Genomic DNA, 136,344 nt, shown 5'->3' on the forward strand with positions numbered 1-136,344 from the left:
AAATGTAACCAAACAGCTGTTCCCTTGTCTATTAAAAAATTTAATATATTAAAGCGTCTTTGGTGTTTCCATGGTTTCAACAAAATAAAACTGGAAACCGAGGGTAACGCGGGTATGACACAATTGACAGGCGACTCCTCACACGTCCTGGAGCCTTGGTTAAAATTGCAATTTTCTCACGATTTACAAATAGTTGCAAATATTTGGGATATTGTAAGTACTCAAGAGAACAAAATATATAACACTGGCCTAGTGGTTTTTGGATATTTTACTGCAAAAATCTTACATATTGCACCTTTAATTACACACACATTTAATGCAATATATCTGGATCGTACATATAGTTTAAGAAGGGCCCAGAATTGTTTGATCATTTAACACATTCCCTCTTATTTGTGGTGACTGATGATGTCATGGTTGTCATGGTAACAGCAGCTAAATGTCGCCACACAAGGGTCTTTTAACATGCACGCGGAGGCCTAATCACTTTGGAGGAGTTCTGGAATTCATCCAAGCTATTATTCCTTCTATCCCTATGAATTCCATATCTTCAGTCAGCGCTCACAGAGTCACTGCGAGCGATTGTGCCACACAGCTCAGATACACCCACCACATCTGCTCAAAGAGAGCACTTAGATCTGCTCAATAGCTCATTGTGAGATGCTTCACCAATCCTTCCGCTTGTTTCTCCTCCCCCTTTCCCTAGATCTGTCTCCTGAGTTTTCATGTTGGTTTTAGTCTTGTTCTCCCTCTTGCCTGTATTTGTTCTGTCCAGGGTCAAAAAAAATAAACCGGAGCCAATGCCACTGAAAGTGACACAAATGCCCAAGATATTAAAAAAAGGCCCTTTTGTGAATTCCCCAGAATTCCTCATTTAGGCTAATCTAACAGATACAGTAACAGCTTTGACCTGCAGCTTTATGGGTTTATTCAGTGCTAATAGTCAAATAACTGAAAACACTGAGGTAAACACTGCCAACTTCTCCAAAACTTGAAACAACAATTACATCAAGAATTTAAGCGGTAGTAGAGCGGTATAATCTACACAAACAAAAGGGATTGTAATTATTTTAATTTTAACATGTATTATGTATCAACAACTATATTTGACAAAGTATTTGACATAAAGCGATGCCATTCTGTGTGGTGTTTGGCTGTAGTTATTGGGCCAAATACAAGACCATGTGATTCTTGATTGGCTTTAGTAGATGTTGTCCTGCTCCATTATTAAAGCAGTCTTTCTACTCAAGCGGTGGAAGAATAAACTGCATATTGCAAAAATGCGAAAAATCTCTTTCAGTGACAGTGAATGCAACAATTAATCTGCATATACATAGCATTCTGAGATGTGATTACAAAACCCACTAAGGTTCAACCATTGACACACAGAAATGCCTGAAACATCTTTTCACACGTCCTGATAAAGAAAAACTCTCCAGGCTGCAAGTATTGGCTCTTAAAGCATTAGTTTAGCCAAAAATGAAAAAATCTAATAATTTACTCACCTTCAAGCCATCCCTGTATATGACTTTCTTCTTTCAGACGAACACAATTAGAGTTATATTAAAAATATCCTGGCTCTTCCAAGCTTTATAATGGGAGTGAATGGTAACCAAGATTTTGAAGCCCAATAAAGCACATCCATCCATCATAAAAATAATCCATACAGCCAAAATAAAGGCCTTCTGAAGCGAAACAATGTTTTTTGTAGGAAAAATATCCATATTTATAATTTTATAAACTATAATCACTGGCTTCCTGTAACAGCCATATGCGAGTCTAGTTCTGGCAAGGAAGAGTGGCCTCTGACCCCACGTATGACGTACTGACAAATACAAAAGCACAGAGGATAGAGAATTGGAAGTCTAAAAGGAGAATTTTTAAGAGAAATGTCGGAGGATGTCGATAAAAGAAAAGAGGAGCTTGAGTTTGTTGCCCAGCCGCGAGATGGCATCTATTTTCACCTAAACTTACGATACTCCTACATCCTACGTCATGCGTCGGGTCAGAGGTCACTCTTCTGCTGGAACTCGACTCGTGTACGGCTGCTACCTGAAAGCCAGTGATTATAGTTTATGAAGTTATAAATATGTATATGTTTCTTACAAAAACACTTCAGAAGGCCTTTATTATTAACCCTCTGGAGTTGTATGGATTATTTTTATGATGGATAGATGTGCTTTTTTGGGCTTCAAAATCTCAAGCCACATTCACTACCAGTATAAGCTTGGAAGAGCCAGGGTATTTTTAAATATAACTCCAATTGTGTTCATCTGAAAAAAAAAAATAGTCATATACACCTAGGATGGCTTGAGGGTGAGTCAATTATGGGATCATTTTTATTTTTGCGTGAACTAACCCTTTAATGAAAAAGTTTTGGGACACCTATCACTCTCCTCTGGCTGTGATGAATGATCTGTCACTATCATATTCTCTCTCTTATTCGTCGTAGATTAGTGTGGCGGCAGATGGGGTTACTGCCCAACTGAGACACACAGGTGGCTCATTCTGAGCTCTAATGAGTGAGAGCGTTGGTGAGGACACAGACACACACACACAGGAAGCTCCGTGCAACAGCAGCCTCACACACGAGCCACAGAATGAGCGATGTCCCTGCGGTGTGTGTTGGGTTTGGAGGGGTGAAGAGGAGAGTGCTGTGTTTCCATAAAACTGCTGCTCAGTGTGAAGTGTAAAATAGGGTCAGCTGTTGCCAAACCCAGAGCGCTGCCTGCCAAAATCACTAAACGCGTCCAAACCGTTTGTCTTCTACAGAGTATCACTCACAACCTCCGTCTCAGACAGAGCTGTTGCTGATACATACATATCGTGGGCTATCTTGGATCAATAAAGATTTGTTGTTTTTAATTATTTTTTAGTAACAATATGTAGAGAAGGGGTTACAATTTCAAATGATTAGGAGAAAAACCTTTGTAGTTTTGATACAAACTTGTGAGACTAGCTAGAAAAATCTAATTGTTTTAAATGGATCAGTTTATTGAACCTTTACGCAAAGAAGTTTGCATACTGTATGTTTTTTGTTGTTGAGTATCATATTTGATGCATCAGGCTTTTATGGCTCATATAGTATGATATATGAGAATATGGAGCTCATGCATTCAAGAAGGAAAAAAACAACACCTAATTTTTATTCAGGGGCCCAAACTGAAGAAAAACATGCAATTTTGTGCAGATGCTGATATTTATATGGCCAAAAAGTAAGATAGCTTATTCAATAAGATCTTTATAACAGTATAGCAGATACTTACATAAAATGCCTATAAATATCAGTTATCACTCTATATTCCCCAATAATTGAATCATATGTTGATTATTTAGAGGCCTTAGTGTATCAAATTGCAAAATTTTCATATCAAGTATAAAGTAGGCTTTATAGGGTTAAACTATCACAACATATCTGAATGCTCAGAGATGAAAAAGCAATCAGATCCATTTCCAAGCTAATTTGAGAATCCTACAGGACTGAAAAGAACAGGAACAAAATATGCTTATTGTAGAACACAGTTATTTTCTTAAAATGAAGGATGATTCAACTGTTAAAAATTAAAGTATGTTACTAGCACTTCCTAATTTAATGGTTACTATTTATTTGATATATGAGATATGCTTTTAATTCTTGCATAAGTAGAGATGTTATAAAGTGTTGAAAATTAATGTACATACATAACTGCATATTATTACAGCATAAAATTCTTATACTTTCCATAAATATTATAAATATTGTATGATCAACATGTAATATAATTTTAAATGATTTTATCTGAAGTCTCTTGTTGTTTTCTGCTTCTTGTGCTATGAAAGGCAGTTTTGTACTATGACATTTTGTTTATTATTATAAGTATAATTATAAAGTATAATTGTAAAATTATACAATTTAAAGTACAATTACAAAGTACAATTGTTTCTTACAGTGAAAATATTCTGGAAGACCTGAAAACAGACAAACAGTGTTTTAATAAATTATATAAATAATGAAAAAAATCCTATTCATTCATTCCCATCAGTTTTAACACACACACACACACACACACATACACACACACATACATTAGTGCGGGCTGAGTGGGTGATTGGAGCAGCTGAGGTCTCCGCTCTGATTTACTGTGTTCTTCTGAAGGACTTAATGACTACAGTGGCTGACAGCTCTTAACCCTTTGAGACTCTGAGGATAATGTAATGTGATCCGCCGTCCCCTTTTGGGCAGCTCACACACACATGCACATTTGTTAAATTGAGCCCTGACTCACACCACCTGTACACTGTCTTAAGGCCGTTGAGGGAGACCATTGTGCCCTCTTACATTTCTCACGTCCACACTGCCACCATCTGACCACTGCACTAACTGCACATAATGACATTTATAGGAATATTTCAGCAAAAAATGAAAATTCTGTCATCATTTACTCACCCTCATGTCGTTCCAAACCTGTATGTATTTCTTTCTTCTTCTGAACTCAAAGAAGTCTATTAGGGTTCAAACAATTTTGAACAATTTTAAATTCATTGTATGAAAACACTGACTTTTTTTTTTTTTTTTTTTTTTAAATATCTCTTTGATATTTTTGTTTTTGAAAGAAGTCTCTTATGCTCATCAAGGCTGCATTTATTTAATCAAAAATAAAACAGTAATATTGTAAACCATTATTACCATCTAAAATAACCGTTTTCTATTATAATATATTTTAAAGGTCCCGTTTTTCGTGTTTTTTTTGAAGCTTTGATTGTGTTTATAGTGTGCAATATAACATGTGTTCATGTTTCGCGTGTAAAAAAACACAGTATTTTTCACATAATTTACTTATCTGTATACCGCTGTTTCCACTGTCATAAAAACGGGCTGATGACTTCCTTGTTCTATGAAGTCCCTCCTTCAGAAATACGTAACGAGTTCTGATTGTGCCAGCTGTTCCTGTGTTGTGATTCGACAGCAGCTGAGTGCATCTTGCCCGGAAAGGTCACGCCTCTTACCTTAACGTGGAGATGCACGCGCTCAGTGTTATTGTAAACATGTCTTTAATTTTACCCTATCAATCTGAGCCGGAATCAGACCCGGTGATTGGACTGCGGGATGAAAATAACAGCGTTTCGACGACATGGCGACAAACACACTCAACAAACGCAACTCTTGGTCTTCTCCGTGGGAGAGCAACAAGACCACGCCCCCATTTTTTGTGTATTCCTGTGGGCGGAGGTTAGTCAAAAAACTGTTTTAGTGACGTCATTAAAGAAGGAAGTAGAGGGATGTAGTCCAAACTGGCCGTTCGATGTAGGCGACTTCTGTTAAATAAAATATCTCGCTTGGCATTGAACTTTGAGCTTTAAAATTTTACAGATTTTATTTATACTCTAACAACAACATTACACACTAACTAAAGTTTGAAACATGGGATCACGAAGAACGGGACCTTTAAAATGTCATTTATTCCTGTAATGAAAGATGAATTTTCAGCATTATTACTCCAGTCTTCAGTGTCACATGATCCTTCAGAAATCATTCTAATATGATTATTTGATGATCAAGTAGCATACATGTCTTTAATATAAATGTATTTACTGTCAATTCACTGCATCGTTGAAGAATCATTCTGACACCAAACTTTTAAATGGTACTGTATACATTAATATTGTGCACACAAGTATCATTTTATATGGTTTTGGGTGATGATTTTTATGTTCCAACTGTCCTGGCTTGCTTCACCCAAGTGCACAGGCATATTATGGGGCAACAAGTATATATATGCATGTGCTAAAATAATGGCCTACATGACTCACACTATATTTACTCTTCTTTTTGTGCTAATAATTTGCAAATAATTGAAACTCAATTGATTCTGGTGTTTAAAACATATTTGTTTGCTTTTACTGTATACAAGGTATAGCAGTGGGCCAGTGGCCATATTCTGGTAAGGTTCTCTCAAAGTTATGAACAAACACTCTCACATTAACATTAATAGAATGTTTGTTCAAATGTCCTCATAATGTTGGGTGAAAACATTCTCAGAACAACATTCTTGGAACATCCTTTAAAAATTTAGAATGACAACTAACTTCAAATGAATAAGGTTGTGTGTGCTGTTATAAAAGAACATGCTTGGAAAGTCTGAAAGTTTTGTGGCTTATCCCATAGTTATTGTTCCTAACTTTTCTCTTAATAATTAAATCTCTTTATTAAACACTTTTAAATGTTTAATCAATGTTAAACAATGTTTCATTGCTACATATTGACATTAGTTTTTAATGAATGTTCTCCACAGAAAACATCATCTGAACATCATTCTCCGAACATGTTAATGAGTAAATCACTGAAGGAAAGAGGACCAAACATTTGAAGTCACCATTATGCTGATCTGTGTTTCATGTAGTTTGGCTCTTGACCCTTGATAGCTTTAAAATGTGTGTTCAGAAAACACTTTTACTAAAGCAGAAGATTTTGATGGTGACATCATCGTGAAGTGGTCTGATTCACTGATCACATCTGAAGTCTAATCACTGATCACAAGTGTGTTTTGTTAGTAATTGATTTAAATATTGTGCTACTAACCATGTGATACTATTGTGAAATCAGATTTTCTGAAAGCATGTTTTGAGCAGGAAATAAATATCAACAGTGTTATTTAGAGACTCACAGACATCAACAGTCAGCATATGAAACTCAACAATGGTGACATGCTTCATGTCAGCGCACAAAAATCATTCATGGCTCCCAGCATGTATTGCAGCATGAATTAATTATGCAGCTGGATTCTTTTAATATTTATATTTGAATATTTTTTAAATTGTCACCATTGTTAAGGTTTGAATGAAGAGAGTTATTATGTCTAAGTGTGTCTCAAATATTACACAAGAGGTTGTGCCAATGGCTGAATTTATTACTTTTTTCATGAATGTTTAAAGTCCATAATTATTTAAGTCAGTCATGAAAATACAGAAAAAAGAAGTTTAAACCAGTCATTTGACTTCCATTAAAACAGACATGTTGATATGCCTTTTCATCAATCTCTTTTTCAAGGCAGAACCACTTTCTGAAAACATCTGCAATTGCTGAAAGAGAAATAAACTAACAAAGGTCAAGGATTAAGAGCCTAACTGAAGCAAACAATGATCACCATAATGGTGACCTTGAACGAAACATTTTCCATAACACATCAACATCTAAACCTCTGTTAATTCTCAATAGGAACTTATGTAGACATACAGAAATAAATTCAATCTGGTTAGTAATAAGTGAAGCTGTTAATGCTGTTTGTGGAGTTGTTTAACCCTCTTCTGCTGAGATCTTGAGAGATTTAATGTCTTTTATCATCAGTTGATTTCATCTAAGGCTGTGACTGGAAGTCAGTTGTAGTTTCTGTTCTTGTTGTTTCTCTTTCCTTCAGTGGCTACATTTACATGCAACCAAATAATTGGGACTGACGGCTCAATCGGACTGAAAAGCTTTCATGTAAACACCTTAATCGATCTGAATGAAATTTCGATCCTATTGGAAGGGGTGGTTTATTCCTTTTCTAATCCAATCAAGGTGGCATGTAAACACTTGATTGGATTGAAAACCGAAACTGGAAAGTACTGCACATGTGCAATAATGTAGAAATGGCGTAATGTATGATGTATGATGATTTTCACTAATCGTCTGTGAAGTGGAGCATAACGTCGCACCAGTCCTTGTTTCATACTCTAATCCACAGATGACTGGTTTTGGCCACAGGGAGGGGCATTTTTATTGTGTGATAAGCAGCACGGCACAACGGTTCATATGCTCACTGTGTCCAAATTATGACCAGAAATGGATAAATATTAAGTCTGAACTAATGTAGGAGAATGGTTATTATGCGCAAAAAGCTGGAAACTCTGTATATTCGTGCAGGATGAGCATGTCAAAAAATTAATTCTGATTAAAAACTTGTGCCATATAAATGCGCACATCACTTTATTTAGCATTCATGTAAACACTACATTCGGATTCATCATTCAGAATGAATTCATTCAGATTGAAGCAAAAAGTGTGCATGTAAACATAGCCAATGATTCTGCTTGTTGACAGCAGGTGTTTGAATGTTTCAGTATCATACTAACCTTTAAATTACATTCAATTAACATTAAAGAAACTGGACATTTTTATGTTCTTGGAACATTACAAATCAATGTTCCTATAATGTTGAGTTGTTAATAAACATTAAGTTGAAAGAATGTTTCAGGAACATCATATTAACCTTAAAATTCATTCCTCTAACATTAACAAAACTGGACATTTTAATGTTTCCATTTTGAATCCAATTGTCACCTTAATATAACTTATAAACCAGTCCTCACATACTTTCTCCAATCAAGATATTTACTCTTCAATCATTTTGGGCAATACCTAAGAGGAAAACATAGCACAACTGTACATGAAGCTTGTTTAGCTCAAAAGACAAAAGACTGATATGAAATTTCAAAGATAAGAAAATTATTTTAAATGTCTGTTTTAAATGCACACAAAATGTCATACACATGGTTGAATGGCAAAGCTCTTGTTGCCACTCCAGAAGCTCAATGTAAAGGGAACATGATGAAAGGGGGCTGATGCCTTTCAGAGCTGACTGCATCCCAAAGGGCTTAACACCTCAGCAGTGACCAATCAGAGCTCTTCGCCCTGAGCAAAGCATGTTATTCTTTCTCAGGGGTCAGAGGTCGCGCTTTCTGTTTGCACCTTCACGATGCTCATATCCTCTTGCTGTCTCTGTCCCTCATTTCTCTCAAACTTTCGCTCTTCTCTTTCCGTGCACAGCTGCACAAACAGGAAGGGACTGAGTCAAACAATCAGCTAAGGGATTAAACGTGCCCTTATTAACCTTTAACCTTTCATGCGGCTATTTCTAATCTAAGCTTGCAGATGCTCAGTTACACAATGTTTTTGTGAAATGGAACCTGCAACCATTAACCAAATTAATCTTTAACACACTGGTTCTCAACTGGTTTTCTACATTGTACGTTGGACATCAAGTGGTGATCCAACACATAAAGTTTATCATTTAAAAGTAAACAAAAAATCATTAAAGTTGAATTTCGACACATAATAATAAGAATAATATTAATCTTATATATATAAATAATCAATGCAGCCAATCATTCACTGCACAAAACACATTGTGACACAAATGTTCATTCTCATTGCATGTGAACCTGTTTTTAAAGGTGAAGTGTGTCATTTTACAAGATTTTTGTATAGAAATATTAATATAATTGCTCTACCATGCTTCACATTTCTGCTTTTACCATGTTCCTTTGGCCTCCATTGTAAGTGAATTACTGTAAACATGATTTTCATTTATTTTACAAACTAAAGAACAAGTCAACCTTGTTTTCTATGGTAACTGGCAGCATGTCACAGATGCTTTTATGAAAGATGATGGAACTTGACTTGAATTGAACCCAAAGCCTTGCTTTAACTCAAAACTAGAAGTCAGTTGATTTTGTCCCCTGACTCGGCCCCAACTTGAATGCAATCAAAGACAGCTGGAATCATCTGTTAAATGACTTTTATTGGAAAGATGATGGATCCCTAGAGCACATAAATTAGAATTACACTGGCTGTGGGAGAATGAAGCATATTCTGGTTGAAACACATGCCAAACCATTGTGCCCAGCTGCCAGAAGGAAAGCCTGCCAAACACGTTTGTAAACCTCCAAGAGACAGACAGCCCTAAAGAGAGACATGAGAGCAGAATCAGCCATGGCACTTTTCTGAACAAATGCGCACTGTATTGACAAAGCACTTTGCTAACATTCCTTTCCGTCTCCAACTGAAAGGAGCCATAAATTCACCTTAATACCAGAAATTCACATCATCCTCATGGGTGTAAATTATATACATGAATTAAAAAGGACTACAGTATTTAAAAGGAATCGCTCGAACATGAAAAAGTTTAAATACATTACAATATATTGAATAATACACAAGGAATTTCTGTTTTTCATATTTTGAAAAATATGTGACAATATATTTACAGTTACACCAATGTGTATTCACGAGTTTACAAGGACAGTTGTGTTGGTATTAAGGGTGCATGTTGAAATCATATAAAGTCTAATTGGTCAAACACAAATTAGTTACACAAAGGCAATATTTTTTATAGTGTGTGGAAATTGATTGCCTTTCATTTCTCAATCATGATTTACTCAAAATTGTAAGTTGTTCATATAAAGACAAACTCAAGAGTGTTGGGACAATGATAGACTGTTTTGTTGCTTTAGTTAGGCTTTATTATTGACTTTTTAATGTTAGATTTTCTCTGGCTGCTGTAACTGTGTTTGTAAGGCACATTTGCTATGCCAAGGGAAGCCAAGGAAAATATTGGGGATGAGGTTTTTTATTTACTGATGATGACATCATTGTGTAACCTGATTCACAGATCTCATCCCAAGGTTTATTACTGATCAAAAGTCTGTTAGGTCAATAAATACTTTTAAATATTGCTCTACCAACTCTGTAATGAAAAATATTGTGGCTATATATATATATATATATATATATATATATACCCAAATTCTGGAAATATTGGGACTTTTTTTTTAAAATGTTAATAAAGTGAAATCAAATCACATTAGCTGATATTTTATTCACAGTAAGAAAACAAATTGTTATGGTCTGGCTGTTGTAGAGATGAGGCTGATACGGACTTTCCACAATAGATGGGTTTTTATTAACACAACGGAGAGAAACAACTTCCAAACACATATAGCAACATTTAGAACAGACAAGGAGTGAAGGGAGTGAGTCCATATATAAAGGAAAGTGCTGATGAGGAAGTCCAGGTGCAGGTGATGAGTGATGATGGGGAGATGACGAGGGAAGTGAGTGCAGGTGTGGAGAACAAGAGGATCCTGGGAAATGGAGTCCGGGAGACAAGGGATATGTAACACAAATGTTTAAACAGACAGATTTTTACACTTTTATCCACTAAATGAGCTCATTTCAAATTTGATGCCTGCTACAGGTCTCAAAAAAGTTGGCACGGGGACAAAAAATGGCTGAAAAAGCAAGAAATTTTGAAAGGATTCAGCTGGGAGAACATCTAGAAACTAATTAAGTTAATTGATATCAGGTCAGTAACATGATTTAGCTATAAAAGGGATGTCTTAGAGAGGGCATAGGCTCTCCAATCTGTGAAAGAGTGCATAAAAAGATTGGGGAACATTGTTTTTAAAGTATTCCACATTGTCAAATTGCAAAGGCTTTGCAAATCTCATCATCTACGGTGCATACATCAAAAGTTTCAGAGAAACTGGAGAAATCTCTGTGCGTAAGGGACAAGGCCGAAGACCTTTATTGGATGCCCGTGGTCTTCAGGCCCTCAGATGACACTGCATCACTCATCGGCATGATTGTGTCAATGACATTACTAAATGGGCCCAGGAATACTTCCAGAAACCACTGTCGGTAAACACAATCCACCGTGCCATCTGCAGATGCCAACTAAAGCTCTGTCAAGCAAAAAGGAAGCCATATGTGAACATGGTCCAGAAGCACCGTCGTGTCCTGTGGGCCAAGGCTCATTTAAAAATGACTGTTTTAAAGTGGAAAAGTGTTCTATGGTCAGACGAGTCCAAATTTTACATTCTTGTAGGAAATCACGGATGCCGTGTCCTCCGGGCTAAAGAGGAGGGAGACCTTCCAGTATGTTATCAGCGTTCAGTTCAAAAGCCAGCATCTCTGATGGTATGGGGTAAGTGGTAAGTGGTATGAGCAGCTTGCATGTTTTAGAAGGCACTATGAATGCTGAAAGGTATATAAAGGTTTTAGAGCAACATATGCTCCGCTCCAGATGACGTCTATTTCAGGGAAGGCCTTGTGTATTTCAGCAGGGCAATGCAAAACCACATACTGCAGCTATTACAACAGCATGGCTTCGTCGTAGAAGAGTCGGGGTGCTGAATTGGCCTGCCTGCAGTCCAGATTTTTCACCTAAAAATATGTCAAAGACGACCACGAACTCTGCAGCAGCTGGAAACCTATCAGGCAAGAATCATGGACTCGTCCCAACTGTTTTGAGACCTCTCGCTGGAATCAAATTTGAAATGAGCTAATTTTCTGCATAAAATCGTAAATGTTTCAGTTTAAACATTTTTATGTTGTCTATGTTCTATTGCGAATAAAATCTTGGCTTGTGTAATTTGAAAGTCTTTTAGTTTTCATTTTATTCAAATTTAAAAAATGTCCCAACATTTCCGGAATTCGAGTTGTGTATATATATATATATATATATATATATATATATATATATATATATATATATATATATATATTAGATTAACATGTGCAAAACACCAACATCAGCTTCATGTTACAATGCATTTTTGTGGTCATGGTTGAATTTTATTCTATGATGGCTCCCATCAAGCATTGCAGCAGGAAGCATGTCACCTATGATGGGAGAAACTAGGCTTTTTAAAGCTTCGAATCAATTCAACCAATTGCTTCGCAAAATGATTCATTGTTTCGACATTTTTTCGAAGTGGTCCCTGCTGGTCAGAACATGCATAAAAGCACCTTTTACAAACCTATTGCAAATGTTTTATTACTGAAATCACATGACTTTGGCAGTTTGATACACATTCCAAACCACTGATTTGAAACAAAAGATTCATAAAGGTTTCGAAGTTTCCTTAAGCAGTGTTTCGAAATCACCCATCACTAATGTCACCATTGTTGAGATTAATAAAATAAAAAAAAACAATGTAAACGATGAGAGAATTTTAATTTTTGGATGTACAAACCCTTTATAGTTTTTTTTATTAGCTTTGGTACTATTTTCACAAGGTGAGGTGTACTTTTCAAAACTTGATCTCATGCTCTCATTCTAGTTGTACATATTTTCATTCTACATGATCACTGTTTCAAAACACAAGTTCATTGCAATTTGTATTGAGATAATTTGGGTTAATCACTGAAACACAACAGCAAACAATGCAAGATATGTTGCAAATCACCCTTGTTGCTAAAATAATAATTACATTAACACAGGCTACAGATGCCACATTAGAAAATACACTTACATTACCTAAATTACATAATTGCCATAAAATTTTGTGATAGGATCTATTCAGTGTGTTATCAACAGGTGTGATGTAGGAACATAGTGGTTATAATCTAAGATAAATCACTTATAATGTGCAACATATTTTCACAACATTTCTGTCTACAAATGTAATCCTAACCATATCCCTATCCCTAAACCTTACCCTACCATTAAGTCCCTAAAATCAGAGGGAAATGATAGGTGAATAACACTGATGTAGAAGCACCTAACAAGTTTTAATTCTAAACCTGGTTGATTGGAATGTTGTTCCAGGATCAACAAAGAAGTTGCACTTGGTGAAATCAGGTTCATCATATGACCACTTTATGTCCTTACAGTGCATCAGTTTTATGTACTAATTTATATGTTTGGTATGATCTGTTTTTTTTTTTAAATATTTTTTTTTAGCTTGTCCTAACACAATTTGGGAAAAAAAAGTATTGTAAACATTCAGCAACACATCTCAATCTGTGTTTCATGGAAGAAATAAGTACAATTTGCAATGTCATAAGGATCAATGATGGCAGCCATTCTTATTTTTAGGTGAAATATCCGTTTAGTAACAGTAGTGAACACAATATAAAGAAAAATGCTTTCCAGGATGTTTACTGGTGTGTAACACCTTTTTAACATTTATCCTTCCTTATTCACCCCACTTTACTCACGCACATTAATTTTACTTCATTGCACTTGTTCAGGAACACTGGCCATGCGTTTGTCAGCAATTTCCTTCGGGGTGCCGATCAGAGCTCTGATCCTGGTCCAGCCATGGTGGATAAAATTGCCCACAGTGTGACGAGCCTGCCATATTTATCATCAAGTGTGTAAATCAATTGTTTTTTACCACCTCTGTGTGTGGGAACGCAGTAAAAGTCGTCACAAGAGAGAAACGCATCCGGTGCGGTCGAGTGGAATTTATAGTGCCTCATTGGATTGTGGGAAGGATTTTGGACACCAGACTCCAGCAGAGACCTTGAGAAGTGGGACGGGATGAAAGTATCTTTTCACTCTGTCTGCCTCCCCTTCTCTTTCTTCCTTTTCTCCATCATGCAACTCATTTAACTTTTACATTTATTGGCAATTGTTTGTCTCAAGGGTTTTTATTGAAACATTTTGGTATATTTTGTTATTATTGTCATATTTTGTAAACTGCTTTGGAAGCATTTAACAAGTTGACCAGTCAACAAGGACAAAAGGGCCAATAGCTGGACAAACCCCAAGCATTTTGTTTTATACAAACAGGAAAGGGGAAATTGGAAGGGACTGTAGGCGGCATTATTATATAGCTTTGAACAGGTGACATTTACAGTGGCTTGTTCTAATGACTGCCATGACTTTGTTTGCCAGAAGCGCCTATTAGAACAGGTGAAGCGTGACACAGAACAGCCAGACGGCAGCAGTGTGTGTGTGTGTGTGTGTGTGTGTTTGTGGATACACAGCACACTCATACTGTATATGGATTTCTGCAGCTTTATGATGGAGGAAGTGTTGGTGGCGCACTATGCATGCTGAGTAAAATGAGGGGTTTAGTCCAGTCTGAATGAGGCACAGCGATCCACCTCAGTCTACATACAGTACATGCTGCTTTAACACACACTGTGCCTCTCTGTGCTATAGATGTGTGTATTAGTCTCCAGTGCATCTGTGAGATGATCTGTGCTCCTTACAGCTGGAGAGATTTTTTATTTCACAGTCAGGGTGTACACTCGATTCGAGATGCTACACTCTATATAAGCTGATATCAGCGGACTAAGTCAGCATCACACTAGTTTCCGATTTCAGTTGCTTTTCTATTATTGCAGAAAACGTTTTGTTCATCATGAAAAACTTCAATAATTAAACACACCTTTTATTAATTTTGAATGCCGAGTTATAACAGATTCTAAGAGAGTCATCATAAACACAACAAGACTGTGAAAGTGGACTAGTTTGCCTGTTCGACAACCTCTATAGTCCCATTTAGACACTTAGCAACTGCCTAGTTTGAGACAAGTAAAAGCTTTTTTTTTATTTTTTTTTTTATAAATGTCATTGAATAAAATGTGAGCTTGTGTTCACCACAAACATTATTTCAAGCATTTAACTAAAAACCCATTTAAAAAACCCACTGATTTCAGGGCGATGGAACTACAGTAAGTGCTAAAATGCAACACGTTTTCAGGTTTTGGACTAAAAAAATACGTCATCCCTGCTGCACTTTATTAGTTATAATAAAACTGTGGTAAAATGTATGTATTTTCTGCAAAACTGAACTTAAACAAAGCAAAAGCTGGTAACACTTTAAAATAAGGTTAATTTGTTAAAGGATTAGTTCACTTTCAAATAAAATTGTCCTGATAATTTACTCACCCCCATGTTCATGTCTTTCTTTCTTCAGTCGAAAAGAAATTAAGGTTTTTGATCAAAACATTCCAGGATTTTTCTCCATATAGTGGACTTCAATGGAGCCCAAATGGTTGAAGGTCAAAATTACAGTTTCAGTGCAGCTTCAAAGGGCTTTAAATGATACCAGACGGATAAGGGTCTTATCTAGCGAAATGATCGGTCATTTTCGAAAAACTACAACTGTATATGCTTTATAAACACAATGATTGGCATGTACGTCCGCATTCTTCAAAAAGCTTACGCTGTATGTCCTACTCCTTCCCTATTCTACTTACAGAAAAAGACTTACAGAAACTGGGTTCGTTTCGTAAGTAGAATAGGGAAGGCGTAGGACATACATATGCTTTTTGAAGAATACGGAAAGCGGAAGCACGTACATGTCAATCATTTGTGTTTATAAAGCATATACAGTGGTATTTTTTTCGAAAATGACCGATCGTTTCTCTAGATAAGAGAGACATTCCTCGTCTGGTATTGTTTAAAGCCCTTTGAATCTGCACTGAAACTGTGATTTTGACCTTCAACCGTTTGGAGACCATTGAAGTCCACTATAAGGAGAATAATCCTGGAATATTTTCATCAAAAATTTCTTTTCGACTGAAGAAAGAAAGACATGAACATCTTGGATGACATGGGGGTGAGTAAATCATCAGGAAAATTTTATTTGAAAGTGAACTAATCCTTTAACAATTGTTGTATATATTAACTAACATGAACAAACCATGAGCAATACATTTGTTACTGTATTTACTTACCTTTGGTAATGTTAGTTAATAAAAATACAGCTCTCAATGTTAACAATACAACTCTTGATTTTAATAATGTATTAGTAAATGTTGAAATAAACATTAACAAAGATTAATAAATGCTGTATAAGTGTAGTTCATTATTAGTTAATTTTACATAATGTAGTTCACTAATGTTAACTAATGAACCTTACTGTAAAGTGTTACCGAAAAAAGATTATTTTACTGTGGTAAGTACACATCTGCTTTGCTATTAACTCATTTGCCCTTAAGATTCACCCCAAAAATACACTTTCTGTCATTATTTACAGTTTGAAGACATTTCAAATGCAAAACGATGATTTTAAGAATGTTCCACACAGAATTCATTGTGACCTTGTCTATCAAGCTCCAAAAACAACCAAAGAAAAAAACAAAAAACAAAACAAAAACAAAAAAACCATAAAAGCCATAATAGTAATATCATTGTAGTCCAAACAACTCATTCTATCCAGTAGTCCAAATCTTCCCCTGCCTTTCTCACTTATATATTATTATAAAAAAAATAACACTCGATATTGTAGAATAAATATATACACAAATGTAACAGTGTGATTGAGTTTGATCTTTAACAGATACACTGGCCCTTTAAATGAGTCTTGCTGTGAGTTTGGCAGCCTAATGGATGCAAGTCTGTGGTGCTAATGGATGGCAACCTGAAAAATGGCCTGATCTGAAAGGTCCAGGACAGCTCTAAATGAAGAGGCTGTGTTATGCACATTTATCTGTGTCCTGGTCAAAGGGAGAACCTTGGAGAACTTACCTGATCAAATCTCTAGAGCTCTCTCTCACACTCAGTGTCTGCCTCTGTTTATAAAAATGTGTGTGTCTCTATGGCTTCTAACTATAGGGTCTCTATAAGGAAACACCAGAATTAGACAAAACTCTTCTGATATATCATCAGATCCTTACGTAATTATTTAATTGCATAATTATGTCATTCAGATTTCCTGAATTTGAATCGTGTATTAATAATCTGAGAGTCATGATCCTGCTGAAGTGTGTTGCAAATGATAAAACACTATAAATTGTTATAAATTAGACTAAATTATTGCTGTTTTTTGTGTAAGTTACTCAAAAAAATCTGCTCTTACTTACAGATATGATTGATCTTTTAAAGGGTTAGTTCACCCAAAAATGAAAATTCTGTCATTTATTACTCTCCCTCATGCCGTTCCACACCCGTAAAAACCTTCGTTCATCTTCAGAACACAAATTAAGATATTTTTGTTGAAATCCGATGGCTCAGTGAGGCCTGCATAGCCAGCAATGACATTTCCTCTCTCAAAATCCATTAATGTACTAAAAACATATTTAAATCAGTTCATGTGAGTACAGTGGTTCAATATTAATATTTTAAAAGCGACGAGAATATTTTTGGTGCGCCAAAAAAACTAAATAATGACTTTTTCAACAATATAGTGATGGCCGATTTCAAAACACACCTTCAGGAAGCTTTGGAGCATAATGAATCAGTGTATTGAATCAACTGTTCGGAGCGCCAAAGTTACGTGATTTCAGCAGTTTGGCGGTTTGACACACGACCCGAATCATGATTCGATACACTGATTCATAATGCTCAGAAGCTTCCTGAAGAAGTGTTTTGAAATCGGCAATCACTAAATAAGGCGTTATTTTATTTTTTTTGCCGCACCAAAAATATTCTCGTCACTTTATAATATTAATATTGAACCACTGCACTCACATGAACTGATTTAAATGTGTTTTTAGTACATTAATGGATCTTGAGAGAGGAAATGTCATTGCTGGCTATGGAGGCCTAACTGAGCCATCGGATTTCAACAAAAATATCTTAATTTGTGTTCCAAAGATTAACGAAGGACTTATGGCTGTGGAACGACATGAGGGTGAATAATAATTGACATTATTTTCATATTTGGGTAAATTAACCCTTTAAGGAAAAGCTTGAATAGAGGCTATGTTGGCCTGTATCAATATCTTGATATAGGATTAATCATACTGTATATCAATGTAATGGCAAACAGATATAAAATGTTTTCCTCACATGTTTGTGACTTTTAGCACCTGAGTAAACAAATAAAAGTGTCATTTGATGTAATTTCATCTACCAGTGACATTTACTAGCATTGCTACAGAAAAGGCTCGTAATACAGCAGTAACTCAAAGCAAGCGTCCCGTCACAGGAGGCTGTGTGTCTGGATGTGTTGATTAAGAGTCATTCATAAAGAGCAGAAGAGGTCATAATGGAATAAGAGTGGACATCCTGTTTCCTTGATGCAATCAAAAACTGAACAGAAGAATGATTGTTTTGGGTGAACGGTCCCATTCATGTCTGCTCTGAATATTTATTCCATGTGATCCTTTTCAAATGCTTTACACCAAAGTTAAAATGAGTTTCAAGACTCCCTGTTCTAAATCTCTCATCATCAATATTAAATTGGACTGTATGTTTTTATTTTTTAATTACAATACTTATTCAGTATATTTTTATGGCATATTTGTTCTCAATTATCCAGTGCATTGCTGAAGAAGAGGAAATGATGACAGAGAGAATGAGCCTGCTGTTGAAGGTTTTGCAGGCTGCACTGCCCTCATCTGGCCATTAAAAAAAATACCAAGTTACTCAAAAATACTAAAACACTGCCATCCACTGGTCATTCACAGTTTAGTCACCCTCCAATGAATTTAAAATCAAGAGTGTAAAGTCACTGTCCACCCAAAACACAACAACCTCAACCTGAAAGTTTTCTGTTTTGGTTAGCGTGTGTGTTTCAGTTAAGTTACCGCATTTATAAAAGCAATATAAGTCTATGCAATGTCCCCACGGTAAACTGTGTATTTGTGTGTGTGTGTGTGTGTGTGTGTGTGTGTGTACATGTAAGTTAACCCACTCTTGTACAGTTTCATTTTCATTCATCTTGTTATTTTTCACAAAAAAAAAAAATCAGAGACAAAAAAACTACCTGCATTGTTGAAATAGTGACCCTTTAAAAAACAATAGCCATTTTAAGCCACATAACATTTGACTCTCCAAGAATTCAAACTTCATTTGCTTTTTCAGAGGTCAGTCACCTTTAAGCCCCATTCACACCAAGAATGATAACTATAAAGATAACTATAACAATATTAGCGTCCACACCAGCAGATGATAACTTTCTGTTTATTCTAAGTTTTGGCATTTGATGCTCACTTTAAATGCTTGAGTGAGATGAACCATTTTTTTACTTAAAAAAAAAAAGTAGTAGTCCTCAAGATAAGGGAAAATGAGGCATAAGTTCAATGAAATTTCAGGATTGATCGGAATACATCTATGAAAAAGGGTTGATAAATTAAAAAAGGTAAAGATAAATTATTTTTTAAAAGAGGTAAATTAATAATCAAATTTCCTTTTACAAATAATCATATTTCTTTTCCAAAAGCTAACTTAAACAACATAAAACCAACCAAACGAATTTGAAATTTTAATATCTTTAATTGTTTGCATTTCTGAAACAATAAATTTGAACACCAAAGTTGTATGAATTAGAATGAATGAATAAATGTCATTGAAACTAAAAACATTTTAGTCAAAAGGTTCTTGACATGACTTGAATACGATCCTCAACTGGACACGACCACAACGCAGCCCTGAAGTATCAGCAGAGATTGAGTCGACTAGATCATCCATTGTGAAGGCCTCATCAACCGACAGCCAGTAGCACAGTTCCTCAACAAACCGTCCATACCGGCGTGATGAATACGATCCTCAACTGGTTGAACTGAAATAAATACTTTGAATGTTGCAATCCTATCAGACTTATGATAGCAACCTGAATCGTAACAAAGCACTGTTCGCCAGAGGAGAACTGGCCCCCGACTAAGCCTGGTTTCTCCCAAGGTTTTTTTTCTCTCCATTTTAACACCTGTTTGCCACCTGATGTCACCTGATGGAGTTTGGGTTCCTTGCCACTGTCGCCTTTGGCTTGTTTAGTTGGGGACACTTGACATTTGACTTGACATTTAATATTCAACAGTGCTTTGATCTGCCTGCATTGACACTATTCTTTAAGAGCTGCTGTGCAGCCAAAATTATATACCAGTTATCAATGTAAAGCTGCTTTGACACAATCTGCATTGTAAAAAGCACTATATAAATAAAGGTGACTTGACTTGACTTGACATGGTAGTTTTTCTGCAGTGTCGACCATGTTAGGCCATTAGACACTACGGGTATAAAGATATTTATGATTAAGCATCTTCTGGTTTGTATCAGAGAAGGATTTGATGTGCTTCTTTTTTTCACAGTGTTGCAAAATATATGGTCACATGGCAATAAAAGTGTATGGTTGCCAAGATACAGGGGGTGGGTCAGCTTACCCACTGGCTAAACTTACCCCACTCTCCCCCTACACTATGTGTCTCCCTCGTTGTGATCCGATCAACCAAATCACATCGTAATTCCAGGTGTAAACGGGGTCAAAAAGACTGCCTGCTGTATTAAAAGCTAAGGGTGTTTTAACCATAATTTGAAGGGTGTGCACACTTGTGCAACCAGGATATTTTAAGTTTCTTTTTGTTTATTATGAATTATGTTGGTTTTAATATTTACATTAAATGTGGAAAGAGATCTGACATGATTTTACTTGGATTAATTATTCAAAAAAAAAAACAAAAAACAACAAAAAAAAAAACCCTGCAATTTTAACAGAGGTGTGTAGACTTTTTATACCCACTGTATCTAGTCTTGTTATCAGATTTGAGTAACTTGAGTACTTGATCACTTGATTTTGATAGTCCAATTTAGACATTGTGCTGACTAAGTAACTTTGCAACTACATGTCAACTAGCAGTCATTAGAGTATTAGTAGACTGTCTGCTTAATATCTGCTAACACTTTATTTACTTCTCAACAGACATATTACTATAAGTAACTTTTGCAACTACATGCCAACTTATTCTACTAACCCGAACCCTAACACCTAACAGTCTACTAATATTCTAATGAGAGTTAATGAGAGTTGGTTGACATGTAGTTGCAAAGTTACTTATAGTTAGTAGTACGTCTAAAGTGGACTATTGAAATAAAGTGTAACCAGGATTTGTAACATTGTCTATGATGTGAGGTCACAGTGCTGAATCTCAGCCATGAAGTGTCAACCACTTCCATCTAAAAGGAGCTTACAAAAAGCAACTGATTGGCTTATCGTACATAGTGTAAACACAGGATTTTACTTGGCCTGCTGGTACAGAGGGAAATGTAAGACTCAAAAAATCCTTAAAGGGACAGTACACACACAAATGAAAACCCTAATCTTTTATGCTGTTAATTATTATTATTATTAACTTTTTTCATTGTTAGTGGAGCCAGGCAGAGATGCCTGCGATGCCAGGATACATGATGGTCCCTCCAAAGAGCACTGTGTTAGTCTACATCACATTTCAGACCATACACATCAGGAAAGTGCCTGGGCTATTTGTTAAAGTATAAGAACTTGACAAAAAATGAATTTTTTAAATAATAAAAATAATGATAATAACAGCATCAGAAACCAAAAGGAAATAATGACTTGTGAAACCAATTAAAGGATTAGTTCACTTTCAAATTAAAATTTCCCCAAGCTTTATTCATCCTCAAGCCATCCAGGTTTATATGACTTTCTTCTTTCTGATGAACACAATCTGAGAAATATTAATAAATATCCTGATGCATCCGAGCTTTATAATGGCAGTGATTGGGACCAACGAGCTGAAGAAAGTGCCTCCATCCATCATATTCCACACAGCTCTGGAGGGTTAATAAAGGCCTTCTGAAGCAAAGCGATGCATTTGTGTAAAAAAAATATCCATATTTAACAAGTTATAAAGTAAAATATATAGCTTCCGTCAGACTGCCTTCCATATCCAACTTACTGTATGAAGAAAAGCCGTGTGGAATATGTTTATGATGGATGGATGGATATGGATGGAGGCACTTTCTTCAGCTCATACTCATTTGGTAATGCTCACTGCCATTATAAAGCTTGGATGTGTCAGGATATTTATTAAAATATATCCGATTGTGTTCATCAGAAAGAAGAAAGTCATATACGCTTAGGATGGCTTGAGGGTGAGTAAAGGTAAATTTTTTTCATTTGAAAGTGAACTAATTCTTTAAAAGCAATAGCATTCAGTATTGGCAAAATAACTTGTCTTTAATTAAGCAGATCATTAGACTATGTATTGCTATGTGTGGTTAATTCTTTGGAGTCTTATAAATGGATCTGAAGATCTTGAGTTGTCCAGTTGTAACTTCGTATTATGTCCGCCATATTGTTCCAAACCGAAGTGCTCAAAACTGGCCACTTCAAAGGGCCCTTCGGAATGAAGGATTTCGAAGGGTATAATTGATTTACACTTCGGTCCCCCATGATCCTTTGCATAGGGAAGTTGTTTGACATCACAGAATGCATACAGGAGGCTCAGAGTTAGATTTTACCTATAAATGTGTGTATAGTATTTTTCTATACTACTGTAATATTTATACGAGTTAGATTTGATACATTATTATGGTCAAAATTACATTGTACTTCAACAAAAATACTTTAAAGCTCCCTTCATCAGTCCATTCAAATGTTTCAAATACGTAGACACAATATACAATATGGTGTGATAAACCAAAAATAAATAAATAAACTAACGTTAAACAAAAGGCGCAGCTTGCACAACCTACTCCTCCTCAATTGTCTCATTAAGATGACGCAGAAGTTTTTTTTGACGCAAAAAAATAGTTTTTTTGACCCCTACACCCTTCATCCCTATGAAGCTCTCACTCCGGAGGGTAAACCCTTTGAAGGGATTATGGCATAAGGATGAGCCCTTCCGAATGGATCGCAGGGTAGCTCAGGCCCTAATGAGACCCTACTAGAAACTCCCAGAGAGTTTGGAGCTAAATAGTGAAGAGAAGATCCCTTTCCCTCTCATTTGATCTTGTTCAGTGAATTGAATGAATCTTTATTCAAATCATTTTCCTCATTTGAGTTAAACTGATATATTTTCAAGAGCCGAAAGGGTGCTTCTTTTCTTTATTTAGATTTTAAAAAAAAAGGTGTAACACGCAGTAAAAATTATAGACTGGCAGTTATAAAATTATAAAAGACACATTTTGAAACACTTTATTTTGATAGTCCACTTTAGACAATGGAAAGAGGTTAACCCTGTCTATCAATACTCTGGCTGAGGCAAGGCATGCCGATTTCCATGAAATTCTCACAGTGCGCCGCTGTATGAGTGCTGGGATGAGCGGAAGAAAATGAGTGGCAGAGTCATGTGGGAAGCTGAGCAAGCTGTTGAAGCAGCAAAAAGTTGGGGATTGTTTTTTGGTTTATGCAAATGAGAAGTGGCTAACACTTGGCAGCCATGGTGAGAGACTTCAAAACATACAGTTGTCTGCAGTCACTTGTTTTCCATAATCTAATCCTTGGAATTAGAAAAGAATTATTTGAATGCTGAATTGAAGACTTTGAAGGAACAATGCCACAGATGGTTTTCTATCTTTTCCCTAAATCATCTAATGATCTTTGAGTCCTGAGCTTTGGTTTGCCTTCCCCACAAGTGCAGATGATGAATTCAGGACACAAGCTGCTCTTTACTCTCTGTTCATAATGGTGGTAAGTGCCATTGGTTCTTGTGTGTGTCATATACTATCTGTGATCATGACCGAACACGGAAAATGAAATTAGGTTGACAGACGTTGACTGTTGTTGTATATAGAGCTGTTGAGAATTCTTATTTTGCTAAAAAATAGTTCTCCTTTTGAACTCCACAGACAAAAAGACAGCATAATAAGACATGATGGTGAGTATAAAAATTGAGAATTTTAGGGTGAACTAAATCCCTTCAGTTTCAGTCTAAGGTGGAAATTCAAAAAGAGCACAGAAACACTCGATTTCTGGATTTCCATAAGTTTTACCCTGTCATGGTAGAGCTGCAAGGCATGCAAATATAGCATTAGTACAACCATAACAACTTGAATGTTGGGAATGTATGAAAATAGCCTTTGACATTTTGTGCATGTGCACTTTTGGAAGTTGCACATAGTGTCACTAGCAGAATATGTGTTTATTAGGTGTGTAACGGTACACAAACATGACGGTTCAGTGCGTACCTCGGTATTAAAGTCACGGTTTGGTACAGGTTCAGTACAGCAGGGGAAAAAAAACTAAACATTAAATTGCTTCTTTTTCCTTCTTCTTTTTTTTTTTTAATAAACAGTGGTTTATTTAACATATTGTGTCTCTCTCTTTAAATAAATTCAATTATAATGAACATTTCTTAAGGATAAAAAATCTATCTCAGCTAATGTTGTAAACTATATACAGAGAGTCCTTTCTTGCACATTACTTTAATATTAAAGGTTACAATTAACAACAGAGCCCAAACTATTAAATTCAGTTGCTATTTATTTTTAGATATAATCAACACTTGCACATAACGCAGGTTTTGCATTAACTTCTGAATTTAATTCTAAAATTATTACTCCAGTTCATTTTTGAAATATAATTATCTACACAGTTACTGTCATAACTTGTTTTCATGACAAATTTATTTAAACATATATTAAATAATTAAGACATTACTAACAGGTAAAATAAATATAATTAATATATTAACTAATATATATTAATGAATTTATACACAATGAATATATCAAATATAATGGATATATAAGCAAATATAGTACATATATTTAGTGAAATGCTCTAGAATTAGTTTCCAAGTGAACTAACATGCTGTGAACACTAAATGACTTGCCTGAGGTAACTGTAATGCTCTGTGAGATATTATTCTCAAGCTGTTTTATTGATGTCTTTCCGCAGTTGAAACACTGGTTGAGAGAGTCCATGCATATCTAGATAATCTGCTCTTCTTCTGCGCTTTTTCCTTTTGTACCGGTTATCAAAGAACGTTGCTTTACCGCACACCCCCTCTTGTGGAATGGAGTGTGAATCGCATGTGACTGACTGTATTCGTTGACTGATTGTAGCTTATTAGTAGAAAATGCAATACCTGAAGTAGGTGTGTCAGATAAGGGTGACATACAAAATGTTTGGAGTTCTCCAGGACAGGTTTGGGATCCACTGGTCTAACCGAATTAACTGAACCGTGACGTCCGTACATGTACCGTTACACCCCTAATGTTTATGCAATTCTTTTACACATCACATTTTTTTTTTACACTCAAAAACTCAAAAACACTCAAAAAATTCCAAAACCATATAAAGGGTTAGTTCACCCAAATATGAAAATAATGTCATTTATTACTCACCCTCATGTCATTCCACACCCTTAAGACCTTCGTTCATCTTCGGAACACAAATTAAGATATTTTTGATGAAATCCGATGGCTCAGTGAGGCCTACATAGCCAGCAATGACATTTCCTCTCTCAAGATCTATAAAGGTACTAAAAACAAACTTTAAATCAGTTCATGTGAGTACAGTGGTTCAATATTATAAAACAACGAGAATATTTTTAAAAATAATGACAAAAGAATGACTTTTTAACAATATCTAGTGATTTAAAAACACTGCTTCAGAGCGTTACAAATCTTTTGTGTCGAATTATCGGATCATGTATCAAACCACCGAACTGCTGAAATCCACTGTTTCGATTCATAAAGCTCCAAAGCTTCATGAAGCAGTGTTATGAATTCGGGCCACCAAAGTTATTATTTTGTTTTTTTTTGGCACACAGAAAAATGTTCTTGTTGCTTTATAATATTAATATTGAACCACTGTACTCACATGAACTGATTTAAATATGTTTTTAGTACATTAATGGATCTTGAGAGAGAGAATGTCATTGCTGGCTATGGAGGCCTCACTGAACCATCGGATTTCATCAAAAATATCTTAATTTGTGTTCCGAAGATCAATGAAGGTCTTACAGGTGTGGAACGACATGAGGGTGAGTAATAAATGACATTATTTTCATTTTTGGGTAAACTAACCCTATAAGTTGGGGGGAAAAACCTTTCTAAAACCTTCAGTGCTTTTGAATAACATAAATACAAATTAAAACATCATCAAAAAATGTAACTCCTCTTAACCAGTTTGTCTGTTTTGCATGGATTTTGAAATGTAACATCTAGAGATCAAAAAACTGACATGCAGATCAAGTTTACTAATTGGCCAGAATTGTGGCTAATTGTGGTACAGACTGTGTACTATTTTACAATAGTACACACTCTGTAACCATTCATGGAAAAGTGAGTTCTGCTGCTATTTGGTATGTTGTTTTGTAGCACTGTGTAACCTGTGGATTAACTAGGATTTGGTCTCTTTACGACACAAATTGTTACATATTACTTGATTCAATGTACTTTAATACTCTTGGTATACACAAAAAACATTTTAATATATTTAAATGTTATTCTCTTTCTCCAAGTTTTAGTAAAATTGGGAGCTTAAACTTCCAAAAATGTGTTTGTTCACCTCCAAATATGAATGAATTATTATATGAACTGTTTTATCTATGGGGAGTTTTCCTGACTTCGGCCCAGTACGCTGGGATCAGCTCCAGCATTGATGGATGAGCTATACATTTTATAAGAGTCACAATTTTTGCAAGCCTGTTTAAAAAATTAAACTTATTACATGGAATGTAGTCATACATTTTTAGTTCGTTCTCCAAGGAAGCTGATGGTGGAGTGGACTGTGGAGAAAGTGGTGAATGCCAGCTTGTAGAGAAGCTTTATGTAAATGAAATGCAAACATTCTGGATGGCCGACAATCGCTTTGAGGTTGAGGCAGTGTGGTCTGTCATGAGCATTTCAAAATCTTTAGTGCTTAAATCGTATAATTACATTACTTTATTATAATTAAATTAGATTTCAAATGCAATTTGCACAATTTCATTGTACCTAGACTGTGGCTAGATTAACGTTTATACAATTGACACTGTGTGAATACTTTGGTCATTTATTATAAATATAACCACACTGCTGCACAATTTTTATCAGTCCATTTATGAGTTGTGTTTCCAAGGTACCAGTCCAATATAACAAGAACATGTGATGAAATAATCACTGGATTTGCCAAACTTTGCCCGGTGTCAGGATTATGTTCTGTTTTATGGATTTTAGTTTGTTTTTCATTGTTGTTTTTTTTTTGTGTGTGTGTTTCAGTTCCTGTTTTTCCACTCTGTTTAGTTGTCATGGTTTCATTCTGTTGTCATAGTTGCTTATATTGTTTCATTAATTCTTTTCACCTGCCCATAGTTTAGTGTTCATTATAGTCCTCAGTTTGTTCGGTTCTTTGTCTGGTGTTGTTTGTTTATAGTGTATACTGTTACATTTGTTGTGCCTTCTTTGGATTATCTGCTCATTGTATTTTTGTTTCGATTTGTATATTAAATTTAAAGTGCTACATATTAGATCCATTTTGCATCTCATCATATTCATTCATGCCTGACTAAACATTACACCAGGTTTGTTGCATCAAATAAATGCTAAACCTCTTTATTTCACAATAAATGGCTCATGCAGGTCTCTTCCTGTCTATGTGGGCAATTTTTTTGGATAGAATAATGTAAGTTCAGCAGTAATTACAGTAAGTACAGTAATGTTTGGACCCTTTGTTGTTTAGCCTAAGGGTGGCTAGTTTGACTCCAAATGTTGCTTTGTAATTAAGTTTCAAAATTTAATTTAAATAAATCACTTTTCTTTCAACAAGTTACATCCTTTGTGTCCCAATTTTGTGGAATCTTCCATTTTTTTATATAGTGGTGAAACTGTGTGAATAAAGGGTTAAACAACATTTAGCATAGCTAAATATTTTCAGTCATAAAAATGTTACTGTATTTATTTATTTTTTTTTTCAACAAATTGAATGTCAGTGTAGCAGATTGTTAAAACAGTGAAACTGACATACTTGATTAGGACCAATGAGGTGGGACAGGCAAAAATCACCACATTGAAGTTTACCTGACATATCTGATATTGCTCTATGAAATAAACTTGTTTAAATACAGTAATAGGACTGAAAGGCACCAATTTGTACCATATGACTCTGAAAGCTTGTAGTAAGGTCACAAATACCCTTATAAGGACAAAGATCAGTAGGTGCTGTGTGAGAGGTTATTCATCATGATCATCTGTACCTGAACTACAGGCTAAAGAATACATATTTGACTGGGAAATAAGGAAGGTCAAATAAGCAAAGTTTGAAAAGCTCCTCAGAAACTACCATATAAAGGCAAGAATTAAAGAACAAACTTGCAAAACATATTAAAACATGTATTATATTATTTGTCACCATAAAAAGAAATATATATTCAAGAAGGGATACAGCAAGAGAGACTGGACTGGGGCAGAAAGGACAGAGAGAGCAAGATAAATCTGCCAGAGGACAAAAGGGAGGAGTCAGAGACTTGGTGTGTGATGTCAGCAGCTTGTTGGATTGAGGTGCTGCGCCCTGCTGAGTTTAATCCAGGCTGATTAGGAAGCAGCAAGCAGTCACCTGTGTGAATGCAGAGAAGTAGCTAAAGATAACCTTGTGTAGCCTGGGACTGCTGCTCTAACGACAAAGAATTTAACACAAGGAAACTCACAAGGACAACAGCATTGATCTGTAGTTGAGTCACAGTTGACAAGGGAAGCAACGGGCAAGAAACTCAAAATTCAGAGCAGCGAAGAAGCTTTAAATGACCTTGTAATAGCATCCAAGGTGAGGTTCTTTTTTTCAAGGGCATATTGCTTTCTTTTCGGCATTTTTAAACTAATCTAATACAGTTATTTGCGAACCGCCTGATCAGAATGTCCACAAACGGAATAAGCATGGCTCTAAAGCTCCAGTTTGGACTTATTAATTCTGAAAATCGTTACCTCACAGCAGAGGCATTTGGGTTCAAGGTAAATGCATCTGGAACAAGCATGAAGAAGAAACAGATCTGGACCCTGGAGCAAGACCAGGACAGCCAGGTGGTTTTCTTGCGCAGTCACCTTGGACGCTATCTGGCCTCGGATAAAGATGGCAAGGTAAGCTGTGAGGAGGAAGTGCCAAATACAGACTGCCGTTTCATGATTGTGATGCAGTCAGATGGACGCTGGGCCTTGCAGTCTGTGCCGTACTTGCGTTATTTTGGAGGCTCTGCAGAATATCTGTCCTGTTTTGCCCAGACCATTGGAGAGTCTGAGCTGTGGGCCATGCATCTCGCCCTTCACCCACAGGCCAACCTGCTAAGTGTAGGCCGCAAGCGCTACGCTCACCTGTCCATCGCAGACAACGAGCTCTCCATGGACAGCAACATCCCCTGGGGTGTGGACTCCCTGATCACCTTGGTCTACATGGATGGGAAGTACAGTCTGAAGACCTGTGACAACCGCTTTCTCAGCAACGATGGCAAGCTGGTAATGGAGAACGGGCCAAACACCAGTTTCACCCTGGAGCTCAAGTCTGGCAAGCTGGCCTTTAAGGACTGTGGGGGCAAGTACCTCTCACCAACAGGCCCCACGGGCGCCCTGAAGTCTGGCCGCTGCTCAAGAGCAGGAAAAGACGAGCTGTTTGAACTGGAGGAGAGCCATCCACAAGTTGTTTTCCAGGCAGCCAACAAAAGATATGTGTCTATTCGTCAAGGTAACCAATGATTGTGCGCTTGTGTTGACATATCATGGTCACTATTATTGGTTTAAAACAAGGGTGCTCAATCCTGTTCCTGGGTATCTACCTACTTGCAGAGTTCAATTCCAACCACGATTAAAAAAAAACACCTATCAGTAATTATCAAGCGCTCCTGAAGATCTTATTTAGCTAGTTCAGGTGTGTTTGATTAGGGTAGGAGCTGAACTTTGCAGGGACATAGGCTACTTCACACTGTTAGTCCAAATCCAATTGGAATCTGATCTAAAATTTTGTCTTATTTGAATAGGATTTGAAACCACATACAAATGTAGCTCAAAACAGATTTTTTGCCGTTCATTAAATCTGATCAGATTTCATTTGGGTAAATGCACAAAAATCTGATTTAGACTGACAGTTCGAATGAGGCTATAGATCTCAAGGAATAGGACTGGGCACCACCCCTGGTCAAAATGATCTGTAAGTACTCAGCAACATGGCTGAACAATAAAAAGTGGGTTCTTGAGCCAGCTCATCTATATTTAGGGCCCAAGCGAAAATTCGCGCAGGGCCCTCTTGTTCTTCTAAGGATTATTAGGGCCCAAGCGAAAATTCGCGCAGGGCCCTCTTGTTCTTCTAAGGATTATTAGGGCCCAAGCGAAAATTCGCGCAGGGCCCTCTTGTTCTTCTAAGGATTATTATTATTTTTTTTTTTTTTTTTTTTTTTTATTTTTTTTCCGTCTTCCGGGGCTTTTTGGGGGCCTTAACATGCTCAAAAACTCTTGAAAATTGGCACACACATTGGAATCCGCGGCCATTAGGACGCCGGAGAGGCTGGTACCCGGGCGTGGCAGGGGGGCTCGACAGCGCCCCCTTGAAAAAAGTCTGAAAATTTGGTCCATATATTAAACACGCTTGCACGTATTAGTATGAAACTCAGTACACATATAGACCTCATCGGGCCGAACAACTTTCGTGCTCTAAGTTAAACACCACGCCAACAGGAAGTCAGCTATTAAGGGTTGTTTGAAAAACGCATGCTCTGGAATTTGATATACTCCTCCTAGACGATTAATCCGATCGCCACCAAACTCGGTCAGCATGAAGTCAAGACACTGATGATTAAAAATTGCCAGGGGATTTTTGATATCTCGAACGGTTTGGCCGTGGCGAGGCAACGAATTTATGGCGAGAAAAAGGAAACAGGAAATGTGTTATAACGTCTGCATACATATATTGATCTTTATGAAACTTCACGAGTGTGTTCGTTATAGGAGTCTGATCACATGGATGTGACTATTGTGAGTCAAAGTTATAGCGCCACCAACTGGCAGCAGGAAGTGTATCACTTTTTGAAATGTTTTGAGATCACCCTCTTATTTTTACCTGATTTGCTTCAAACTTCATCAGTGTAATGTCAATACACAGCAGATGTAGACCTATGACAGGATTTTTGATATTTGAAATATTGTTGCCATGGCAACAGGTCAAACTGTAATAATATTCTTGAGTGTTTTTGAGGCTCTTAACATGCTTCAAATTGCATGAAACTCGACACACACATCAATATTGTCAACCAGTAGACATGGACAAAGCCATAGAAATGGGCGTGGTGGAGGGGCTCAGTAGCGCCACCTTTTGACAAAAGTGGGGGGGTTAGTTTTTCCTACAATCACCAAACTCGGTACACATATTGTTCTCATCAAGCCGGACAATTTTCTAATTTACATTCATTAGCTCCGACCAACAGGAAGTCAGCTATTTTGGTTTGAATGTTAATTTTTTGAAAAAACAGGCTATGAATTTTATACTACTGCTCCTACAGGGTTTATCCAATTTACACCAAACTTTTTTTAACTTGTTGCTAACACATTGAAGTTGTTTAATTGCAAACGGATTTTGGATATCTCAAACGGTTTGGCCGTGGCGAGGCAACGAATTTATGGCAAGAAAAGGGAAACAAAGTGTTATAACTTCTGCATACATTAATTGATTTTGATGAAACTTCGGCTTAGTCTTCGTTGTACAAGGCTGATCACATGGATGTGACTATTGTGATTCAAAGTAATAGCGCCACCAACTGGAAGCAGAAAATGTGTCACTTTCAGCATACATTGAGATCACCCTCTTATTTTTACCTGATTTGCTTCAAAATTCATCAGAATAATGTTAAAACTTGGCACATGTAATCCTTTGAAAATGGGCAGGGAGGAGGGGCTCTATAGTGGCACCTTGTAGTGCAGTAAATGTGGAGTGAATTTGACATAGTCCTTTGATGTTTAACCGTTTTAAGTGCCTATTGCCCGCTGTGCACAGTTGCCCTGAAGCCACCGGGGTGGCGGTGCCACCGGGCTTGGGCCCGCCATCGCTGCTCGCAGCTATATTTATTATTTTTTTTTTTTTTTTTTTTTTATTTTTTTTCCGTCTTCCGGGGCTTTTTGGGGGCCTTAACATGCTCAAAAACTCTTGAAAATTGGCACACACATTGGAATCCGCGGCCATTAGGACGCCGGAGAGGCTGGTACCCGGGCGTGGCAGGGGGCTCGACAGCGCCCCCTTGAAAAAAGTCTGAAAATTTGGTCCATATATTAAACACGCTTGCACGTATTAGTATGAAACTCAGTACACATATAGACCTCATCGGGCCGAACAACTTTCGTGCTCTAAGTTAAACACCACGCCAACAGGAAGTCAGCTATTAAGGGTTGTTTGAAAAACGCATGCTCTGGAATTTGATATACTCCTCCTAGACGATTAATCCGATCGCCACCAAACTCGGTCAGCATGAAGTCAAGACACTGATGATTAAAAATTGCCAGGGGATTTTTGATATCTCGAACGGTTTGGCCGTGGCGAGGCAACGAATTTATGGCGAGAAAAAGGAAACAGGAAATGTGTTATAACGTCTGCATACATATATTGATCTTTATGAAACTTCACGAGTGTGTTCGTTATAGGAGTCTGATCACATGGATGTGACTATTGTGAGTCAAAGTTATAGCGCCACCAACTGGCAGCAGGAAGTGTATCACTTTTTGAAATGTTTTGAGATCACCCTCTTATTTTTACCTGATTTGCTTCAAACTTCATCAGTGTAATGTCAATACACAGCAGATGTAGACCTATGACAGGATTTTTGATATTTGAAATATTGTTGCCATGGCAACAGGTCAAACTGTAATAATATTCTTGAGTGTTTTTGAGGCTCTTAACATGCTTCAAATTGCATGAAACTCGACACACACATCAATATTGTCAACCAGTAGACATGGACAAAGCCATAGAAATGGGCGTGGTGGAGGGGCTCAGTAGCGCCACCTTTTGACAAAAGTGGGGGGTTAGTTTTTCCTACAATCACCAAACTCGGTACACATATTGTTCTCATCAAGCCGGACAATTTTCTAATTTACATTCATTAGCTCCGACCAACAGGAAGTCAGCTATTTTGGTTTGAATGTTAATTTTTTGAAAAAACAGGCTATGAATTTTATACTACTGCTCCTACAGGGTTTATCCAATTTACACCAAACTTTTTTTAACTTGTTGCTAACACATTGAAGTTGTTTAATTGCAAACGGATTTTGGATATCTCAAACGGTTTGGCCGTGGCGAGGCAACGAATTTATGGCAAGAAAAGGGAAACAAAGTGTTATAACTTCTGCATACATTAATTGATTTTGATGAAACTTCGGCTTAGTCTTCGTTGTACAAGGCTGATCACATGGATGTGACTATTGTGATTCAAAGTAATAGCGCCACCAACTGGAAGCAGAAAATGTGTCACTTTCAGCATACATTGAGATCACCCTCTTATTTTTACCTGATTTGCTTCAAAATTCATCAGAATAATGTTAAAACTTGGCACATGTAATCCTTTGAAAATGGGCAGGGAGGAGGGGCTCTATAGTGGCACCTTGTAGTGCAGTAAATGTGGAGTGAATTTGACATAGTCCTTTGATGTTTAACCGTTTTAAGTGCCTATTGCCCGCTGTGCACAGTTGCCCTGAAGCCACCGGGGTGGCGGTGCCACCGGGCTTGGGCCCGCCATCGCTGCTCGCAGCTATATTTATTATTTTTTTTTTTTTTTTTTTTTTTTTTTTTTTTCCGTTTTCCGGGGCTTTTTGGGGCCTTAACATGCTCAAAAACTCTTGAAAATTGGCACACACATTGGAATCCGCGGCCATTAGGACGCCGGAGAGGCTGGTACCCGGGCGTGGCAGGGGGGCTCGACAGCGCCCCCTTGAAAAAAGTCTGAAAATTTGGTCCATATATTAAACACGCTTGCACGTATTAGTATGAAACTCAGTACACATATAGACCTCATCGGGCCGAACAACTTTCGTGCTCTAAGTTAAACACCACGCCAACAGGAAGTCAGCTATTAAGGGTTGTTTGAAAAACGCATGCTCTGGAATTTGATATACTCCTCCTAGACGATTAATCCGATCGCCACCAAACTCGGTCAGCATGAAGTCAAGACACTGATGATTAAAAATTGCCAGGGGATTTTTGATATCTCGAACGGTTTGGCCGTGGCGAGGCAACGAATTTATGGCGAGAAAAAGGAAACAGGAAATGTGTTATAACGTCTGCATACATATATTGATCTTTATGAAACTTCACGAGTGTGTTCGTTATAGGAGTCTGATCACATGGATGTGACTATTGTGAGTCAAAGTTATAGCGCCACCAACTGGCAGCAGGAAGTGTATCACTTTTTGAAATGTTTTGAGATCACCCTCTTATTTTTACCTGATTTGCTTCAAACTTCATCAGTGTAATGTCAATACACAGCAGATGTAGACCTATGACAGGATTTTTGATATTTGAAATATTGTTGCCATGGCAACAGGTCAAACTGTAATAATATTCTTGAGTGTTTTTGAGGCTCTTAACATGCTTCAAATTGCATGAAACTCGACACACACATCAATATTGTCAACCAGTAGACATGGACAAAGCCATAGAAATGGGCGTGGTGGAGGGGCTCAGTAGCGCCACCTTTTGACAAAAGTGGGGGGGTTAGTTTTTCCTACAATCACCAAACTCGGTACACATATTGTTCTCATCAAGCCGGACAATTTTCTAATTTACATTCATTAGCTCCGACCAACAGGAAGTCAGCTATTTTGGTTTGAATGTTAATTTTTTGAAAAAACAGGCTATGAATTTTATACTACTGCTCCTACAGGGTTTATCCAATTTACACCAAACTTTTTTTAACTTGTTGCTAACACATTGAAGTTGTTTAATTGCAAACGGATTTTGGATATCTCAAACGGTTTGGCCGTGGCGAGGCAACGAATTTATGGCAAGAAAAGGGAAACAAAGTGTTATAACTTCTGCATACATTAATTGATTTTGATGAAACTTCGGCTTAGTCTTCGTTGTACAAGGCTGATCACATGGATGTGACTATTGTGATTCAAAGTAATAGCGCCACCAACTGGAAGCAGAAAATGTGTCACTTTCAGCATACATTGAGATCACCCTCTTATTTTTACCTGATTTGCTTCAAAATTCATCAGAATAATGTTAAAACTTGGCACATGTAATCCTTTGAAAATGGGCAGGGAGGAGGGGCTCTATAGTGGCACCTTGTAGTGCAGTAAATGTGGAGTGAATTTGACATAGTCCTTTGATGTTTAACCGTTTTAAGTGCCTATTGCCCGCTGTGCACAGTTGCCCTGAAGCCACCGGGGTGGCGGTGCCACCGGGCTTGGGCCCGCCATCGCTGCTCGCAGCTATATTTATAATATTGAGATTGTTCCTCATAAAACTGATAAAAGGTTCTCTGCTGATGTAACACTAAGTCTATGACACATAGTTGTTAGATCTTTTTGTAGGCGCACTGGCCATGTCAAATCAATTGTCCTTTTTGTTTGAAACATCATAACCTTGCACACAAATTACATGACATTACATAAACCTAAATAATTGCACACTTGTAGACATAGACATGTAGCTTTTCCCAAGCCCTTCAATGTGGTCATTTCCTGGATGATGCATGTATACGCATTACAAAATCTCAAAGTGCAAAATTTTGAGGACATCTAAGTCTGGGTGCATGGCCTTCCACTAACACAATTAAATCCTCTGTGGGAAGCAATCAAATTAATTAGATTTGTCATGCCCAATGTGTGTCCACTTCAGATTAAACCAGACACAAATGATTTATCAGACACATACTTTTTGCATAGATTTAAATGGACAGTTTGCCCAAAAAGAAATATATTTTTTGTAATCATTTATTCATCTTTATGTCATTCCAAAGCACTTCAACTTTATTACAATATGCAGGCCATTGTATTTTACAATGCATAGGGAATTCAACTTTCAAACATCAAAAAAGTATGGAAATCTCCATGAAGTAGCCTATATGACTTTTTCATAATACGAGTCGTGTACTGTAGTTTGGCTTTGTGTGAGGAAAAGATATTCAAATATTCAGATAAAAGATATTCTGTTCCCCTCTAGTGGGTTGATTTTCAGAAATGGATCTGTAAGCAAATCATTCAGACCAGTTTTTTGACACAGCTAACAAAAATATGTTCTAAGAACATTTAGCTAATGTTCCTATTAAGATAACATTAATTCTGAATGTTATCTGAACGTTAGTTCAAAAATTAAGGGAACATTCCATTTCATCATTTTGCAAACATTATGGGAATGTTACTTTTTAATATTCTATAAACATTCTGAAATAAGTAGTAAATAGTATTGTTAAAAAATCGTTAGACAGACATCCAACTCAAATGAATGTTAAGCTAACAAGTTTCTCATGAAAGTGTCAATGAGAGCGAGGGAAGTTATCCCTGTTCATGGAATATAGCAAGTCATATGCATTACTTGTCATCAAATGTTATATTTTTAAGCATGTCTTTCTGAATGCCCTGTGCAGAATTCTTCATCCATCCTCTTGAGAACCCACTGTTCTTCTCCAGTTTAGCTCAAACCCTACTCAATTATACCTGAACCAGCTAATCAAGCTCGTCAGGATTGCTTGAAAATCACAGTCATGTCCCGAATCCAATGTTAGCTTCACTTCCTGTCTCTTGAGATCCCTTGAAAACAGGATAGATTCTTCGCTGCCTTTTTACATACCACAATCCTATGTGTTTCATTTGGTGACAGATGAGCAAGACAAAGAAAGATGGCATCTAAAAGTTTGGGTTTCTGGTCAGTTTGTGTGTAAATGTACATACATTGACCAGTGTTTTTCACTTCTGATGTCATTTCTAGTGAGAAATTAAATTATTTTGCTGTAGATCATTAAACTGTTACACTGCCAAACTCTTAGCTCTATTATCATATAGTAGAATACATGCATTAAATGGCTAACAAAATACATAATTAAACATCTAAATGTCAGTGTATATTTTTTTCACTGCTTGGTTATAGAACCATAATGTCTATGCAATTAGTCTATTAACTATGTAGAGTAAACATACTGTCCTGCAGAGTTCAGCTCCATCCTCAAATAAACACACCTAAACCGGCTAATCGATTGAAAACTACAGGCAAATGTGTTGGAGCAGGGTTACACCTGATGTCTGCAGGAAGGTAGCTCTCCAGGAACAGGATTAGAGACCCCATGCCTTAAAGCATCAGTGTATCATTGTACTTCTAGTTCCACCAAATGGAACTGCATTGGACAAACACACTGCAAAACATAATTTTCTATTTCTGTCTGTGCATATTATGGATCATGACACCAACTGCTTATTATGCCCCATATATTTGCATTGCAGTTGGCAAATAAGCATCATGATGCTGGGTGAGTGTTAGGGATTACTCCAGTAAAAGGCTTAAAAGAACAGTCAAGGGATATTTCTGAAGCATCTAATTTGAACCTCAGCCTACACAATCTGGTCACTTCGACTAGTTGGAATAGACAGTAGAAGTTTACTGGTAATGTTATTTAAACTACAGGTTCAGAGAGAGTGAAAGAGATAAACAGCATGATTACTGGTTTAGTGGGACTCAGCCAGGAGCACAGAGTAATGAGGTGTTACCAGTGGATTGCCATTGGATTAGCAAAAACCCTTTGAGTCACTCGTGTTTGTGAATGAGGATCAGCCAATCATAATCAAGAACTGAAACTATGAAATCGTAGAAAAAGAGCGCATGAGAGAAAAAAGACGGAAAGCACGGATGACAAGTTAACAGGTTAGCGAAATGCTAACGTATTGTTATTAGACTTAGATTAAAAGCTAGAGATGTCAGATTAATGTGATAGGCACTATTAGACAATATCAGATATATGGTGATGAGTAAGTTATATTTAGCAATATAAACAACGAGGAATGACATTAAATAGAGATTCAAATCAACACTATACGGAGCTACAGAAGCAAACCACTCAACAGCGAGGCAGACATGATCAATCAATCAGCAGCACAGACAGGAGCAATCCCAATGTATATAATTGAATTTAGAATGCTTTTTAAAATCCAATTCCTGAATTTGAATTGAGGTAGTAAATAGGATGGACCAGAACCGCATCTCAAAAGTAGCTATGAGCTGGAGACCACCTGGGAAAAGGAAGCAAAGAAGGCCAAAGACAACCTGGAGGAGGACTGTAGAAGCCGAACTAAAATCACTACACCTATCATGGGGCGAAGCACAACATGCTGCAAGGGATCAAATAAGATGGAAGCAGATTGTCATGGCCTTATGTTCTGTAGGGAACTATGAGACATAAGTAAGTAAATAGGATGCAGAATTGAAATTCTAAATTGAATTTAGACTTCCAGATCTTCTCGGGCATGAGAATTGCTCCCTCGAGGATCACACAAGGGACTTCTTAGATCTGATGTGCCTTACTCACTATCCCGACCGCTTGCTATGTGTCTTTTACAACACTTTACACAATGAGCAGTCGAAGGCATTCCTGCACATGGAATGTCCTTGTGGGATTATGTGGAGCCTAATAGGAGAATATGTGGAGTGGGTGCTGGTGCAATGTGGATCTCAGTATACCTGCATCACAGATGAGGACAATGCCAGCCCCACTTCGGACCCAGAGCCCAGCCAGCCTTAAGCCATGGCAAGTAAGGATTAGATGCCAGAGCCCACTGCAGAGCCTGAGCCCACCATGAAGGGAGAGCCATAATGTTTGCCAGAGGTCAGTTTTGTTGAGCACATTGCAGAGTCTGACCAGGTGCGTGAGTCGACAACATCTGTCACGTACAGGTATATTAGTAGAGTTAGAGGGGATTGGAGCCTCTTCCACACTCCTGTTGCTGAGGTGCATACAATAAGCTGGGTCTCCACAGAATTAATATTTAATTAGCTGGATGATGAAATGTTGCAAGATCTCTGGTCTCTGCTGATCCTATCTAGTTCCAAGTTGTCCTCCTCATTGCTGGTTCAGTCCAGTTCCAAGTATTCTTCATCGCCACTGGTTCAGTCCAGACTCAAGTCTTCTTTGTCGCCACTGGTTTAACACAGCATTAAGTCTCTTTTGTAGTCCAGCACCAAGTCGTCTTCATTGCCATTGGGTCTGCCCAGCCTCTCTCGCCCTCCTCTTCTGCCAAAGCCATCCAGTTCCTCTGTCTCACCTCTGCTGTCTCCCTTCAGTCCCTTGGCTCCTCCTTTGGTTCTACCCTGATGCTTGGATCCACCTTGGGTTTCCCACTCATCAGCTCTGCCATGGTCTAAGTATCCCTCAGCTTCAGCTTTAGCCTCAGAGTCTGGATGCCATCTCTGACCTCCAACCTATCACCTACACCTTGGCTCAACGCTCCCTTGGCTCCACCATAGTCTGTAATCCCTCAGGCTGCACCAGCTCCTTTGTCCCTCTGGCTCCACCTTGGTCAATTGTCGCTCTGGCTCTGCTTTGGACTTCTGGATCTCCACCTCTCTGGCTCCGCCAGGCTCCTCCTTCTCTCTGGTTCCACCATAATCCTCAGTCACACCGACTGCACTCAGGTCTGCCAAGCCCTTATCTCCACCTCAGTCACACGCGCATACAGCTCCACCTTGGCCCTCAGGCCTTCAGTGTCTCCCTGGGTCTTCATCTCCTCAACTCTTCCTGGGTCTCCAATTTTCATGACTTTTGATCTGTCAGTAAGCCCTCTATTTCCTCAGTTCATGGTTCTGTGTCGTTTTTCTCGCTCTTGGTGGTTATTAAATCCTCTGTTCATTGTTCATTCTGGGTCATGCATCTCTGTTTTGAATTAAACTACACAGCCACCGTGACAGCTATACAGACATAATGTTGTGTAAAATATAAATGCTGTTGACTGCAAGAACGTTTGAAATTGTTTTATTTATTTATTTTGTTTTTAAACGGTAAGTGGCTCTAAATGGATTCTCAGAAAGTACATGTTACTAGCTAAAAAAGAGAATTAAAACTACATGAGGAGACAGCCATCAGTTTGAGGACAGAGTTTACCAGTCGACAACCTGATGCATTTGTAGAACTTCTGCCAAATTTATATCTGCTGTACTATTTACTTGCTTTGTAGTTTTGTAAAGGAACCAAGTCATTGAGATGCTTGCCATGATAAATTTCTTTGTTTCCAGGTGTTAGCATCTCAGCTAATCAGGATGATGAGACAGACATGGAGACATTTCAAATGGAGATTGACAAGGAGACTAAGAAGTGCATGTTCAGAACCAGTGGCGGAAATTATTGGACACTCGTTACTCACGGAGGGATTTTGTCTTCAGCCACAGAAGTGTAAGGAGTTGTTTTATACATGCATCTCATTAAAACAAACAACTTGAAGAAACATGACACTTTTTAAACTTGGAAATAAAAATGCTTTAGGATATTGAAAAATATGTAAAATCAAAGTTATGATGTAAAATTAAGAATACATATTTAAGATTCTATACTATTTCTATGTAACTAATCAAACATAAGCAAATTTGTTGTGACTATTTTAATACTTTCACTGAAGCACATTTCTCTCTGGAACATTCTCAAAAATAAATAAATAAATAAATAGAGGAAATTCCATAGATGAAAAAAAGTCATACAGGTTTTTGAATGACATGAAGGTAATTTTTTATTTTGGGGTGAATTATCACTTTAACATGTAAATATAATATAATATACAGTATTGCATGGCAATAATCTTGAATATGTGCATTCTTGTAACAGAGAAGAAAACACCATGTTTGACATTGAGTGGTTGGGCCGACGAGTCGCTTTGAGGGCAAACAATGGAAAATATGTCTGCACTAAGAAAAATGGACAGCTTGCTGCTGTGAGCGATTCTTTGGGTGAGTGAAACTGATTCTTTTCTGATCTTTTAATAAACTGTCAATACTGGATACACGCATAACATGAGTCAGATAAATCCTCTCATGTGTTCGACAGGGGAGGACGAGCAGTTTGTGCTAAAGCTGATTAATCGTCCTATCCTGGTCTTGCGCGGGGAGAACGGCTTTGTGTGTCACCACAAAAATTCCAACACACTGGACGCCAGTCGCTCTGTTTATGACATCTTCTCATTGCTTTTCAGTGATGGAGCATACCATATAAAGAGTGAGTCATATTCTGTGAGCTGAGACTGACCAGAGTTTCACTGAGCAACACAGACTCTGTTGAACACAAAATTCCTGATCTATGTCTTCTTTTCTCTCTACCACAGGTGGAAATGAAAAGTTTTGGTATGTCTCCGGCAGTGGTCTGGTGTGCACAGATGGGGACAAACCTGAGGATTTCTTCTTTGAGTTTGTGGAGTATGGACGGGTTGGCATCAAGGGTCAGAATGGCAAGTACCTGCGTGGAGACCAGGGAGGGACGCTGATGTGTGACGGGTGCAGGGTGGACGCCTCTTCCCTGTGGGAGCACTGAGTGCTGTAACCAACCAGAGACACAAATACAGACTCACTGAGAAACAATACATTCTCGGTTCTCGTACTGACACCTGTTAAACTAATGACTTTACAGGAGAACGTTGTTCATTCATTTTCTTTCTTCAGTCTTTTTTGTGAGTGAGTGAAATATCTGTGGTTTTATCTGTTTCTAATTACTGTAAATGTTAGTGTCACCCTTTGATTCATCAGAAAAAAAAACAATATTACACTTTACTTCTTGTCACTTTTTAAAATCAGTTGCAACTGAGGTTGGTTATTGAGGCTGTTAAACTCTTCAATTTAAAGGTGCTCTATTTGAGGCAGGGATTTTAGCACCTTATAAATTAAATGATATACTTTTAACAAATGTGTTTGTCAGAGGCCTACAGGAGAAAGTGTCCCTGGAATTTTATTTCTAAATTGACAATATGTGACATAAACAGTCGAAATTATGACAAAGTTTGTGGCAAAATAAAAACTCAGTAAGAGTTTGTGACTCTTACTGCATAAGAGTCAAACACGTCCAATTGTCTTTCAGAGTTTTATTTCTTGCAAGAAAGGTCAAACAGTCAACAGAAACACAAGTAGCTGCAGAGTGTAAGACAAAGAATGAAAGCTTCCCCTCACTTTTATATCTCTAACCTCCAAGGCTGAAGCCTCTGTCCTTTTCACCATATTAAGAGCATGTCTACCACTTCAGTGTTTTTCCACCTGTCACCCTAAGAATGCATACTTAAGCACTTCTGAGAAGAACAAAATTATTTAACCATAAGCATATAAGTAAAATCACATGGAAATTATACAAAACTCAAAATTTCTTCCACAGATCAAAAGTCAAAATTGGCATCATTAATTTTGACTAAGTCATCATTTTGATTTAAGTCATAATTTTAACATTTTAAGGAATGATTTGACATTTCATCTCATATTATGACTTAGTATGTCATCATTTTAACTTTTTATGTTATAATTATGATTTATCAGAGAATGATTTTTTTTCCTTACATGGCAAAAATGGGCTTTCATACCTCCTCGATGTGTGGTGTTAAATGACTGCACCACCATTACAATCAAAGACGAGGAAACCTCACAAAATCAGAAATACTGTTTGTTGAAGGTGGAGACATTCATCACCACCACTTTTTGAAAGCAACACAAGGAAGGCATGCAGTGCAAAGTAAAAGCACCTCCATCATTCTTCTCAGTCCCGACCAGACAGAGCCTGATGTATATCCTAAACCTTGACACATACTTTTTTTTTTTTTTTTTTTTGAATGCTTTATTTGAACACTTAGTTTACACTATGGAACAAACAACTCAAAATGTAACAACAACTATTAAGAATAATACCAATAGAATATACAGAAAAAAAAAAAAAAAAAAAAAAAAAAAACATAGTAAAAATAACAATACCATAATTCAAAGCTGTAAAAGACCATAACAAAAAAAAAAAAAAAAAAAAAAAAAAAAAAAAAAAAAAAAAGAGGGTTGACACATACTTATCAGGACTTATAAAAAAATAAATGACATAATCAGGGACGGACTGGGACTAAAAAACGGCCCTGGACTTTGACTAGGCCCGGCCCAAAGCAATCGGCGCGTGGAAACCATTTTTTTACAGTCTATGGTGGAAACTCGACAACAACAACATGAGTGTCACAAGACTTTAATTGTGGCTCATGATACTATACCATCCAAATTATAGCAATAGCACTGATGTTGACTAGATGTTGTGTTAAAAGCATATTATTCTAGATTAAATTGAATACTCATATAGAAATGGAGGTCTCAACACACTGCAGTCCCTCTGGCTGAACCCGTGGCCACGTTATGCATATTGTTTGTTTGTTTGTTTCTATGCTTCTTCTATCTAACATCTTTGCTGTTGGTTTCTTCCGTTTCTTCCTACTCTTCCACTTCTTCTTCTCCTTACTTGGCGGCCGCGGCCAGTGCAGCTGGCATCCAACTTAAAGGTGCATTGCTGCCACCTACAGTACTGGAGTGTGAAACAGATTAGTGGGGGAAAAAAACAGGTGATGACTGCGTGCGTGCGTGGTGGGTGGTGGGCCGGCCCGCTGGCCATCCTGGAGTACCGGCCGTTCTGTGATTCTCCAGATCACACAGATGGCCAGTCCGCCCCTGGACATAAGTAAGTGTGCAGAGCCCACTGTTTTACTAGAGTGTTTGAAGTGATTAAACATAATACTTCTCATTTACATATTTATATTAAATATGCGGTAACACTTTACAATAAGGTTCATTAGTGAACTACATAAGTTAACATGAACTAATAATGAACTGCACTTCTACAGCATTTATTAACATTTGTTAATGTTAATTAACAAAGGACGAGCCCCCATTAAATGTTACAACTTCCTAATTTTGGTCTAGGGTTAGAAGAGTCAACATTGAGATTGTGATCATTGTATGTGCTGGTGATGGTGGCAAAAGACAAAACGCTACACAAACTGCCAGTAAACGTACTTTATTTTACAATCAAGGAGAAAGGCGTGAGATAATAATAATAATAATAGAAATAATGAAAAGGTAACAAAATAGCAAAAGGAAAAATATATACAATATTTTACATAAACAATAAATACAAATGATAAACCGGGGAAAGTGGCACCAAAGAAAAGAAAAGAAAAACAAAACCAGTTTAATTCAAGTTCAACATCTAACCTAACTAATGAAAAGAAAAATAAGAAAAGCAAGTCTTCAGAGTGTTTCATGCCCTAATTTACCTATTCTTTCTAAGCAAAACAAAACATACAAAAGTGGCGCTCACTTCTAAACTGGTCTGTCTATTAAAATCACTGGGTGTTGCAACATGTACGTCACTTGACATACTACCTGTCCAGTTTTCCCATATGGCGAAGATCGTCAATACAATCAAAAATAACAAATGATAAACAAAAATGGCAAAAGAAAACAAGATGACAACTCAAAACGAATAAGAATGTCACTAAACATAACAAAACAAACAAAAGGGCAGATTAAACAACAAACAAAGGAACAGGAAAGCAAAACTATCTCGCGTTTGTCCTGTCGCTCTATTAAACTTTGTCGCCAGACAGGATTTGCAGCGGAAATCATGACGTCACGAAAGCTAATAAAGATTGACAGCTTCCCGAACCAATAGTCGTCCCGTGTAGGTGTGCCTAAGAAACTGACAACAGGAGGAGGGAAAGAGAAAGAGAACACACGGAACACACACAGACGCACAAACAACTACTGGGACGTAACATCAACATTTAACCTAGCCTACTAATACATTATTAAAATCTTGTTAACATTAGTTCATGCACTGTGAACCAACATGGACAATAAACAACTGTTTTTTTGTTTTGTTTTTGTTTTTTTTAATTAACTAATGTTAACGAAGATTAGTAAATAGGCTATAGTAACAAATGTATTGCTCATGGTTAGTTCATGTTAATACATTAACTATTGTTTAACTAATGAACCTTATTGTAAAGTGTTACCAAATAGTGGACCAGAACACAAATTACATTAAATAATTATCCAGAAGTTAAACAACTTAAATGAATTTCACTAAGTGTCAGTGCCCCGCTAGCTCTTTTTATTGCCTTTTTATTTCTATCACATATCTATTTTAGTAATCATCATAAATTATCATTCGAAAACTTGAACACATGCACTCTATACATAAATATACTGTTCAGTTTTCAGTTTTCATTTCTAAAGAGGATGAAAGGTGCTTTTAATTTTAAATTCATATAGCCTATGCACATTTACAAATTTCAAATCCATAAATGCAAGTTTAGCATGTTTACTAATACCCCCCCCCCCCCCTTTTTTTTTTCTCTTGTTCTTTTTATGGTTTCATTATTATTGATTTGAATGAAAGTGCATGTATAGCTAATGTTAATGTTTATTCACTAAAAAAAATTCTAAATTGTTTGTGTATGTGATACAGTGTATAACATTTTTTTTTTAACAATTCTGTTTCAAACTCTTGTTTTTATATAATTCAAAGTGAGAACGCAAAAATAATTTTATGGTCGTACATACCTCAGTATGCTACATGATACAAGTGCCTTCATCTCCAAACCCGGAAGTGTGAAAAGGATTCTTCTTCTTCTTCTTTTTTTTTTTTTAGCAGAACTCACAGTGTTGCCAGGGTCGCTGTTTTCCCGCATAATTGCGTATCTGCAGACAAACAAAATGAAAATAGATCCTTTTAGTAATGTGCATTGAACAAACAAACAAACAAAAATCTTTTCACAACTCTTCTGAGAAAAGAAGAGTGAAAGAAGAGAGAATGAAGAGAACAGAGTAGGCCTAGCCTATAGGCTACAGGCTATTAATACTTCTTAATCTATCTATCTATCTATCTATCTATCTATCTATCTATCTATCTATCTATCTATCTATCTATCTATCTATCTATCTATCTATCTATCTATCTATCTATCTAAACCAAGATTGTCCCTTATTTTATTTTGCTGAACTTGGCAACCCTATGACTAAGTAAATATCTGAAAATATCGTTATAGCTATCGTAATATAGTTTTTCATTTATTATTTGCACAATGTGTTAAACGAATTGGGGAAGTACAAAGACAATATGCGTTTTATGGGGGAAAAAAGCTATCAACATTTTAGGTGTGGCTGTCAGGCTATTACATTGTGAGAGTTATTCATATTTATAGCTCGTATTTTAAACAGTTTATTACTAAACAATTTATCATGCAAAGTGCTGAAAATTAAAATTAAAGGCAGAGTAAAAGAAGAATTAAAAGCAGGCTACCAAAAAAAAAAAAAAAAAAATAAAATAAAATAACTGAAGAGGAATAAAATACACTGGGGGGGGGTTCTTTAATGCTTTAATTCTATTGATATAGATAAGGCAATTGTTAGGGTTGTTTGTTATTGTTGTGTTTTCTTCATTTTTAATATGTTTTGTACATATTTTGGAACTATTTAGTAACTTTATTTATATATAGAAAAAAATGGTTAACATGTTTATTTTTACATTCTCTTTTTGCATTTGTAATTTTTTTTGACCCCTTAACAGATCTTGTATCAATTAAGTAACTTTAGATTTGATAAAAAGGGGCAGTTCTTTTAAAATAACTATTTACATCAACTAAAACAAACTTGTTACAAACTAAAAATGTTAATTTTATCTGAAATGCTGTTTTTCTTAAGAATTATTCTCACGTCTGTTAATATAGTATAAAATTACAGATTTTTGGCCATTGTTATTTTGTACATTTTTATTTATTTATTTATTTATATTTTTATTAACAATCTTACGTAGGCCTATATTTAGGATTTTTTTTTTTTTTTAAACCACACACTAGATCTTGTATCAGTTTAGTGACTTTAGATTTGAGGAAAACAGGGCAGGTCTTAAAAAAGATCTACTTCTTCTATTTACAGCATTAGCTTTCTACTCATTTTAGAGAATTCTGTTACAAACTCATCCATGTCCAGTTCATGTGTTATTGCTTTTTCATGAGCTAAAAGCACAAGGTTTTTTTTCCTCTCATGAAGCATTGTTCGGCGGAATGGTGTCAAAATTAGAGTAGAATGAGCTCTCACATGAAGCAGTAGAGACACCCATGACCATAGCAGATACATACAATTTATGAAGACCTGCAAATGCATCTTTGTATTCCTGCAAGAGTTTGCAGACAGGAGAACATTCAGCATCAGATGGAAGTTTTTTGGACAGCATTGGTCTGGCAACAAGAATTTCATTCTGGAGTTCAGTTTTTGCAACCCCTGCAAGACTACAGAGAGGTTCAAGCAACTGGATGTCAAGAAATTTGTTGGATTTTGGCATTAAACCTGAGAGGGCTTGCATCAGCTGTAAATTCTTTGTGGAAAACATGTTTTCTATCTCTGATACAGCTGTATCTAGTATGTTCAACATCTGTCGTCTTAGAGCTGCAGTGGCACATTCAGAACCTGACTGCCCTTCTTGCCCTAAAGGTGAAAAAATGACAGAGTCACCATAGGAGGGATTCACAGTCCTTAGACGTTTTGGTGAGGGCTCAACAGTAAACATGTCAGCGCAGTACTGCTGAAATTCAATGTCATTTTCTCTGAGATTTTTCAGTGCACCAAGACATCCCTGCACAACTTTAGCTGCACTACACAAATCAACATGCTGAGACTGTAGGATGGCATTAGCTGCTTTTAAAATGGCGAGAAGATGTATCAGAAATTTGCCAATTTAAAAAAAAAATGGCATCGCTTCAGCTGAGAGAGAAGCCCGGATGATTCTTTTGCAAGGTCAACTGATGCATTATCATCATTGGAAACCTTAAAAAAAATGTCAAGAATGACTTCCTCATTATCCACCACACATTTTGTGACTTCATTAATGACTTGTCCAGCGGATTTCCAACAGTCTTTTGAGATACGGGCAATTGTATCTCTGAGAGACAAAATGATGCCTGAAAAAAGAGTGCAGGGAGCCTGACAAGTCAAAGAATCTTTTAGCACAAGGTTCACTTTGAATCGCATGTATGACAGTGAGGTGAAGCTGGTGGTTATAGCAGTGGATGTAGGGGATATGCCTGCCCAACCTTTGTTGTAATAAAGCCTGAACACCACCTCGCACCCCACTCATCACTGATGCTCCATCATAACACTGGCTCATTATATTATCAGCACTGTATCCTGATTCAGACAAGTGTTGTAATATTTCAGTAGTGATGTAATCTGCATCAAGCTGCTGGAGTTCTAACAAGCTAATCAGATGTTCCTCTGGCACACCATTGCCCACAAAACGAATTATAACGGACAAATTTTCAGTGTTACACCGATCCCTTGTGCCATCACTTTTCAAACAGAATGCAGCTGAATCAGCAGTATCATATTTCTGTTTTATTTTTTTCAGAACCATGCCAAAATTTCAATCACTTCATTCTGGATGGTTTTGGAAGTGTACTTTGCATTTTGTGGGATACCTGATGTAATGTCAGCCAGGTATTTATCTTTTTCCAACGTGTATTTAAACAACTTGGCAAAAAGCCCCGCGGCTATGCAATCTTCCTCACTGTCACATGTTTCACAATCCCCGCGTAGTGGAAGTTCATTGACTGCTAAAAACTTCACAACACCTGCCATGCTTTTTATGTAATAGCGATTCTTTTCTATCTGTTGGGGGCCGAGCAAACATGCTACGGTCTCCCCTGACACCGATCGGCGGCAAAACTCTGTCCATGAGGTCGAGGCTTGTAAATGAGCTTGGCTGCACGCATGTTTTTGAAGACCACGGTCACGTTCTAATGCTGCTTTCCAGTTTCGAAAACCTGTCGAAACGAACGTGTCATTTTCAGAGAAAGCAACACCGAACACTCGACACGGAAAACAAAAGCATGCATCGCGATCTACAGAATATTCAAGCCACGGCCGTGACTGATACCAACCGGCCGAAAAACATCTCTCTCTCCCTCCAAAAAGAGTTCGGGGGGTATGATTTCAGAACCGGCTGGTAAGGATTCGCCCTGTTTAAATCATTTGGGACAGAATTGCTGCATTTTTGAGTGGGTGTATTTGTGCTTTTGACACCAAAGCTGCTGATGAACTCGACTCATCCATTTCTCCGACCTCATTGCCGCAAATGGATGAGGAGGTGGTAGCTGTGTCCTGGTGAGCTAAAATGGTTTTCTTTTGTCCTTTCGGAACAAGAAATCTGTACATGTTGTATTTTATTAGGCTATAGTGTGGTAATTGAGATTGATAATTGGCTGTTACTGTCGTTTATTGCTTTATAATTCAGCACGTCCGTTTACCTCAAAGGTTGCGAAGTGAATGAGCTAAGTCTGTCTGTCTCGGAGGGAAAAAAGAGGGGGTTGGGCAGAAATTAGAAAATAACGTGTCTGGAGCTGAATTGAATATCGCACTAATTTTGTGATTGGCTGTTATGTGGTGTGAGGCCAGGGTGGGCCAAGCCTCTGATTGGGTGGGCCAGGCCCACCCTGCCCCCCCCCGTGGAGCCGGGCCTGGTGTTATGTGTTCAGTAGAGGTGTGCGATACCGCTAGATTTGGTATCGATCCGATACCAAGTAAATACAGGGCCAGTATCGCCGATACCGATACCAATACCGATACTTTTTAATAATTAAGGTGGATGCGTCTTCAACCTAAATCTAAATGAATTTTCATGACTTTTAATTTGTTTTTGTGATTTGCATTTTGGGTTATTAATCAGTACTACAAAAGCTTTTGTTCAGAAACAACTTTTGGTTACTTCTGTTTTATTTAAATAAACAAAGTTACAAAATGATTACTTCACAAATATAAAAAAATGTAAAAACAAATTCTCTTTTCAAGTAGCATGTTAACAAAAAATGTTTCTCCTCTTTAGTGCACTTCTTTTCAGGATTTTTTTCTTAAATAAACAAAGTCACAAAGGGGTAGGGGGATTTTTCTCCTCCTCTCTCCGTTTCTGCAGCTCTGCATTTTCTGGTCCGTGATTTTTCATATGTTTGTACAAATTAGCTGTATTGCCACTTAATTTTAAAGACTTTATACAAATGGTAAAAGTCGCTGTTGTCTCATTTTCGGCCTGAAAATACAACCATACAACGCTCCTCTTTCTCTCTGCTGCCATTCTCCGCCTCTGACCATAGACTCTGACTGACTGCTGTTAGAAATGCGCGGCTGAGCGGCGCGCGCGCGCCTGACTGCTGGTGGTAGCGCTAGTGGTGAGTCACGTGACGGTACAACACAGGAGAGGGGGAGGAGAGCAGTGTCGAGCACGAGCAGCACTCTTGAGAGCTTGCTCTGCTCTGTGACAGCAGCAGCATTTTGACAAACACGGCCAGGTCGCAAAACGAGAGAAACTGAAACTTAAGTATCGATATTTTCACGTTGGTATCGATCAATACCGATACCAACGTTGGTATCGATATTATCGATATTAGTATCGATCTGCCCACCTCTAGTGTTCAGTGGCGCAGTAAGACTGCGGAAAGGAAGTGTTGTCACATGATAGATAATCACATAAAAATAACATATTTGCTTAATACAAAACAAAAAAAGGAGGGTGAAAAACACAAGAGGTCAGCAGTGTCATTAAAGTGAAGCTGAATCAGTGTTTGAAGAGGCTGCTGCGTGTGAAAGTGCGCGACATGTCGGACATGCTCTACATACCAACATTATTTACAGTAACTGGAGAAAAACTGTTAATGTTGAGTTAAAGTGAATTAAGTGACTTTTAAATAAAATGTGTCAAAATTCAGTTGTGTATTGTCTTTTCTGTGTCCACATACAGGTCTTAAATCAAGTCTCACATCAAGGAGGAAGAGAAGGAGCAAACTATGTAAAATGAGTGTGTGTGAGGAGGAGAACCGGACCTGAAAAATGAGTGAGGAGCGAAAGGAGGAGGCGTCTCTTCACACTCAGAGAGCACCATCTCCAGTATCCAGCTGTGTGACTATAAAGAGTAACAACTCCATGTTTCATCTGCCCCCTGATCTCCGTGATGGACCATCACCAGTATCCAGCTGTGTGTCCATGAAGAGTAACAACTCCATGTTTCGTCTGCCCCCTGATCTCCGTGATGGACCATCACCAGTATCCAGCTGTGTGTCCATGAAGAGTAACAACTCCATGTTTCATCTGCCCCCTGATCTCCGTGATGGACCATCACCAGTATCCAGCTGTGTGTCCATGAAGAGTAACAACTCCATGTTTCGTCTGCCCCCTGATCTCCGTGATGGACCATCACCAGTATCCAGCTGTGTGTCCATGAAGAGTAACAACTCCATGTTTCGTCTGCCCCCTGATCTCCGTGATGGACCATCACCAGTATCCAGCTGTGTGTCCATGAAGAGTAACAACTCCATGTTTCGTCTGCCCCCTGATCTCCGTGATGGACCATCACCAGTATCCAGCTGTGTGTCCATGAAGAGTAACAACTCCATGTTTCGTCTGCCCCCTGATCTCCATGATGGACCATCTTCAGGATTCAGTTGTATGTCTATAAAGAGTAACAACTCCATGTTTCATCTGCCCCCTGATCTCCGTGATGGACCATCACCAGTATCCAGCTGTGTGTCCATGAAGAGTAACAACTCCATGTTTCATCTGCCCCCTGATCTCCGTGATGGACCATCACCAGTATCCAGCTGTGTGTCCATGAAGAGTAACAACTCCATGTTTCGTCTGCCCCCTGATCTCTGTGATGGACCATCTTCAGGATTCAGTTGTGTGTCTATAAAGAGTAACAACTCCATGTTTCATCTGCCCCCTGATCTCCGTGATGGACCATCACCAGTATCCAGCTGTGTGTCCATGAAGAGTAACAACTCCATGTTTCGTCTGCCCCCTGATCTCCGTGATGGACCATCACCAGTATCCAGCTGTGTGTCCATGAAGAGTAACAACTCCATGTTTCGTCTGCCCCCTGATCTCTGTGATGGACCATCTTCAGGATTCAGTTATGTGTCCATGAAGAGTAACAACTCCATGTTTCATCTGCCCCCTGATCTCCGTGATGGACCATCACCAGTATCCAGCTGTGTGTCCATGAAGAGTAACAACTCCATGTTTCATCTGCCCCCTGATCTCCATGATGGACCATCTTCAGGGTTCAGTTGTGTGTCTATGAAGAGTAACAACTCCATGTGTCGTCTGCCCCCTAATTTCAGTGATGGACCATCTTCAGGATTCAGTTGTGTGTCCATGAAGAATAACAACTCCATGCTTCATCTGCCCCCTGATCTCCGTGATGGTCCTGCTGTGACCTCTGACCCTGTGTGAGTATCATGGAATTCAGGGCCAGTCCAGACTCTGATGGCGCCCTAGATGAGATATTATATTGGTTCATCGCCCCTAAAAACTGGCAACAACACACATAAGTGTGCATATGATTGCACAAATAGTTGTTTAAATAAAGGTTAAAAAGGCTATAATATGTATCCAAATTGAATATTTCTATAGATGATAGTCTTGGAATCCAGATTAATCTCATTTTCCTCCTACCTGGCAGCCCTAATTTTGAACACACTGATAAAATGATTCTGTGGTGAAGTAAATACTACTAACTTCAGCGTCTAACTAACTAACGTCATAAAATAACTTTATTAGTTACTCAATTCAAGCATGTAGAAATCAAAGCTTAAATATCAACAATATAAAATTAAGTAAAACCTACTTAACTTTTCTTATTGTGTTTTGTGTACCAAAGTCTCTGTGTTCAACCCTGTGCATTACTTCTATCATGTAAATATGATGTACATGATATATATTGTATTATTTACTTAGAAGTAAAGCATGCACCCCAAAAGCATGGTTTAATTCAATGTTATATTATATTATATTATAATTATATTATAACTTACACTTAGATTTAGATTTTAGATTTTACTTAATTCTATTTGTGAAATTAAATATAAATCAGTAATATTTACTTAATTTTTAATGTGTGTTAAGTTCAATAGTAAGTAGATTTTACTTGATAATAACAGGTAATTTGTACAGAGCAGTAGCAGTAAATTTACTTAAAATGTTTTGGTGCAACACATTCACTTTTTTTCAGTGCATAGACTGGAAAATTACATATCCAAACTTAAATGGCTGCTGCACTTAATGTACTGCACTACATTTATTTTTCTTTTCTATTAATATAAAACTTGTGCCTGGGCACCCAAAACATGCAAGTCAAAGTGATAAATCAACCAAGTTGTCTTTTAAATTTGAACAATCAATATGCTCTGGGAGTTTGTTTAAGTGCAGTACCCAATATGGCCACTAGATGACATTCAAACTACAGTTGGTGATTAAAAAAAGGGGTTTAATTCATGAATGCTTTGGACTACTGGCCTCTTTTGAGAGAAGACACTGATTTTATTGCTGAAGTGAAAGCAAGCAACAGTCAAAGTAAAAATAAAACAAAGTTCTGTCATGACAAGTCTTGGAGTGTTTGACATGGTAATTGATATGACAATGTAGATATATTTGGTCTTGGCAGAATAGATCTGCTACGCTGCTGCAGAGCAAGTACGGGACTTGCTACTGCCAATACATACCTGACACGCTGCTGTGAGCAAGTAAGACATGCTGCTGCTGTACAATATAGCGTACATGAATAACCATAGCAGATCTATACAGGTGGAGCTGGGGAAGGTGGAGGGTTTTTGAAGCACGCTGCGCTGCTAAGCAATGCCAACTCATGTATTTAAAGATTAAGCACGCAAGCTCATTGGCTACTAATACAGCAGGAACCAATCATCTGTGACCTATAGATAATGATGTGATAATTAGCAGGTTGTGTTAAAGGACCTATTAGCCTGCCCATTAGAGTTTCATGCCAGAACTTTGTATTTATAGAAGCTTAAATTAAGATCGTTTTTGTCAAGAAAACACTTAATTTGCATTAAGTGAAAGTGACGTGTAAGCCAAGTATACTAACAGCGGGGCCATACTTTACAATGGGAGGTTTTTTTTTTTTTTTTTTTTTTTTTTTTTTTTAAGGAAAAGAGTGAAGAGTGGAAATTAATTTGTGTGGTAATGAACATTATTCCTCAAATGTTTATTATACTTCACTTTTACTGAACCCAGAATATTCCTTTACTGTGAGCAACATGCTCAAGTCATTTCAAGATTATTTCTTTAGCATTTTTTAGAATATAAATTGTTTAAAAGCAGCTTAACAGAAAATGTATCCATGCACAAATAGCATAATTATTTTGATTAATGTCAATGTTCTTTGAGGTTCAGATGAATGATGTTGATATAAAAAGTCTGATCAGAACAACATCTGAAACTTCTCTAGGCCGACAGAGCTGATGATATTGATCAAACGCTGCTGACATTGTTGTGTTGAGGGTTTAAACACTGTCAAACTGTAGTGCAGTGAAGGTGAACTCAAGTCTGCAGTATTAGATTTAAAGAGAAAACTGATTTTAATAACAGTATTAATTTAATATTAACTGTTGTTTTGTGCCATCTAATAGTTTGAGTATAAAATCAAAGTTGCCTTTTACCCCGGTGCGCCTTTAGCCCTGTTGTACCTTACTATTAATAAAACATGTTTTCCCTTTAAAACGTCATGTAATACACCTACTGCTCTATAAATTACAGTACTATTGATCAATGTTAATTTAATGGAGCAGACAAATAATCTGCAGAGAAACAACTTGATATAATTCTGTTTGTTTGTTTGCTTGTGTGTTTGTTTTTTTCTCAGTATCAACAGCAGGAAGAGAAAGAGAGCAGCTTTTCCAGTACCCAACTGTGTGTTCATGAAGAGTAACAACTCCATGCATGAGACCCAAAAATTCAGTGATGGAGCAGTGACATTTGACCCTGTGTGAGTATCATGTAGGGTGAGACACAAGAACACAGAATGCAAAAAGATTCACAAAGCTGACACAAAAAATTCAAGACTGCTCAAACTGGACAGTAAGAGCAAATATGAAACAACTTTTAAAAAGTCAGGGTTGATATCAGCTGATCAAGATAAGAAAAAAAAGGCAAAGGGGACTTTAATGTGCAACTAGAAAATGCATAATGATTTATGATAAATCATCTGTCATCAGTTGCCATTTACATGTAAATTAATTACATGTAATTATTTCACATGAATACAGCTTTTTCTTCATGTCAGTCTTTCTGTGATGATTTAAAAAATGGTTTCTGGTAAAACTTTTTGCCTTCTTTCTTTGTTTTTTAAAATATTTTGATGACTGAAATCTTGATGTCTCCCTACTTTAAATATGCAGGTCATTATCTTTCCCAAATGCCTGATTTGCATAATTTACAATTTGTATGAAATGTGGGTAAACAATATCAGTGCGAGAACAAAACCTTGAGGATCTTCATGTGTGATATTAGAAAGTCATTTGGCCACAATAGATAGAAATCAGTCTGAAAGAGCAAACAGTTATTTCTAGATTTCTAGACTACAAGAGCATCAGACCCTCCTGAACAGGATTTACACACAGCTGTACATCATAGAGGGAGAGAGTGAAGGAGTGAATGAAGAACATGAGGTGCTACAGATGGAGAAAAGTTACAAGACACTCCAAGACACTCCAATCAACTGCAATGACATCTTTGATCCTTCACCTGAACCAGGACATGAGGAGAAGAGAAGAGAGAAGAAAGACAAAATCAAGACTGTTCTTACTAAAGGCATCGCTGGAATTGGAAAAACCGTCTCTGTGCAGAAGTTCATTCTGGACTGGGCCGAGGGAAAAGCCAATCAGGATGTAGATTTCATGTTTGTGCTTCCATTTAGAGAGCTGAACTTAATTAAAGATCATCAATACAGTCTCCACAGACTTCTGCTGGACTTTCATCCTGAACTTCAACATCTGGACTCAAAGATGTATGATGAATGTACAGTTGTGTTCATCTTTGATGGTCTGGATGAAAGCAGAATTACACTGATGTTTTCAGACTGTGAGAAAGTTTCTGGTGTGACTGAGACTTCATCAGTGGGTGTGTTGATGTCAAACCTCATGAAAGGAGATCTTCTTCCCTCTGCTCTCATCTGGATCACCACCAGACCAGCAGCAGCCAATCAGATCCCCTCTAAATACATCAACCGTGTTACAGAAATTCAGGGATTCAATGACCCTCAGAAGGAGGAATATTTCAGGAAGAGAATCAGTGATGAGAATCAAGCCAGCAGAATCATCTCACACATCAGAAGAGCAAGAAGCCTCCACATCATGTGCCACATACCCGTCTTCTGCTGGATCTCAGCCACTGTGCTTCAAAACATCCTGAAACAAGATCTGAGTGCAGAAATCCCTCAAACTCTGACTGAAATGTACATACACTTCCTTCTCATTCAAACTAGTATGAGGAACCAGAAGTATGAAGAGAGAGATCCAGAGAAACTCCTGCAGTCCAACAGAGACGTGATTGTGAAACTTGCTGAACTGGCTTTCAATCAGCTGATGAAGGGCAATGTGATGTTCTATGAGGAGGACCTGAGAGAGAGCGGCATAGATGTCACTGACGCCTCAGTGTATTCTGGGATTTGCACTGAGATCTTTAGGGAGGAATCTGTGATTTATCACAGGAAGGTTTACAGCTTTGTACATCTGAGCTTTCAGGAGTTTTTTGGTGCACTTTATGTGTTTTTCTGCTATTTACACAAAAACAGTGAAGTTCTGAAAATGTTCCTGACAGGAAAGTCCAGAACTCAGTGTGGGAATGTTTCTCTGGATGTGTTTCTGAAGGGAGCAATGAATAAAGCCTTGAACAGTAGAAATGGACATCTGGATCTTTTCCTTCGATTCCTTCATGGCATCTCACTGGAGTCCAATCAGAGACTCTTACAGCATGTGCTGATTCACACAGAGAACAACCCAGAGAGTATCAAGAAAATAACCCAAAACCTCAAACGAGGTCAAAAAAACAATGTCAGTCCTGAAAGATGGATGAATCTGTCACACTGCTTGATTGAGATGAAGGATAATTCTGTTGTTGAGGAAGTGCAGGTGTTTTTAAAATCTAAAGCAAAAAGTAAAAGTCTTTCTCTTGCACAATGTTCAACTTTGGCCAACATGATCCTGATGTCAGAGGAGGTGATGGATGAGCTTGACCTTAAAAAGTATAACATCAAATCAAAAGAGGGTCAAAGGAGACTGGTACCTGCTGTGAGGAACTGCAGAAAAGCTCTGTGAGTGTGAAAATATGAACATAATATCAACTGAAGTGAAATATGAAAATGATTTGAAATATGAACATAATACACCCATGTAGGCTAATAGAGTTCCCCTGGTAAATCCACTGTAATGACATTTTTTTTCCAAAAAAAATAAAAAAATTTAATGTCCCGAGATTAAAATATTTAAAATAATTTTTATTTTGTAGTTATAATTAAAATGCAAGTAATTACATTTCTGAATTTCAGAAGTTTTAAAAGCTGAATGTTGCTCAGGAATTACAGTCTTTTTAACAGATGAATTTACATGACACTTCCATCGTTCATGATTTATCATGAAGGAAAATATATATTTTGAAGCAAAATCAGCAACACTTGTGGCGTGGAGGGATCAGAAATAAACAAAAAACTGGAGCTAAAAGATCAAGACTTTATTTTGCTAATGCGTTTCGGCACACAGGCCTTCGTCAGAGCTAAAAGGTTTCAGATGTGTGTAGGTTCCTTTAAGTACAAACAGAGACAAAATTCAAACTTATAATGAACCAATGAAGAAATTGCATATAATAGCATCCACCAATCACAAAACTCATGATAAATGATGAAACGCATTGGCAAAATAAAGTCTTTAATCTTTTAGCTCCAGTTTTTTGTTTATTTCTGATCCCTCCATGCCACAAGTGTTGCTGGTTTTGCTCCAAAATAACTCTGCTTTTTTCCATGCACCTTGTTGGATGTGTGAAGTTACACCAGACTAACTATATTACACTAAGGAAAATATATATAAATATTTTTCTCTTCCCAATATAAACTTATGGAAGGATATTCCAGACTATTTTCAAAAGAAATTGCAAATTGTATTTGCAATTGTTTTTTCCATATGCGTACGCATAAATTGTGACAATCTAAACGCAACTGCAAATCTTGCTTTACCGTTTGCGTTTTCGCTGTCATGAACACACAGTGAATGCCAAATTTCAAATGGAAAAGCAAAGTCCATTTGCAACTGTATTTCCCATGTCTTAAGAATTATGACCCTGTCATTTTACCATTTATCACATTTATCAAAAATCAATGGTAATGGCATTGAATCAGGGTTACAATGTGGTGTTGGTTCAACATCATGCTTACACTCTCAGAAAATGAAACACAACTACAACTGACTTGCTACACACAGCCTGAAATCAACTGAAGATAAAAAGACAAAAAATCTCTCACGATCTCAGCAGAAGTTCTTTTTGAGAATTAACAGAGTTTTAGATGTTGATGTTTTATTGAAAATGTTTGGCCACCATTTTGGTGGTCAGTGGTTCCTTTAGTTGGGCAGTTTGACTCTTGGCTTTTTGTGTGAGTTTGTGGTCTTTGTAACAGTGTTTACCAAAACACATCATTTGTTGTAAAGAAAACCAGAAACAAAATGATAGAGTGATATAGTTTTCATTATCATAAAGCAAAGTAATTTACTTTGCATATTTGTTTTTAATAGGTAACATTCACCAACAATAATTTCTTGCTACAGATCAGACATTCTGAATCTTGACTTTTAAAGTGCAATTTAAAAAAAAAAAAAAAAAATCTTTAGACACACAGACATCACAAATCACATATGAATCTCAACAATGGTGACATCCTTCATGCCACAATGCATGCTGGGAGCCACCATAGTATACAACTCGTGACTCCCAGCATGCATTGCATTTACTAATTGTTCTCCTGAGCAAAAGTGCCTATATGTTTTAAATAGGTAACATTCACCAACAATACTTTCTTGCTACAGATCAGACATTCTGAATCTTGACTAATACACATTGAGGAAATTGTATGTACCTTAATCCATGCTGTTCTAGTCTTCTACGAATGGTTCGCTCAGATACTCCAAGCAGGCACACAAGCTGGACACATGAGTAACCACATACAACGTAGTACTCAATCGTCTCTGGTGGTATGTCCATCAGAGGACATCCTGGTCCATTAGTTGTTCTGTCCCTCACAAAAAGCCTGTCAGCCACTTCACTCAGGTTGGCGAAGACGACATTACTGATGCTGCTGTTAGTCAAGGCACAAACTCATTTAACCTGTCCAAAACTAAATGACTTTTGAGTAAGAAGAAATCTATAGAGTGTGAACTGTCATCAATTTTCCTCCACAATTTCACAGATTACCTCCATTGTTCAAAGCATTCAGCATGACATTTTTTTCTTTTTAGGTTTATCAACAAGTATACAAAAATATACAACCTTATTGACAACAAAATCACAAAACAAAAGGAAAATAAAGAACAAATAAAAAATAAACAAACTTACAAAAAAAAAAAAAGATTTGCAGTTACGTTTAGATTATATCACAATTTATGCGTCCACATATGGAAAACGCAACTGCAAATACAATTTTCAATTTCTTTTGAAAATAGTCCAGAATATCCTTCCATATAAATGTCCAAATTTTGGTATTTAGGCTTTAGGTTTTTGTTTAAATGACCAGGGCCCGTATGTATAAAACTTCACAGAAATGCTCTTAAAAATAGTCTTAAGTTTTGACTTAAAGTGTCAAATGTCCAACTCGTGCTCAACAAATTAGGATCAAGACCCAGAACAGTTTTATACAATAATTAATTATTGACATACAAGAGGGCTTTTCATACTTGAACCCTGTGTCATTGTAAACCTTCACACTGATCAGAATGTATCCAGGGTTAACAATTAATCCTGGGTATTTATAAATGATGTTTCATGCTGTGCATTCATAAACCCTGGGTTAACATTCTTATTTGCAATGTTAGTGTCATTGATTGGATGAATGCTGCATGCAACCTGTTTACATCAAGGCTCTTATACTACACATTCTCATATTATATATCGCCGACTGCTATCAAGTTTTTTTTCTATCACTATTTGGACTATAAAAATAAGAATGAAAAGGTCTCTTCTCTCCATTTGTCGTGTTTTCTGTTGCCATTTAAAATGGTTCCCATCAAACACTAAAATGACTGTTTACACAATTTCTCTGTTTACAAAATTGTTTACACAAAATTGTCCAAAGCATGTGAATATTACGCACATGATTGTCTCTCTGTTGCTAAGCATCTATCCGTAACAATCTAACACTGCATCATTTCACACTGCATGTTTGTCAACGTAATGCAGGGTTAACAGCGCAAAAGAGGCTCTAATCCTGCTCTGGAGCTCAGGGTTTAATTACCTCAGGTAAAAACCTGCTTCTAAATTGTGTGAAACATTCCTTGACTCAGGGTTAAAAGCGGGGTTTAGAACGACTATAACAAGTATTTAAGCACGGTGTGAAAATCCCTTAAGATAAGGACTTAAGATAAAAGTAATATGGTATGATTTCAATCAACTTATTGATTAATCTAAGATGCTAAGTAAGGACTATTGGATAATGAATATAAGGACAATTACTGTAATCATTAACAGTGTGAGTTTCTTTATAGCTGCTTATGAAAACTGCAATACAAATAAACAGGTTGAAATATTAAGCTGTGTCTATTTTAATTGATAAATCTCCCTGATTAAAGACTGGGGCCATATGTATAAAACATCTCAGAAATGCTCTTTAGAATAGTCTTAAGCTTTGACTTAAGTGACAAAAAATTCTTAGTAAAAAGTAGTACTTTTCTAAGAGTAGCAGACTTTACTAAAAGTTGCTTTTAGCTTCTTTAATAAAAGTCTAAGACTGATTCTTAAGTGCTGACTGAAGTAGCATTTAAGTGTTGTAAACTACAATGATGACAACCCAAAATGACCAGCCAATGAATCAGCCAATAGTGAGCCTGCAAGGGTGAAATCACAGCAGCATGACACCAATCATTTAAAGTAATTATAATACAATTATTTAATTAAGACACTGAAACATTAATATTTAATTTTATTCTAAAAAAAATATATATATATATTTGCATTGTGCAAAATTATCACAAATTAGTATTGATGCTTTGGAATCCTTTTCTATTGATATAAGTCTCCTCAGTTGAAGCAATGATGTGAACATGAGATTCATCAATGGCTCCAACAAATCCAGAGAAGCCCAAAATCCTCATAAAAGTGGCTTGATTTTGCTTAAAGATTTTGTAAGCATATTGCAAAGATTGTGCTTGGAGTCAATTGCTTTATTTGTGATAACTCAATGAAACGTCAAATTGCGCTGACATAATTTTTTTTGCCAGGCTGTCATACAAAGAAATTATGAACACATGAAAGACCAATGAAATATTAATAACTGATTATGTTGCATGCAGTCAATGTATTCTTCTTTTCCAGTGAGCTTTTTTTTTTTTTTTTTTGCCAAATAATGGTGTCAGATAAATACCTTCACTAAGTTTAGTGTTTTGTTCTTGCCTCACTTTTTAAAATATTTTACAAATATAAAAATATTTTCCTCATATTTTGATGGGTTAAGCAAACTTGTAGTGTCATTTAAAATAAAAAAAAACTGGTGCACTGCTGCAAATGTAATTATTACTTTAATTTCTACAGTTAGATCATCGATTTGTAAAGTGGGAGAAGTTATTACATTTTTTACTAGGTCAGTTACAAAGAAATACCTTGACGATCAAGCTTTCATCGTTTTTACCAGAGTCTTCTCTCTTTTTTTCAGATTAACAGCCTGTAATCTCACTGATCAGCACTGTGAAATTGTGGCTTCAGCTCTACAATCATCAAACTCCTCTCTGAGAGAGCTGGACCTGAGTAACAATCGCCTGCAGGATTCAAACCTGAAGCTGCTCTGTGCTGGACTGAAGAGTCCAAACTGTCAACTCAGCACACTGAGGTTTGAGTTTTACATTAATTAATTAATGCTAATAATAATTGGTGCTGTCAAAATTATCGCGTTAACACATGCGATTCCTTTTCTAAGTTAACACAAATAACGCAGCATGCTTTGATCCCGCTACTCGTGGGTAACACTGGGAAGTTCTGGAGCTGCTGTGCTGTTGTCAACTAATAATGAACACTTTGTATTTACTCTTGTGTCCTGTACATTCATTTTTGGTGCTTCCTTGTTGTTTGTTCATCAACTGTGCTTTATTTTCCATAAAGCATTTTGTCAGCAGTTGAAGCAGCATTTTGAAGCAGTTTTTAAATATTTTTAAATATAATTTAAATTGATTTTACACACTTAAAGGAATATCGTATCACATATCGAATATCGCATTATGAATTGTTGAATTGTGCTACCTAACACTGGCTGCATTGAGTTCTCTTTCATACATGAACGGACAAACACACAAAATTATGCCAAAATGCCCGCTTTGTTGACGCAAATAATGCAGCATCTGTTTTATCCTTCATCCTTTTTCCTTCATAGCCAGTGTAACATTATATGATCACACTCTTACTTATGCAAATGCTTTTAATCCATTCAAGCTCGACAAGACACAAAAGAGAACGCAGTGCGGTACTGGTGTGCTGTCTATGAATCTCCTGTGACAGACACATGACTTGTGCACACAGAAAGCTGCTTCAGACAGCGCGCTGGTGTTCAGATGAATAATGCTGCCTATTAGATTGTGCTCCCAACACTATATTTGCTTTCTTTTAAGTAGGGCTGCACAGTATATTGAAATTATTGAAATATTGTAAATGCGATATGCGTATCACAACGGCATGGGTTATATGAATAATTTTAAAGGTGGAGTAAGTACATTTTCAAAAACACAGGTCGACACCAACAACAAACATGTAACCAGTCAGTATTAGGGGGCATATGATGGTCGAGGAGGGAGAACGAGCAAGAAGGAGATTTGAAGAAAAACTGCAGAAAGAGAGACGAGACACAATACAAAAGAGCTCAAAAGAATATCACTGGAATGAAGGTTTATGAATGGCCAAGAGCTTTAGGACCCACATTTATATTAGAAAAGCTTTCTAGCGCTGGAGAGAGCTAGGTGGGAAGGCCTGAAAACAGACGTGGAGGCTGCTTTGATCCCGCTATTCGTGGGTAACACTGGGTTTTGGAGCTGCTGTGCTGTTGTCAACTAACAATGAACACTTTGTATTTACTCTTGTGTCCTGTACATTAATTTTTTGTGCTTCCTTGTTGTTTGTTCATCAACTGCGCTTTATTTTCCATGAAGCATTTTGTTGCTTGTCAGCTGTGATAAACAGACATCCACTCTCGCATTGCGTGCGCAACAGTGGCCAGATAGTGAGAGTTGTGCAGGTAAACCACTGCGCACTGATGACCGCTAGAGAATGAGGTGTTTAGTGTCATTGTTAGTGCGCTTGGCTCGCATGCCAGCAGTGATCGGGGCAGGGTTTGAGACAGACATAGATTAGGTTGGTTAGGAATAGGATTGGAGAGTGAGTTTTGGAGGCGGAGCAATGAAGAGGGGGGTGAGTTTGTTTGGGTTGATTTCATGTATCAATGATGTCCAACAGCATTTTTGAAAATCTACTTATCCCACCTTTAATTGGCTACTACAAAACGTTGTGAAAAGTCAAAGTTTTAGGTCAATGCATATAGCAGTGAATAGACTGGGCACGCGACTGTTACTTACGTGACTTGCTTGACGTTAGAACGAGTTATTAACCACAATAAGTTGTTGTCTGACACACACACACACACACACACACACACACACACACACACACACACACACACACACACAAACACACACACACCCGAAGCACACGCACACGTTTCAGTAGGATCCGTGGCCGTACATTAAGTTTTAAAGGGACAGCAGCTTATTACAGTCAACCTGCTTTTGTCTGTCAAACAACAAAAGACAAAGAGAAAATCACTCACTGCTCTTGACTGAATAACTTTTGTAGCTTTATTATGAATCAAATGTGTATTTAATTTATGTGAAGATTATGCAGTGTTTTAGATTTACATTTGATCATTCAGCTTCTGTATTGTTGATTACTTGAATGCTATTTGAAGTAATAATTTGTCCTATTGTAATTGTCCTATTGTTCTTATTTTTTAACAACAAAGAAACTGAAATAACAAAAATAAATATTCATCCACCCCTAGTTTCAGGTGTTTTTGTTTAACTGGATGTTTTTGATGTTAAGATTTAGGTTGATAAAAATGTATATTATCGAGCAAAGAGTTTTTGGTATTTAAATATTGGAATAGTTTTTTCTTTGATTTTTTTTTTTGTTTTTTTTTTTGGTCAGAAGTTGTAGTGATGATTTCTTTTCCTAGAAAGAATGGGAAACATATATATATATATATATATATATATATATATGTTATATAATTTTCAGTTTTAGAATATTTTTAAATATAATTTAAATTGATTTTACACACTTAATATCGTATCTCATATCGAATATCACATTATGAATTGTTGAATTGTGCTACGAAACACTGGCCGCATTGAGTTCTCTTTCATACATGAATGGACAAACACACAAAATTATGCCAAAATGCCTGCTTTGTTGAATATCCTTGTAAATATAGTACAACAGTGCACCAGTACACTAGCATGCCATATAACCATAGTCCACTCTTTTATCAGATTAACAGCCTGTGATCTCACAGATCAGAACTGTGAAATTGTGGCTTCGACGCTGAAATCAACAAACTCCCTCCTGAGAGAGCTGGACCTGAGTAACAATGACCTGCAGGATTCGGGAGTAAAGCTGCTCTGTACTGGACTGAAGAGTTCAAACTGTCAACTCAACATACTCAGGTATTTATAGAGGGTTTAACTGGTCTGTGCAAAATAACAGTATAGAAATGTTCTATTCTAATATTTTATGCATCTGACTTACATTACTGGGTGTCCCAGACACTACACACTGGTTTGATCCCAATGTATTATTATAATCAGACAATCAAATCTGTTAATGGATGCCGTCCACTCCCCTCTGGACACCAAGTAATGTCAGTAAGAGTTCTTAGTGCCTTAAAGTTCCTTGCTGTCAAAACAAAAACAAAAAAATGCATAGACCCCAGTTTCTCTCTTTTTGAATGCATAAAATTTACAAGACTTCTTTAGAATTAGTTACAGCAGGGGCGGACTGGCCATCGGGAGTACCAGGAGTGGGCTGCTGGACAATGTGTCCCGGGAGTCCCGATGGGCTGCTGGACAATGTGGGCCAGCCGTTGCAACGTAAATATATATGAAGAATTATAGTAAATTTACATAATCTATATACTTCCGTCAGCCCATGTTCGCGCGTATTGTCCACTTGAGGCAAAAAAAAAAAAAAACTCTAATCCTTTTAGTGTGCCAAAGTTTTCTGTATGTCAGATAAGAGTGAATGTTTGTGTATCTGTTGTCAGGATTTCTTCAGTAATTTCACAATCATTTGAAAATTATTCATAAAAGGAAAGTGTTTAGAAAAGTGTCTAAAATATATAATTTTCTAATTAGTTCACATGCATTATTTTACAGACTGGTGATCAAAAGTTTGAAATAAGACTTCTTAAATGATTTTGAAAGAGGAAGGCGGAATTTATTTGATTGAAAATACAGTCAAATAGCAGTTTTCTGTGTGGATTTACTGTAAAATGTAATTTATTCCTGTGATCAAAGCTGATCAGCATCATTATTCCACTACTCAGATCCTTCAGAAATCTTTCTAATATGATGTATTTTTCAAACATAAGGATTTTTCCACTTTTTTCCACAATTGGACCTCTATTCCATAAAATGTCAGTAAGTCAAGTTCCTGAAAGGACAAACACTATAACCACTAGAAAGACACCATAAAACAGTCCACATTCTGCACTACATTCTAAGACCATACCAGAGCATATGGACTGATTTAATAGTAGGTATTGAACTTTAGTGAATTAAACTTCCCTGTATGGACCAGAGATTTGAAATTTTTTTCAAAATGATTTACTATTTGCCATGTGCACCCAGAAAGACAAATAATAAAATAAAGAAGTAGAGGTCGACGTCAGTTATGCGGTGATGCGCAGTGAAAAATAACACAGGGCTGCCCGTGGACGTGCCTGGCTTTAAATCGGTGCTACTAAACACAGATATCGGCCGATGCCGATATATTAAAAAAGATATCTCCGTGTTTAGTAGCGCCGATTTAAAGCCAGGCACGTCCGCGGGCAGCCCTGTGTTATTTTTCACAGCGCATCACCGCATAACTGACGTGCTGTGAGGATAATAAAAGATTAGACTATCAGCTCCTCTTTGAAAATGTTTTAAACATTTTTAGGTCTATTATACAATGAATAATTAAAATTAATAACAATCCATATTATTTCCTAGCACTGCAGTCATAAATGAAAATTAAGAGCAGTTTTAGGCTACTTCAAGCATAAACTTAAAAAAAAAAAAACAATCTCTTTAACCCAAAATACTATTCTTCTCATTTGTTTCACTATATGTAATAGTGAAAGACAGTTATATACCGTTATCAGCATATTAAGTTGAAATTCGTCTCTGAGAGAAAATGCTCCGTTAATGCAGCGTCAGACAGTTTCGTCACTTTTACTTTCATTTTGAATACTGACCAAGGTTAAGCTTTTACCGGCATAACTCTTCCGCAAAGTTTGCACATTGTTTCTTGTGTGATATCCATTGGCTCCCCTTCCTGGATATATATGTCGCACAGTTATTATCCTCATTAAACCTGTCTAACGTTAACCGTCAAGAATGTCAGAAATCACTAAGAGTAGCAACATGACAACGTTTTTAATTGATTTTTATTCATAAAGTTGTATTTATTTTATTTAATTGTATATTTAAGTTTACATTTATGTTCCAACAAACTTGAAAAATTCTGCTTGATAAATGCTCTAAAACTTTTATGTAAATTATTGACAGATTTTGTTTATATTAGCCTACCTGTTTTATATATTTAATACTTGGTCAGTTTATTGATTTGTTTGGTTAACTTTGGATAAATATTTTATTTTAATACAGTGCAGTGCACAAAATTAAGATTCGAGAGATGTCAAGGTTCAAATCAGTGTTCAATAAATGATGTTAAGTTTAGAAATGTTGTGCATCCACTTATTATTAGTGTGACATTTTAGAATGCAAATGAAGGGGAAAACTTCAAGATATCGGCCCTAAAAATCGGCAGCACATATCGGCCATCGGCTGACCCTGACGTCTAAACGTCGGCATCGGTTATAGAAAAACCCATATCGGTCAATCTCTATAAAGAAGTATGTCAGTCATTCATTAAAGTTATTGATAAGCAGTTCAATAATAATAATAAAAAGATGGCATTTAAAATTCTGTATAAATATAATTTATATTTCTGTTATAATCTTTTGCCCCAGTCCGCCCCTGAGTTACAGAGTGGATGTGGTCTTACCTCGGAAAGGCATTTATTTTGTTTAAAGGAGAAAAATAAAGAGGGGCTCTGGTGTCCTGGTTGTTACTGTTCTGAGACGTTGTGTAGACATGAAGTGATGAGAGCAGTTTGCAGGGTCTGATGGCTCTGGTGGTTCATGTTCATGTATTTTGAGAAATAAACAGTTGTCATATATGCATAACTCTTTCTGAGAGTATTCTCATATATCAGACAGTAACATGATTTCATTGCAATCAGTCAGAGGTCTTTGTAAAGGTAATTGATGGGTGAAATTTAGCCTGCAATCTGGCAGTTAAAGAGCCCTGTCATTTATTATTTATATATGCATATTATTCTGTCTAAATAAGAACATTTACTGTTGTTGTAGATTATCACACTGTTTGGTGACAGAAGAAGGTTGTGCTGCTCTGGTATCAGCTCTGAGTTCAAACCCTTCACATCTGAGAGAGCTGGATCTGAGCTACAATCATCCAGGAGAATCAGGACCGAAGCTGCTTTCTGAAGCACTCAACCATCTGGACAAACTCTAGTATGTTGAGCAGAAAATCACCCTGACTAGTCTGTGTGTGTGTGAGAGATTTTCATAGTATTTGTGGTTGTCAAGAGACACTTTTTTTTTTCTTAATCAGGATGTAGAAGAACAATAATATACTGGCAAACCTGCTTTGATGCTGAAACCGACAACTTCTTACAGCCGAAGCACACTGAATCACTGAAACATTAATCACAATTTCTGAAGATTTTACTATTTTTTTTACCACAACACCTCTTTCCTAATTTTTTTCTGCAAAATGTGTGAAAAATAAGAGAAAGAGGAGAAACTCAGAGATTGATGGATTTTCTGTGATTGTGTGAGAGATTGTCAGATTGTATTTTTGAGACAAAAGTGAACTGTATTTGTGAAGACAGAGAAAGAATCAACAGAGGAAGGAAATGAGGGAGTGTGTGTCTACACAATATGAGAAGCTTCTGTGTTTGATCAGCGATCAGGCCATATTGGTGTGATTTCAAACTAACAAGGGTTCCCATTCAGTCGGTCACGTTCGACGTACGTCGGACAGACCGACGAATAGGAATCTCGCTAGAGAGGCCAATCTACTTCGAGTGTAACTAAAACGAGCCAATGCACATTGGCATGCAATCATATGCATCAGCTGCTCGCCTCGCAGCGCGGGTATATAATGAGCAGCAGGTGCGTTGCATCTTCAGCTTTTCGCTTCGGAGCCGAACGGTGTTTGTTCCTGTTCTCTGCAAGCGAGTGTCTGCTAGAAGACGAGTCAAGCTTTTTGGTTGAACTTCTCTTTTTTTCCGAGTGCAGGCGAACAGCACAGCAGCGGGGTTGAAGTCCTCTCTTTTTCTGTTTTTGTTTCGTTTGCCGTTTTTGAGCAAATAGCTGTTTTGACAGCGTCGGAAGGCTGTTCTCACGGCCGGTACGGTGCGCTTTTGAGCGCTGAAAAGCCGTTTTTACGGCTGGTAAGAGTGAGCGCCTTCAAAGAGAGAGAGCACACGACAGGCTGCACATAATCCCTGTCTGTGTTGCGGCGGCCGTTCCCCTGCGTGCTTCAGCACTTTTAAAAGAGTAAAGTCCCTGAAAGAGCTTACACAAGTAGATTCGCATCTTTTTAAAGATGACATCCTACTTGTGTTTCTGGATGCGGTCGTTCCTGTCCTCACTGATGGCCACGATCACTGTTTCACATGTCTGGGCGCGTGTTGAAATGATGTTCGTGGGTGTTTCATGTTTTCATATGAGAACATGATCACGTCGACACGCCGGTCGTGACTCTTCTTTCTCCGGGAAGCTTGAGTCCCCTCTGTTGTTGGCCATGCAGCTGCCGCTTGTGTGTAAAAGCACAGCCGCGGGTCTGCCCGACACTCTGGGAAGACCGTGGAGATCAGCGAGAGCAAACCTCTTGCTCCTCTGCGTGTCGTGTGCCGTCGAGCTGCCGGGCTGCAGCGCGGGTTGTCACGGCAACCCAGCGCTCGCTCGGCGCTCTAGATGCGCGGTTCCCTTGCATAATCTCCATTGTAGCGCCCTCTCTGGTGCACCAGAAGAGGTCTACTTTGCTGATATGGCTTGGGTGACATGAGGTTGAGGGGTTCCTTCGGGGAACCAACCCCCTAGGGCCCCTCCCTCTCTAGCGCATTGCAAGCTGTGCAGTTTCTGGATTGGATTGCTGGTCCTTCTCATAGGGGAACCTAGCATTTCATTCAGAGCTCCAGCTGAGGGACAGACGTCGATTGCAGCATCGGAGAGAGTGCTGTTATGCTCTGGAAATGAGGGTGACGCTGCCCACTGTAATGGTGTGTGCTTATGCTGACTCAGATTCGGAGTTTACAGCCATGCTTTCCTGGGTCTTCCAGATGTGCATGGAAAACTTGGCAGTATGGGGGTATGTTGGTGCCATAAATATGGAATGCCAAAATCTGCATAAGTTTTTCCTCTCTCACTACCCTCTTGGTTGGGGTGGCTGTACACAGACCACACCCACCCTGCATGTGAGGCCAAGGCACTCTTTTTGCATGATGGTAGTTCTGTGCTGGGGTTGAGCTGCGCTTGTTGACTAACCGTGATCAAAGTCACGGCGCAGGCCCTCAGCCAGACGATGTCCACCTCAGTGGTCCAGAAGTGCCCCCTGGCTTACCTTGTGAGGTGCGAGAGGTTGTCAAGCTAAATGCTTTCTCAATGCTCCCATCTTACGAGGTGGCCTTTTCGGTGACACTGTCGAGGACTGAGCCCAGCGGTTCTCCTCAGTTAGTAGCGGATCGGGGAGCTTCCCATGACAAACCATTGAGTTCCTCTTGGGCCGCCCCTCGGTCTGCTCGTCGCCAAGGGTGTTGTCCCCTGCAAGAAACTCTGGCCCAGCATGCTCTGCTGTGTCCATTGCGGGGAGATGACGCCTCCCGTCTCTGCAGCTGTTAAGTGGTTGGTGAGAATCACCCCTGAGACGGGCGACCCAGAGATGGGTGGGGCTGCTCTTCCACCCCTGGAGGAGGGCCGGGTGGTAAATCCTTTTATTGGGTTTGTTTCTGTTCCGCCACTGACCCAAGAGGCAGTGGTACCCAAAATTAAAAGAGCAGTTCCTCCATTTCCAGGTCTGAAGAGGGTTGGAGAGCAGTGGGAGGAGAAAAACCTCACCACTCTCATCCCCCTCTTCTGTCGCCAGCGGACAGCAGCGAGCAGCCAAAGCCTCGACTGCTCCCTCTGTCCATCTGTGGAACCAGGTAAGTAGTTGCCTAGCACACTGTGACGCCGCTTCGGGCCGCCTCTCAAAGAGAGCCCCCCCGAGCCGCGTCCCTGTGTTCCACCTCGCTGCCCCGCTGCGGGTACGCCGGTGGTCTCTTTGGTCCCACTTGTACGGTCTCTGCGAGCCCGGTTAGCGCTCCCCAGTCCGTCTCGCTGGCTCATTCGGACCATCAGGCTCGGCTATGCGATTCAGTTCGCCCGGCATCCCCCCAAGTTCAGGGACGTCCTCTTCACTACAGTGAAAGATGTCGTTGCCCCTGTCTTACGTGCGGAGATCGCAGTCCTACTGGCGGAGGACGCGATGGAGCCGGCCCCTCCAGCCGATATGAGGTCAGGGTTCTACAGTCCCTACTTCATTGTACCCAAAAAGAGCAGTGGGTTATGACCGATCTTGGACCTGCGAGTTTTGAATCGGAGCCTGTACAAGCTACCGTTCAAAATGCTGACGCAGAAGCGCATTTTTGAGTGCATCCGTCCCCGAGATTGGTTTGCAGCGATCGACCTGAAGGACGCGTACTTCCATGTCTCGTTTATTCCGCAACACAGGCCATTCCTGCGCTTTGCGTTCGAAGGTCGAGCATATCAGTACAGAGTCCTACCCTTCGGGCTGGCCCTGTCTCCCTGCGTCTTTACGAAAGTCGTAGGGGGAGCCCTTGTTCCCATGAGAGAACAGGGTGTTCGCATTCTCAACTACCTTGACTGGCTCATTCTAGCACAGTCCTGGGGTTAGTTGTGCGAACACAAGGATTTGGTGCTCAGACACCTCAGCCAGTTGGGTCTTCAGGTCAACTGGGAAAAGAGCAAACTCTCCCCTGTGCAGAGGATCTCTTTTCTCGGTATGGAGCTGGATTCGGTCGAACAGATAGCATGCCTCACAGAGGAACGTGCTCAGTCGGTGTTGAACTGCCTGAATACGTTCAATGGCAGGACAGCGGTCCCACTGAAATTCTTTCAGAGGCTCCTGGGGCATATGGCGGCCGCGGCGGCAGTAACCCCGCTTGGTCTGCTTCATATGAGACTGCTTCAACACTGGCTTCACGGCCGAGTCCCGAGATGGGCGTGGCAACGCGGCACGTTCCGGGTGCTAATCACTCAGGAGTGCCGCCAAGCCTTCAGTCCGTGGTCGGACCCTTTGTTCTCCGGGCAGGAGTGCCCCTAGAACAAGTGTCCCGGCATGCTGTGGTATTCACAGATGCTCCTGCCACCGGCTGGGGTGCCACGTACAACGGGCATGCAGTGTCAGGGGTTTGGACGGGACCCCATCTGCATTGGCACATCAATTGCCTCGAGTTGCTAGCAGTACGTCTTGCTCTGAGCCGCCTCAAAGAGCCGCTACGGGGCAAGCATGTACTGGTCCGTACGGACAACACTGCGACCGTTGCGTACATCAACCATCAAGGTGGTCTACGCTCCCGTCGCATGTCGCAACTCGCCCGCCATCTCCTCCTCTGGAGTCAGAAGCGTCTGAGGTCGCTTCATGCCATTCTTGTCCCTGGTGTGCTCAGCCATGTGGCCGACGAGCTATCACGAGCTGAGCTGCCAGGAGAGTGGCGACTCCACCCCCAGGTGGTCCAGCTGATCTGGAGAGAGTTTGGAGAGGCTCAGGTAGACCTGTTTGCCTCACCGGAAACCTCCCACTGCCAGTTGTTTTACCCCCTGTCCGAGGGAACACTCGGGACAGACGCACTGGCACTCAGCTGGCCCCGGGGCCTTCGCAAATATGCGTTTCCCCCAGTGAGCCTACTTGCACAGACCCTGTGCAAAGTCAGGGAGGACGAGGAGCAGGTCCTCTTAGTTGCGCCCTATTGGCCCGACCAGACCTGGTTCCCAGAACTTTCACTCCTTGCGACAGCCCTCCCTGGCCCATTCCTCTGAGGAAGGACCTTCTTCTCAGAGACGGGGCACTCTTTGGCACCCGCATCCAGACCTCTGGAAACTCCATGTCTGGTCCCGGGACGGGACGCGGAGGTTCTAGGTGACTTACCCCCTGAGGTACTTAACACCATCACTTCGGCACTTGCACTGTCTACGAGACGTGCTTACGCCTCGAAGTGGAACCTGTTCGTCGAGTGGTGCTCTTCTTGCCGAGAAGACCCCCGAGGATGCTCGATCGGAGTCGTGCTTTCCTTCTTGCAGCAAGGGTTGGAGCGTAGGCTGTCCCCCTCCACCCTCAAAGTCCATACTGCTGCTATCTCCGCTTACCACGACCACATAGATGGCAAATCTGTTGGTCAGCACGACCTGGTCGTCAGGTTCCTTAGGGGGGCGAGACGGTTAAATCCTCCTCGTCCCCCCTCCATACCCTCTTGGGACCTCACTCTGGTGCTAAGAGCACTTCAGATTGCTCCCTTTGAGCCTTTGCAATCGGCAGACTTAAAGATTCTGTCTATGAAGACTTTGCTGCTGGTTGAATTGGCCTCCATCATGAGGGTAGGGGACCTGCAGTCATTTTCGGTCGACGTATCGTGCCTGGAGTTCGGGCCGGGTGATAGGCACGTGGTACTAAGACCCCGGCCTGGCTATGTGCCCAAGGTTCCTACCACTCCCTTCAGGGACCAGGTGGTGAGCCTGCAAGCGCTGCCCTCGGAGGAGGCAGACCCAGCCCTGGCTTTGCTCGGTCCAGTTCGCGCTTTGCGACAATACATAGACAGAACCAAAGCCTCAGGACCTCAGACCAGCTCTTTGTCTGTTATGGAGGCCAGCAGAAGGGAAAGGCTGTCTCCAAGCAGAGGATGGCCCACTGGATAGTGGATGCCATCGCCCTGGCTTACCAAGCTCAGGGCGTGCCCTGCCCGCTCAGGTTGCATGCTCACTCCACGAGAGGTGTCGCATCCTCCTGGGCGCTGGCTCGTGGCGCCTCGCTGACAGACATTTGTAGAGCTGCAGGCTGGGCGACACCTACACGTTCGCTAGATACTATAGCCTTCGTGTCGAGCCGGTCTCCTCCCGTGTTCTCGCCACAGGTCAGAGGCATGGAGAGGCCCCGGCTTAGTGTCGGCTTGCTGCGCTACATGCGCTTCTTTTCTCCAGAGAGTCCCTACAAGGCAGACCCTGTCGAGTCCTCCGATATCCCTTCGGCAGCCGACGTGGCGGAGCGTCTGGCGCCAGGCCTATACTCCGTTGTATCCTTGAGAACCGGGTTTAGGCTGGGTTCCATATGTGTGACCCTACGGGGATCCCATATGGTTGGTTCCACGGTTGCTCCTAAACGAAGCCCGTGTCTTTCCCTCTGGGAGAACCTACCCTTCATCGGGTTGGAGTCACCCCAGCTCTTCCATATGTAGCACAGCCCTACAGGGTTAGTCCATATGTACTTCTCCACATAACTCCTTCGGGGAAGGATGTGGCTTCCGCAACGTTCCTTTCCCAGCGAAAGGGTACGCTTTCCCAGCGTTATCCAATAGTCTCACTGAATGGGTTTTGGGGAACAGCAGTGATCGACTCTCTCTGTGTTAGCCCTGTCCCACCATCCTCAGGCAAGGGGGTTCAGGTGGCTTACTACAGAGCGCTGGAAGGGGGCAGCTCCTGTGGCGCTTTGGTAGGGATTCCTATTCGTCGGTCTGTCCGACGTACGTCGAACGTGACCGACTGAATGGGAACGTCTCGGTTACAAAGGTAACCCTCGTTCCCTGAAGGAGGGAACGGAGACGTACGTCCCGTCGCCACAGTCGCTGTACCCCGCTGATGCTGCTGCCTATCCGGTTCGGCTCCTCAGCGAAAACCTGAAGATGCAACGCACCTGCTGCTCATTATATACCCGCGCTGCGAGGCGAGCAGCTGATGCATATGATTGCATGCCAATGTGCATTGGCTCGTTTTAGTTACACTCGAAGTAGATTGGCCTCTCTAGCGAGATTCCTATTCGTCGGTCTGTCCGACGTACGTCTCCGTTCCCTCCTTCAGGGAACGAGGGTTACCTTTGTAACCGAGACGTTTGTTCTTTGAGATGTCAAGTCACCTTTATTTCTATAGTGCTTTATACAATACAGATTGTTTCAAAGCAGCTTTACAGGGATAAACAGGAAAATAACAAAATGAATGATGCAAACAGAATTCAGTTCTGCTGTAAAGCAGCTCTTTATTCAGCTGAAATCAGTTCAGTGTTGATTCAAGATAAAGATGTGAGTATATAAAAACACAAAGTGAGAAATAGTAATAAAGCTCCATCCACTTACTTATGTACGATATAATGCACCAAAAACCCACAGGCAACATAAATAATGTACAGAATAATGACAGAGTCTTTTATTTGTGAACGATAGTCTCAAGATGCGTCTGCAACAGTCATTGTTCACCGTCACTCTCCTCTGAGTGAAGTAATCCACCAGAGAAGACATTAATAATCCACACAGCAAAATCAAGTACTCGACCGTTATCATCTTCAAGGTTCCCGTGAAACTTACTCATATTTCACTCTTGGTATATTAGTCTTTTCTTGTGTTATTCTGTTCCACATCCCTAGAAATTCCTTCACGTCAAGTGATGTAAAGTCTCTCTGAACTTTTTCTTTCGTGAGATTTGTGTTGATCAATTACAGCTGTAAAGGGTTTCTATAGAAATAACATACAAACATCATTTCCAGAAGAGTTGAGACATTGTGAAAAATGCAATAAAATCAACAATCTGTTATTTGTTAATTCTCTCGAACCTCATAACTGACAAAAGTACAAAGAAAAGGTTTCCAATGTTTTCATTGAACAACTTTATTGTATTTTGTAAGTATAAACACATTTTGATTTTGATGGCTGCAACACACTCCAGAAAAGTTGGGCCAGAGCCGTGTTTACCACTGTGTCACATCACCTTTCCTTTTAATTACAATTTTTAATCGTTTGGGAATTGAGGATACTAATTGTTGAAGTTTTGCAAGTGGATTTTTTTACCCAATTTCGTCTGATACAAGACATCTGTCATCGTTGTCTGATTGTCTTTTCATGATGTGCCAAACATTTTAAATAAGAGTCAGATCTGGACTGCAGTCAGTCAGACACATCCACTGTATGGTGTAGAGCAGGGGTAGCCTCCTCAACAGCTGGCCCGTCAGCATTAAATTTTTGGCCCGCATTATGCTACATATAAATATATTTTTATTATAATATACTTTCAAAATGAGCGTGAATAGTACTTTGTTTTTTACACGTACACTAGGGAATGCGTACAGTACATGTGACGCTGTAATCATCAGAGAATGTGTATAGTGTACGGCCGCAGCACAGTGTTTCTAACCACAGAGAACAATGTAGACTGAAGGCACTTTGCACGTGCGCATTAATTAGTTTTTACACTAATTTTAATTTGTCCACAAAGTGTCAGCACTGAAACGACTGTTGTTTCAGTCTGAACACAAAGAATATACACTAACAAGAAGCGAAACTCAATAGAACGTTCCATTGAAACACCAGCGCCCAGCAGCGGCCCTGCGTTTCTGCCAGTTTGTGGTGAAAGCGACTCGTCGGTCCACTAGTTTCTATGGCAATATCAGTTGCTTTGTTAAAAAAAAGTACATTAAAGGCCCTCTAAGCGATGTCACGCGTTTTTAGGCCAAAACATTTTTTGTCACATACAGCAAACATCTCCTCACTATCCGCTAGCTGCCTGTCCCCTGAACACACTGTAAAAAACCGCGGTCTCTGTAGTCGCCACAAGCTCCGAAAACGGCAACAAAAACAAACTGGTGCAGCCTGGACCATGAAATAAACACGCTCCAGCCAATAACCGACAAGAATGATTTTAAATGCGCGTTCATGACTGTTTCAGGAAGCACGGAGGGGAGGGGGAGGGGAGGGGGAGGAGGAGGGAGGGTCTAGCTAGCCTCTGTTTTGTTTGACAACACTTCGAACGTCAACAGGAAGTTACTCCGCCCAGGATCGCTTAGAGAACCTTTAAATCTAAAATCCAACCTGAATGATGACAACACAGAATAAAATACTATCACTAGTGATCATCAAATCCTTTTAACAGTTTATTTTACACACTTTGTCTTCCACTTTTTTCACAAAGCTTTTGCTCTCTAGAAACCCAGTCAGTTTGGTTTAAAATTCTTCGAAGTTCAAGTATTAGCATTATAAACACTGAATTAATACCAACATATGAAATTAAATTAAGGACATGCATCAGAAAAATTGGGAATGTTGGAAAATAAATATATAACAGAAAATAACAGCTTGTTTTTGCAGTGATGTATGTTAAAGCAAAAGTGGGAATTATGGGATAACAGACACAGCAATGCATCATCCCTAGTGAAAAAAAAGAATGCTAAGTATACTTGCAGCCAGACTAATTATTAGTGTATTTCAAGTGTGTTAATGATTAGTTAACTTAAAGTGTACTATTTTGAAACAACTAATTTTGTACCAAGTATATTTTAGTTGTAATTAAAGGGTTAGTTCACCCAAAAATGAAAATTCTGTCATTTATTACTCACCCTCATGCCGTTCCACACCCGTAAGACCTTCGTTCATCTTCAGAACACAAATTAAGATATTTTAGTTGAAATCCGATGGCTCGATGAGGCCTCCATAAGGACATAAGTACATATTTAGTGTACTTTTGTGTGCTAAATTGGAACAACTTCAAGTATACTTAGTACACTTTAAGTATTTGCCTGTGTAGGGACTAATGACATGCTTGATTAGTGATATTAAAGTGTAGTCTTACATAATCTCACACAATACAGTATTATAATTGTGCTACCATTTAAATACTGTTTAATGAATTACTTAGGTGACATATTCCCAAAGTTGAATGCATTTGTTTTCAAGGCCATTAAAATAAATAAAATGTAACATAAAATAAATTAAAATAAATAAAATGTAACATAAACTTACCATGTTTTTCATTAAAGAAAAAAAAAATACTGGACCAATGGTGACCCTCTATACACAAATACAAATTACACATTATATTCATGTTCTGATGAGCTTCTCATTATTGTGTCTGATGATCACATTTGGCCACTTCTGTATGGCAGTTCATTGAATTTCCAACTGACCATCAATGCAGCAAAAGAAAGCCACTTTTATGTTGACTGTGGGCTTCCCTGCAGTTGTTGGAGCCGTTGATGAACTCATGACACATCATTGCTCTAACTGTAAATGAGGAGACGTATATAAAATAAACTTTTAAAAGGATTTGATGATCACTAGTGATAGTATTTTATTCTGTGTTGTCATCATTCAGGTTGAATTTTAGCTTTATTTAACTTTTAAAACTTTAACATTTTTTTAACAGAGCAGCTAAAATTGCCAAATGCCAAAATGGCAGAAACGTAGGGCTGCTGCTGGAGCCGGTGTTGCACTGGAACGTTCTATTAAGTTTTGCTACTTGTTAATGTATATTCTTTGGTCCAGTTGGCATTTTCACCCCATAATAGTGTACTTTTGTGTGCTAAATTGGAACAACTTCAAGTATACTTAGTACACTTTAAGTATTTGCCTGTGTAGGGACTAATGACATGCTTGATTAGTGATATTAAAGTGTAGTCTTACATAATCTCACACAATACAGTATTATAATTGTGCTACCATTTAAATACTGTTTAATGAATTACTTAGGTGACATATTCCCAAAGTTGAATGCATTTGTTTTCAAGGCCATTAAAATAAATAAAATGTAAATAAAATGTAACATAAAATAAATTAAAATAAATAAAATGTAACATAAACTTACCATGTTTTTCATTAAAGAAAAAAAAAATTACTGGACCAATGGTGACCCTCTATACACAAATACAAATTACACATTATATTCATGTTCTGATGAGCTTCTCATTATTGTGTCTGATGGCCGCTTACACAGAGTCAGAAACTCGTGAAGAACAGCATCTGTTAACAGAATATACAAAACATATAAGGTCAGACAGCATGTTCAGATTTTATTCACGTTTACAATAGTCTGTCTAAATCCTATATTGAACCAATATTATTTCTGAACAGTAAATGAGGATTAGCAGCAGGAACTGTATCAGTACGGCATGTCGATATTGTTTTCGGTATATAGTCAAGCATACAACACTTTATGAATTAATACCGTACCGAATACAGGCCGAATTGACCAATCTGAACGTTGGCGTTTTGGTGCTGCATACAAACATGTGCCATAAACCACCACACACAAACTCAAAAAGGAGATATCAAGCCGAAATCTCGCTCTCCGTTTGTTAGAGCAAAAATAAAATAAATAAATAAATAAAATAAAAAACAACTGTTAAATTGACCTCCAAATAGCAGGACTTTTCTCCGGTTCTTTCAGGATCGCGTAGGTCATTAAATTTCCGGTTGTCGTCACCATCAAGGTCAGTCTGTGATGTCACTTGATTGAACTGGTCAGAATTTCCAAGATTGAGCGATCTATTGCGCTTTCAGTGTTTTATTAAATAAATTATACATTGAGACATTATACTTCACCTGAAAACCCTGAGTGACTGAGCGAGGGGGATTCAGACGAGTACCGTGACGTCAGCAGCTCTGATTGGCTGAAGACAGTGAGCAACAAAATCTGATTGGTCACAGACCAAGTTGAAGAGACATTTAAATTCTGATAAGTCTGGAGTGGAGTTCAACCACTCAACATATTTTTTTCACATGTAACGTTACTTGTGCTGCTGATGTTTTGTTTAATATTGATTTGTGTGCACGAATGTAAAATGATTCTGCCAGTGTAAACTTGTTAAACATATGTACTCATATTTGGAAATTAGAGGCTAAACTGCATATATTAAATGTGCTTTTAATGCATTAGTCATACTGAAATAAATAAGCACAAGTAATGAAATTAATTCCAAGGATGAATAAATAAACTTAAAAAATATACTCAAATTTAACTTTAAATACACTACAACTTCAAGGAAGCACAAAAAATGAACATACAGTACACAAGAGTAAATACAAACAAGAGTTTCTTGTTAATCGCAAACAATTTTGCTTAAACCATCAAAATATGAGGAAAATATTTTTATTTTTATGTTATTTAAATATTTTAAAATATAACATTAACTACAACATAATCAGTTTTTAATATTTAATTGGTTCTCTCTTGTTTTTGCATGTGTTCATAATTTCTTTGTATGACAGACTGGCCAAAAATAATTTGAAATTTCATTTCATTATCACACATGAAACAATTGACTCCAAGCACAGCTACACGATATGCTTACATCTTTTAACACATTTTTAAAAAATATTTGAATTAAGGTTGAAGATGTCAGTTTTCCTATGGCTGGACATCACATTTGGCCACTTCTCTATGGCAGTTCATTGAATTTCCAACTGACCATCAATGCAGCAAAAGAAAGCCACTTTTATGTTGACTGTGGGCTTCCCTGCAGTTGTTGGAGCCGTTGATGAACTCATGACACATCATTGCTGATGACACAACTGTAAATGAGGAGACGTATATAAAATAAACTTTTAAAAGGATTTGATGATCACTAGTGATAGTATTTTATTCTGTGTTGTCATCATTCAGGTTGGATTTTAGCTTTAATTAACTTTTAAAACTTTAACATTTTTTTAACAGAGCAGCTAAAATTGCCAAACGCCAAAATGGCAGAAACGCAGGGCTGCTGCTGGAGCCGGTGTTGCACTGGAACATTCTATTAATTCTATTAACAAGTTTTGCTACTTGTTAATGTATATTCTTTGGTCCAGTTGGCATTTTCACCCCATAATGGTGTGAAATCTAGTGGCTTTTGCCCAAACAGGATAAGAGTTTCACCTCTTGGGTTCTTTACTCTTTGTTGAAAAGAAACAGAGAAGACAGAACAAGAGTAACAACAAACACAATAGCCGACCGTGTTGAAGAGCGCTCGTGTGAGGGGATTAAAAGATGCCAGCCACTCTGTACAATGTACAAAATGTACAAAGACATTTTATTATGACTATTTGAGCGAAAAAGACTAGACAAGCATGAATCTCTCTAGTGCGCATGTGTCGAGCACTTGTGTTCGTGAACGCTATAAAAAGACTCGAGACTGTGCACGCAAGTAAAAACGAAGTAACTTTATTTTTTCATCTTGTAATGCAGTTGACATAACTCAAACTTTGCAGTGTGTGAGTTGCCGATAGTCCTCTTAGCAGCATGAAAAACAAAACTTTTATTCTTTATGTCAATGTGTTATAAACAGAAAGCAAGCAGAGAGCGCTCCCATTACAGATCTGTCTTCACATCATTGAGCTCACGGAAAATATCTTATTTATCATGTTTACAACGTTGGTTATAATTAGAGAATTCATGAGATTGTGATTGAACAAAAAAAAAAAAAAGATTTTTTGGATTCTGAACAAATTAAAAGGTAGTAATAATAATAATAATAATAATAATAATAATAAAAACAAAACCTTTGAGTGACTCTCAGTACAAATAGACGCTATAAAAAGTGTTAAAAAGGTGCAATGGAGTATAAAAGACTATAAAAAGTGCAATATTTTCATCTTACTGACAAACAGCCAGAACTGAAATTACTTGAAAACAATGCAGATATTTCACTATGAATAAAAGCTTTTTTTCATAAGTTCTTGTTTTTCTTTATGCATTTGTACATTAAGAATACAGCAAGACAAGCTATTAATCCTTTTTTAAATGTCATTTTTCATGTTCAGTGATGCTTTAAATAGGACAACCATTAAAGTACTAGTAAGACTCAGCTAGATAATAAACTGCACAAATATTGTCTTATAGGCCTAAATAAAAGTATTTCGATTCAAGTTATAATTTTTGTCTCTTTGCATTTCATGTGTTTAAAACACGGCTCTCTTGGCCTCTGAACTCGAGTACCGCTGGTGTCGAATGTCTAGAAACCTCTGATGAATCACGTGCAGAATGAGGACTGACTTTATCTTGTTTCCCAGTAAAGATGTCATCTTGATGGCAGTTTATGTCTGTTTAATCTCAATCCACGCCTCCATGTCAGTGATTCCTTCACACAAATGTGAGTCACTCATGCTGTTGCACCATGACAGATGTTTGCTTCTGCACCTGTCGCTGATGAAAGTCTGGATGGTCACTTTCATCTTAGGTACTGAGAACTCGATGTCCATTTTTTCCAAAAACAAGCTGAAGCATGGACTCATCTGACCACAGCACACATTTCCACTTTTAGACCATCTGAGATGAGCTCGAGCTCAGAGAACTCAGCAGCATCTCTGCATTGAACAGATGTGTATCTTTCTTCTTGTGTAACAGAGATTAGAGCTGCATTTTATTGATTCAGCATCAGACTGTTAAGTGACAACTGTTTTCCAAGGTACTCCTGAGTCCATGTGACTGTATTTAACACATGACGGTTTCTCATGCAGTGCAATCTGAGGGGTCAAAGGTCACACACATTCAAATGAGGTTTCTCTGGATTCCCTGAATTTTTTTTTACAATATTATGTATGGTAGATGGTGGAAGACATTAATTCTTTGCAATCTTGCATTGAGAAATGTGATTTTTGAATTGTTTGACAATTCTCTCATGACATTTGGCACAAAGTGTTGAGCCATGACCATCTTTTCTTGACTGAGAATCTCTTTTAAACCCAATCATGATTCCCTCACCTGTTACCAATTCACCTGCTAAATGTGGACTGTTTACCAACAGTTTAACTTGGATATTATATAATCTTTTCACTTTTATTTTGCTTCTGTCCCAACTTTTCTGGACTGTGTTGCAGCCATCAAAATTAAAATTAGTTTATATTCACAAAATACAATGATGTTGTTCAGAGAAAACATTGGAAATCTTTTCTTTGTACTTTTGTCAGTTAAAAAATGGTTCAAGAGAATTAACAAATCACAGATTGTGGTTTTTATTTTACAAAAATGTCCCAACTCTTCTGGAAATGGGGTTTGTGCATAAACAGGGTTTTTGACATTAAATATATGAATCGATCTGTAGAAGTCCCACAGCAAGCATTTGTTCATTTATATTTCTGTCTTATATGTAGATCTACAAACTGATGGATTAATAAAAAACTAAATGATGCTTATTTGAAAATGTAAAAATGGAGAAAGTTTTCTGTGACGGGTAGATTTAGTGCAGGAGGACAAAATATAGAGTTTGTACAGTGTGTGTGTGTGTTTTGTGTACTTGTTTAGCTGCTGTATTGTGAGGGACAAATGTCCTTATTTAACCCTTTGACGTGTACGATCACACCGGTGTGATCAGAATGTTCAGTGCATCACGTGATCAACTGAAAATTCGAATGTGCGTGTGCGCTTTGGCTGGCGCTAAACCAGAGACGGACGCGTGGTTTTCAATCAAATAATGTTTATTTTAGGTTTCAGACATTAAATACACATGAGTACTAACAAAACAATATATTAAGAGTTTGTAAAATACACAATGATGTCTATAGAAGCAGAAATAATTTCCATTATAATTAGACGACACGTTTAATTCATATCAGATACACATTGTGAAAGTAACTTTAAAGCTTACTCTATTCTTCCCCAGTTCACCGACTCACTTACTTTCATGTATTTCGGGAGAAGTGGATGAATTCACGGTTTGTAAATCCAACAGATCCGATTCTCTGTGCGGCGCAAACTAACATTGCGGCGCCCATCGCTCATATGGCTCAACTAACATGATCGTTATAAAGGTGTTTAAATAGCAAAACACATCCACTTGCACATATTTGGCAATCGGAATATTAGATATTTCATGCTATAGTTAACAAATTTGGGAATATTTTCAATAAAAAAGGAAAAATTAAATGAAAGCAGATCATCATTCATAAAGTGCTGCGGTGTGTCACGTAACAAGCAATGACGCGTCACCATGGAAACCATGAAGTGATACGTTCTAAATAACGGTCGCCTTAAAAAACTCACGCTGGGGGGTCAGCCAGAATATTTTAAACTTACGTGCGAAAGGGTTAAATTAACTTATTGAGGACAATTTACTCTTCTATATAGTGAAACAAACGTGTGTCTTTGTGTTTTCTAGTGTGGATCACGGAGGAGAGTTCATGATTACATCAAGACTACACAAATGTAAGTCGTCAAACTCACAGTTTCAATGTTTGTTGTTTTGTTATTAAGTTCGCTTGAAAAAGACACATGTACTGATCTACTATTTAACTTTCTTCTTCTTCTAAGACTAAATTTCTAAATGCTGCTCCTCCTAGAGTTGAAACTCACATCTATCTATCTATCTATCTATCTATCTATCTATCTATGCACCCTAAGCAACTGCATAGCAACCACCCAGAATACCCTAGTGACAACCCAGAGTACCCTAGCAACCACATAGCAACACCCTAGCAATGTACCTGAATACTAGCAACACCCAGAATACCATAGCAACACCCTAGCAACCACCCAGAGTATCCTAGTAACCGCATAGCAACACCTTAGCAACCTAACCGTGAACCTAGCAACCTCATAAGAACACCCAGCAACCACCCAGAATACCATAGCAATCGCATAGAAACATCCTATCAACCGCATAGTAACACCCTAGCAACTACCCTAGTAAGCTAGCAACTGCATAACAACACCCTAGTAACACCCCAGCGACCACCCAGAGTATTCTAGCAACCACATAGCAACACCCTGGCAACCACCAAGAGTACCCTAGCAAACGCATAGGAACACCCAAGCAACCACCTAGAATACCTTAGTAACCACATAGGAACACCTTAGCAAACAGACTGAGTACCCTAGCAACCACATAGTAACATCCTAGCAACCACCTAGAATTCCCTAGCAACCGTATAGTAACACTCTAGAAACTACTCAGAATACCCTAGCAACCATATAGGAACACACTAGCAACCACCTAGAATACCCTAGCAACCGCATAGGAACACTCTAGAAACCACTCAGAATACCCTAGCAACCGCATAGGAACACACTAGCAACCACCTAGAATACCCTAGCAACCGCATAGGAACACACTAGCAACCACCTAGAATACCCTAGCAACCATATAGGAACACTCTAGAAACCACTCAGAATACCCTAGCAACCGTATAGGAACACACTAGCAACCACCTAGAATACCCTAGCAACCGCATAGGAACACTCTAGAAACCACTCAGAATACCCTAGCAACTGCATAGGACCACACTAGCAACCACCTAGAATACCCTAGCAACCGCCTAGAATACCCTAGCAACCGTATAGTAACACTCTAGAAACCACTCAGAATACCCTAGCAACCATATAGGAACACACTAGCAACCACCTAGAATACCCTAGCAACCATATAGGAACACTCTAGAAACCACTCAGAATACCCTAGCAACCACATAGGAACACACTAGCAACCACCTAGAATACCCTAGCAACTGCATAGGAACACTCTAGAAACCACTCAGAATACCCTAGCAACCGCATAGGAACACACTAGCAACCACCTAGAATACCCTAGCAACCATATAGGAACACTCTAGAAACCACTCAGAATACCCTAGCAACCGCATAGGAACACTCTAGAAACCACTCAGAATACCCTAGCAACCGCATAGGAACACACTAGCAACCACCTAGAATACCCTAGCAACCGCATAGGAACACTCTAGAAACCACTCAGAATACCCTAGCAACCGCATAGGAACACACTAGCAACCACCTAGAATACCCTAGCAACCGCATAGGAACACTCTAGAAACCACTCAGAATACCCTAGCAACCGCATAGGAACACACTAGCAACCACCTAGAATACCCTAGCAACCGCATAGCAACACTCTAGAATCAATCTCTCTCTCAATCTGTTTCATTTCCTTCAAAATCTTCAAACTTTAATCTTTAAACTTCTTCAGTTTTTCTGCTCAGAGTTTCTCTTGACAATCTTTATAATAATATAATATTATTGATAATATAATATAATATATCTTTGTAAATGTTGTTCTTGTGTTCAGACGCCTGTGATCTCACACTGGATCCAAACACAGTGAACCCTGAACTCGTTCTGTCTGAGGAGAACAGGAAGGTGACGCGTGTGGGACAGTATCAGTCGTATCCTGATCATCCAGAGAGATTTGATGGGTGGAATAATCGTCAGGTTCTGTGTGGAGAGACTCTGACTGGACGCTGTTACTGGGAGGCTGAATGGAGTGGAAATAATACTGAAATATCAGTGTCTTATAAAGGAATCAAGAGGAAAGGAGGGAGTGACTGTTGGTTTGGATGTAATGAGAAGTCCTGGAGTCTGTCCTGCTCTGATCACAGATTCACTGTCCGTCACAATAATAAGGAAACTGTCGTATCTTCTTCTTCAGTCAGTAAGAGAGCAGGAGTGTTTGTGGACGTGTCGGCCGGCACTCTGTCCTTCTACAGCGTCTCTGACACACACACACTCACACACTTACACACATTCACACACACATTCACTGATCAACCCCTCTGTGCTGGATTTAGAGTTCCTTATAACTCTTCAGTGTCTCTGTGTCACATTAAACAACACTGACTGACACAATAATATTTATACTGTGTGTTAATATAAATTTTAACTGAACTGCTTGAATACTTTGTGTAACTGAAGCTGAATTGAGTGAAATTAAACCTGAAAACATCAATTTAACTCAAATCTCTTTAATTTAATGTAATTTTAACACTGAACTTGTTTCGGTTGTGAAGGATGAGGAGGATCAAGAATCCAGTTTCAGCAGTTTATTTACAAAAACAATCAAAGATGATCCACACTGAAATTCAGACCAGAAACAGGAACAAAATCCAAAGACTGGGAGAAGGACAGGGTTCAAGTTCAGGTTTCCATGGGAACAAACCAGATCTAGTTAGAGTTACAGAAACACAGAAACTCTAAATAAATCAACAAGCAGCTCAACATCAGTGTTTTCTGCTCATCCTCCACAGAAACAGACTCGACTCTTCACTGGAGACACACAAAACTCAGACAACAAACATTTTTTGAGTTTGATGAATCAGTTCATAACTTTAATCTTTTATCAATGTTGTAAACATCTCTGTCTCATCTTGTTTGAGTAATAAATGAAAGAGTTCATCTTCTGTCATCTATTGTTCATCTTCTCCTGTTGTTTTAGGCTTTGACTAAAACAACTGTTTTCAGACTCTGTTAAGAGTTTTTGTATAAACTAATATAAAGTGTGTCATAAATGAACAATTATTATTGATCAGCTTCATTCATATGATGTGTTTCTGCTGGACTGTTCAACTCTCTCCAGACTGATGAGCTCCTGATCAATGTTCCTCTTTATCTGGTATTTAGAGGAAAATGCCTGATTTTTTATAATTTGAGTCACTTTTCAAAAGTTGATAAAAGTTGCCAAATGGATTGCATGTTATAAACAGCTAAATTTGTTATTTTATTAAAAAAAAAAAAAAAAAAAATGTTGAGGTTGTCTTAAATTGTATCAACAGAATAGTGTTGTCAGCGCTGCTCAGACGACAGTGACCTCTGGTGGTGAAGAGAGTGAGCCGCAGCTTCAGATTAGTGTCTCTCTACCGATATTATTCCTCACTTGTATCTCGTTCACAGACATTATTCTCAGTGTGATCGAGACCTAAACAGGCTATACCCCTAATAAAAGAACCCCACATTTTACTCCCGGTAGCAGGCTTTCAACTAAAAAAATGTTAAGGTAGTCTGAAAAGTTGTTAAATCTATCAACACAATAGCTGTTGTCAGCGCTGCTCAGGCGACAGTGACCTCTGGTGGTGAGGAGAGTGAGCCGCAGCTTCAGATCTTACAGTATTTGAGTCTCTCCTGATATTATATTATTCCTCACTTGTATCTCGTTCACAGGCATTATTTTCTGTAAAGATGTTTTTGAACTAGATTTTTGTGACAAGCACCGTACAAAACATTTAACTTCAAGATGTTTGTAGCAAATCATAATGTAATAAAACACATCTCACATTTCTCTAATATTGGGTAGAAAGTTACACTGCAAAGTCAATACAATGTAAATAATAAATTCCAGAGAATATTTTAATGAATTGCTTTAATGATAAATATGTATAAAAGGCCATTAATAATATCATGTTCTTTTAGCTTCATTACATGTACTTTTATGCATTTGGCAGATGATTTTATTAAAAATGACTTATATTGTATTCAAAGTACATTTGATCAGTTTGTTCATTTCCTGGAATTTAATCCCATGATCTCGGCATTTCCAGAAGAAATCTTTACTGTTTATTCACAGGACAATTTCTGCTGGATCACATCAAATCTAAGTAACAAAACACACATATACAATAAAATAATAAACACAAACTATATAGCGCTGTATAACAAGGTACATGCTTTATTGAGAACATTATTATTTACTATATTAAACTGTCTAAATGTTAATGTTGAAAATAAAAGGTTTCACTTTTACACAGACGATACTGTCATCTATTGTTCTGCTTCTACAAAACAACAAGCTCTGGTGATTTACAATCTGCTTTTGATATTATTAAACATAAATAATATACTTTAAATAATATACTTTATACTTTAAAGCTGGTTTGAGAAAACAATATTTGTTGAATTTTATGTCAAATTCCAGAACTTCACAGAACATTATAGTTTCTTTGCTCTTCAGACATAGAAATTGATCACATTAGTGTCTGAATATAAATATCTGAATCATAACTGATGAAACATTACAGTTTAGTTCATTTATTATTTGAAACAAAATTAAAGGAGAAGCTATGGTTTCATTTTAGAAATAAGTTTTGCTTCAAACACACCTGCCTCTTATTTCATGTAAGTATTTACAAACAAAACTGCATTTGATAGAGAAGATCTGAATCTTTTACACTCTTGAGTTTAGAGGCTCAGTGTCGCCTGTAGAGGGAGGAATTTAACCCTCTATGGGACGAAATCACAGTTAGAAAAAATAATGACTTTATATTTTAATTTACATATATTTATGGCTAAAATCATTTTTCAAAATATTTTTTTTTTAATTTGACCTTTGAACTTTTTTTTAGAATTTGTCATGTATAACTGACAATGTCCTATTAGGGTGAATAATTTGGTAACACTTTATAATAACTCACGCTATGAAGCATTAGTTAAGCATTAGTAAATGGTTAATTCATCATTTATTAAACATTAATTGACATTATTAAGTAGTTTATAAATACAGCTATAAATGCTTTGTTCTTGATTTATAAGCATATCTATAGTGTGTTTAATAATTGTATTTTCATACTTTATTAATGATCAATTTATCATTTCTAAATTATGTATTACATTATTCACAAACCAGTTATTTAGGAGTTGTCAGTGGTTCATAAGATCATTTAGGAAGTGTAAGTAAATGATTAATAAAATCTTATTATTTAGACATATAGTATTAGTTACTTAGTGTGTTAATAAATGCTTTATTAACGCATATTCCTAGTGTCAAATCTACCTCAGTACTAACTTAAAAACATTAGAGAACAGCAGTGCAGAAGATCACTGAATCTTTAAATGTCATTTAGAAAAGCTTTACAAAGCATAAAGTCGTCACTTTAGATGAGCTCACAAAAATAGTTAACTGACTGCTTCTAAATGTTTTATAATTACCTGAATTAATCATGAATTGCAGTAGGAATATGTGTTAATAAAGCATTTACACACTAACTATTACTATATATCTAAATAATAAGATGTATAAATGTAAATATAGTTTATTAATCATTTACTTACACTTCCTAAATGATCTTATGAACCACTGACAACTCCTAAATAACTGGTTTGTAAATAATGTAATATTTAATTTAGAAATGATAAATTGATCATTAATAAAGTATGAAAATACAATTATTAAACACATTATAGATATGCTTATAAATCAAGAACAAATCATTTATAGCTGTATTTATAAATTGCTTATTATTGTCTATTAATGCTTTATAAATGATGAATTAACTATTTACTAATGCTTAACTAATGCGTCATAGCGTGTAATTATTATAAAGTGTTAACAATAATTTTTTGGCAAATTTGGCAATATGCACACATTCAAATGCATTTTCACTATCTGAAAAGTAATGAAAAGCTCTCAGTGTTTCAAAAAAAACATTCAAAAGCTTTATTAACATTTCATTTCAGCTTGTGCTGCTATTTCATTTGGAACAAAATGTCAAAAACTCAACACAAATTCAGAAACAGCTTCACTGCCTGGAATGTCTTAGTATTTAAAAAAAAAAAAAAAAACATTAAAACAATCTCTAACATTGTTTCTTTCTTGGAATTTCAAATCAGTGATTGTAGCTCAAGTGCTCAAAGCAACAAGACTCTTCTTTTCCAGTATAGTCCACACTTTCAACACGTAACTCAATCTTGATTCTTGACCTGTTTAGTCATCATCCCCCCCAAATGAGGGATCCCAAAAATAGCAATAGCAAAAAGGCTATTATACTGCCTGCCAGTAATGCACAACAGTGCAGTTATACAGAAAAAAATCTATCCCCTAATAGGACTTTGTCATTTATGCATAACATACATATATATTTTGGTATTTGAGTAATTGCATTTAATGCAAAATGTGCATTAAAAATGGCCAAAAATGTTTGGATATACAATGATTTTTTTTTTTTTTTTTTTTTTTTTTTGCGTCATTTATAAATGAGAGGCACCATAGAGGGTTAAAATTTAGAATGTGAGAAATAATCAAACTGTTACATGATCCTGGACTCTTGTGTGTTTTTGTTTGTTAAAAAAAAAAAAAAAATATTTCAAAGTTTATTCAGACTATTATTTTTTTTCCATCAAAAAATATACTTAACTTTGATTTAAAAAAAAAAAAAAATCCAGAAAACAACACTTAATATCTTAATATTTAAGAATGTTTATATTAGTAGGTAAAATAAATTGTGTGCATTTTTTCACCTGTTGAAATGAGGAATGTTCTCTTTCCTGGTTAACAAGCTATATATAATATAGGCCACTATATACAGATGAATGTATTTACAAAAGAAGAAGAAACGAGCTCGTCTCTGAGGAGAGCGAATGAAGCACAGTGAGTGATCGCAGCTGAAACTGAGGAGAGAGAATCATGTGGATTCAGAGGATCTGCTCTCACTCCAGATACAGCTGTGCAGGAGAGATGATGAAGACAGGAAAATCCCAAACTGTTTCATTCATCCAGCATGTGCTGAGAGCTGATTCTTCCTTCACCCTGGACACAACTGGAGTAATGAAGACAGAATGATGTGCTTTAATGTGTTTGAACGAAACTCTCCGGGCTTCAGAGGAACTGAATGGCAGTAACAGGCGCTCAAATTCAATGAATCATAAGAGGATTTGATGCGATGAAAATGAACTTTGGGACAGTTGTCATCAGTGCGGGTCTGTGCGGGCTGCTCAGCTTCATCCTGCTCGCCGTGTCCATCGCCACTGATTACTGGTACATTATAGATGTGGATGAAGGGAAGAACTCCAGCCTGGAATACAGCAGCTCCCACTCCGGACTCTGGAGGATTTATGAAGAAGGTGAGATGATCCACACACAACTCCAGCTTAGTTTCATGTCCGATTTATTCTGTAGCTGTTGGACACATTTAATTTCTTCCAATAATGTGTAAATCTGGACTAATTCCTCAGTTAGTTGCTGTAAACAAATATACATATATGAATATACATTTAAAATTGAGGCTAAATACTGAGTATTACTGAAGTACATGAACATAATGTGCTTTTTGTTCATGACCATATTTATGAGTCAACATACATACATTTATACATACATTTTATATTTAGGTGTTACCACATTTCTCCCTTCTCTTACTGTTTAGCTCGTCATTTCATGTGCTTCATTAAATTAAAGTATTTTAATCTCATTTTAATAGCAGCATATAAAGTGGCAAATGGTTTCATGGCTGGAAAGAAAGTTATTTCTCAAATGTTCACAGATTCAGTCCTCCATTATGTTCATAATTAATGTCTCGTTCAGATCTGAAGCTGTTTCTCGGCACTAGAGACTATTAAAAAGAGAAGCAGTTCATCACAGGACTGTAAATGTTTAATGTTACACACATTGTGATAACAGTTACTGAATCTGTCGTATGAAAGGACTGTTTTCACTCTAACTGCTGTAAAGATTATTTCTTCCTCAAACACAAATGCTGCTTTTCCTTTTAAGAAAAGAAACCTTTAAATGCTGTGTGTTTATGGCTTGAACTCATAGGCTGTAATAGATGAGATTGTCATGAAAACTGATTCTCAGGCAGCTGTGTGAAGAATAATGAGTGTTTCCAGCTTTGACTCGACTGGTGTTTCAATGTCACCACAGGAGAGAACAGCAGTTATCATGACATCTCGTTCTACACGGACACCTCCGACCACACGGAGCAGGAGAAGCACCTTTTGAGTGAGTCTCTGAAAGCCATCGACACATTAACCACAATCAGAGAATGACACTGGGAATAATAGGCTTGTTATGTGTGGTTAGTGTTTTCTCCGTCTCTTTAAGAGCTTTATTCCCAGCAACACATTCAACCGTCCCGACCATCACTGGCCACCCTCATTATGAGGAAGATTGTCCAATTATCAGAGCTGATGGTCTTTGATTATAATGTCACAGTAGGGGGTGTGCGATATTGACCAAAAACTATATTGACTATAACTTAACATCATATTGAAATGTAAGACAAAAACTCATATTGGGCTTGATTTTTGAGGTCAGTATTCACTCTTAATATGTGTTTTTGCTTGCTTTTTGTAAAGTGAGGGACATACTCATTAATGTCAGCTTCCACACGGTTGAAACAACAATTACGATATTATCGTAGACGATACATATGATTCAATATTATTGTACACACTCCTAGTGGTCACTCGTTCAAACTCACTGAAACTGAAAGGACAAACTGGCCCCTGAACTCCAGCTCTCTTTAAACTCTTGAGTTTGTGGCATGTAATAAAGGCTTGTGTGTCTCTCAGACTTGCACAGGGTCATAGTGGTCCTGCTGCCACTCAGTCTGGTGCTGCTGGTGTTTGGGGGCATCTTCGGTCTGGTGGCGTCTTTGGCTCAGAGCTGCTCTCTCCTCACCTGCATCGCTGCTTACTTCCTCATCTGCAGTGAGTGTCATTAACATCCACATCAGACATCGACAGATAGAGCTGAAATGACAAGAGGTCTCAGTGGAGTTTGTGTTGTTGTGTACAGGTCAGTGAGAGATGTGTTTCAGGACTCAGTCAATGCCACACATGGATATAAATCACAATGGGAAAGAAAGAAAACACAAATGTCAGGCGCTCCAGCTAAATGCAGCTGTTAGGTGAACTGGACACACACAGAGAGGGTTTAAATAGATGTGGAGGTTTTTAGCTCAATAATAAACAAAGCCTGCAGTGATGAATAGTAATGCAATCAGCAGATTTTACAGAAAGGTTTCTACATTTAATGCTCCTATGTCTGTAAAGGTGTTAAACTATAATAAAAATAACAGGATTTGATCATATCTTTAATGACGTAATTAATTCACACACTCATTACACTGTCACAGCATCACTATAACATCAATCATGATTGCTACAGTATTTCACATGAGTTGTTGTAGAGCACATTGTAATTTAAGTGGGAATTGCTGTACATCTACAGGCTTTTTTGTCAATGTTCATTCTGTCCTCAATATTAATGTGATAGTATTATTGGTTATGTTTGTTATGATGATGATGGCGTGTAGTTTTGCAGCACTGTAACAGCTGCTTGTGTTTCAGCCTGAGCACAACAGAAAACTGAAGAGCAGGTGAATTAAGGGAGGGATGGAGCAGAGAAAATGACTAGGATCTGCACTGAGGTCACCACAGACCATCACAGCTTTTTATTTGTGTTCTTGTTTTCAGTCCTGTTGAATGAAGCTCCTGAGATCATCATTAACCTTCCCCAGAACAATGTTACAGAAGGATGTGTACATGTGAACTTTGCACAGCTTTCTATGTTAGTATAGTTTAGTGTGCTTATCTAGTTGCATTTATTATTGCTGATGTAAATTACTGCAGTATTTGGGGCAGTGAGGACTGAAAATACACGATTGATGGATTGGAGTAAAACAGTCTCACAGGAGTTTACATGAGTGATCCCATCTGTAAACATAGCACTTTTCTTCACAAAAACACGGAAATGAGCATCCCTCTGGAATACAGAGACATGACAGAGAGGAAGATGGTGATGGTGTTTCCATCTGCTCTCTCCTCACACACATTTGCTGTTCTCCAACTCTCACAAAACGTGAATTGCAGCCTCACGTCTCCTTTCACAACACTGATGAATCCTGCAGCAGCAGCACCTAATCAAATACATCTCAAAGCACCTCTCGAATGTCTGGAATTCTTGTGTTGATAAATTCATTTAAGCCAGAAGTGCATCATCAGACATTGTGTCTCTTTCGCTCAGTTCAGCTCTCTTCTGACACACTCAGTCAGTCTGTAACACTGTGAGTGTTGCTTTTTTTATAAAGAGCAGCTCATGACCTCCCGGGTGTTTGTGCTTCTGAGAGCTGCTTCATCTTTCTGGGTTTAAAACTTCTCTCCAGATCAGACAGATACACCATAGTGAGAAAAGTGTTCTTAATTGTAATGAGTTAAGTATTGAATTAATTAAATGGTTAGTTCAGCCAAAAATGAAAATTCTATCATTAATTATATGTTGATCCAAACCTGTCGATCCAAACCTCTTCGTTCATCCTTGGAACGCAAATATATAGGAGATATCTGCCCTCCAATATACTGCACCACAATTACCACTTTTAAGGCTCAGAAAGGTTGTAACGACATTGTTAAAATAGTCCATGTGACTACAGTGGTTTAAACTTAATTTTATGAAGCAATGAAAATACTTTTTGTGTACAAAAAAAAAAAGAGACTTTATTCAATATATTCTTCTCTTCCATGTCAGTCTCCTACGCATTTGATGTATTAAATACAGTGCAACATTTAAGGGGTTCCAAGTCAATATTTTTGTTTGTTTTTTGTGCACAAAAAGTATTATTGTCGCTTGTAACAATGTAACAGCTTTACTTACATAAAGACCATGCTGGACATTGAGAGGAATGAAGGACCATGGATGAGACGCTGGAGGGTTGAGCCATTGAAAAGCCAACTGAGAGTGGAGCCAGGGAAAAGACAACTGAGGGAGGACCCAGGAAGGAGACATCTCAGGAAGGCAACAACTGAGGGAAGAGCTAGGGAGCATCTCAGAGAAGAGCACAGACAAAGGTCCATGGCAGAACTGATGGAAGGAGGAGCCAGGATGGAGTGGAGCTGGGAGTGGTAGAGACCGAGGCATGACAAAGACCTGGGGTGACACCGCAGGTGAGGAGGGTTGAGGTGGAGCTGCAGGCTACTGGGACCAAGGTGGAGATGGGGGCTAGGGTGGGGTCGTTGGGACTGAAGACAATCTGAGGGAAGGAGTATCCCGGCAGAGCCAGAGGGACGAAGTGTAGCTGGAGACTCTGAAATCTGAAGTAGACCCAGAGCAACAATTGACCAAGGTGAAGCCAGAGGGACGAGGGAGTCCAGCCATGGACCATGGAAGAGCACAGTGAGCATGGAGCTGATGGGTCTGAAGGTGGACTCTGGGGGTCGGAGGCCAAGTGGAGCTAGGGAATCAACACACTAGAGCTGGAGACCTGAAAGCCAAAGGAGGATCTAAGCAGCTGGGCAGAACCACTGAAGGAGGATCCGAGGGGCTGAAAGAAGCCTAATGCCGACCAGTGGTGACAAAAGAGACTTGAGGCTGGGCAGAACCAGCAGCGCCGAAAGAGACTTGAGGTTGAGCCGGACCCGCAGTGACGAAGGAGAGTTGAGGCTGAGTAAGGCCAGAGGCGCCAAAGGTGACTTAAGGCTAGGCGGGACCGGCAATGACGAAGGAGATTAGAAGTTGGAGGAGACCAGCGAAGGAGACAGGGTTTGGAAGTGGGAGGGGATCTGGGAATCAAGGAGGTCACCAGGAGAGGAATAGGCTTACATGGGAGGATGAATAGAACTCCATTTGCACTCCCTCAGGGATGGGCATGGATACCGGATCACACACATGGTCAGACATAGCAGACATGAGCTCTGGGTCTATGGTGGGCTCTGATTTACTGTCTAATCACATAGTGAGTACAGGTTTGAGATTGGGACGGACGATGGCTCTGGCTCAAGCTAGTCAGACTAGGCTTCAGGTCTGCAGGGCTTTGGGTCTTTGGCAGGCATAGGCACTGGTTCTGGGTCAATGCATGAAGCATGAAGAGGTGTGGGGAAGGACTAGGAGGAGTTCGGAGGTGGGTGGGGTTACTGTAACGAGGTTTGATGATGACAGGACTGGCAGCATTTGGAAAAGCCCACTCCAAAAACAGGTCTTTAACTCCCTGAGGTCTGAAAACGCGCCGGCGTGTTTTGCAGGATTTTTTTCACATTACAAAACAGACTTAAAATACTCTGTCATTTCTTGTCATAGAGATATAAGTAATATATCAATTGAAACTATAGAATGTCTTCTTTTATTTGTGTACACTCAGAGTAAAAACACAATGTTGTGCTTTTTGTAAAATAAAGAAAACTAACATGATGCATGATCTCTCCTCTCCCTCTGAACGAAGTCCAATCTGATAGCTCTCAGAAAATGAACTGTAACTTATGAATACTAATGACAAAAAAAATGACACTTACGTCTAAAGAAACGTTGAAATGTCAGGTTTTAAATCGTGCAAGTCAAATCGAAAACAAACATTCTGTGTTTATGTAATCTGTATGAAAAGAGAGCCATGTCAGAAGTCTGTGATTCAGCTCATTACCCGCTAATGCGGCCACGCCCACGGAGCCAGCGCTATTCAGAGGCAAATTCAGAGGCAATACATGCATTCATCATCTCAATCGTGTATTTATTGTCTTGAAAAGTGTTTATTTGGATGTTAAAGCAATGGTTAGCGATCTCTAGAAGACATGCCGTTAGTTCCTAGTTCCTCTTCTTCTTTAGAATAATTTGTGGACTAAATGTGCACAGAGAGCGCCCTCCGGCTGCAAGTATGAATTAAAAACACAATTCCTGAAATGTCCTCTTCTTCTTTAGAATAATTTGTGGACTAAAGGAGTACAGAGAGCGCCCTCCGGCTGCAAGTATGAATTGAAAACACAGTATCCAGCACTCATAGTGATGACAATAAATATTACTTCTCAGTATAGAAAATTGACATAAATATATAAGAATCCATCAATATTTCTCCAAATGTGCATGCTTTTAAGCTAAAAGCCTATATGAAATGCCATAGAGGTAACATAATTGTTCAGACACTCACAGAAATACATTATATTTTAAAGAATATAATAGAATACCATTATTTTAAATTGTAATAATATTTCACAGTATTGCTGTTTATGATGAGCTGAGACATTATTACAGAGGGTTTTTTCCACAGCCTACCTGACTGAAAGGCCTCATTAATATGCAAGTCATTTCAGGTCATTATTATGTGATTCTTTTGTATTCTCAGGTGTAAATAGCCCATTATTCATGCAGATTCACGCCTCCACGCATACTGTGTTTCTTGACAAAAAGTGTCTTACAAAAACTAAATCAAGATATTGTTTTATATGAAGGAGTAGGCAGCATAATTTTTACATAATTCTGAAGCAAAAACTCTAGTCTACAACCTCCAATACCCAAAAGTGAACACAGATTTAATATACTTTTTTTGGCCTTATTTCAGTGACTTAAGTTTTTTGTTTTTTCAATAACCACGCATAAACATTATTCCTTCAAAAATACAAACATGTACATACATGTTCCTCACATATTATTGTAGCATAGTTTGTGCTGAATACAGTGTAATGACACTTTTGTCATTTATATGTTTATGAACAACTGAAAAAAGCACAAATGTCAGGGCATGTCAAAACTTCTTCAACCCCAAATCAGCCTCGGACTCCAGAGCGTTAAGGTGTATTCGGTCCAGGACACCTGGTGGCTGGGCTCGAGGAACTCCTCCACATATAGTCTTCCAGGGGAAGACCTTGTGCAAGGGAGAGGAGACCCAGATAGCAGCAAAGTATAAGCCCAGATCTGGCCCACCCCTGACATGCGTGGAATGATGATCCGGCCCACATACCATGTGGAATGAACACAAATGTTTTGTTTTTTTTATTGAGAATTAACAAAGGTTTAGATGAGAGAACTGCTGCTGGGTCCATTTATCTAATCTTGTTCTGTCACGGTACAGGCAAGGCATGAGGATCTCAATTGCAGCATATTTACTTGTATTTATAAAACAGAGAAAGCTAGTCACCAGCAGCCATATCACCCTGTAGCCCAAGACTGGTTGCCCACTGAAGCTAAGCAGGGCTGAGCCTGGTTAGTACCTGGATGGGAGACCTCCTGGGAAAACTAGGTTGCTGCTGGAAGAGGTGTTAGTGAGGCCAGCAGGGGGTGCTCACCCTGTGGTCTGTGTGGGTCCTAACGCCCCAGTATAGTGATGGGGACACTATACTGTCAAAAAGCACCGTCCATCAGATGAGGCGTTAAACCGAGGTCCTGACTCTCTGTGGTCGTTAAAAATCCCAGGATGTCCTTTGAAAAGAGTAGGGGCGTAACCCCGACATCCTGGCCCAATTTGCCCATTGGCCTCTGTCCATCATGGCCTCCTAATCATCCCCATATACTGATTGGCTTCATCACTCTGTCTCCTCTCCACCAATAAGCTGTTGTGTGGTGGGCATTCTGGCGCAATATGGCTGCCGTCGCATCATCCAGGTGGATGCTGCACATTGGTGGTGGTTGAGGAGATTCCCCCTTTGATATGTAAAGCGCTTTGAGTGCCCAGAAAAGCGCTATATAAATGTAAGGAATTATTAGGAATTATAGTCAGAAAGCAAAAATCAATGCATCAGTTTCACTAATGCAAAGACAATACTGGACAGTGAGTGGAACTAAACTGGGTGCTTAAATACACAGGAAAGAACAAACAGAATTAAAGCTGCAAGCAGCGATGAAAGGGCCCCTGCACCCATGCCATCGCCACCCAGTGGCTTTAGGAAAGCAGAGCACGGTGGGCAATATGCATTTAAGTATATAAATATTAGAGGACTACGTCAGTCATTTGTATTTGCCACACTTCCTGCTACCAGCTGGTGGCACTATGACTATAACCAAATTTAAGCATGTAGATGTCTTTAGGCCAGGGCACTTATCAAACGTGAAGTTTGAGGCAGATTAGACATTGTATGCTAGAATTACAACAACTTACTGTTTCATGATGATAATAGCATGCTTTAGCACTCAGTTAAGTGTTGCCAGCATGTTTTAGAATGTTTGTAGCATGTTTAGCACTCAATTGCATATTTTAGTATGTTGTTAGTGCATCACAGTGTTTTAAACATTTCACTTCCTGTTGCCAATGGGTGGCGCTATTACTATACCTGAATAATGTCATGTAGATGTATTCAGGGCAGGACTCTTCTCAAACATGTAAAGTTTGGGGCAGATTGGACATTGTATGCCTGAGTTACAACAGCTTCCTGTTTCATGGTGAAACATCAAATTTGTAAGGCCACCACAGACACGCGCTTCAGCGAAAACTCAAGGTCTTCACAATTTAATGTCGCAAAGGCCTTTAGATTAGACTGACCAAATATGATGTTGATCTGATTAAAGCTCTAGGAGGAGTTCGTTAAAGTACAAAGTCTGGAAATGGCAAAAACTGCAAAGATTTTGCAGAGAAAATTCAAAATATCTTACTTACTCATGGATTTTCAGATTTTTCTCCCAGGGACTTTTTTGTAGGTATTGGGCTGTTACATGAGTGTACTGAATTTCATACTTGTATGTTAAACATAGCTTGAAGGGCACTTAATTGAATTTTTTTAGGTGGTGCTATCGAGCCATTTTGATACCTCATTCTGAAACCCGTATCAGAAATCATATTTTCACAACTTCTGATGTATGTGCAAAGTTTCATGAGTTTTCAAGCATGTTTAGGCCCTCAAAAATGTGATTCATTTCGGAGAAGAAGAAGAATAAAACGAGCAATTACAATAGGGTCCTCACACCATCGGTGCTCGGGCCCTAATAAGAAACAGGTGCACAAAGCAATCAGTAACCATGACAACAAACAAGGGCATAATCAGTAACCTGGGAAACTGAAAAGAAGAGGGAAAATGGGGAACAAATGAAGCAAGGGAGGTGACTACTGTCTGTTTTGACTGTCGCTCTCTCTGACAAGCACAGAAGCAAACCCTGTTGTTATTAGTTGTGTCAGTTCATTTTTTCATTTATCTTCTTGAAAGAAGAATGCATTGTTGATCAGAAAATCTGACCTGGAAATGAGTAGAAACAGCTAGATGTCTGAAAAATTATGTTTAACTGCAGAGCAGCTCTCCTCTGTTCTTCCTGTTATATATTCTGAGTGATTGTGAAAGGTCAGAGCTCCTCTGAGCTTCATGTAAGTGGGTTAATTATGGTAATAATGACTGAGTTCATGACGGTTCCCTCAAACATGCTCTTCTCTCCTTTCTTATTAATAGTCTTTCCACTAGCCTGTGTCACCATCATATTCTGTGCTTGTGAACTGCTTATTCTCACTGTAAATGAAAGACTCACACACTTATCCCAGTCAAGATTTTGTATCTACAATGGGACCTGTGTTCAGGACCATTGTTTGAACTGATGGAACCCAGGATGGGTTTTCATGGGGCGTGTTCCTACTGCACCAGTTTTAACAATATTCATGTTGATTAAAATGTCCAAAGAGTAACTTAAAGTATTTACATATTTACAAGGAAAGAGGCAGCATAATTGTGCAGGAATCACATTGGCAGATAATAGTGTATCAAATATCCTTGTGAAAATGTAGTACACTTTAGCATATTTTCAAAAAAGAATACTTGGAAATAATATCTCTTTTGCTGTCAGGTTGTTTTGTGAGCTGAAGTGTGTTGTGAATGGAGTGTAATGACTGCTCTTTGTGCACAGGTCTGCTGACGGTGTCTGGTGTGAGCATCTATATCAGTTACTCTCAGCAGGCTTTGGAAGAGCTGCAGCTCACGGTGGATGTGGAGTCACTGGCTCACGTCCACATGTCCTTCGGATGGTCTCTGGTCATGGCCTGTCTGTCCTTCTGCCTGGAGCTGCTCACGGGGATCCTGCTCATGCTAGCGGCCCGTCTCATCCAGCGACAGTGCCACCACGAGCCTGCTGCTGTGTTCTCCATGAGCCAGAGTTCACCACAGATGCTGAGACTGCAGTGATGATGATGTTGTCTCCATTCACATGATTTTCATCCACAGTTTGATCAGGAAATGAGTTTGTGCTGCATGTCAAAGTTGAAATGGAGAGTGCCGGGTGGCAAATGAGACAGCTGCATCAATTATTGAAGGAGAGGCTCACTCGAGGACTGCAAAATTTGTCTGCGTCGCTCGACTGTTTCTGTGCGATCACGTTTTCCTCAAGACTTCCAGAAACACGATTTCCTCTGCTCACCAATGTCATGTGTCAAGAGCTCATGGTATATACATGATGAATCAAGCCATTGCAGCTTTTACATGTAGTATCTCTAGACGCACATTTTTTACAGTCAAACAACAAAATACCTGATATTTCATAGTGGTGTATCTGTCAAATAAGCAATGAACAATTTTTGGTAAAAGTATGTGTGTATATATAAAAGTTCAGGGTCAGAAAGATGACACGACTCTTTCAAAAACATTAAAAAAATCTTTCCGACCCCAAACCTTTATAGGAGACCAGGAGGGGACATGTTCAGTTCACTTATGCCAAGTTCAGACTGCACGATTTTCAAAGTAGTCGGGTCACTGTTCTTTTCACACTGCATGACTATCTTGGCCAGCATTCAGTCGCTGCTGTGTTCAAACTGCACGATGGATTGGCGATAGAAGGTTTCACACTGCATGACTTTAAAATAGGAAGAATCGCCGACAACTCTGTCTGGTATGCAAACTACATTTCACAACCAAACACACGCGAGATGTGACAAGGAAACAACGCGATATCACGCGTGCAAGACCGGAGTTATTATTATTAAAAACGGTAGCCCGCAAGAAGCTTGCAATACAAATTGCCTGTGCGCTGATTTGCAGCGAAAACAAGAAAAAGAAAAGAAGAATATGGAGGAGAAAATGGTTGGGGAGACTGTGGATTGTGTGTTCTGCAACGAGAGTTGGAGGTAAATACATAACTTTTAAATGTGCTGCTGTTGCGGATGGTCAAGCAAATGTTTGTGCTTTGGTTCTGTTTGATAGAATTGTAATGTTTATCTGAAACGAAGCCATGCTTGCTGATATTGTGGTCTATAACTCCTCCCCGAACTCCCCGCTGCTCTGTATCTTGCTCTCTCATTGGCTGTCAGTCATCGCCGATGTAGTTTTCAGTCAGAACACTTTTCACACAGCAGGATTTTGAATCACCGACAGGTCCAGATATTTAGCATGCCAAATATCTCACGGCAAATGCCAAATAGATTCTCTCAGATCGCGTCTTTGCTCGTTCACACTGCGTGATTGTCACTCGCGTGAACGAGCACCGATCTGCCTGTGATTTCGGGCATTTGTCGGCGATTTTTCAAAACCTGTCGGCGAGCCAAAATTGGGGCTAAAATCGTGCAGTCTGAACTCGGCTTTAGTTTTGCCGTGGCTACGACATATTAACTGTGATATGTCACGGCTTCTATTCATAATGTATATCAGGGATGGACAACTCCGGTCCTGGAGGGCCAGTATCCAGCAGAGTTTAGCTCCAACCCTAATCAAACACACCTGAACCAGCTAATCAAGGTCTTTAGGATTAGTAGAAAGTTATAGGCAAGTGAGTTTTTATCAGGGATGGAGATAAACTCTGCAGGACACTGGCCCTCCAGGACCGGAGTTGTCCATCCCTGATGTATATTAAAGGCCTACCATTATATTAGGCCTATATCATATTGTGCTCAATGTTGCCTATAGACAGCATTCAAATGAAGTTTGACATGACTGTTGGCATTTACAGTTTTTACAAAACATAGACTATATGGTAGCTGCTGAAAGTAGGACTATTAGATATAATACCGAACGTTAATTGGGTAAAGAGATAATGAGATCAAGTGGAAAATAAATTAAATATATACAAATATTAAACAAACAAAAATAAGATAGCCTACATACTGTATCAGTGAATGGATTTAAAATACTTTGGGATGAGAGGATTTTTTTTCCCTTTTTTGTAGCTTAAATATTCTTATAACATATACACATAAAAAAGCAGTCAAATGACTGGCTGCAATGACTGCCAAACAAAAAACGAAAAAATTAAAGTAAACTGTCCTAATTTAAGTAAAGTGCAAAAACTTTTACAGCAATTTTCATTAAACGTTTTACAGAAAAAAATATTAATTATTAAAATTATTATTTTAAATATATTACCTGAATTATTGTGATCAAACACCTTCGCTGTAAACTGCAAATCTCTTGCAGTCAGTCATTAGTTAGCAATAGCACACATTAATGAGCTAATGTCTATAGAGTATAGACATCATTGCATTGACAAATACAGTTACTGCAGCATAACACCAATGTTTTCTGGCTCATCCTGGACTGAAGCACAGGCTCTACACAAATTTGGGCACTGGTGAGGACAGTAAAGGACGCTGGCTCACTAAACATTGGGACACTTATGACTCTATTTCCGGTGATGTGACAACGTCCTTATTATACAACATCACTACTGGCATTTATGAACAACAGCAGAGCTGATATATTTCTGAAATTACATTTAATGTTATTTAAAGTACATTATGAAAAATACTTTGCTTGTTACTTATATGTGCAACATTTCATCTGTAAATAAATTATAAATGTTAGCTAGATTATGTTGATTACCCATCTAGCTATGTATGTTTATGCTGAAATATAATAAAATAATGGTTTGTATTTTTAAAAAATGTCATTATTTGTAGTGAGTTGGCTAACATGATTTAAGTTTCGCACATCAGAACTTCCATTAAGAGAGCATAGTGAGCATCGATGCTCCCTGGTTTTCACGGTGCATTGTGGGACATTTTGGATCAGTTGCCCTGACTACTGACCTAGGGGGCAAGAGATGAGAGATGCACCCACTGACTCAGTTCATGTTCATGTTTATTTAACCTAATTTGGCTTATTTTCATAGTTCAACCTAATCAATAAGTCTTCTATTTCACTTGTAAATGATTATTTTATTATTAATTAAGCATTAACAGAGGTTTAGATGTTGATTTTTTATTGAAAACAATATTTTTGATCACCTTTATGGTGATCAGTGTTTCCTTTAGTTGGGCTCTTGACCCTTGACTTTTTAACATTCATTTTTGTCTTTCTGCTAAAAAAAAGTGTTTATAAAGTTAGTTTATTATAGCAAAGAAAGCCAAGAAAAAATGTGGTCAAGTAATGTTGGCAACGATGACATTGTCGTGTCTGATTCACTGATTTTAGAGTGTAAATCTCTGGTTATATGGATGTATTAGTGTTAATATTAATCATGTGACATTTCAGCATGCGATTTAGCAGTATTGTGACTGATGGATACAAACAATAAAATAAAAGTTGTTTTTTTAAAAAATGATAAGATGGAAAATAGCAATTACATTATTATTATTATCTCTATATGGTCTTGCCTTTTTAGGGTTAAATTGCAGTTTGTTTTATTATTGCTTAATAGAAAACTGTTCTGTTGTAAAACTGTTATACAATTTATAGCAACCATAATTTCATTTACTGTCTACAGTAAGCCATGTTGAAGTGCCAAAATAAACATTACTTGTGGCCATAATTTTTACCCTACATATTGTATACCTCATTTCATTCTTTAACATAATATTATGTATGGAGTTCTTTTTAATGATCTGTACTGTCTGATCATTATTACACAATCTCTGGCATCCACAAAGATACTTTGCAAAGCATATACCAAATTTAAATTAGGCTAGTTATAATTATGTTTTGATTTGTGGTAATTATATTTATTTCCCTACAGATTAAATTTGATTAAATGTCCAGGTTGCACCATGTGATCCCAATTTTAAAAAAACAATTTGTAAGTAATTAAGCAATGTGAGTGATCATTTTAGGAAACGTGCCATAGAAACAGAGTGAACCATCCTGCATTATTTGCAGGGAAATATGTCTGTGTAATAATATAAAATTGCAACTGAGTGATTGTATCTCTGATTGCTGCTTTGGAGGCCAAAATAGCTGCATTCAAGACAGCATTTAAAGTAAAACCCATGCTCTTAAGTGAAAATAAAGACTGATAAATGGTCTGGTGATAAACGGAGCGAGAAGTGTGCCTGAGCGCACTTAAAGTTTCTCTCCATCACCTACACTAGAAAATGTATTCTATGAGCAAACAGGCCCAGAGTATTGCATTTATTTTCTTTTTGTTTTTGTTTTTTTTAAAGAAAGATTGATAAACATGGTTGCTTGGATTACTTACTGGCCCAAGTCAAAAGAGCCCAAAAGATAAGTGTAAATGCATTTGCAGGTGGTCCGAGATGGATTTGACCACATTTAATAAAGGAGTTATGCAAATGTGTTATATTCAGGTACACAAGAAATATGCCACAAATAATATGAATCAGTTTGACAGCATTTTGCTGTGGGATCTTACTTTTTGCTTTTTCTTCTGCTCTCACACTGTTAAAAATACAATAGATGTTTATTGTGAACAGCTCACCTGGTTTAATGAAGGTTTGGAAACTTTCTTTTATTTCTCCACCCAAAGGGGAAGAGGGTTAAAGAAACACATAAAAATAACTCAGAAAGTCAATGAACTAGCTACATACCGCTTGGAACCCTTCCCAATTACGTCCGGTCCCAGATGAAAGATGACCAGTAGTGGTGATATCACGGTCTTGCGACCAAAGATAGCCTGCGATAATTTTCAGAAATTTAGCATGACCATCTGTGTGTTTGCTGACTAGCCAATAAAAATTCAACATGAAATGGCATATTGATCAACGTCACATGGCGCTAAAACTTAAAGCTACTTACCTCAAGCTCCATTTGGCATGCCAAAGTTGGCTTCTTTTCCCTAGCCTTGACGACATCCATATACTACTCTTTTGCTTCCTTTTTTTTCAGTGCACATAAAAACCACAATGTGCCAATTCATCTTGTTCTATTTGTTTACCACTAGCGCATAGTGATGACATTATATTCTTCTATATTAACTTGCGTCATAGCCTACAATTCAATCGGTGTCATCATTGCACAGTCTACATACCCATGTTTAATAGATAGCCATACCCAAGTTTATAGGATCGGCATTAGTGGCAGAACATGACGGCTCTGACTACCCAACTCTCTGCTCATAATAAAATAATAAACTCTGAAAATGATGTTGTAACTGAAACCCAGACTCGAATATGGTGTTAGAACCCAAAGCTAGAACAACACAGAAGAATACAGGTGAGTATCAACAACATGTTTGTAGAGTGAATGGATAACTGAGTAACACCAGGAATTGGAGAGTCTTTGATGTGCCAAAACACATGAATAGCATACCGGTGACATGAGGAGAGGAGAAACAAAGAATGGAGGTCGATGGTAAGCATTGCTGGAGATAATTAATGAGCAGATAAGAGTGTATCTTTTCCATGGGAGACCAGATACAGACTGAATAGTGCGTGTGGCCTTTGTGAAAGAGCTGATTGATGTGGTGATGAAGGACAGGTGCTGGTGATTAGAGGTGATTAGGAGTGTGAGGGCTGAGTGCATGTGGCAGGAGAGCCTGGTGTGTCCATGATTGCTGATTTGTTCAATGACTTGAAATATACCTTCATCTTAAACATGCAGCATGTAATATTGACAGCTAGCAGTTGAAATAGGTACTGCAGTCCAAATTCAAAATATTGGAGAGAGTTGTTTGTCCTCAGACTTGGCGCTCATGTGGGTTGCCAGATTAAGGACACACAACAGGAGCATCAAGATGACAAGATTTACACACTGTAATTGGTTAGTTGATTTATTTGTGTTTTCATATATTCCCATCCTTTTTAGCTTAGACTTTTTAGGTCGAGTAGAATCTGCAATCTCTGACCTAGTTTGTTTGCTGGCTTCCATGGCTGCAACTCTGTGTTTTCTGCCAACCAGGGTGTTGAAATACTATTGGGCAAATTGGCAGTGGGCAGGATCACACAGACCAAAACAAAAACAGACATTCCGACACAGAACCCACATTTCAAAGTAAAATAACTGGCTGTAGAATTGTTTTTCAGTGAAACAAATATGTGAACTTAGCATGTTTCCTAAATAACTGCAAACATATTATGGTGTTTTATGCTTTAGTACAGTCAAATAATTGCATACACCACCTTTAATTAATTTAACCTGAATTTCTCTACACTCTTGAAAACAAAGGTTCATTCATTATTGGCATTGGTGGTCTAATGAAGAACCTTTGACATTCATGGAACCTTTCCATTGCACAAAATATTCTTTATTGTCGAAAAGATTCTTTATATTGTTCTAAGAAAAAAAAAAAGAACTTCTTTTTAAGAACTGTTTACTGAAAGATTCTTTGGGGAAACAAAAATGGTTATTCTATGGAACCATTCTGTCTAAGAGTGTAAAACATTTTACATTAACTATAACTTGTTTGTAACTCAAGGCCCTGATATACTTCAAACAAAGTTATTTTTTGTTCTTCGTTTAGGGGTAAAACGAAGTTCGAAATACGTGAGCAGCGATACACTGTTATCGAACATCTGATGCCGCCCACACTGTGGAGAGCGACAGTTACATGAATATGTAAATATGTGCTGCGCAATTTCCTCAGAGTAACAAAATAACGCAACAAAAACAGCATCTGATCATAATAACATGGGTGTGTTAGCATAGCTCTGCAAATTAGCACTCCAGTAAAGTCAGATTTATTTACATGGCATTTTATTCAATAGATTGATTGATTGATTGAAACTTTATTAATCCCCAAGGGGAAATTAAATTGTCATGGCAGCTCAATACAGCCATCCTAGACAGATGAGTTATATACTCTAATAGTACTAGGCAGGAACGATTTCCTATATCGTTCCTTCAGGCTGAATAAGCCTGTTGCTAAAACTACTCCTTTTTTAATCGAGTTTGTCCAGAGTTTTATGGAGGGGATGAACATCATTGTCCATAATCGCCAGCAACTTTGCCAGCTTTCTGTCCTTAACCACAGCAGTTTTAAGTATCAAACATGAAAAACAGTGTCAGTACCTCATTTCATCAGAAGTACAACTTCATTTTGTACTACTGTATATAAAGCAGCTATCCAATGTGTTCATGTTATCACCCGCGGAGATCTTACCTTGACAAACGCAACAGATGAAATGAGTCAGAGAAGAGTTCCACGTGAAAGAAGGCGGAGTCTCAGCTCCTATTATGATATTGTCACGGACCAATGGTAGTACGAAGGTGTTTTGCAGCTGGAGCGAACTTTTCCTGAGAGTTCACTTTGGCAAGCCATTTCAAACTCTGAAACCAAACTTCGTTTTGGCCTTGTTTTGTTCGAAATTACATCACATCAGTTCATTCTTTGATTTCGTTTGAAGTATAAGTGGGATTTGTAATTTCACATGCTTAAAGTTTGATTCATGTGTGAGTAATTATGCTAAATAATGTTTATTCATGTGTGTTAATTTAATTGTCCATGATAAATTATTGTCAGTTCTTCCTATATGAGTACGATGATGTGAATGTTCTTTATTAATAGATTTATGTGTAGAAATTTACACTTTAGGTTTAAGAGCTGCAATGTGTGTGGAAATGGCTGAATATTATTAATGAGTGATCATGTTTTAATAATTGATTAAATGGTTTGAAGCGTTTTTTTTCATTAAATGAGTTTCAGCCTGTGATTGAGGAAAAAAAAAAAAGCTAATGTGCAAATTTCCTTTTGGTCACCATGGTGAAAAGCATTGTGACTATCATATTTCATGATTAGTGTAAGCTAGCTTTGTCATGTCTCTGGAGAAACAGAATAGCTCCAGGTGAAATACAGTAATGTCATGTTTCACCGAATTCTTGCTGGTTGAGAGCGAATGACTGAGGAGGTTGATAGGACCTCTGCTATAGATTAAACCTGGACTGAACGCATTAAATTTTTATGGTACATAATATTTCTTCTCTCACTTGCTGCATAATCAAGCAGAGCTCGGGGTAAACACATTGCTCTTTTCCCTGTTGGCTTTGACAGATCGGTGCAATTTCGTTTTTTCCCCCTCACACATCTGAGAACTCTGAAAGCTTTTTCTTACATCCAGAACTCAGGTGGGTGGATTTTTCCTTTCAAACCACAAAATACATAACCATCCATTGATTGATTCTCACATTTATTTCATAATTCACACATATCATGATTTTCAGAATCAAAGTCACCTATCTTTCCTGCTGTGTTATTATTGACATGCTCCATACAGATGCTTGGACTGACTGTGTTTTCCACTCCAGTTTTACACAGAACTGAATGTTCCTAATGCCAAGTAGAATGCGTAGGTTGTTGTATGTTTACTTCTTCAACCTTGAAAGCCTTTCATTATATTTCTCATTTGAACCTCACAACATATCAATTGATGTGCCACATCTATTTTTTCCTGCAGAATGTTGCACCTAAATGGATCCTATAGTTTGAAATCCAGTCATCAAAAAGTAATATGAAGGTATGAAGAGATATGTGGAGGAGGTGTGAAGATTAGTTCTACACGTTCACGTCACATCATTCCTGAGATCCTCACAGCACTTCACACAAAACCAATCTAATAGAGCTTGTAATAACAGTGGCAGACCTCAATTTGAAGATGAAGTCAAGTGGGGATTAAATATAACTATCATTGTTTTATTCAGATGTTTTCTCATCTTGGTCCACTTGTGTTCTCCTACCATTGGATGAACATGCTCAAAATCTCCTTCATCTTATCAATACGTGAGTCAAACATTAATGTGACTTCTCTTGAATCATTAATGCTCAGGCATTAATGGTCTTTTTCTAAACCCTTTACATGACCTCTCAATTAAAGTTTTTATATTTGAAGAGCACGGTTTGTGTAGACTGTGGATTACAGGACTGTGACTGGAGAGCCGGAGGTGAATTTGAGGAGTGTGCTTTAAGAAACTCCTACGCTTTGAATAGAACAGACATTGGGTGCCAGATCACTTTCCCTCACTTAAAGCACTTAAAGTTTCTTAAAGCACTAAGTAGAATGCTAGTTAAACATAAATTTAATTCTACAGGACATTCTCTAAAATCATCGTGGTAGTACAGAAAACTTCCAGAAATGACTGAGAGCTTTGAAACACAGAGAAAAAGTTTTACATACATAAATTGAACAAAATTATTGAATTTTGATTATTGCAAAGCTACTGTTTGCTATGTGCAAGAATAAAAATGTTTTGGGTAATGGTACACTATGTAATATTTGGCCCTCTGATGGATAAAAAACAAAACTGCATGCATTTTACAGAAGAACATTGTTTCGGTTGTGCTTCGGCTCTGCGTGACTCTGCGGATGAATGTGATTATCCTGCTGCTCATAAATCATTCACTGCTAGGCGTAGTAGATATAACCAGTTTAGATGGAAAGGATCTCAAGCCGACTAGCTGAAGACATTACTGTAGCTAAACCCATTAATAGACATAGTACTTCCTTGAATATAAATTCCAGCACATCGCTACAACGACCATAATGAAATGACCCTTCACAACAGATAATGCTTTACAATGAACTCTGTTAGAGCTACATTTAGAAATGTATATGTTGTTGATTCGTGTTTTATTATGAGCTCTGTCGTGATCTCTTTTTGCCAGCAGACTCTCCTCTGTTCAGCATTTGTTGGAAAGTTCACTAAAGTTTTTGAAAGAAAGTTCACTTTCTGTGCATATCATATGACAGAAATTTACCTTTGAATATGACATATTCCATTATTCCATTCACATTTATTTTATTAGGAAAGCTTTCTGGTGTCGGTAGCCTAGTGGTTAGTGCACCGACATATGGTGCAAATGCCATCGCAGTGACCCGAGTTCAATTCCCATCCTTTGTGGATCCTGCCCCCCTCTCTCCACCCAATGTTTTCCTGAGTGCTCTCTACTATCTTCTCCATATAAAGGCACAGAAAGCCCATAAATATAACTTAAAAAAAGGGAAGCTTTCTGACAATGAAATTCTTCAGGGATAGAGACGATGACAGCATACCAATTAATCTCTACTACTGTCACCTACATAAATGCACAAGAACAGTGTTTCTCAATTAGCGGGTTGTGACCCAAAAATGGGTTGGAGGTCTCTTCTGATAGGGTTGAACTGCAGGTTGCTAAATACAAATAATATAACCAAATTAATTATGTACCATAATTGTGCATATATTTGGGAGAGTAAAATAAATACTTCCCTTTTATTTTGATGTTGATGTGAAAGGTTGGGCATTCAATCAAAGTCTCCAATAAAAGGGTATAAAAGCTGTCACTAAGTGGTACCAACTTTGTACCTAAAGAGTGCATATTAGTTCCTCAAAGGTACATATTGGTACCAAAAGTGCACCTAAATGGTACATATTTTTTACTTCACTTTTTTTGCTTTTTAAATGGTACTAATGGTTCTTTCTCAGTGACAGCTTTTTGTAGTTTTGGTTGCACTTTATTTTACAGTATGTGCACTTAAATACAGTTTACTTACCTAAGAAAGTACTGGGTAATATAAGGTAAGTACATGGGTTAAGGTTAGGTTTAGGGGTAGGTTCAGTGTTAGTACCTAGTTATTACCCAGTTATATCAAATGTCACTTGTAATTTTGCAATATGGTTAATACTAATGCAATTTTGGGCTTAGTGTTAATAAATATGTGTTTAAAGACATTTTGTGTACAGTTTTGGCACTGTCTTGAGTTTCCAATGTCTGGGTCCTGAAGTAAAATCATTGAGAATCACTGCACAGGAATAACGTGACCGTTATGTACATAAATCCAGTCAAATATAGAGATGAACAGATTCAGAGCAGCTAAATGTCATATCTCAATACACATAAGTTGTTAATTCAAATTCTGCTCTCATCTGGAGTTCAAAATTTAGCTAAATTACCCACCGAGAGGGAAAAATCCAGATGGCATCACTTAATGTTGACAGACGATGTCAGCATGCTAAAAGCAAAAACTGCAACATGAAACTTTTCTTTCTTAATGAACATTGATGGTCTTATTGATGTTGCATCACTGCACATAATCCCAAAGGTAATATAACTGTCTTGCTCAATATAAATTGTAACTTGATTTTGATCTAAAATGACTGATGACATTACTAATCCCTCTTATTTTTCAATGCTTTCCTCCAAATCAGTAACACAGATGGATGGAATAAATCTCCAGCCTACATTTTTTCCCTAGTTAAATATGCTGTTTCACTTGACTCTATGCTGTGATAATTGTGTCATGTTTACTTCAACCAAATTTCCCCCCAAAAGCTTGTGCTGCTGGAGAACAAAATGCCCTGAAAAACCGTTTTCTATGTTGAATGTCTGTGTTGTCTGGTAGTGTGTAATAAAATTCTGAGTAATAGAGTGAAGTAGTGCATTGACAAGTAGTGAAATTGGTTTTCTCAGAAAGAACCATATAATTTAACCTGTAGAGAGTCTCCTGGTGCAATGGGCATGTCCAGGCTTGATATATAGACTTGAAATTGAAATAAAATTGGCACTTGCCTGCTTCTCAACAACTGATACAAATCAGCAGCCTCATTTACACTGTAGGACATAATGAACAGGTCAAACATTTTGATATTTTGCTAAAACAATTCAGTGCAAATGCAGCCATTGATTGCATGTGTTATTAAAGTGTAGGCTAGTGCCCAGCTAACAAAGTTTTATTCTAAGAACGTTTTCCAAACATACTGTTTTGGTTATGGAAACTTTAAAATGTTAGTGGATTTTTTTTAAAGATTAGTATGATGTTCCTGAAACATACTTTAAACATAATTTTGAATAACATCTCAAGATTCTACACAACAAAATCCTCAGGGTTAGTTGAACACTACTCAATGTCTATATAGGTCCAATCACAAAGTGTTAAAGGGATTGTTCACCCAAAAATGAAAATTTGATGTTTATCTGCTTACCCCCAGGGTATCCAAGATGTAGGTGAGTTTATTTCTTCAGTAGAACACAAATGATAAAGTTGTTGAGGGTCTACAGCGATCATTTTTCCCCTGATGATTTTACATAGAGAATCACGTACGACTTAAACCATCAGCTGTGCCTATGGTTTTTCCATATCCAACTGAGGTATGTGAACAAGATCTTTGTATGTGTCTTTTTATTTGTAAAGCTGCACTTACGAAAAGTAACAAAATAAAATGAAGTTTTGATGTAATAAAACCATGTTTTTTAGTGGTTTACTTCCATTTGTATAACAACTGTTGTACTACAGGCACCATGTTTAAACTACTCCAGAGCGTGGTCAGTAGAACAATATTGAACATAAATGAAACCAGTAGTAAAAAGAAACTTTATAAAATGGTGACTCGTGATCTTCCTTAAAAAAACGTGATATGATATTTTTGCCATATCGACCACCGAGTAGTAAAGACAACTCTACTACTCTACAACTCTACAACTCAATGAGTCCACAAACTCTCATACCCCTTTTCCACCAGAATGGTTTGCATTCTGGAGCCAGAGCCTGTTCTAGGCTTGGCAAACTGGAGCCTGTCGCGAACCGACCGCATGTTTCCACAGACTCGTAGAACGAATGAAGTTACACTGCTACATGTTCTTTACCTGACCAATCTAAAATCAAAATGTGTGCATCCCAGTGTTTGTGCAGGCAGTACGGCACTTCTATTCTGCTATTCTGTTTACACTAGTGTGTTTTTGTTTTAACATGACATTTTAAAACTATCTTTGTCCTTCTTTGTCCACACTACGCGATTAAAAACGCATGTCACATGACCATTCATGCACACTGGATATGCGCGTACCAGTGTAAACAGTTGTCTCTTGTGCGTGTACGTAGCTGCAGTGTTATAAAATGCAGAGTTTAACTGCACAATGGCTGCAAAAATGTAACAAAGTAAGCAAAGCTTGCAGTTCTGTCTCCATGTTACTGTTTACATAGTCATCAAGGAGGGTATGATACAGAACCATTAAGAGAGACGCTTGATTTTGGCAAACTCAGCTCTGGTCTGTTATTGTCTTGTTCCAGTAGTAATGTGGACAGCCACACCTTCATTTTCAAAAGTCTCAGTTTTGGTCCATTTACACTGAAACGCAACCCTGGAGTTTTCAATCTAAAACGGAGTCTGCAACATTTTTGAAAGTCTCCGTTTTCGAGTATCGAAAAACTCTGGAGTAGTGTAGATGCCAGACATAACCATAGCAAAAGTTATGCTTTTTTAAAAATGAAAATGCACTAGTGTAAACAGGGCCCCACAGCACCGTCTCTGTCCTTTTTTGGAGGTATATTAAAACAGAAACCGCTGATTCACTGACTCTCTAGCATGCTGGGTCTCTCTAGTGCGCACAGTTTTATATATTAGATATAAAGAGTGATGTAGTTAATTTCTCCGCTCCCCGGCTCTGTTCGAGAATAGTTTTCAGGGCCGGAGTTGAACCGATCTCTCTGGCCTTGATCCCCCACTGGAAAAACATAGAACAGAATAGACACAGGCCAGGAACCTGCACTGGAACAGTACCGGTGGAAAAGCAGAATCAGTGAAAATATTTTTGTTTTATTTCCATCTATTCTCTTAAGCTTCTAAAAAATTTATAATAAGTATTTTTTTTAGTTCTACATCATCCTTTTGAGACGGCACTGAACAGGTGACAGAGCATACATCTCTTTCGGAGTCGAGTAACAGATAAACAGAGATACTGGACCGACACGTCAAAGAGCGTGATTTAGTATTGTGGTTGATGAGTCCTCTGAGATGTCAGAGCAAACACACTGAAGTCATCAGCAGTTTCATTCGGGCTTTCTACATGCTGACTGTGCTGTTTATTGCATTAGGAAGCAGCATGTGCAATGCAAGATGGCTGGTACTTGCCCTCAGTGCTGCCCAATGTTAAGTGTGTTTTTGTTCAGAGATGACTAGATAATCTGAATGATCCTTTTGTTATTACAGTGTTTTTCCTGTAAATAAACAGGTGACACTTTACAATAAGGTTTCAACATGAACTAAGAATGAACAATATTTCTACAGCATTTATTAATCTTAGTTCAATCATGACAGCTCTCGAAAGATTTTTAGCATGATAATGGATATGACAATGTTAATGTATTTGGTCTTGATGGAATAGATCTGCTGCTGTAGATTATTGCTGCTGCTGCAGAGCAAGTACAGGAACTTGCTACTGCCAATACATACGCTGATATTCTGCTGTGAGTAAGACACAGTGCTTCTGCACAAATAGCATATATCAATAACCCATAGCAGATCTAAACAGGTGGAGCTGGGGACGGGGGAGGGTTTAAGAGGAACTCTGAAGCGTGCTGCAAATTGCTATAGTGAATGTAACCAGCCATTTAAATGTGTGAGCAATAAGCTCATTTGCTGCAGATGTGACATGAACCAATCAGCTTGTGGAAGTAGTTAATGCTGTAATTATCATCAGCTTGAGTTAAGACCCATCAGCCTGTGCCATCTAGAGTTTCATGACTGAACTATGTATTTAATGTTAATTGCAACATTTACTAATACATTATTAAATCAAAAGTTGTATTAACATTGGTTCATACACTGTGAACTAACATGAACAAACATGAACAGCTGTATTTTTATTAACTAACATCAACAAAGATTAATAAATACTGTAACAAATGTATTGTTCATTGTTAGTTCATGTTAGTTAAAAAACCCAGAATAATAATTGTAAACTTTTAAAATACTTTATATACTTGTTCCTGTTTTGTGAGAAGCAATTTTGCTATATACTACAATATATTGATAAAGATAATTTTTTAAAATATATAAAATTGTATTTATTAAACTCCTTATGTTGGTAACAGTTGGTAATATTATGGATTTATTTAAGTATCCTAGGTAAAATTAATTCTTTGTGTCAGGGTTAACCTGTTTGACTTAATTTGCAAGAATAATGTAGCCACTAGATGTCTCTCTAAAATCATGCAAATGCTCGTCAGATGATTCAGTCTTCAGTAAGACATAACCAAACTTTAAAACAATATTCACATGCTATTATGTACATTACATATCTATTAATTTGTGCAAAACCTACTGTAGTTAACTATGGAAGGTGAGAGGAATATTGCAGAAATCCATGTATGCTCCATTCACAGCCATGCCGTCCTGGCATACTGAACACATCTGCAGGTTTTCGTCTCTGAGGTCATTTTTCAACATTTGCAGTGGGAGCCCGAGCTGGGCAGTCGTGTCAGGTTGTTATTTGGGAAAATGTCAGTTTCCACCACACTATTGCAGTACACGACTGATTTTCTCAAAATCAGTTTCTTCCTGAGGATTGTTGTGAGGATTTTGTGTTGATTTGTTCAGTGTCAGTGCTTTTCTACAAGTTTTGTTGTTTAAATGATTAAAAAAAAAAAAGCTGCAAGTATTGAACTTTTCACCATTTTTCACCATTAATCACCATTGCAGATATTTAACTATATACATATAATATGTTTCATTATGAATCGCTGGCATTTACTATCCAAACTTCACCTCCTCATTCCTTTAGAACGATCATTCCTCCTCATTCCTTTTTGGAACACTCAGCTTACCTCATTCATGATGCATCTCAAGCCTGGACACAGAGTTGTTTGCTTTGTTAAAAGTTTAACCCTGACCAATTGTGCCAAGAATGAGCTCATTGTTACCAATCCTGCTAGCTCTTGACAAAGAAAGGATGGATGAGAAATGTAGGAAATGGCTTGATATGGCTTTTACACGGTACCTATCTGCAGCCAGTCAGTACACCTCCATGTGGAAGCTTAATATCATAATGCTTGGACTCATATGTATGAAAGCATTAGCACAGCTCATATTAATACACCACAATGATGATTGAGAGCAAGAGTTTATCATTTTTTTTGGTAACACTTTACAATAAGGTTGTATTAGTTAACATTAGTTAATGCATTAGTTAACGTTAACTAACCATGAACAACACCTCTGTTCAGCATTAGTTAATGTTTGTTAACGTTAACTCACGCATGTATTAATGCATCTATTCATGTTAACAGCGCAAGTAGTTAACATTAGTTAATCATTGTTAACATTAAATCATGCATATATTAATGAATCTATTCATATTAACAGCGCAAGTAGTTAACATTAGTTAATGCATTAGATAACATGAACTAATCATGAACAATGCCTCTTATTTAGCCTTAATGTTTTAAGGTTAACTTACTGTACTTACATTAGTTTATGTAGCAGTTGACACATTTCTAACTCTCCACTCACTTACACTAAAATAAGGTAAAAAATACCATTGTGTACCTTATCAGCATTATTTATTAACAAGGCATTGATTTGGGCTGTAAATATAATTACGAAGTGCAAACCATCTGAACATTAACAGATATGTTGTTCATGTTTATATGCATTTTACTATCATTACTTACATTCAACAAAGCATTTATTAATGGAATATGTGAACCTTATTGTAAAGTGTACACTATTTCAACATTAACTGATGTGTTACTAACATTTGTAGACCCTTTATTAACATGACTTACCATTAACAAAGCATTTATTAATGGAATTTGTGAACCTTATTGTAAAGTGTACACTATTTCAACATTAACTGATGTGTTACTAACATTTGTAGATCCTTTATTAACATGACTTACCCTTAACAAAGCATTTATTAATGGAATTTGTGAACCTTATTGTAAAGTGTACACTATTTCATCATTAACTGATGTGTTACTAACATTTGTAGATCCTTTATTAACATGACTTACCATTAACAAAGCATTTATTAATGGAATTTGTGAACCTTATTGTAGTGTACACTATTTCAACATTAACTGATGTGTTACTAACATTTGTTGACCCTTTATTAACATGACTTACCATTAACAAAGCATTTATTAATGGAATTTGTGAACCTTATTGTAAAGTGTACACTATTTCATCATTAACTGATGTGTTACTAACATTTGTAGATCCTTTATTAACATGACTTACCCTTAACAAAGCATTCATTAATGAACCATTTCTTGGTTTTCTTGGTAAATCTCCGTACAGTTATAAATAAAAGAATAAGAGACAAGCGTAATCACAATAATTTATTTTTTTGCAAAAATGTCAAAAGTTGTACCGAAAGTACGTTAGTTCAAATGATGATGAGTTGCAGTCGCAGTCCTCTCTGGCGGTAATAGTTTTAATAGGGTACAGAGCAGAATTTAAGATAATAATCCATGAAAATATGATGAATCCGGCTTCTCTCCGTGAAGGCGCGCACTCAAATGTCAATCCACTGAAACACGGCATGTCGCAATCTGTGACGAAGCAGGTGAGAACCAATGAGCGTTTGATATCAGTGCCGTAAACCATGCCGTAACGGATCTCGTGGGCGCGCGCGACTTTTTAAAATTTGAATCATAGCGAGCGCGGGCTTTGACTATGACATGACGGTCGCTGCTGAGAATGAAGATGAAGAACGACGACGGAAAAAACGCAGAATTTGGATATGTTCCTTACAAACATATGGATTATAAAGATTTGGAGTACAGCGAACAAATAAAGTTGATGTGATTTGTGAATTTATGTTGTGCTTTGGTGTGTCTTATGCATTGTCAGTCACTGCATAGGAGAAAACGCCTCACAGCAAACAAACTAAATATTACAAAATGGGTAAACAGACATTTTATTTTTAATTTAAATGCTTTGTTAATGGTAAGTCATGTTAATAAAGGATCTACAAATGTTAGTAACACATCAGTTAATGATGAAATAGTGTACACTTTACAATAAGGTTCACAAATTCCATTAATAAATGCTTTGTTAAGGGTAAGTCATGTTAATAAAGGGTCAACAAATGTTAGTAACACATCAGTTAATGTTGAAATAGTGTACACTTTACAATAAGGTTCACAAATTCCATTAATAAATGCTTTGTTAATGGTAAGTCATGTTAATAAAGGGTCTACAAATGTTAGTAACACATCAGTTAATGTTGAAATAGTGTACACTTTACAATAAGGTTCACAAATTCCATTAATAAATGCTTTGTTAAGGGTAAGTCATGTTAATAAAGGGTCAACAAATGTTAGTAACACATCAGTTAATGTTGAAATAGTGTACACTTTACAATAAGGTTCACAAATCAATTAATAAATGCTTTGTTAATGGTAAGTCATGTTAATAAAGGGTCTACAAATGTTAGTAACTCATCAGTTAATGATGAAATAGTGTACACTTTACAATAAGGTTCACAAATTCCATTAATAAATGCTTTGTTAATGGTAAGTCATGTTAATAAAGGGTCAACAAATGTTAGTAACACATCAGTTAATGTTGAAATAGTGTACACTTTACAATAAGGTTCACAAATCAATTAATAAATGCTTTGTTAATGGTAAGTCATGTTAATAAAGGGTCAACAAATGTTAGTAACACATCAGTTAATGTTGAAATAGTGTACACTTTACAATAAGGTTCACAAATTCCATTAATAAATGCTTTGTTAATGGTAAGTCATGTTAATAAGGGGTCTACAAATGTTAGTAACACATCAGTTAATGTTGAAATAGTGTACACTTTACAATAAGGTTCACAAATTCCATTAATAAATGCTTTGTTAATGGTAAGTCATGTTAATAAAGGGTCAACAAATGTTAGTAACACATCAGTTAATGTTGAAATAGTGTACACTACAATAAGGTTCACAAATTCCATTAATAAATGCTTTGTTAATGGTAAGTCATGTTAATAAAGGGTCAACAAATGTTAGTAACACATCAGTTAATGTTGAAATAGTGTACACTTTACAATAAGGTTCACAAATTCCATTAATAAATGCTTTGTTAATGGAAAGTCATGTTAATAAAGGGTCTACAAATGTTAGTAACTCATCAGTTAATGATGAAATAGTGTACACTTTACAATAAGGTTCACAAATTCCATTAATAAATGCTTTGTTAATGGTAAGTCATGTTAATAAAGGGTCAACAAATGTTAGTAACACATCAGTTAATGTTGAAATAGTGTACACTTTACAATAAGGTTCACAAATCAATTAATAAATGCTTTGTTAATGGTAAGTCATGTTAATAAAGGGTCTACAAATGTTAGTAACTCATCAGTTAATGATGAAATAGTGTACACTTTACAATAAGGTTCACAAATCAATTAATAAATGCTTTGTTAATGGTAAGTCATGTTAATAAAGGGTCTACAAATGTTAGTAACTCATCAGTTAATGATGAAATAGTGTACACTTTACAATAAGGTTCACAAATTCCATTAATAAATGCTTTGTTAATGGTAAGTCATGTTAATAAAGGGTCAACAAATGTTAGTAACACATCAGTTAATGTTGAAATAGTGTACACTTTACAATAAGGTTCACAAATCAATTAATAAATGCTTTGTTAATGGTAAGTCATGTTAATAAAGGGTCTACAAATGTTAGTAACTCATCAGTTAATGATGAAATAGTGTACACTTTACAATAAGGTTCACAAATTCCATTAATAAATGCTTTGTTAATGGTAAGTCATGTTAATAAGGGGTCTACAAATGTTAGTAACACATCAGTTAATGTTGAAATAGTGTACACTACAATAAGGTTCACAAATTCCATTAATAAATGCTTTGTTAATGGTAAGTCATGTTAATAAAGGGTCAACAAATGTTAGTAACACATCAGTTAATGTTGAAATAGTGTACACTACAATAAGGTTCACAAATTCCATTAATAAATGCTTTGTTAATGGTAAGTCATGTTAATAAAGGGTCAACAAATGTTAGTAACACATCAGTTAATGTTGAAATAGTGTACACTTTACAATAAGGTTCACAAATTCCATTAATAAATGCTTTGTTAATGGAAAGTCATGTTAATAAAGGGTCTACAAATGTTAGTAACTCATCAGTTAATGATGAAATAGTGTACACTTTACAATAAGGTTCACAAATTCCATTAATAAATGCTTTGTTGAATGTAAGTAATGATAGTAAAATGCATATAAACATGAACAACATATCTGTTAATGTTCAGATGGTTTGCACTTCAGAATTATATTTACAGCCCGAATCAATGCCTTGTTAATAAATAATGCTGATAAGGTACACAATGGTATTTTTTACCTTAATTTAGTGTGAATTAGTTACATAAACTAATGTAAGTACAGTAAGTTAACCGTAAAACATTAAGGCTAAATAAGAGGCATTGTTCATGATTAGTTCATGTTATCTAATGCATTAACTAATGTTAACTACTTGTGCTGTTAATATGAATAGACACAATGGCATTTTTACCTTTAGCGTAGATGAGTTAAAAATGATCACTCTTAGTGTGTCAACCGCTACTTAAACTAATGTAAATATGCACAGTAAGTTAACCTTAAAACATTAAGGCTATTTACAGGCATTGCCCATTATTTCATATTATCTAATGCATTGCCTAATGTTAACTACTTAACACTGTTAACATGAATAGATGCATTAATATATGTGTGAGTTAACGTTAACAATGATTAACTAATGTTGAACAGCTAGGTGTTGTTGGTTAGGTAATGTTAACTAATTGAATTAACTAATGTTAACTAATTGTGCAGTTAACATGAATAGGCTACATGCATTAATATATCCGTGAGTTAACGTTAATAAACATTAACTAATGCTGAACAGAGGTGTTGTTAATGTTAATTAATGCATTAACTAATGTTAACGACTTGCACTGTTAACATGAATAGATGCATTAATACATGCGTGAGTTAACGTTAACAAACATTAACTAATGCTGAACAGAGGTGTTGTTCATGGTTAGTTAACGTTAACTAATGCATTAACTAATGTTAACTAATACAACCTTATTGTAAAGTGTTACCTTTTTTTTAGTGAAACAACATATTTATTTGTCTTTGAGATTACAGATCATGATATTTGCTACTGAAGAGTTTGGGACAGTGCATGATCTTTGGGTTTCATCTGTTAATTAGTGCTGTCATGATATCATTCACCTGTGGCTCTAAAGCAGTGGTATTCAAAATTCAAATCACGGACTGCGGTCCGGTTCTGGACCCTGGCTTGGTTCCATCTGGACAGTGGGACAATAGATCTCCCACTAAAGCGCTTCATTAAGAGTTGCAGATGATGCGGTTATTTTAACCATGATGAGAGTTTTGATTATTAGATTATGTTCGTTGTTTGTTTTTAGTAGTTTATTACTTTGAGTAAAATATAAAAATGGTCTATACTTTTCTTAAAGGCCCACTAAAGTGTCTTGGAATGAACAGCATTATTCAATGTGCTGGCTTCATTTCAACTGAAACAGGAAGACTGGATGAACAGCCCCGTCCCCTTTTCAAAATAGCTAGTAGTGTTTTGTTTATATTACAGCTCGACTAGAGCCATTGAGCTTGGTAAAGCCTCAGTTTCCTTGTAATCTCTATCTGTTTCTCCTCCTAATCTCCTTCATATCACTTTAAAATACAGCCTTCTCTGCAGAATTCAGATGGGTCTGATACATTTTGTGGTCTGAGCTGACTTGCACATATGATTGCATATGATTTATATGCTCTGTGCTCTTGTGGACCGGAGACTGTGTGCGCACTGCAGCGGTTTGCATGACACTAATGTGAAACCAGACTTCATTTGCCTCAATGGAAAGCATATTTACACTTTTTTTTTAATCATTCCCTTTCCCCTATATAGTGCACTATGTGTCATTCACCAATTTCAGCCACGCAGCTTCACCGTCTATTTATAATGTAGGGGGCAGGACGTTTTTAGAGAGCATTTGATTGTACAGAAGATATGATGAGAAGCTGAAGTGCAGAGTGATGTCATCAAAATCGTTGATCCTTATTTGCAGAATTGAGCTATACTGTAAGTTTTGAATGCTTATATTTCCTAAATACGAATTTTGTCATTGTTTTGGATCACACTAGCTTATAGATAAGAGTAAAGCTAACATATTCATATTAAAAGCTAAAAACCACTTCAGTGTTTCAGTGTTTTCTTCAGTGTTTTGTCAGTCCTCAGTTCAAAAGGCCCTCTATGTGCCTATAATATTTATACATCATCTGGTGAATAAATAAGCTTTCCATTGAGGTATTTGGCCGAGGGTGGCTGAGGGTGCAAAAAATAAATAAATAAATTAAGAAATTTGCCTTTAAAGTTGTCCAAATAAAGTCCTTAACAATGCATATCCACTTACAAAAATACATTTTTGATATATTCACAGCAGGAAATTTACAAAATATCTTCATGGAACATGATAGTTACATAATATCCTAATGATTTTTTGGCATGAAAGAAAAATCGTTAATTTTGACCCATACAATGTATTGTTGGCTATTGCTAAAAATATACCCGTACAACTTATGACTGGTTTTGTGGTCCAGGTTCACAAATAATTGGATAAAATCGTTTTATATTCATATCCAGTTAGAAAAATATTGACCTTTTTTTGGTAAATATTGGTAAAAAAAAATATTTGACATCATTTGGCTCTTGGGCCCAATATTCTCATCTTTCAGGACTATTTTGAATGTTTAGGATTTTTCTTTTATAACGGACTACAGCTGCCCTGATGGAAATGTATAACTGTTCCAAAAAAGTATTGTCCAGACCTCCGCTGGGAAGGAAATTTACAGTGACTAGTCACATGGCATTTAAGAATCAGGTGACTGGCTCAAAAACTGTTTCTGGAAGTGAGCTCCCATCATCTGAGATAACAGCATGCAAGTAGCGTAAGAGGAAGCATACACCAGCCTATCTACTGGCATAGACCATTGTGTTTTTCGTAAAGAGTGATGATGTGTTTTGTGGGCGGAGCCTATCTGGTGACAGAAAGTGACAATTCTGCTGTTGCAGTCTTGAAGCTTGTTTCCACCACAGAATAAGAAATAAAAAAGGTAATTGCAAGTTTATATAATGCATACAGATACAGATACAAACTCAAAGGGAAAAGAAAAAAAAAAAATCTCAGAATTGTGAAATATAAGCTCACAATTTATTTAATGTACAGTGGCAAATACATTATACCACCTATAAAATGCATATATTGTGAATATAGATCTATGGTTTACAACAAATTCTTGCTTTATAGTAAGACTAATTAGAGTATAATGTATAATGGTCTATTAAAATGAATAGAAATGCTAATGGCTAGCTTTCTTCAGGTAGTATATTCATCCTAATAACAAACAGCTGTGAGCATTTTGTGCATTAGACAGAACTTTCTGTACAAAGCACTTTTGTATAGTAATAAAGTCATGTGGGAAATTAAAAGAGGATACTGGTAGATTTCTGGTAAAGTCAGTTTCAGAAAAGACAGAAGAACAGATACCTTTGTCTTGGGTGACAGTACCAGGCTGTGTGTGTGTGTGTGTGTGTGTGTGTGTGTGTGTGTGTACTGTATATGTGTGTACTTAATTGTGGTTCTAGCAAAGCCATGAGTCACTTGTTTATAAGTGAGTAATTGTTCTTTGGAACATTGACTGTTATATTTACACTGGCTTTTAAAGGAGTTTAAACATGCCATCAACACTAAATTCAAGAGAAAATGGTGCCGTTCTCACAGTCAACCTTAACTTCCATCTTATGTAGGGCAGATTAAGTGGAACTCAATCCATCATAAAAAGTTCCATGGCTCATTTGGCTACATTCAAATATGACATGATCACAATAAAGGGCTGTTAATTACACATAATGCAATATTTACAGCAGCTCAACACTGTTATTTTGTGTGTGTGTGTGTGTGTATGTGTGTAAGAGAGAGTGTGTAGGTCCATTTTTATGTATCAAAAATTAGCTTCCTCAGCTATTGTCTTGGGTGTAGTGGAATAAAAATGAGATTCATTATTTTCTCAAACTCATGCATTTTAAATCTGTATTTTTTTTTTTTTCTGTGAACCCCATAAGTACAATATATTTGTTTGAAGATTTTTTACACAGCTCTTTTGTGCTTTGAATGAACTATTCCTTTCAGAGCAGAAGGCATAAGCACACAGTGGAGGGATAAGCTTCCCAAACGGCTGCTGAAAAATAGCTCTAAATTTCCCAGCATGTGTTCCCAGCATTCAGTCAGCTCACATCAATTCTTCTTGTTTGGTGCTGGAGGGAGAAGGAGTTCTCATGTCCCATAAATCAGTGGAACAGAAGCAGTCACCTCACCTGCAATGCACAGAAATGAATTAAGAATTGATTCAAAATAAATGAAAACTGTGGCACAGGCTGCAAGGTGAGTTTGACGACTATGGTAGATGATTCCATTAATTTTGAAAGTGAAACATTCTTTAAATTTAGGTTTCAATAATACAAAACTGAAGCATTTGTAAATTTCTCATAGTAAATACCACAAATCTCTTCTTTGGTAAATGATGTGAATGGTTTTAGATGCTTGGCTCATACACTGACATTGAGTCTGTTGATTGATTTGCTGAACAAAAAAAAAAAAAAAACTGTTAGGGAGCAGGAATGCCGAGAATGTTTTAGTATTGTAATTGTTAATATGGTTCTTTGCTAATTTACAATGTAATGCCATTCCACTGAATAGAATTCTTCAGATGGTGTTCTGATAAACAGAGTTCCTGTGTGTCATGAACGTCAGGAAGGCACTTACGGGATGGGGCCTCCTCGAAAGAAACCTGAAAGATCTCACTCATGCTTAAAGGGTACAAGTGATGTACGTCAGTAGCTGGTGAAAAGAAATGTTCCTTCCATACATGTTACTGTTATGTGTATTTTAGCATCTTTGGTGTGCTGTAATGACCAATCACCTTTCATACTATATAAAAGATCAAAAACAAATTATGAACTAATGGTCTATTCACATCAAGAGGGAAATGAATCATGTTTGGAATGCTTATTTTGGATTATTCTACAGGGCTGTTGAATGCTTGATTCTGAATTGTTGATGGACATTCTAAGGTGTGCAGTTATTTTCCAGTAAACGCACAGCTAAAGTAGTTCCTGGCAGGATTTGACCGCATTAGTTGCATAACCCACAAAGACACTGAACAAGCAAATAAATGGGTATAACAAACAATAGGATAAAAAATGTCAAACTAAATCCATGTTTTCCACATAAAATTATGTTTCCCTTTCTCCCATAGAAACACACACAGTACAGATACTCAGAAAGATTCATGCACACAGAAACTTGTTCTCAGCACTGACTTTATCAATAAAATAGTTTTGCAACTCATAGTAGCGAGGTAGTAACATTGCTGTTTTTGAAGCAGTTAAACTTACAGCTTGGTTATTTGTGAAAACGCTGCTGAACATCAATCAATCAATCAATCAATCAATCAATCAATCAATCAATCAATCAATCAATCAATCAATCATCCATCCAACCAATTGGAATTAGCAACAGAGGCATGGGATAAGATGCTTAAGAAATTAGTCCTACACACAAGGGCATTTTAAGCACATCTGAGCAATGTTTTGAGGTGTGGTATCTGTAGTATAAATGTAATAATTGACTCCAGGCCATTGAATTATTAGAAAAATAAAGCACACCCAAGGTTTAACAGCATAAATGGATATAACAAACAATAGGATAAAAAATTACAAACTGTATCCATGTTTTCCTCATAAAATTACATTACATTATCTATAATAATCATGCTCCCTTTCTCTCATACACACACACACACACACACACACACACACACACACACACACACACACAGTACAGACACTAGGAAAGATTCATGCACACAGAAACTTGTTCTCAGCGCTGCCTTGAACTTTACCAATCAAATCGTTTTGCAACTCTTAGTAGCGAAGTAGAAACGTCGTTGTTTTTGAAGCAGTTAAACTTACAGCTTGGCTATTTGTGAAAACGCTGCTGCTGAACATCAATCAATCAATCAATTGGAATTAGCAATGGAGGTGTGGGATAAGATGCTTAAGAAATTAGTCCAACACACAAGGGCATTTTAAGCACATCTGAACAATGTTTTGAGGTGTGATAACTGTAGTAAAAGCAGAATAATTGACTCCAGGCCATTTAATTATTAGAAAAATAATGCACACCCGAGGTTTAACTACCTTGGGTGTGCATTATTTTTTCTAATAATAGCATGGCCTGTCATCACTTATTCCTTACTTAATGCCTTCTGGTTCACTTAAACTATAAAGTGCATACTGTGCAGTATTCAGTTAGTTAGCTAGTATTCCTTTCCCAGCAACCTATATGAGCCTACGCCTTGCGTCACACCACATCTAGTTGTCATGACAGCAAATAGGTCTTGGCTTTCTCGTAAAGCCTGGAAAAGCATATCTCTATCCTCTGTTCATTGCCTGTCAAGGTTCTTCAGGAAACTATTTTTGCCTTCAACAGCATGTTATTAATCTTGACACAATCCACTTTTAAAAAATTCCTGTCTGTTTACATACGGTCTGAAATATTTCATCTGCATGAGTTCCAAGCAGAAAAGTGAGAGCAGAAGGACATTTGCACTGTTCTGTGATTTTGCACATAGTTTACAATACTCTGTTGGGTCTTCAGATGATGTAAAATCTGGGTCCTGAAGCAAAAAGCATGACAGCATGCTCTTTAAAACGATGTTATTTAGATACCGTTCTTCACAGTGTGAACAGTATATGACAGCTGCGCAAACAGCTCTGTCAACAGTGGCATACCATGACAGTAATTGAAGGGCAGGTCTTTTTTCACCCTATGTGCAAATGTGTCCTGTGTTTACACACATTTGTTTAAAGACTTCTCTCTCCACTTAGGGAGAACCTGTCACTGTTCATTGCACAATAGCACCAACAGGAATTTCACTGGAAGAGTTACAAAGGCCTAGGTTTCCCATTTAAATACAAACTGCAGTATTACCTCAATGTGTGCAGTAAAAAAAGTATATGTAGTGGATGATGTAATATTAACACAACTACAATATAAAGTGTGGTAAATTGGAATGCAGTAGATTGCCGCAGCTTGGACTGTTTCAGTAAAAGTGTGGTCATTTAAAGTCAGAGGTGTGGTCGGTTGCACATGTACCCCAGCCATGCTGAAAATTAGCATTCATGTGGTGCATGATTTGAATCCGCCTGACTGACTTACTATTAGTTTAACTACATTAGTTAACTATATCTTCAAACAGATTTTGTTATAATGTATTTTTAAAAATGTTCAAGTGAGTCCTTATTACCTCTGGCAAGAAATTTGGCTACTTAAAACATAGGCTACTGTGTTTCTCACACCTAATTACATCACTACATTAATCAACTGGTTGAGTTCAGTTTGCTTGTGGATATTTTACTTCAAATAAGTAGATGAATTGAAACTGTTGCCTTTATTTTTCATGTTTTATGAATGTCGATTTTGTAACACTGCAAAGAAAATGCTTTTCTTACTTAGTATTTTTGTCTTGTTTTCAGTCCAAATATCTAAAAATTCTTAAATCAAGATGCATTTACAGTACTAGATGAGTAAAATGTCATAAGATATTATGTCTTGTTTTCTGAAAAGAAAAATAATCATAATTCAAAGGGAAACATGATTATTTTTCTTACCCCATTGGCAGATATTTTTTCTTGTTTTAAGCAAAAACTCATTTTTATTTATTTATTTTCAGAAAACAAGACATAATATCTTATGACATTTTACTTGTCAATTTAGATTTAGATATTTGGGCTGAAAACTTGATAAAAATACGGTAACACTTTGGTATGGGGAATACATATTCACCATTAAAGGGTTAGTTCACCCAAAAATGAAAATTATGTCATTAATGACTCACCCTCATGTCGTTCCAAACCCGTAAGACCTTCGTTCATCTTCAGAACACAGTTTAAGATATTTTAGATTTAGTCCGAGAGCTTTCTGTCCCTCCATTGAAAATGTATGTATGGGATACTCTCCATGTCCAGAAATGTAATAAAAACATCATCAAAGTAGTCCATGTGACATCAGTGGGTTAGTTAGAAGTTTTTGAAGCATCGAAAATACATTTTGATCCAAAAATAACAAAAACTACGACTTTATTCAGCATTGTCTTCTCTTCCGGGTCTGTTGTATATCCGCTTTCGCTCCACAGTGACGCTGCTTCTTCTTCTTCTTTCCTGTTTTACAGCGGTTGGCATCCAGCTTATTGGTGCATTACCGCCCCCTTCTGCTCCGGACAGTGACGCGATTAGGACATCCACGACATGCACACCTACGCACCATTGTAAAAAATATAGCAATACCAAAATACAAACAATGTAGAATAGCTTGAATACAGTATGCGTCTCCTTCAGACTGTAAACGAAGCTCGGGCGCACTACATAACACGTCATCAGCGTCACTGTCCGGAGCAGAAGGGGGGCGGTAATGCATCAATAAGCTGGATGCCAACCGCTGTAAAACAGGAAAGAAGAAGAAGAAGCAGCGTCACTGTGGATATACACAGACCCGGAAGAGAAGACAATGCTGAATAAAGTTATTTTTGGACCAAAATGTATTTTAGATGCTTCAAAAACTTCTAACTAACCCACTGATGTCACATGGACTACTTTGATGATGTTTTTATTACCTTTCTGGACATGGACAGTATACCGTACATACACTTTCAATGGAGGGACAGAAAGCTCTCGGACTAAATCTAAAATATCTTAAACTGTGTTCCGAAGATGAACGGAGGTTCAACTTACGGGTTTGGAACGACATGAGGGTGAGTCATTAATGACATAATTTTCATTTCTGGGTGAACTAATCCTTTAACTATGACTTTTGCCTCAATAAACTCTTAATTTACTGCTTATTAATAGTTAATAAAGTAGTTGTTAAAGGGTTAGTTCACCCAAAAATGAAAATTCAGTCATTTATTACTCACCCTCAAACTTTAAGTTTAGGTATTGGGTAGGATTTAAAGATATATGGTCATGCAGAATAAGGCATTAATATGTTCTTTATAAGTAGCCAAAATGCAAGCTAATAAGCAACTAGCTAAAAGTGAGATTTGTTGCCCATACTAAATTGTACCAAAAATACTAAGTAAGAAGAGTATTTTTTGCAGTCTACTGTTTTATCCCAGCTAGTTCCACTATACGATGAATGTCCTATTCATAAAAATCCATGAATCAAACTGATTTAAATATACATGACTTAGTTGCTTTATCTCCAGGTAAGCAGAGCAATGGATTTGAATGAGGAAAAAAATTATCTGTAGCAGATTCCAGGAAACACTTGATATAAGCACATGAATGAATAGATATATTCATAGCTACATTGTTCTGAATGGCATCTGTCAGCATAGAGTATGTGTGTACAGTATGTTTGAGAGTTGATTCTGTTAGAGACAAATGTTTCTCTGAATTTAATGAAGTCACTGATACAGTTTCAGGCAGATCGTACGATCTGTGGGAAAGCCTTTGAGTTTATCTGAACAAGTCTTCAAAGAAGATCACAATGGCAGAACAGTTCAATGCATTTCCAGGTAGCTGAGGTTTGACTAATTATAACCGAGTCAGATATGAATGTTAAGAGAGGGCTGTTTTTGAGAATTGGGGTGTGCTGAACGCCCACAGGAACATCTGAGGCGTGGGTGAAACTGTAGCCGTTAGTGGGTTGTATATTCTTGTGTTACAATGCTTCTTGCAGGTTGATAAAATAGTTATAAAATAGCCATTACACCATATGTATTTTTTTATTAACTACATTAAATACACATCATGGATGTTTACAGACAATAGGTGCATTGCTAATAATAAAAAGTGTCTTTGATTTGCTTTAAGCCTTTGATACTCATTCTGTGGTTCTTTAAATGTGAAGTGTGTAATTTTTTTTAAATTAAAATACTTTGTCTAATCACAGCTTATACAACCATTTCTAGATTGGTTACCCAAAAAGATAGCACCAGAGACCGACAAAAGTGCTTTTCTACCATTGGGCTCAACAGAATGAAGAATGGTTCCAGTTGCGTTTCCTGTTGAGCGTGATTTGGCATAGTACAATTACAAACCATCTGTGACCAGGCTTTCTTAGCACGCTAGCTAATCATGTTCAATCGTGCTGGTGGAACACCTTTAGTGACGTGATGATGGTTTGATGATCGTCACTGAGGTACATTATTCAAACTCAGTAAAACACATATAATATATCAACATATTACTCAACTCATATAATATTTCATCATTATGTCAGTGTCTGGAAACTTCTACCTATCTACACATTGTGATGTGATCATCCTCTATTGTGTGCTCACTCCAATGTTTACCTACATTATCACACCATCGCCCAGTCCTGCGTCAGCAAGGTAATGTATTTTCTAATCCTGATTTCACAGCACCACAGTGGAAAAAGAAATTGTAAATCTGCCAACTGGCCTGGATCTGCGTGGAACGGCAACGTTTCACAACAAAAACTGCTGATGGTGGAAAAGAGGCTAAACATTGCAGTGTTTGTTTGAGCATCCTGACCTGGGAAGCGTTTTCCAAAAGCGTTGTTAACTGACTATGATATCATGTTTTGTTGTTACCAGCATAGTTCAATGATTTGGTATTTCTCAGAACCATCGATTCAACAAACATTGTAAAGTTGTGTGGTCAGAACTTAACCTGTGTTTAGAAGCTTAGGGTAAGTTTTCACGACATCGATGTACTAAAAACAGAAATGTTTTTCCCTTTGTGTTTTACAGGTACAATGTTGTCAAAATGATCTCCGTTCACACAGCTGTATTATTCATGCCAGGCCAGTAGATGGCGATGTCACTTTGTAAAGAAACACTATACGCCTATAGACTGAACACGTAATACACATGCGCATAATGTCACTGTTTTCACAAATTCACATTTTTGTAGTTTACAGGGAGACGTAACTGTATAGTTTTCAAAAACTTGCACTTTGAAACCCGTTTTCAAAAGTTTAAATTGTCAGGTCCCCAAAATGCCATTGTTGTGTAAATAAATGGCCAAAATACATAAAAAGTTTTCAATTTTTTGTTGAAAATGGTGTTTTGTAAACAGACACTTGGTTTCTTGATAAGTTTGATATGAGGACTTAAAGGATTAGTTCACTTTAAAATGAAAATTAAAAATGAAGCTTTACTCACCCTCAAGCCATCCTAGGTGTATATGGATTTCTTCTTTCTGATGAACACAATTGAGTTATATTATTAAATATCCTGATGAAGTTTTATAATGTCATTGCTTCCATCCACATCCATCCATCATAAACATACTCCACATGGCTCCGGGGGGTTATTAAAAGCCTTCTAAAGGGAAGCAAATATGTTGCAAATAAAAATTTCCATATTTAAGAAGTAAAATATCTAGGTTCCGCCAGACCGCCTTCCATATTTGATTTATTAAGAAAGTGTAAACTGGCTTCTCGTCAGTTACGCTTTTTTGGTAAGTTTAATAGGGAAGGCGTAGGACGTAGCATAAGCGTTTTGAAATGCAAGAATTTTACACGTTCTAAGTTGGAAACAGAAGGCGATTTGGCGGAAGCTAGATATTTTACTTAATAACTTGATAAATATGGATATTTTTCTCACACAAACACATTGCTTCGCTTCAGAAGGCCTTTATTAACCACCCAAAGTGGAGTACATTTTGCTTTGGATGGATGAACTTTCTTCAGCTTTACTCATTGGTCCCGTTCACTTCCATTATAAAGCTTAGGTGCGTCAGGATATTTATTAATATATCTCTGATTATGTTCATCAGAAAATGTTCATTTTAAAGTGAACTAATCCTTTAAAATAAAAAATAAAAATCATAATCTTGAGCAAAATAAACAAACATGCAGTACAAGGTATATATTTAATTCCAACAAATGACTTTCTATTGTCCATGTAAATTAGCTATAATAATCTGACATTATTCATCCTCAAACCGTTTAATAGCAGTTATCACTCCACAACTTTATTAACAACACCTGACGTCACTCACCCGCTACTATATACTAATTGATTAAATATATATAAATATGAAACATTTTTAAACAAGCCTAAAGGAGCCTACAAGCTTCAAATAAAAACTCCCTATAAGATGAAAGAAAAATATTGGAGGTGTTATTGTGCGCACATCAAAACTCTTTGATCCAGCTCACGTTTACTTAAAAGGAGCGGTAGGGTCTTTCAGGAGTGATGATGCACCTGTGAGGTTATGAGTGTTCAGTTAGCGTCAGGCCTCTGGGTATGTCATTTCCTGTCAGAGTGGTGAGTAGCCAGGATGTCTTCTCTCTGGTTCATACAATAGCACTGAATTTTTATGACTAAAGACATTGTGTAAATATGAAACATTCCTTCCTTCAGTAGATACAGCACATGACTAAATTCTGTTAAGCTGACAAATTTATTGCTCTCACCAATTGAAATAATCCAGTAGATTTACATTGAAAAGCAGGTCAGTTATTATTAGTAAAGTTGTCTGGCCAACTCCAACATGATGGCGGTTATGAGTTTTGCATGGGAAAGCACCACTCGTATTTCCTGTAATGTAAAAGGTGGGCAACACAAGGCTGACATTGAGTACTCTTGTGAACTCTTGACACTGAACTCTTGTTCGTGTGATCAATAAGGTATTAAAATAACATATAAGGGAGGCTATAAGGAAACTCTTTTCATAAACCAGAAAGAAGTGAATTGAGAACAAAAGAAACATGGCATTGCTCTCTGAATCATAAGCTGAGGATACATTGTGATCATCGGAAGGGTTTCCTGATACCGCAAATGAGTCACATTTCTCAGACACTTCTTTGAATCAGTAAAGAGAATGACTACCTTACTTTCACATATGCCCTCTCACCTACCTACAAAAAAGATTACAAATAACATCTGTTCATAGCTTCATTCTTTCCCTTATAAGTCACTGGGATAAAATGGAGAATATCTCAAATGTTTCTCCTAAAATAAGTCTCTGACATCGCTTCCTTTAGAGGTTCAGAAGAGATCTCAGACTGTTCTCATAATAAGTCTTCAATGAAATTTCTTTATGATCTCAGATATTTCTCATCACTTTCATCAAAGACCAGATGCTATCCCTGTTATTCTTAGGGCCGTAACACAACAAGCAGACGGTTGACTGTCAGGCAACATTGGGTCATGAGCCAGTGTCTGTTGGGCTAGTTTTTGCGTTTCACATGTCAGCTCTAGTCGGGCTCATGTCAGTGAGAGTTCACCCGATACAGCATGTTGAATTGGTGTCGGGGCCGTCGGTGAGACAGATCATTCTGATTAGCTGTTCAGTTTAGCAGACAAGTTAGTGCATGAGAATAAAATGAAAAGTGATGAAAGCAAGCAAAGTCAAGACAGAAGTCTGTTATAATTTTACATAATCGTACCTAAGCAGGGGCGTAACCACCACTGAGGTCCCTGAGGTCCGGATCTCTGTATTTTTCTGAGGTGAGGGTTAGTTCACCCAAAAAAGGAAAATTCTGTCATTAATTATTAATTAATCTTCAGAACACAAATTATGATATTTCTGATAAAATCTGATGGCTCAGTGAGGCCTGCATTGACAGCAAGATAATTAACACTTTCAGATGCCCAGAAAGTTACTAAAGACACATTTAAAACAGTTCATGTGACTACAGTGGTTCAACCTCAATGTTATGAAGCAAAATAACGACTTTATTCAACAATATCTAGTGATGGGTGATTTCGAAACACTGATTCATGAAACTTTCAAGCTTTACAAATCTTTTGTTTTGAATCAGTAATTCGGAGCGTAAAAGTCACATGATTTCAGTAAACAAGGCTTTGTTACGTTATAAGTGTTTCAAAATTTTAATGGTTCATGTGACTATGGCAGTTTGATACACGCTCCAAACCACTGATTCAAAACAAAAGATTCGTAAAGCTTCGAAGCTTCATGAAGCAGTGTTTTAAAATTGCCCATCAGTAGATATTGTTGAATAAAGTCGTTATTTTGTTTTTGGTTTTTTGGCACACAAAAAGTAAGTTCTTGTCACTTCATAACATTAAGGTTGAACCACTGTAGTCACATGAACTGTTTTAAATATGTCTTTAATGTTTTTATGTCTTAATTTCTGGGCATCTGAAAGTGTTAATTAACTTACTGTCAATGCAGGCCTCACTGAGCCATCAGATTTTATCAAAAATATCTTCATTTGTGTTCTGAAGATGAACGAAGGTCAAGCGACATGAGGGTGAGTAATAAATGACTGAATTTTCATTTTTGGGTGAACTAACCCTTCAACTTTGGTACGTGCTGCACAGATATCAGGTAGGCCTAATCTTTATACCTCTGGGCACCTGGAAGGAAGAAAATGATCAGCATGATTGGTATTTAAAATGGTAAACAAGCTGCTTTGTTTACGGCTTGTATATCTGTAAACCTAGTTTCAGTTTCCCTTTTTGAATGATAAATATCGACTATTGATACCTGCTGATATAGACAGTTGTATCCTTACATGCAGGCACAGAACGCACATGGTAGTTGACAGTTGTCTGTAGACCTTTTGGTGTGTTCAAGCGCAGCTTTTTGGCCAAGATGCAGCTGATCAATAAGTCATGGCAACACATGTTTTTCCATTACTTTAAAGGCCCATTAACACTGCACTGACAGACGGCAACAAACACTTTGTCGTGTTTGGTCAGATCAGTGTGTTGCCCATTGGTGTCTGCTGGTGCTGGTCTGTGCTTGTTTTTGGCACGTGTTCAATCTGTGTTTGTCAGGTTGTGAAATGTCTGAGAAGTGACAAACTGTAATCTGGTGATTGTCTGTGTTGACCTTAACTAATTAAAGTAATTAACCAATTTCAAATCATTTAAGTTATACAAGATTCAACTACTCAGGATTTGAAAAAAAAAATTCTGAATATCAACTGAACTTTAGATCACTTAAGTTGAATTAGGTGTATTTTTAAATTTAAGTACAGGACGTGAACAATTGCTTTGTATACTTATATTATACTTAAAGGGTTAGTTCAAAGGGTTTTCTGTCATTAAGTACTCACCTTCATGTCGTTCCAAACCCGTAAGACCTTCATTCATCTTCAGAACACAAATTAAAGGATTAGTCCAATTTCAAATTGTAACGAAGCAGGACTCAAGGTAAGATCCATTTGCAAGCTTTATTACAGAAGTAAGCGTGGTTGTACAGGCAGGGTCGAACAGGAGCAAACAGGAATAGCAAGGGACAGGCAGAATCGTAGTCAGGGTACAGGCAGTGGATCGAGGCAGGCAGATAGCTTTCACAGAACAGCAGACAAGGCAAGGGTCAAGACAGGCAGCAATGGGTCGATAACGGGTAACGGGTAGGAACAGTAACAGACAGGCAGACAGGATAATAAACGCTCAGAAATGTAACAACTGTTAACAAGACTTCGCGATGAGGTGGTGTGTGCATGAGTCCTTTATAGTCCAAGTGATGTGCAAAGCTGTATGTGGCGACAGGTGATTGGTGTGGAGTGTAAGCATGTGACTGGCTGGGAGGATGATGGGAATTAGAGTCCGGGAAGTGACAGGAACTGACGTGATCGTGACACAAATAAAAATTTACTGATAATTTATTCACACCCATGTCATCCAAGATGTCCATGTCCTTCTTTCTTCAGTCGAAAAGAAATTAAGTTTTTTGATTAAATCATTCCAGGATTATTTGAACGAGCGAAACGATCGGTCATTTTCTAAAAATAAAAA

General features: G+C 37.6%; 3 protein-coding genes, 1 long non-coding RNA gene and 1 pseudogene across 7 annotated transcripts in view; 4 read left to right on the plus strand and 1 right to left on the minus strand.

The window, feature by feature from the left end:
• The first annotated feature begins 28,406 nt into the window (after positions 1 to 28,406).
• Positions 28,407 to 42,136, plus strand: fscn2a (fascin actin-bundling protein 2a, retinal). Of its 2 annotated transcripts, none has more exons than XM_048181975.1 (6): positions 28,407 to 28,911; positions 29,000 to 29,820; positions 40,333 to 40,489; positions 40,916 to 41,037; positions 41,135 to 41,302; positions 41,409 to 42,136. In XM_048181975.1, exons 2-6 carry the CDS (start codon positions 29,001 to 29,003, stop codon positions 41,612 to 41,614), a joined length of 1,473 nt encoding a protein of 490 aa, XP_048037932.1. In that variant the 5' UTR covers positions 28,407 to 28,911; position 29,000; the 3' UTR covers positions 41,615 to 42,136. The 2 variants fall into 2 exon arrangements, with proteins under 2 accessions (XP_048037932.1, XP_048037942.1); XM_048181985.1 differs by having other exon boundaries at positions 28,408 to 28,911; positions 29,077 to 29,820.
• A 5,863-nt stretch (positions 42,137 to 47,999) lies between these two features.
• On the plus strand, positions 48,000 to 87,004 carry LOC125263108. 3 transcript variants are annotated; one of them, XM_048182005.1, is made up of 8 exons: positions 48,000 to 49,248; positions 50,876 to 52,361; positions 54,794 to 54,916; positions 61,835 to 62,008; positions 64,710 to 64,883; positions 67,853 to 68,014; positions 83,664 to 83,710; positions 85,584 to 87,004. In XM_048182005.1, the coding sequence occupies exons 2-8, from the start codon at positions 50,965 to 50,967 to the stop codon at positions 86,129 to 86,131; spliced, it is 2,625 nt and encodes an 874-aa protein (XP_048037962.1). In that variant the 5' UTR covers positions 48,000 to 49,248; positions 50,876 to 50,964; the 3' UTR covers positions 86,132 to 87,004. The 3 variants fall into 3 exon arrangements, with proteins under 3 accessions (XP_048037962.1, XP_048037951.1, XP_048037970.1); XM_048181994.1 differs by having other exon boundaries at positions 48,000 to 49,090; XM_048182013.1 differs by lacking the exon at positions 64,710 to 64,883 and having other exon boundaries at positions 48,001 to 49,090.
• A 3,391-nt stretch (positions 87,005 to 90,395) lies between these two features.
• On the plus strand, positions 90,396 to 101,474 carry LOC125249497 (transmembrane protein 235). The gene is made up of 4 exons (XM_048161803.1): positions 90,396 to 91,120; positions 91,920 to 91,997; positions 92,570 to 92,707; positions 100,578 to 101,474. The coding sequence occupies exons 1-4, from the start codon at positions 90,940 to 90,942 to the stop codon at positions 100,850 to 100,852; spliced, it is 672 nt and encodes a 223-aa protein (XP_048017760.1). The 5' UTR covers positions 90,396 to 90,939; the 3' UTR covers positions 100,853 to 101,474.
• On the plus strand, positions 97,895 to 98,011 carry LOC125250786 (annotated as a pseudogene).
• A 33,418-nt stretch (positions 101,475 to 134,892) lies between the features above and the next one.
• Positions 134,893 to 136,344, minus strand: part of LOC125249505 — a 4,739-nt gene continuing 3,287 nt past the window's right edge. Inside the window, exon 2 of the long non-coding RNA XR_007180572.1 lies at positions 134,893 to 134,955. This is a non-coding gene — a long non-coding RNA (uncharacterized LOC125249505). The remainder of the gene's footprint in view (positions 134,956 to 136,344) is intronic.

Source organism: Megalobrama amblycephala, linkage group LG1 (genome assembly GCF_018812025.1).
Source record: "Megalobrama amblycephala isolate DHTTF-2021 linkage group LG1, ASM1881202v1, whole genome shotgun sequence".
Lineage (NCBI taxonomy): Eukaryota > Metazoa > Chordata > Actinopteri > Cypriniformes > Xenocyprididae > Megalobrama > Megalobrama amblycephala.

Coding starts and splice junctions, on each gene's coding strand:
- fscn2a (XM_048181975.1), top strand. CDS start 29,001: ATGTCCACAAACGGAATAAGCATGGCTCTAAAGCTCCAGTTTGGACTT. Junction 29,821..40,332: donor ATATGTGTCTATTCGTCAAG/GTAACCAATGAT, acceptor CTTTGTTTCCAG/GTGTTAGCATCTCAGCTAAT. Junction 41,038..41,134: donor TGCTGTGAGCGATTCTTTGG/GTGAGTGAAACT, acceptor TGTGTTCGACAG/GGGAGGACGAGCAGTTTGTG.
- LOC125263108 (XM_048182005.1), top strand. CDS start 50,965: ATGAGTGAGGAGCGAAAGGAGGAGGCGTCTCTTCACACTCAGAGAGCA. Junction 52,362..54,793: donor GCTGTGACCTCTGACCCTGT/GTGAGTATCATG, acceptor TTTTTTTCTCAG/TATCAACAGCAGGAAGAGAA. Junction 62,009..64,709: donor TGTCAACTCAGCACACTGAG/GTTTGAGTTTTA, acceptor CTCTTTTATCAG/ATTAACAGCCTGTGATCTCA.
- LOC125249497 (XM_048161803.1), top strand. CDS start 90,940: ATGAAAATGAACTTTGGGACAGTTGTCATCAGTGCGGGTCTGTGCGGG. Junction 91,121..91,919: donor CTGGAGGATTTATGAAGAAG/GTGAGATGATCC, acceptor ATGTCACCACAG/GAGAGAACAGCAGTTATCAT. Junction 91,998..92,569: donor GCAGGAGAAGCACCTTTTGA/GTGAGTCTCTGA, acceptor TGTGTCTCTCAG/ACTTGCACAGGGTCATAGTG.